The 107,617-nt window shown below is 42.0% G+C and overlaps 1 protein-coding gene and 2 non-coding genes across 3 annotated transcripts; 1 reads left to right on the top strand and 2 right to left on the bottom strand.

The window, feature by feature from the left end:
• Positions 1-9,410: 9,410 nt before the first annotated feature.
• whrnb (whirlin b) lies at positions 9,411-106,677 on the top strand. The gene is given in 12 exon segments (XM_062381156.1): positions 9,411-10,473; positions 47,126-47,302; positions 63,446-63,571; positions 84,670-84,944; positions 86,572-86,608; positions 93,450-93,635; positions 94,754-94,945; positions 98,635-98,657; positions 98,717-99,411; positions 101,469-101,644; positions 103,368-103,499; positions 106,501-106,677. Coding segments are annotated over 12 exon segments (2,907 nt in total). The 5' UTR covers positions 9,411-9,762.
• Positions 41,581-41,653, bottom strand: trnar-ucg (transfer RNA arginine (anticodon UCG)). Its single transcript has one exon. It is a non-coding gene; the product is annotated as a tRNA-Arg (tRNA).
• On the bottom strand, positions 44,388-44,460 carry trnar-ucg (transfer RNA arginine (anticodon UCG)). Its single transcript has one exon. It is a non-coding gene; the product is annotated as a tRNA-Arg (tRNA).
• Positions 106,678-107,617: the final 940 nt, after the last annotated feature.

Genomic DNA, 107,617 nt, shown 5'->3' with positions numbered 1-107,617 from the left:
ATTTTGTTGCTTGGACTTTGGCACATAAGTGGGGATTCTTTATGCTAATTTCACTAAGCTCTGGACTCTGACTCGAACGGGTGGATTTATTTTATCATTCTGTTTTACAATTTCTCGAATGCTCAAAGTCTGTTGCCTTACTCAACTTCTAATGATCTTCAGGTGGTGAACAAACCCTGATATTAGTCTGTAAGATACATTGATTAACTTGGGAATTTACTTCACCCTATATGTTGGTGAGATGTCCAGGGCCAGAAGCAGATGCTCTCTCCACCATACTTCACCTCTGAGATGATGCCCTCTGCCCTTTTTATACCTTATGTTATCCACATAACATGTGGCAAACTTCAGGCTTGCATTGGGATTTTTTTTTTTGTGTAGAGAGCAGTTGCTTCATCTGTGATGCTCCATGCAACCATCTACTATGATGTGTGTTGGGTTGACTTATGTACAAAGATTTCAGCCAGCTGCGATGATTCCTTTAAGCCTTTAGCTGCTGCTCCACATTTTTCTTTATTTATTTTTTTACTTCACTGATTATTCTGCTTTGAGCTGTTGGAGTCATCTTAGCTGGATGCCCACTTCTAGGCAGAGTGGCCACAGAACAAACATTTATAGACTGACTGTGGACTGATGCATATCTAAACTCTTTTAAATTACTCTCTGAACCTTTCCAGCTTTGTGCGAATATTTTTTTTTCAAAAGTCAAAGTAGCTCAAACATGACACCCATAAAAACAAGAAAACACGAATACTGCAGAATATATGGAAATTGAATAAACATGATTTTTGATTATTTTAAAGTAAAATATAAACATGGATGAGCATCTGTTCTGCATTGCTTATTCTGTACAATACAAGTTTTCACATCGGCAAACATGAACAGATAATGTCTGTGGAAGGCTCAATCAATCAATTTGGATTCGTATAGCCCATATTCTCAAATCACATTTAGTCTCATAGGGCTTAACAAGGTGTGACATGTTCACTCAGAAACATTGTAGCTGATTAGCAAGTCCTCCAAGGGTCCAGAAGCCCCAACAATCATATTTGATTCAAAACAATAATTTCCACCGTCTTTTGAGCTGTGTTTTAAACAGAAGTGGCTCAGTCTGCACCCATTAGCATTACCGACAGTCCCTCAATGCACAACTTCGGAAGATATCAGCTGACATTTAGGTTAACAACAAGGTGTAAATTATCTCATTTAGAGTCGAATATGAATATATATCTGATTCTGCTCTAACAAAGATGAACCCCTGAGCCTCCAAAGGACTTTCAAGGACTCAACTACTTCACCCAGTAGGCATATTGTATATCAAGCAGTCTTATTGTAATTCCTGACTAATATTAGTCCATGATCAACCACCACCACGATCATGATCCACCACCAAAATCACACATATCAGATGTTTTTTATAATTCCATTTGCTTGGCTAACATTTTTCATTTGGGAGAAGAAAATGTCTGAGAACAGACATATTTTGTTGAATCATCGCTCCCATACAGGTATCAGATTAACCCTTTGGAATCCTGTTAATAACTACAGATTCAAAGTCCATGATTCCTCTAACAGGTAATGACATCAGCCTTTTATTATGGACACAGCTTTATTTTCGCTCTGTGCTTCCTCCATATTTAAGTGTTCAGATGTTAATAAGGTTGGATCAAGAGGCTGTCTCATAGACAAATGCAGTTTATGATACCTCTGTGTCTTCTACTAAAATAAAACCTCAAAACTAATAATGTTCAGGTCTGGAAACTTCAATAATAACTGAGTTCATGTAAACAGTGTTATGAATTATACAAAGACCAAAGTCAGTAGAGAATCCCTGATGTGACTGTTTTCTGTTTCCACATGTACTACTGCAGCAATGCAAACAGATCATGCTCACATATTGATGTGTGCCATTATGGTTTTATGCAGATCAATTGTATTTATATGTTTTGGATGTCACACATTGTAAGAAGAATTGTCACATCTATAGAATGAGATACATACATCAATCATATGCCACACACAAAGCCAAGTACCTTTTTGATCAGTATATATTGTTTTAAAGAGTTTCTTGACAGTAAGGAAAGTGATTGGATTATTATCGTTTTCGAAGATTTCCTTTTATTAAAGCTTCTACGAGGAACTTTTAAAAACACAGTTGTTTGCAGGATGCACAGCAATGAGTTAATTTATCATAATTCTCATTCTGATCTCATCCATCTAGTTTATTACAGCCGTGGAGTTGGCAAGGAACAGACTCAGGAGCGCTGTTCTGTACGGTTTAGCCTTTGGCCTAGTATGTAGCCTAGCACCTACCCGGCTCGTTTCCTTTCCTTTCGCCTAAACATACTTTTTCCCGCCTGACTGTCATAAAACGTTGCCCAAACCTGAAGGGTCACTATCTCGGCGACAGACAAAGTTTAAAAGTACTAATTTGATTGATGAAAAATGTAATACAATAATTCTCTCTGAAATGTATCAGTGTACACAATGTGTGGTGTAAACTGTCCAGCCTTCAGAAGAGGAGTTATCCCATACATTGGGGTGCATATGTTCTTCTCTTAAGTGGGGACCAGAATCAGCTTGTTTAGGGAATCAACAAGTTGGATAAATATTAAGCAACTAGGGCCAAAATATTGAAATTTAAATGTTTTATACATATCATGTGTATAGGGTGCATGGTCGCCCCTTGTGGCTTTTAATCAAATCTAGGTGTATACATCAAATCAATTTTTACTTGATATTTGCCCCATTTCATGATGCTAAAAGCTATGAAATCAAGTTGGCACTTTGTAACCATATATTCAGTCTTCTACCTTATATGGTTACAACTGGGTTGCAAAATTACGGGAATATTCAAAGTGGGAAACTTTCCATGGGAATATACTGGAATTAACGGGAATTGTGTGGGTAATTTATACTAACTGTATTTACCTTGTCTTATACAGATATAAATTTTAACATTTTGTTTTGTCAAAGGCTGATTTGAGCCCTGAGGAAACTTTGAGCACTTGACGATATGCTCCTGGATCTTTGTGTCATTCTCAACATAGGTCTTTGCACAGTATTTGCAAATGTACACAGCCTTTCCTTCTACATTGGCTGGGGTGAAATGTCTTCACACATGAGATAGTTCACGTGGAAGTGTTCTGTAGAATAAGCTTAGAAAAAAAGCTTGTAAAAAAAACACTAACGCAATGCAAGAGATATAAACAGTTGGCCAAACAATTGGAATCGTCTTAAAAAATATTCATAATTGATGGATAAATGAATAGAAATAGGATAAATGGACATATGAATAATCCTCAATCAGCATGTTTATATTTCCCCCAGTTATATCATCAAAACTTACCTGACTATTCCTGCACGCTCCAGCAGGCCTCAATAGCCCTGCACAGATAATTCCCAGCAGGATGCAACGTGCAGCGTGTGCTGCACTCCATATGTCTTTAGAATAATTATGTTTTTATTGCGCAGCGTTTAATTTGCGAATATTTTTTTTTTCAAAAGTCCCAAAATTCCCAAGCTCAATATTCCCATGGAAAGTTTCCATAAATTGTCCGCCCTTTGCAACCCTAATTACAACATGCGTTCGGGCACCTCTCACTTCCTCATAACTGTATGTCTGGGCAGTCAACTAAATATAAAGATAAGCGTCCAAGACTCTTTTATTAGCAGGATGGGGGGACCTTAATGCACTCAGAACAATGGGAAGTTCACCAGCCTGGCAATTAATGGTCAGCGAGGGAAATTTCAGGTGCTTTTAGTCGTTGTCACAGATGGTGGATGTGAAAAATGGTGAGGTAGGGGCATTGACAGCTCCATTCAAATGGCTTATGAAACAGAGGCATCTAATTACTGCACTACTCTCTCAACGCCCACCTTCCCCTGCCACAGCTACTGCTAGCAAGGATGAATACAGTGGGAGTTATAACAGCTTTGCATATAGTGAGAAAGCAGTCAGTCAACAAATTACTGTTCTCTGCACAGAGAGGCAACACCTCTGAGTGCTTTCTCTTTGGCTTGCCAGGAAGAGGCAGTGGTAAATGCCATTATCCTACAACATCAACACAATGTCACTTGAAAAGCAATTCATTAATATAATAAATCATAATTTCCCCATTAAGTTTAACTGCAAAAAAAGAAAAAAAAAAAGGAGATGAGTCCACAGCCGCTTGAACAGCTATGTGAAGCTCTTCTTATTTTAAGGATTGCATTGTGCGGAGGTCGCATCTGAAATCCAATTGCGTCACAGTGGTGTGACCAGGCTGTCCCATTTCAAAGGCTCCTTCAATTGTATCCTTCCATCCATTCAGAAACAAATGCTCCAGAAGGAGGATCCTTCCAGGCACAACCTATCCCAACATTCATTGCTCTTCAGTTACAAACCATTTTTCAAAGGGTAATGCAGCCGGCAAGCAACGAGATGTCTAATGCTTGAATATCAGCTTTCACATTAAAAGTTACTTGTTGTGTCCAGTTTCAGTTATGTTGCTAAGTAACAGCATAAGGGCGAGACGAGCTGGTGAGGTCGAACATGGAAAGCCTCTGTAGACTAGACCTGAGTTTGATCTTCTAGGTCACAGCCTGCGAAGAAGTTGGTCTGCGTAGGCCGAGTCAACCGTAGACCAAAGGATGTAGCCCCTGAATTGAGACACTGCTACAGTGGTACACATTTTAGTTTTGCATGTTGGCATGCTACCATTTACTTATCAGAGGTAAACTCAAACATTATGATACAACACTGTGATGGGTGCTTTGTGTTTGTTGCAGTTCTGTTCTTACTCTTCAGAAAAGACAGATTTGATCCTCATGCTCTCAGTGTCCTTGAACACTCTAAGCAGTCCGTCAAATGCCTTTAACTCATAGTAGCTTCTGTCTTGCTGCTCTCCCTTATTGATTAAGAGCTGCTGAAGTGTGTGTCCTTCAGCAGGTTCATCTCTGAAGAGGGTTTTCTGAAACTTTGTTCGAGTGACCGCAGCTGCCTCGGTCACCTCCATGACCAAAGATCAGTCCTGGAGGTTCCAGACTTCTTCCATTTCATGATGTGATTGAGTATAAAGAATAACAAAATAGGTGGTGTATGAAAGAGCCAAACCAGTTCAAGCGTCATACGTAAAATATGGACAGATTCATTTTAGAACAATTGTAGCTCCATTGCTGCTGTCAGATTATGTGGCTCAGAGAAACAGAGATTTGTGCAAAAATCCCTGTTTTATTAGTCGAGCTGAATCAACAAGCGATATTTTAGTCCTGTTGCCATTACACAAGCGGTGATGGACTGCATTCATAGTTGGAATCATTGATTGTTACAGGGGCGGCAGATAAACAACATGTGTCACTATATTGATAGATAAATAGCGATGTTTTGCATTTGGAAACCTATTTAAAACCTGCAGGTTTAATGGAGAAGCTAGAAGATATGGCTCCTGTACCTAAAAGGTACAAGGGTTCACTAACTTCTTAAATAAGTAAGAAAAATTATACAAAAAGGTCTATAATTGTATAAAGTTTGTGGGTATTTGCAATCAGGGTGTTAACTACATTGCTGGTTCTAAAGCAGTGGAAGGATATTTAAACTAACGGATGCATGTAGTGGAACTAATGGGATCCACTACACATGTGGACGGTTTGATACAAGTGAGAGTTTGAGAAACTGTTAACAAAATTACCAGGTGGAACTGAACAACTCTACTGGAAGTTTGAATAAATAAAAATATAGGGATGTCTCTGTTGTTAGCATTAACAATCAGGTCAGAATAGATTTAGATGGCAATTTTTTTAACCTAATAATAATAATAATAACAATAACAACCATTTTAATCTGTGGTTTGGTTTCCAGCAACACTTAAGAAAAATATATTTTCTTGTACTGTATTTTTTATTTCTTTGCTGAAACGAGCTGCCTGTTTTCCACATTTCAAACAGCCACTTGATTCATTGTTATCGCAAAAATAAACAATAATTATAGGATATTTTTATAAAAGCAAGATATCTGGCAGAAAGGAATTTGCCTCTTAGTCTCTTCTCCTGTTACTCCATTTGTCTGAATGCTTTTATCAATTCAGGCTTCCAGAAGGTTTGCATTTTGTAATGTTATCGTAACACCACAATGATGTTTTAATTTGTGGTCTGCAGTAACTCTTTATGTTGAGAGTACTTCCCACCTCTAGACTGCCTCCTGTATCCTGGAGATTGTGTTCGTTATATTTGTACTTTTTCAGCCGTGTGAGCTGGTGGATAAGAAGACACAGGTGAATCTGCTGGTGAGTCGGAGCGAGGTTGGACTCGGAGAGGGAGTGGATTAATGTTGTCTTAAGATAAAACCTCACCCGCCAACATACTTAATTTAAATCCAAAAGAAGGCCTGTCTATAAAATAGCTTCTGTTTGATCTCTTTAAAAGTAGGAGCTACTGTCTCTGGGAGGTTTATTCATTAAGATGGACATGTATTGCTTCAGGTTATAAGAAGCTCAAGGTTGTGGATAAGAATGTAGAAAGCCCAGAGGGATGGCTGAAGAAGAACAAATTGTGTATTTCAAAAGCTAATTTGACTGAAGTGAGTACTGCCTGCAGTTAATACTGCCTGTCCTTGTTCTGTCTTATTCCAGTGCATGTAATGAATATTATTCCTTTAGTTTATTGAATTTTAACATCCTCAAATGTCACTAATGCATAACCTTCAACACATTTTGTTTGAAGATTTATTTCAAAAGCTCCAAGGATGACTTTTTGAATCCTTACGAATATTTTGTAAAATAGCATGAAATTGTCCACAAGACAATTCATAAATACAAAAAAGAAAATCCGATTATGATCAGGGGGCACAACACATCATTTGCCATCACTGACAAGAATCACAACAACTGTCGAGAACAGGTGTGGAATATCAAACGGTCGCAGAGGAATAAACAGCAAAGAGCACTGCAATAAGTAATCAGGCTTTTCTCTCTTATACCTGCAATGAAAAAAACTGACGTATGTTTGATACCAGGGTCATCATCATCATCATCATCATCATCATCATCATCATCATCATCATCATTATCATCACTATAGAGTAAGGCTAACCAACGGTTCTCACCCTGTGCTTCTTCTTCTTTGGGTCTTGCTTCATGCTGGATCATCAATTTTCTGAATCTCAATGCTCTGTTCTCATCAAGCCTGGACACCAATCAGAGGCTGCATGCATGAATCTTAATTTTCATGAATCATCACATAGACGTCTCACATAAAGTGATTGTTTGACTATATTTTTAAACTACAAAAATACGGACACTAAGGTATATTTATACAAACTCTGATTACAGACTTACATCCCTGTTATTTCTTGTAGCATTATGCCCTGTGCATGTATCAGTAAAAAGTTGAGCAAAAACAAAAGCAACAGAAACTGGAGCATACAGAGGCTGCACTATAAAATCCTTCTGAGAAGTTTGGGCACAAATCTTTTTGTGTGTAGGGGTGAGAGGAATAAAGAGGCGAAGAATGACAGCACATGTAATCTGACTATAACCACCCTCTGCCATCTAATAGGTATTAGAGTCTTCCATCCCCACTGACAACATTGAGATGTATGCCTATAATTGAATGCACTCAACAAAAAGAATGCTCTCTCTCCACTCCTTTGATCTGCTTAGAATAATGAATATGTCAATATGTTTCAGAAAAATAAGATAAAGATAACTTTTCGTATGGTTGCTTACTCGAAAATGTCTCTTGGGCAACATCTGTTTGACATGACACAACTTACGAGACCTGAACATTTTGTATTGTTTGGAGTGTCTCAAATGTATTTTAAGTACATGTGAGCGATGCATGTCGGAGCCTACAGGTGGATGCTGGGGTGGTGGAGGAGCGGAAGCAACTGGCAGCAATACTGACACAGCAGCGGGGCAAGCAAAGGGAGTGATGGGACATTTCCTCTGCTTGTATAGACCGGCTAATAAGGCGTGTATTATAGCCGATTGTGGAGAGTGAGGTATGTCACATGGTGTATGTCACATGATTGGAGCAGCGCAGCTTGAGTTGGCTGCCTGAACTAGCTCGAAGGCATCGCTCCATTAATGTCAAGGCCTTCAAATATAAGATGTTCATATATATAATGTACAATGTAAAATATAATAGAGTACATATTCATTCATTCCTATAGCCTGCAAACACAAAATAACCCCTGACCCAAACCCATCTGTCTCTCTCTCTCGCTCCCCAGACCCTTCTATGTTCCCGGGGGCCTGGTGTGAGGACAAGCCCCACCTGCCATGCCCTCAACCCTAAGTCTGTAGTCTTCAGTTGTTGTCTATATTCCCTTTTTGCCTTTATTATTATTTATTTGTTTTGCTTTGTCTCCATTTTTTTGCCATCTCTTTTGAGGTTATTGTCACTTGTTGGCATGTCTTGTATATACATATCTTGTATATGTATGTCTTATAAATATACCTGTCCTATCACCAGTCTTGAACTATTATAAATGCACCATTAAAATGTATTCATTAATTCCTCAAAAGATTATAATCAGTTGTTTCCTGAGGGGCCAAAAATAAATGCCCTCATAATTGTCCACCTTGCACTAACATCAGCACTTAACTGAGCAAAGGGGAGACATTGGGTGGCTGCAGTGTTTCCATGGGTCTTGAGGGTACAATGCTGACATGCCGAGAAATCCAGTCATTTCTGTGTTGTTTGTGTTAAACATCATTGACGCACACCTCTTCGCTGTGAGGAGGAGGGGAAGGGGGCGGGGGGGGGGGGGGGGGTCATCTTCAAACAATCTGGGGCCCATCACATCAGCAGAACCCTGGTGTGGAGGGGATGTTTCCTGGGACTCTCATTATATGAATGGGCCAGACAGAGGGAGCTCATTACTGCCATGATGAGGAAGACAACTCTGGGCTCCTATAAATAGCTATTTAAAAATAGCCATGGACTACAGTTATGACAAGGAGTCTCAGGGAGGCATTTGCTATAATGCAGCTTGATAAGCTTAAAGGGTGACAGGCAGACACCTACTGTCATCTGCTCCCACATGAACCAACAATCTCCAAGGTGAACAAGTGCATATACGCTTTTAAGTTTTACAGATGAATCACACTAGCCCCACAGTAGAGAGTCGCCTTTGGTTCAGGAAATTGTGAAAAACACTTAGTGGTTTAAAATCGTCCTATTCCTGCTTTACTCAACAGTGTATGACATCAGCCGGTGCCAGAAATAAGCATTTAAATGAGGGTGAATAGTGTTGTCAGTTTCTAAGCAACACGCACACACTCACACACACACACAAAAACACACACACACACACACACACACACACACACACACACACTCACACACACCTGCGTCATTTCCTACACACAAAGGGTCCGGGAGCTTTCACTCCAGCTCGCTCAGCCAATTGCGCACAGAGGAGGCTCCGCTGTAGAGACCTGCGGGAGTTTTCCCAGTGAAGACAGCGCGGGCACGCTTTTGTTGTTCCTGGAATAAAAGACAACGGGACAGAGAGACCAGTGAGTTAACCAGTGCCAGATAAAAATGCGCGCATCACTTGGGGGACAGTTTGTTTTCGGCTGATGCAGCGTGTGCAGCGTGGGTCACATCAGCGCCGTTACGCGCACGGATCTCCGGTCACCTGTTGAGGTTTCCCGACAGGCGGTGAGCTGTTGCACGCGTTGCTTTCAAACGGCCGAATCGACTCGAAAGGGGAATTAACCAAATGCCTGACCCGTCCTCCGGTCTGTATGATGCACTGTCCCCTCGTTATGTTGCAGGATGAGCGCTGATCTGGAGCGCGCGTCGCTCAACACACCCCTGAACTCGGGTGGCTCAGGCGGCCGTGCGCTCTCGGCGAACGTCCGGCGGCTCCACAACGCTCTGAACCTGCTGCTCAGCGACGTGGAGCGGGAGCACTTCATTCACTGTCTCAATGTGTACCACGCCAAGCGCAACGTCTTCGACCTGGTTCAAACTCTCAAAGTGATTCTCAGCACGCCCGGCAAACGACAGCTGCTGCCCATGCTGCGCCTTGTCATCCCGCGGTCCGACCAGCTGCTGTTCGACCAGTACACGTCCGAGGGACTCTACCTGAAGACAGACCTGCTCCCCAGCAACGGCAGCGCGGAGAGCTTTGGAGACGAGGGTGACTCAGCTCTGCAAAACTATGTGAGTTCCATCCAGGAGCAGCCCCTCACCATGGGCTGCCCGGACGGGTTCAGCGCCGCGGCGGAGCTCTCAGCATCCTTGGCCCCGCAGTTCCTCGAGGGCTCCTTTGGAGATGTGCGCCAGGTGACCCTGACGCGCTCCCGGAGCCACGAGGGTCTGGGCTTTAGCATTCGTGGAGGGTCGGAGCACGGCGTCGGGATCTACGTGTCCCTAGTGGAACCTGGCTCATCGGCCGAGAGAGAAGGACTGAGGATCGGGGACCAGATCGTGACCGTGAACGACATGATGTTCAGCAATGTCTCTCACATAGACGCGGTGAAGGTAGGGCTTCATATGTGCCCGTGAGTGAGTTGTTGCTGTAATCTTATAGTTTATATCTAAAAAGGCTACACGATATAATCTCCATGAGGGGAAGAATCCGATCAGAGTGCGTGAGCCTGTTAGATTTTACGCATGCGTTCCGGTTGTAAACACTGTATGCTTCAGGCACAGAGAACGTTACTACAAAGGAAATGAAGTGCTGCCCTACAAACAGCGCTGCTTTCTCCTACTGCAAACGCCTCTAGTCCAGCTAGATCCCTTTTATTCATTATTCTACACCACTTGGCCGTGGCTTAATGTTCTATGACTGCTGGCGCCATGAGCCAAGATGAACCCTTAAGTTCACTATGTCGCTTTTTCTTACAACAAAACCCCCAAATGTTGTTTCCCTTTTTCATGCCATAGAATCAGGGATCCCATGAGATTTACAGTCCACTTTTCATTATTCTTTGATTAATCAATTTAGTGTTAAGTTTAGTGTCAACCCCCAAGTACCACTTCTGATGTTGTTGCTTTGCCAACAGGCCAAAAGCCAAAGTTATATAATATATATCCTCACATCTGTGAAGCTGGAACCAGCAAAGGCTTTGGGCTTTTTCCCCAAATGACTACAGCGATAAATTGTTTATCAAAACTTTGAATTTTCTTTGCTTAGCTAGTTTAAGTCATTTTTGCTATAATGATACTAATCAACAATCATAATGTATAATGAGATTAATTTAAAAGGAGCAAAATAGGGATTTTCCAACTGCTGAGGAAACTTGAATGAACAGACAGCCTGCAAGATAAAGGTTATTACATTACATTTGGCTGACGCTTTTGTCCAAAGCGACTTACAATTAGTACACTCAACATTCACGTTCAGTATCTTGCCAAGGATACTTCGGAATGCAGATGGGAGAGAGTGGGGTTTGACCTGGCAACCTTCTTGTTGAAGAACCATCACTCTAACCACTAGGCCACACCGCCCCCCTTATATTATAGTCAGTAGCCTTTTTCCACATTCTGTACTGGAAGTGCAGTATTACATGTGGGGGGGGGGGGTCTCATATACAATTAAAGGGTCAGTTGAACCAAATTGAGTGAGCTTTAATTTCATATAATTTTGATTTGTCCGCAAGCTATATCTTCTCTCTTGCTGGCCTCTTATCTCTGCCTCCACCCGGTTGATAGAATTCCATTTGTGCTGCACATAGCATTGAAAAATGGCATTTAATTACAGCAATTAGTCTTTCCACAGACAATGTCCCAGTAACTGTGATTACTTGTGAGAAAACTTTTAAAATAGAGATAAAGCCTCGGTAGAAAGTGCACATCTCAAAGCTTAGGCAAATCAAATGGAGAGAGAAAGTAGGTTTTTTACATGGGGACCCACTAGCCCCAGATTCCATACAGTTTTCATGTCAACACGATCAGATCCTGTAGTGCGTCAGATTTTTGCTGTGACAGTAAAAGGGTTTGGTCTCTTGGTCATCGTGTCTTAGGTCTGAGGTTAATTTAAAGGGATAGGCCACAGAAAAAGGAAAATTCACTCCTTATCTAACCCCTACGCTGGTGGAGGGATGGGTGAAGTGTTTACGTTTTATTTTGCCCTTGTGTAAGAGTTGAATTTGGATGTTGGGGCTTTCGTACACAGGACCAATATGGAGGCATTTTTTTCTGTGTTTTTTTTACGATTGAAAAATTTATCACTAGTTACCCAAATTGTATTGGATTTGCCTGCAACCCTGTTTATCCTGAAACTCCAAATGTGTTTTGTGGACTCCAATGCTTCAGCCATGCCTCCATTGGCAAATAACAGGTGTGAAAGGCCCCTCGGATATTTCCTGGACCATGCACCAAAATGTAGTCAGACCAAAAAAGGTGGTTTTGGACCAGATCAAACTCAACCATGGTTTGGCTCGTTTGTAGTGTAAAACCCCCTTTTTTTTAAGTTGGACCAATAGCAGGAAGTTGAGACAGCATGAAATAATAGAAGAAGAAAAGGAAGAAGAAGGAGCCTACAGGTTTCCTTGTTTGGACAAGTCTTTGCGTCCGAAGATATGATGTTTAAACAACAAGGACATTCATTTTGCTGGCAGTAATAACCAGTGGTATTACAGAGGCAACAATACAACAAAGTGAAGTGGTTCATTCATTTACTCCATTCAAATGGAAAGAGTAGTTTCTATGTAATACACTTATTAATTATATAAATAATATATAGGAAATGTATTAAAAAAAAGTCAGGGAATACAGTAGAAAAACTTACGACACAGCAACATCCAAAGCATGTCTTCAAACCAATTGTTTCTAGTTTTGATATAAATGATGCCAAATTGGATGTGAAGTTTAGTTCCTTTTTTTATTGTAAAATTAATGTTGTACAACAGCACTATCACTGTATTCTTGAGAGATGAGAGTGGGTCACCCACTAACTAGAAGCTCGGCTGTTTGATCCCGATTTACCCCATTCTGGTCCTGAAGTGTCCTTGGGCAAGGCACTGAAACGCAAATTGACCCTGATGCCTGTTTGGAAGTAGAAGAGAAAGTCCTGCACACGCACTGCATAAAAATGTTTGTGAATGGGTGAATGTAAACTATCCTGTTAAACACTGAGTGGTCATCGAAACTAGAAAAGTGAATAGTGGCAGTCTACAGACAATGAAATCCCAACATTTATTTACAATCTCTTGCTTTAATTTTGTGCATAAAGAATCTGAGTGTGGACGTTAAATGTAATTTACATTAAGCCTGTGACTAAAACCTCTGCTTCACCTCAGATCTGTGTCAAGAGAAGAAATACATTAATACATGAAGCAAACAGAAATGTGATGAGACATCCTGTTGTATCCTCTAGTTCTGCCATATTTTCAAGAAGAATTATGCCAAATAGTCACATAACAGTAGCGGATTGAAATGTACATGAATTCAATTTTATTAATTTAGAATCGTTCTGGAAATTTGTTATGTATTTAAATGTGTAGTACATTTGGATGGAAACCTGGCAAATGTGTAACTTGTACACAACATATTACTTGTGCTTTATCAGGCCCGCGGTAAATAATGTTTATAAAGATCTTACTGAACAGATTAGACAAAGGTCTCAAGAAGCAAATAAATCTGATCCTCAGTTGTTTAACAATATCCCTGATGATGTTCTGTTTTATTGTCCCAGACATTAATGTTTTATTTCCTGCATGCATTTGTCTGTCTGACTGCAGGACTTTTTTATGACCTTGCAAGCTTTTATCCCTGAGCCAGACTTTAATATACTCCACCTACAGCAATTTCCAAACAGAAACAACACTTTTGCGGAGGCTGAATAGCTCAAGCCTTGGGCAGATTCTTATTTTGGAGCAAATAAAGAGGCTTTTCACCTGCCTATACAGGGATAGAATTAGTCCAACATGGGGGGGAGAAAATAGCTTAACAGCTCTTTTTATTTGATGATGTGTTACAGCTTATTTTGTTCAGCCTATCAGATAAATGGGAACGTCTGGATATTTGTGACCTCTGATCCAGGCCTTAACTCCAGGTTCAGCACACTTCACAACCAGAGGACACTCAACCGACCTTAGAGATGGGAATTACGACGCTCTGAAGGCTGGACCTTATGTCTCTGGTCCTTTATTAGAGCCACCACTCTCTTTCTTATTGGCTGGAGACTGAATTTAAACCGATTGACTGAGTGATGAAATTATATCATTGCTTGGATTTTGTTGCCAAAAAGCAAGACCAATCAGCAGCGCAGTGTCAGTGTATGACCTCTAACTACTGAAACGGATTAAACAACATGATTACACATGGCAATGAGTGAGCTATGGAGATTGCCCTGCATGTTTTTTAGAACTCCAGCTAGAAAAATTCCCTAATTCCCCTTGCTTCCAGTCCTAATGCTAAGCTAGGTCCACTCTGTTGATGTTGATATCACACTCAGAAAGAGAGCACATGTTTTATTTCTCCAAATGTGTGAAAATGTGAAAACGACAACCTGATTTAGGGTGATGTAAACTGTTTATTTTCTCATTGACAAATTAAGACAATATTGTCGAGTCTTATTGCATACAATAATCTATGTTTACTGCTTATCTATAATTAATAGTTCCTCTGGGACGAGTGTGCTGCTCCTTTAATATTCAGATGTAAACACTGCTAATATTTCTAGCTCCTGCTCAAGGCGGGGGCTCTCGCCCTGTCTTCATCACTGCTCCCACCACGTGCCAAGTGATTCATTACAGTTCTTAATGAAGCTGCTTACGTGTAAGCTTGCTGCACCAGGGGCCTAAGCTTGTCTGGCACGTGACTTCAAAGGTGTTGAGCAGCAGGGTGGTAAAGGCCAGAGAGGTAGCTGCTTACACAGAGGACCTCATTTGGGAAGATAAATGTATTTATCCTAGATTTTGTCAGGCAATTCTGCACTTTATAAATTAATGCGCTGACTTGCCCCTGAACACAGCAAGAAAAGTTAGACTTTATTTAAAGTGGCGTATCAGGATAGCTCAATATTTTGGAAAGTTAAAATTAGAGAGTTATGTTAATGTCTTGATATTTATCAAATGGGTTCGGATGAATTCAATGATGGTGACACAATGTTGGGTTAACTAGGTCCTCTTTCTTTCTATTTGTCACAAGTTTGAAAATGCCATGGTGGCCCCTCCCCTTCTGCAATACGTAAAATAGCAAGTAGAAAAATATGAATCAATACACATCAATACAATACTCTGTTTAAGATAAAAGATATATAAAAAAGTAAAGTAAAACGTAAAATGCAAAATGTATGAGCAGGGATATTGTTTTCACCCCCTGTCTGTGGATGGATTAAAATTTGTTACAACTAATAAGCAGCAACATAACAAAAACAATTAACAGAAACAATTAACAGAAACAATTAACAAAAACAATTAACAAAAACACTGAAAGGTCTGAAACTCGACCAGACCTCAGACTGTTCTGTTACACAACTGTTACACAGAATTAACACAAAGATAAGATGGCCCTGAGGGTCGACACACAACAACATTTCACAAACGGCAGACTTCATTTCATACATAACAGACCTTATCAAAACAGAATGCAACGCACAGTCACATACACACACAGGCACAGTTGATTTACACAATCCATTTCTAGCTCACTAAAAAGGGACTTGAGAGGAGTGAAAGAAGAATCTGACTACACAATACATTTTTGTTTATCCTGTCTTATAATGTATTTTTCCTGGAAACAAGCAGCAGATGGATTTTCTACCTAATACGAACATAAAACTGTGACTAAAAATATCCAGTTTATTAGCAGGGTCATGCCTCAGTAACAAAGCGCCTCTTGGGTCGTCTGAATGTTGGGACTGAAATAGGTTTGAGATTTCACTCATCACAACTGTTGGCCATCAAATGGACCTGTGGAACATCTACCTAAACCTGCTGTGTGAAACAAGTATTTAATAAAGAGAGAAATGATCTGAAACGGGTTCGGGTAGAAATTAACCTGACTGGAGAGTGAACGCCAACACTGGCAGTTGTAATATTTACTATAAACTCATGCATGGAAAGTCAAAGAGAGTAGTTCCAAAGATAATTTGTTAAAATGCTCAAAAGACTTGTTTATAAAATTATTAATTAAATTTCCCGCAACAATAACACATTCTGTTGTGTCACTGCAGACAACTATGTTGCTGCAGATAAACAGAAAATCATAATATTCTTCATAATATAGTATCTGTCAATCAAATTCCCATAGTACAATTTGTAATTTAACCTCATCCATTTCTAAAAGTGGCTGCTATTGTTACAAAACGTGGTAGGCTAGCACACAATCACAGCAGATAGTGAACGTGCTTGGATCCCTTTTCCTGTTATTTGGTTTATTTACCTGGTTTATTTACTTAGTTTATTTACCTGGTTTGTTTGAAGCAAAACACAAAAAAAGCACAAACAGACCCATGTCTGCTTGAGGTCTTCAATTTGTTTAAGTCCTTTAGTCTATTGTCTACTGGAAAGTACTCTTTACCATGGCCAGAATGGTCAGAGATCTGTCTACGCCCTTGCTTGCCTCACACATGCCCTTTCTTCTTCTCTTACCCTTCTCTTCACTTCCTCGCTCCATTTCTTCTTTATCACTCTCACCAGCCTTCTCACTTCCCTTGCCGAAAGTTTTTGTTGTGTATTCCTTTTAGATACTCTGACAGAATATTAACCCTGGAGACTGCACAGGGGAATGTGCGTCAACACAATCCATCCTCACTGCTTCACATTTGAAACTGGAGTATATATTCATGGGACATTCAGTGATGTTTGAGCTGCAGAGAGAGCATCGATCTGTGTCTATTTATATGTGTGAAATTAGGATTCTGGGAGCTGAGGCCCACTGTGTCCCCCACTGAAGCTCAGCAGCCAATAATGAATAAAATAAAAAAAGTCGGGAGAAGCACTGGGGTGTTTCACAAAAAAACTGTGAGAATTCAATCTATTAAAGTAGTTTGATTGTTTAAGAAATCAGTCTGAATGGACTTAGAGGATTAGTTTTCTCTAAAGTTGGTCTTTTTAAACATTTAAAGTTATATCTGTTAATGTAGACTTCGGAGATTTTCACTTTGTTAGACCACTGCTAACAAAACCAGTGTTGGAAACCCTCAGAATAAGGGCCAGGCCAGCAAACCAGGCACAACTCATTTTCTTTTTCATAATAATCATTTTAAGTGTTTAGTGTTACTAAACAGAATGTGGGAAAATTATGTAAAACAAACAACACTGCTTTGTGTGAATTCATTTTTTCTGCCATTCATCTTGATTTATTTTGTTTCTGATCCACTGCTTGGAGGAGTGCACATATAGTTGCTGCTTACTGGCTTACTTACCTCACAGAGCGTCATACACAATGTCTGATGATGACATTTACATAATGTGGACAAGTGCATTGTATTGTTTTCACTTAGTCTTAAGCTTAGGCTGCTGATTTGTATCAAATGAAATGAAACAGACACATCTGCTCTAAAGATCACGTGTAATTTGTACTCTTACCTACTAACATACACATATCTAGTCCTGCGCTTTATTTTCTTGAACGAGCTGCCAAACAGTCACTGGGGAGAGTTTAATATACATAATATAATATAAGTGCTACTGCAGCACATTAGATAACACATTCATATATTTGTATAGCTCTTCTGTCCATTAGACACTGGTGCTGCCCTCATTCTTCAGCATCCCTGCCAAGAATGTGCAAGACACCAGTTTGTTGATACTGTCCGTTATCCCTGATATGATAATAACGCTGCTGAAATTCAATGAAAAACAACCGTCTCATTTGGCTGAGACAAAAAGGATCCATCAATTATCGACTTCATTATTCTTTTGTTGATATACTGATATACCACACCAAGCTGTTGACACGAAATAGTTTAATCTCACAACATTTTCTTCTTTTTTGATTGCCCGCCTGTTTACTCTACCTATAGTGCTTATACTGTATCTATATCATGAGCCTCTCTTTACCTTATTAACAGATTTAGTAAATGTTCCAACTTGTAAATAATGAAAATTAATAAAAATTCTAGTTGAACCCAGATGTAATGGCTACAATGCTTCAATATTAATACACAGTGTTTTTGATGAACTATGAAAAAAGGGGTAGGCCTAGAATTCACTTCTTCTTTCTTCTTCTCGGACATGATTTATATATTTTTTTTTTTCATTTGTTGATAGGGATTACATATCTGCTCTACCTTTTTCTCACTTTGTTATATAGATTTTTTTAATTTAAAAATAATAATCCAACCTAAACCTTGTTATATTACATGACCAACTCTGCAATTATACAAGTTATATGCTCTCTGATGTTTAAAAAGTCCAATTGCTGGAGCGACTGTGTGTAGTATCATAATAACACGGCACAGATACTGTTCTCTAAAAAATACAGAGACAAACGTTATGTTAAGCTGCCTTTATCAGGTGCATTTCACTTGGGCAGTCTGCAGGGACTATTTCCTCTGATGACCCTTTGACCACTTCACTCTTCCTCGACAGCACAGGCGAGGTCCTGTGAGATGTGTTGTCATTTTGAATAAACGCTGGCACAGGTACAATACAACAGAACATCCATGTTAAATGGCCGTTGAAACATCACGCTAATACTGTTGTGAAAATCAGCATGCCTCGCAGACATAACGTGGTACAGATGTTTGTGGGATTTCATGCCAGCCATCTCCTTGAAGCTGATCCTCGAGAGGTAGAGATGCATTGGGCATTTGGCAAGAAATACTGGTGGGAAGGGGAACATGGGATTTACAGCTTTTAATGAATTAACAGGCATTCACATCCGTTTTAATAAAAGACCCCTGACTACATGAGCATAACAGAAAAAGCCAAGGATATAACCTCATCTGAAATGAATTTATTTTTACACTGTGCACCAGCTCATGGATGCAAGCAGGGTATTGTTTTCGCCTTTGTGTGTCACGTGTGTGTGTTTTCAGAGTAACACAACAATGCATTGATGGATTTTCACTAAATCTCCAGATGATGAACAGTTGGAGTTACTTAGTTAAAGATCAATTTCAACAATAATATGAACAGAATAACACATTTTCTATGATATACTGCAAATAATAGAAAGACAATATAAAAAGTATATTGTTCAGAAAATGATTCACTATCATTTATGACATTCAGAATTATGTCATTGAATTCAGAAAATCACAAAAAAAAAGCTTTTATTTGTTATATTTCTGCATCCTGTAGGACTATAGACATGACCTGAAGCTCATAAAGATCAAATACTTATTCTGATCATAGGATTTTTGTCATCCTGTTGTCACTATGAAGTTTAAGATCCATTTATTCATCCCAAACACATGCACAGACATGCAAAGGCACACTCATGCAGGTAGGGAAATTACTCAATCTACAGTTTATTTAGATCATCCGTCATCATCATAAAAGATGTCAGGATGAATTAATTATGAAACTGCAACATTAGATTATCAAAAAGTTAGCATTGCCTGATTGGGGTATAACAGACGTGCAGGATATATGGTAAATGGTTTTGAATTTATATAGCGCTTTTCTAGTCTTGATGACCAGGCAAAGCTCTTTACAGTACAGTTTTACATTCACCCCTTTACACACACATTCATACAGTGCATCTATTCGCAGCACTTTGTTATTCTATGGGGGGCAATTCAGGGTTCAGTATCTTGCCCAAGGACACTTCGGCATGCAGATGGGTCAGACTGGGGATCGAACTGCCGACCTTCAGGTTGGAGGACGACCACTCTACTCTTCAGCCACAGCCGCCCACCTGATGCTTTTCATTGAGACATTTATTCCTTTTTCACTTGTTACCCTATGTGTTGTGAATAAGGTATTTAGGCAGCAATATAGCCAAGTGCACATCCCAGTGCATCAAACAGATGTGTAAATCTGTTTGATTTTATTTTTAAACAATGACTGCTTCATTCTCAATGTGTGTGGGGGAAAAAAGGGATTACGTAATCACAACCAAATAACTCCATCAAGCACATTAGTCCTTCAACAAGCCCCCCCGCCCCACTCTCTGCTTCAGGTTAGTCCGTGGTGATTCGAGCTGCGAGAAGTATTTCAGTAGGTGTGGTTATCTTTTGTTGTCAACTTGATAGAGCCAAAGTGACATGACCGCTTGTTGGTAGGACAAACCTCGCTGGCTGCTCGGCTCCCGTGGCTTCTTCTCCCTGTCAAAACTCCACTGCTGGATGCTGCTGTTGTCAAGGGTCCTTGAACGCAGCTCTCCATTTTTCAAAGCACATATTCTAGGTAACAGGCGTCAGTGTGTGGGAGAAGCAAATGGGAATCGGCTCCCTGATGTGGAGGAGCAGCCTGACATGTAGCTACAGTGAAGCAGAGAGCAGAACTGCATGTGTGTGTGTATGTGTGTGTGTTTGTGTGTGTGTAAGAGAAAGATTAAGAGACAGACTTTAGATGTGTGGATGTGAATACAAGTTTGGGTTTGTCCAATAAATGTTTGTTTACATGCATTTGCATATGCATGCGTTCATGAATTTGTTGTGTTTACACAGGCACAGTAAATACTACATGTGTTATTTTTTTCTGTGGGTGTGTGCTATTTTTTTAACATTTGCTTTAATTTAGTCTTACATTCTGTGTCTTTGTTAGTTTACAATCATACAATCGTATTAACCACACCTAGTTCTTAATTGACAAAATATCTGTCCATTTTAATCTCTTCTTTGCCGAAAAGATTTGTTCAAGGACTCTGAGGAAGAAGTCAAATCAGTAACATGTATTAATATGACATTAATGTGATAAAGAGGGAGAAGGGGAAAGAGAAGCTCTGTGTGTCATGTGTCCCCCCCCGAAATTCTAGACCTATAGAAGCATTACTAAGAGCAGGTCTAAGACAAGCCTGGAACAGTTCTAACTATAAGGTTTATCATAAAGGAAGGTTTTAAACCTACTCTTAAACATACAGATGGTGTCTGCCTCCCGAACTGAAAGTGGAAGATGATGTCACAGGAGAGGAGCTTGATAGCCGAAAGTCCTGGATCCTACTTTACTTTTAGAGACTTCAGGGACGACAAGTATACTAAGTGCAGTGCTCTATACTGGGTTGATGTGATACTATGAGCTCTTTTAGTTATGATGGTGCCATAATATTAGGGGCCTTGTAGGTGAGGATTCTAAATTCAACAGGAGCTCAGTGTAGTGAAGTTAATATGGGATAAGTTTGATCTCTCTCCCTGGTTCTTGTTAGTTCATTCTGGACGAGTTGCAGAGTCTTGAAAGACCCCCTGCTGTAGCATGATAATAGAGAATTACAATAATCAAGTCCAGAGGTAATGGCAGTCACTGTACTGTCGAATGATATTGGTCTCATCATCGTCTTATCTTAGTCATGAAAATAAGGTTGTTGACACATTTACTTTGAATTAAGATTATTTTCACTGCTTTGGGGTAGAATTAGTTTTTCCGCCTGAAACAGTCAGTTGCATCCACTCACGCTGAGGTCACTTTCAGTCCACATGGAATGCATTTTCATACACCTAGTAGTCCATCATTTTTGTTGTGTTTTGTGTACACACTTACATCTTCATCCTAAAGATAGAGAGACAGAGGCAGTGCTACTGTGCCATGTAAACACCTCTTTAGGCTGTTTCCACGGCCCAATGGAGTTCCAGGCTCCCCTGAAGTCTCTGTTCTCAGGTTCAGATCTGTCAGGGTGGAGTCTGATGTTGTTGCTGACTGAAGGTTTATTACAAGTATATCAACACTGCTACAAGTGCAGTATTCACACAGAACTACTTATTAGGGAAAAGGGAGGATATGTTGATGTTTATGTAATGTAGTGGCAAGAGAAGTCCAACTGAGAACATCAGTGAATAAGAAATAAAGGATTAAGCAGTGATCTAGAGAGAAAGCTATGGATCTTCTTTTTTTTAATATACTAACTACTAGGAATATTTGACCTAACCTTACCCTGCCCGTCAAGTTTGTTCAGTGATTCGTTATATTAAGATAATCTTTATGGTTCAGGTTAGGGTTAGGGTTAGGGTTCAAATGGGCAGAAAAGGGAACTATATTCTTGCATGTGGAAATTTTGCGGAAGATGCACAAATTCATCTTCACCTCAAATCAGCAGTAATAAATGCAAACTTACCATAAATGATTTAATAAAATAGAAATAACAGTGAGATGATACTTTTGTACCAGCTCTTGCTCATGCTTCAGTGGTAATCACATAGCTGCTAAATGTAGCTGGAGGTAATTGCAAGCAGCCAGCAGAGAGAGAGAGAGAGAGAGAGAGAGAGAGAGAGAGATCGGGTGCAGTAACTGTGACAAATGAACAAGTAAAGGAAAGCAGCAGGCACAGGAGATTTGAGGTGACAGTCTATTTAACTCAATATACTTCTGCCACAAACACACACACACACACACACATACACAAACAAACACAAACAAGCATACAAACAAACTCAGCAGAAAAACAAAATGATCATGGCTTTAGAGCTCTCAGGAATGTATGTAGTCCTATATACTGTATATAGCTAATGGTGCATGGGCACCCACCCCCCCCACACACACACATGTTAGCTCTATTTACCACTGTACTGTATGTGAAAGTCAATACACAACTTTACTGTTTGCTTCCCTCTTTGCTACTGTACAATAGATGTTCTGCTTCTCGACACCAGTGACTGTATGTAGAGATGAATCTCACATTCTGCCATCATTTGAAGTCAGTCCAGTAGGGAGTAGTGGAGCCCCCAGTAGTGGAGCCGCTGACATATCACAATCTGTCACACTACATTTTTATAACATAAATAACTATTTTAAAACAGACTTATCAATCAATCAATCAGTTTTTATTATAGCCCATATTCACAAATCAAAATTTGTCTCATAGAATTTATCAGTAACACTTGGAAGAAACTACCAAACAAAGCCTCCATCTGCTCACTTGGAAAGGTCAGGTTTCGTCAGAAAGTGTCCTGAAAGAAAATCTGTTGGAAATAAATGTGTAACAGCAGATACATACATAACAAGATCATCTGCATACATGTTGATGTTTTATTTAAGGTGTATTCAGTAGGAATATATTTTCATTTTAAAGAGAGTTCTATATATCCTGGTGATGATTACAACTGTAAGTGACTTTAGCATAAGCTGCTCTGAGAGTGAAGCAACAGTACATTCACATTGAAGGGCCCTCGAAGTGGCTCCTGTAGACTAGCTGTCTACCGCCAATGTCTGCATTGGCCTCTTGTCCCGGACATCACCTCTCCTCTAATATAAAAATAAACCCATCTACCACCTCCGTCTTAGCAACAATTCCCTCCCTCCCTCTCGTCTTCCGCCTACCCATCCGGCTCCACGCAAAACCCACTGAGAGCTCCTCTTCCACCCACTCCATCCTGGCTCGAGCACCTTGGGGAAGCAAATATAGCCCAAATAGCCAAAAATGCTCGAGTGTCGCTGCTTTCTGAGGGTTACAGGGCTGACCTTTTCCTCGCTCTATCTCTGAATGGCTCGGAGCATGCAGAAATGTTGGGCCCAGAATAGAAAGCAGCTACTTCTGCCTCATCCTCTAATTCACTTATGTGATACAACACTGAACAAAGTGAATCAACGTGCCTGCAGAGACTTCCTTTATAGTGCTGCAATCTCATTTTTTAGTGAAGCTATAGTTGCAGACTACCATCACTCTCTTTGTTTTATCTAGGTCGCTCTTTTCATCAGCGTCCGTTGAGTAGCCTGATACTTTAATGTCATCAGGGCCATAATTTGGTAAAGGAGACATAGACTGCTCTGTGTGCCCTCAAACGTTTTTTTTAGGCTACACTTCTGTTTAAAAATAAATGTCATAAGTTGAACGTCTTCAAAAGAGCAACACTTAGAAAGTATGTGCTGTTGTAATGAATAAACTGTTGTATACCATGACAGACTCTGTATGTCACTAGGGCTGCAACTAACAACGTTTCTGATATTCGATTAGTCATCGATTATTGAAACGATTGATTGACTAATCGGATTATGAATGACACAAATTCTCAATTGCTCTTATTTAGCCAACAGCTTTTAAATTTAGCTTGAGGTTTTTCGAGGCATGTGATGACAGAAAATAAAGCCAATAAAGATCGATACTTTATTCAAAAAAAAAATCTTTTAATAAACTTCGCTGCATATTAGGGTACTGTTGACACAAGAAAAGCAAAGAAAAATCAAGTTTTTGTCCATTTAAAACCAAGGACAGGCAAAGTGCTAATAAAAAAAAAAAAAAAATTAAGTATCAATTTTTCCTGTTAACAAAAAGGTAAGGGACAGAATCAGCAATAAAAACAAACGAGACTACAGTCTTCTTAAGACTGCATTATGGTAATTAAAAAATACATTTGTCAGGCAATAGGATAACGTTATGCTGTTAAACTCGTTAAAAAAAAATTTAAACAATATGTTTGTAATGGATTCTAGAATCCTGCGCATAGGTATATACCTTAATAGCAAGCTTGCTAACATGCTATCTTACCGAGGCGAGTCTGCGTCGTGTACGTTACGATGTCATACGTGCCTCCTCCTCAAATGCTCGTGTCCTGCTTCCATGGAGAGCAGGTCCGCTCTACAGATATTGCACATATTTTTTTTTCGAACCATGTTTAGGGTGAAATTCTCCCGTACTATTGACTTCCTGGTACGCGATGCTGTTGCAACGGGGGTTTGGTTAAAGGTAAATAAACACTTTGAATGCCATGTATCTGTGAACTTATGTTATAGATCAGACCACAGCCTTTTCTAACCATGACCAGAAAAGCAATTAACTAATAAAATCGTAGCCAAGAAGAAGACATGGAAAACAAAAATGGGCTGTTTGCTTAGTCGGTGGTAATGCTGGTTGTAGCTTTCTTTCTTAAACTATTAAACTGACCTGCAGCAATTGAGCAAATAAAGACCTGCTGCTGGACCCCAGCAGAACCTGCTGAAGCACAAAGAGATGCTCACCGGATTATTTCAAGTTCAGTGAAGCTCGGCTCAGTTTGGAGAATCCTGACCTGTAGAATCAATTGCCTTTGTTGTGAACACACCAATTGTCGTGGTTGACGACGTCAATCACGTCCAAACTGACTCCCAGCTGATGGTCACTTTTATTGACATTGAACATATTGCAATTCCAAAGTGCATAAAATGTTATGCTGCACTTCCTTTGGCCCTTAACAATACTCATGCCAAGTGCGAAGCCGATAAGAAGAACAATTTGTGAGATATGCGTTCCACATATTGGTAGCCATCTATCAATAAACCAAACGGAAGAAGAAGATGAGTGACAACATCTTCATGTTTGACCTGGCTGTAATCTCAACAATGCTCCACAATTGCTTTGACCTCAGACAGACCCTTTTTATCATAGCAATGGCAGCAGAGGCCCATATATTGTAATAGTCAGTGCCTCAATTCCAATAAAAATGCAATTTAAAAAAAAAGAGACAAATAACTTTTACATAAACATTTACCAACTTCAAAATTAATGAAGTGTACAATTGAGTACATCATTAAAAGAAAGTTTAAAATTGGAGTTAACAGTGTGATAAAATATTTTAATCTGAATGTTGGTTAGGAGCTGGGTAGGGGAGAGCGGGGTAATGTGGGACAATTTTTACATTTTCTCCCCTCTAGGCGAGCTAAAATGATATGTCAGTCAAATTTACACATTTTCTATTAATTCATGATATCTTATAGCAATGGAAATGATCGAAATGTCTTCAGAACAAAGGGCAGTGAAAATATGATTTTAAAAAAGTGGTCTTGTGTCCCACTTTACCCCAGCTACGGGGTAAAGTGGTCCACTTACTTTTTCCACATTAAAACTACCATAACAACACATGTTGTTATAGTTAAAATCCCGACAGCTAGATTGACAACCATTTATATCGGACTAGTAACAGAATCACGGGGATTGGTCAATTAAGCACATTTATGATTATTATGATTCATGTGATCTCTTGCACACCCTAGCTTACCGGCACATTGTTTCTCTGTCCAATTGGCAGGGACAGGGATATTGTTTTTCTCTGCATATTCAAATGCCAGTTCATAACACTTAACTGTGGAATTAACCAATTCCTCTTCGCTCAATTGGATAGACCTACAACCAATCAGAGCAACGTAGTATGTGAACTATGCTAAGCAACGCATTTTGAGTTATTTACTAACGCCGGGTTCACACCGGACGCTTCAGCGCAGCACCAAGCCTTAAATAACAGCTGGCTCCCATCCACTCCCATGTTAAAACTTTGTGCCTGTCACACCGGAGGCTGAAGCACCGCGAGGCAGCCTTGGTGCAGCGCGGTGCTTCAGCCTCCGGTGTGACTGGCACAAAGCCGTGCAGCGATCTACTGGATCAACGGGTGATATTATTAGTGCTGCCCGGCGGTTCAGCGTCGCTTCAGTGTCCGTTGTGAACAGCCAAGCGCCGGGGCGATAGGGATTAGTGTGTTGCTTTGGCGTCGCCTCCACGTTCTCTGTTCCTCTTTCAAAATGAATGCGCTGTCAATGTCTTCTAAAACAGACTCAATGGCAGCATCTACGTATCTCAGCTCGCCAGCGGCAGGCATGTTTGTTGAAAACGAATTCAACCCAAGGCGACTTTGATGACGTGGTTGATTACGTTACCGTTGATCATCTGTCAATCATCGTATAAAGCCCGCCCTGACAATCTGATTGGCCCGGTCGGGGCATAATTTTTTCCCAATGGAGCGGATCCAGACCGAACTGCCCGACCAAAAATGTTGTGGGCGGGGCTAAGTTCGTCTGGCATCCAGGCTTAAGAATTGTGGCACTGGGGTAACCTTTATCTCTGAATTGACCGTAGCTGTGATATGTTGGCGACCTGTCCAGGGTGCACCACATCACCCACTGCAGCTTGGATCATCTCTAACCCTGACCCTCAAGAGGATATACAATATAGATAGTGGATAGATGGAGGGGTAATTAGACAACCAAAACCTAATAATTGCTTGCATAACAAAAACCCTTTTAATTATTCTGAAGAGGATAAAAAAACATTTGAGGACAGAATATTTAATTGGTTTAGTGTAAAGTTAATGACTCATTTACATGACTTCTAATTTAAGAAGTTTTGTAGGTCCCCCGTGTTTAACTGTCTATAATGACCTCCACTTAGAGACCGATCACCTGTCAGAGCAATTTCCATCGTCCCTCCTCATACTTCTCTCAAAAGAAATTGAGCTGTCACACCACATAGAGAACTTTTAATCAAATAGCTGTTGTGCCACTGCAATGGTGACATATCCGGCAGAGCCGCTGGATGAGCGTCATCCATCATAGAAGCAGGACAGAGACGCAGACCAGACCCAGTTTCCAGCAGAGAGGAGTTCTAAAATATCCTTTGAACAGCACCAAAATATTCTGTATGCTCACGCAAGAAGTTGTGCTGTTTTCGCAGAGATGTAATCGAGTAGAAATTAAATTATACTTCTAAAAAATAAATAAAAAATGTGTCATTCAAGATGCAGAAAGTTTCATGTTTAGGAGAGTGTTCATGATGGTCTTTATCACGTCCATACCCACTTGTATATAACCATCCAAAGCGGTGTAGAGTGAACAGTGTTTTCTAAACCAAATTAATTGGTTTATAACTGTTTAGTAGTTATTGCCATCAGTTCCATTCTTGATGGGAATTAACCTGGATGAACTAGCCTTTTTGGGGGGTTCAAAATAAAAGTGAGTGGACCTAAAATGTCGCTAATAACCCCTCATTACCTAGAAATACCATGGGCAACTATGGTAAATGTACCAAGTCAAAGTTGTGGAAGTGGGTTTGTAAACTATGATCCACCATAACAGTAATATTTTTCTATTCTGAATCAACTTGTTGGATCTGTCTGCTCATGTCTTTTGACTCATTGAACTTTTTGTTTTTGTCCAACCTAAAACCTAAGATACATATAAAAAATCATATTTTAGTTTTAAAAAAAATGTATAAATGTATACTATATATCTTTTTACTTTATAATTTAAATGCAGTTTCTTGTACCAGTATAAAATATGTAGGGGAAAAAACAATTAAATAAAATAATAACATGACACAGAAAAGACAAATATTGTTAACAAATTCTTTACACAATGGATATTAATATCAATGTCTCACATATCTTAACCACTTGAATGCCAAATACACCCTATACACAATGTTCCATATTGCAGCCATGAGATCACAAGCACCATTGGAAGGCCGTAGTCATGAAGTGAACAATTACTAACTAACAACATGTCATTGGTTATTTCAAACAATATTTGATACTGTAATGTAAGTCAAATATGTGCTTGGTAATATAACATTATTATGTGTAGTTTTTTATAACTTAAAAAATATAATTACATAAGTATGTCAACTATATAAAATATGCATAAATATCTTTAAATTAGCATGCATACATTAGACTTAAGAAAAATACAGCAAACACATTAGGGACGTACTTATCGGTCGGAATCCTATTCAACGCACTCAAGCGTATCGTTTCTGACATAGAGGAACCACACGTGAGTTGTTTTTTTCCAGAGTTTTTTGGTTGGGAGACATGCCAGATACCCAAATGAACAAATAGAAGCACTCAAAAAGTGGGATTTTCATACTATGTCCCCTTTAATCTTTCCAAGTTTCATAGTCACTATTTCAGGCGGTGCTTTTTCGCTTGTTGTCATAGCATAACAGCTTTTTTATTATCATTCATCGGCCAGTTTACAATTCATTTTATTTAAATATTTTACCATATTTAAAATGCCTGGATCTGTTTAATATGTAGTGATAGTGTTACAGTGTATTTATTTTTGAGTTTTCAAACACTTAGGGAAATGTTGCTGTTTTTGTAAGTCTGTTTTTGAACTTTGGCTCAGCCATATGAAATACAGCCATCCCAAATGTTACTCTTTCCAAAGTCAAAATGTCTGCAGAGAAGAGAGTCTACAGGCCCCTCCATCTGTCAAGGCAAACACTTAACAAATATATACAGTATATCGTGATAAAACAAAAAGTCTTATGAAATGTGAATAATGAAAATAATTTTCTTCAGTTACATTTTGTGGGACTGCAGTGTCTTTAGGCTGAAAGCATTAAGCATGCCAATAGTCTATTTAGTGTAGTGGAACCATCTGCTGGGACTGCAGTGCTTCTCCCTGTGGATAGGAGAGGCTGAGGAGCAGAGAGACCTGTGCAGACATTGCAGTAAGAGGCCTGGGAGAGTGAGTGCCAGCAGCTCCTCAGCTGAGTCAGATAACATTCAGGGTCGGGCACACTGCAACATTCAATCACTCTCCAGTCAGCCTTCCATGTTTCATTTGGAACAGTACATTTCCACACCACCACATCATTACCATGTTGGAAGTTACATTACATTACATTTCATTTAGCGGACGCTTTTATCCAAAGCGACTTACAATAAGTGCATTCAACCCCGAGGGTACAGACTAGCATCGATGCAGATGCTACTGCAAAAGTGCTATAAGTAACAGCCATTTAAGTGCTACTAAACTGTTAGTTTCAAAAAGTTGTTAGTATTATTATTTTTTTATATTCAAGGTATAGTCGCAAGAGGTATGGTTTTAGTTTTCGGCGGAAGATGTGTAAACTTTCTGATGTCCGGATGTCGATGGAGAGCTCACTCCCAAAGTCAAGGCAAAAATTCTCAATCCCCCCCCCCACATGCTGGCTGCATGATAGGTCATAAACCCCTGCCCCTCCATGTTAGCAGAATGGACAGGTTCAATTAAAAATATACAACTACACTGAAAATGAATCTATGTTGTTCTTTTTTCGAACTCACGCATGCTCAGGTGTTCATGTTTCTGATACGTTTTTGAAAGTTTTCATGAGTGATTTGATGCTTTAAAATGAGGTGAAGTGTAATAATTGACAGCTGAGATTGTCTTTTCATTGGTTGGGCGGGTTTTTTCGTGGGACTCTATAATCACTACTGTACGGTGGCCTTGAGAGCTCAACGAACAGCAACTTAAGAAAACACATGCAAGTTGACAAAACACAAGCAAAGTAAGATACATCTTCATCAATATCACAACACAACACATTACAGAAATGAGCTGCAAATAGACAAACGCCCTGCAAATAAATACACGCGCTGCAAATAGACAAACGCGCTGCAAATAGAGGCGACAAAATAACAGAAATGTTTCCAGAGGACAGCTAAAAGGGATGGACACCGCTGCCACAGGAAACGCAAAAACGTCCAATACATCATAAAAATTCGGTTCCGCACAGGGGTCGGCAACAGGGGTCGCGGCTGTGTTGTGCATATGTTTCGCGATATCTGAACTTAACGATCAGTTTTCATATTATTAACGTGAACGTAACGATGAACGTGAGTGAACATCACGTTCATTTTTTAAATCATCATCGTATCAGTTCCTCATGAAATACCAGAAGCGAGCGTGGGTGTGTGTGTGTGGGGGGGGTATGTGTGTGTGTGTGTGTGTGTGTGTGTGTGTCTGTGACATTTTGTCCCCTTCTGAGCGAGTGGGCGGGGTCGGAGTCCCGAGACCCGAGACCGGTCAGCCAGCTACACACACACACCCACACACACACACACCCGCTCCTGGTATTTCATGAGGGCCTGATACGATGATGATTAAAAAAATTTACGTGACATTCACTAACGTTCATCGTTACATACACGTTAATAATATGAAAACTGATTCATTAAGTTCAGCGATCGCGAAACATATGCACAACACTGTACTGTACAGCCACTGCAGAGGGGCTGAAGAGCCGCATTCGGCTCCGGAACCACGGGTTGCCGACCCCCTGTGTGGAACCGAATTTGTATGATGTAGTGGACGTTTTTGTGTCTCCTGTGGCACTGGTGTCCATCCCTTTTAGCTGTCCTCTAGGAACACGTCCGTTGTGTTGTCGCCTCTATTTGCAGCGCGTTTGTCTATTTGCAGTGCGTGTGTCTATTTGCAGGGCGTGTGTCTATTTGCAGCGCGTTTCTGTAATGTGTTGTATTGTGTTGTGAAATTGATGAAGATGTTTTCTTACTTTGCTTGTGATTTGTCAACTTGCATGTGTTTTGTCAACTTGCATGTGTTTTCTTAAGTTGCTGTTCATTGAGCTCTCACGGCCACTGTACTACTGGCTCCAAAGGATGGTTACCAGGGCAAGAGAGCAGCATCTATGGGATATTTTGGCTGGGAGGAATCAGAAACACGTCATCCATCTTTTTATGTACCATATATTTTAACAGTGTTTGATTCGTACCAGCAAGCGAGTTTGGTTCGGTCTCTAAAGTTGTGATATATACCTTCGCTGCAGCCATGCCCACAGCCTGACCCTGAGCTGAGAGTTAAGAGGGCAAAATAAGGCTCTGTTTAACAAATAGTGACAGGGGCAGTATTACTGCTGCGATTAATATTTGAAAACAGGACAATAAACCTAAATTTCTCTCCTGCCACAGACCAGCATGAATAAGACAGCATGTCCGTAGTCATCTGCTTCTGTTCACTGAGCAGCCTTAGGGTCCTCATAAGTCATTGTACTAACTAGTTTTCATTGTAGTGAAAGTTTTTCTCCTCGATATACAAGAGACAGTCCCTCTGCAGCTAGAGTAGAATTTAATATTTACGGTTAAAATTATTCCTTCATTCAGCTTTCACATATTTCACGTAATTCTTTGTAAGTGCAAATTTGTCAATTCTCCTTTTAAAAGGTCAATCAAATAAAACTCACACATCTTTAAGGGCCGTATATTGAATATTAAAGCTAATCTTTTCAGGTTGTTTGAAAGCATCTGCTTCATTGTTGGCTCAGAGGACAGGTTCAAACTGAAATGAAACCTGTTTTGTGGGAGAGTGCGATGATATACAGCTTGTATTATAGAAATGTCTGGTACGTTGAAATATACCCTCTCAAAGCGTCAAACTTCAGCCTTGGGTTCAGTCAACATTTAGCAAACCAATTTATCATTTCTAGTATGGGACAGTGCAGGGCGGGTTATTGCGACTGGAGTGGGGTTAATGAACAATGCGCCACCTCCCATGTGACAAGGACAAGGCTGCTAAAGAGTCAGGTTTAACTAGCCGTGACTTGGTATCTGTGCCTGTTCATCTTCTACTCTGTATCGTCTCCTGTCATATTATCAAAGTCTGAACATGACACATTCATTTGTGCAGCATGTTTTGGAAGCGAAGGAGCTGACAGACAACATTATTGTCATTTCTAGTAGATATTTGAAATAATTGCTGCAGCCAAAGCACAATGAATTTTCGAAGAGTCCATTAGTACAAAAGGAAAACTCTATTGTATGTATTTTCAGCCTTATGGGTGCTATGTAACAAGCTGTAACTACAGCAGCTGACTTGTATCCACGCTGTAGAAACTTTTACTATAAGAGACAAAGGGTTGAAATTCCTCAACTATTTTTGTTAAGTTGTTTTTTTTTTTTTTTAGTTGGGAAAACTCTAAGGGGAACATGTTTCTTATATTTTCTCGAACCAACTTTTATCTCGTAGTCTTTATAACAGGGGTCAGCAACCTAAGGCACACAGGTGATTTCTTATTAAGGAAATATTTAAAGGTTTTGCCGTCCCACAGCCTGTATTATTTAGCTTGATTGATGTTAACACCTCCAAGCCACTAGGTGCCAGCAATGTGCCATAGGCTGGATGCCAATCGCAATTTCATAAAAATAATAAGAAGAAGCCTCCCATTCGGCGCTGCTCACAATTCCCCACATGAATCTCCATGAAGTGCAGCCGTTCAGGTGTATTGGTGATGGCATTACCACTGTCTAAAACACTGCTTAAAGATGACAGGAAACACAAATTCACAGACCAACCTTTCACAATAAGCCTAAGAAATAAAGTAGGTTTACACTGGGTGATGATCCTCCACAGTTCTACAGCCGAGATGTTTTTATCAAGAGGATTTAGCTTGAAAATGACTATCTATGTTGTAAAAGGTGAGTAGAAAAGTTTCTATCAAGCGCTCACTCAAATATAAAGCTTTATTTTGCCATGCAGCGTAGCATTTTCTTGTCACACTTATTGTCCAGGACTCAATGGGAAGCAGGTTTTAGAATGAACCACAGGGTAATTGGTAGCAGCAGGTAAAGTATCAGCACTGCAGCAAAGTATCATTACACCATTCAGAACACAATAACATAACGATATGCAGATGCAGTAACTAAAAAGGAGACTTGCAAAAATGCATCTGTTGCCCTGGTGCATGACAGGATGTTGTTCCCTACCACCCGACCTCCTGAGATTATATGATGTACTCAAAACCTGGTCCATTTAAACATTCAATGTCTCTCTTCATCAGTCGTTCATCTTCTGGACAGAAGAGACATGTATGTGCAACCTCTCAGAACAGTTCACAGCCAGTTTGTCTGAATGTGGTGTGTATCACAAGTGTGAAACAGCATCTCAAACAAGTATGTCTGCTGCTTTTGGCTTTGATAAAGCAGCTCAATAGGAGCTGATTTATGACCCTGAAACTGTCGGAGTGACATACTGAGTCACAGTGCAGAGACTCACACTGAACATCCATCACTACTGTCAGGGAGAGTCATCCATTAACGTCATATCCATATCGTCCAAATCATTGGAAGAAAGGGGAAAGAGAGTGAAGCAGGGGACGAGTTTTAAACTTTTAATATTCAGTCTCGGAAAAGAGCTAACATTGTGGTGGACAGGAGGGATAAAGGTAAGACAGTAATAATGTCATTGTCAAGCGATCCCTGACGGAAATTGTCTATCATCTTTATCATCCTCCTGTGAAGGCCAAAGGAAATGTTCAGCCGCAGAAAAGCGGCCTTGGTGTCAGTGGGGACCAGTGTTTGTTCTCTAGGAAATTTCAGCAGATGTGCTCATGTTAAACCTGAGACTGCCAGGAGGACTGAAGGAGAAGTAAGATCAATGATAGAGGATGGAGAGAAATAGCTTAGAATAATAATCAGAGTGACTAGAATGTTATTCTGGTTCTTACAAAATACAGTGATACACTGTATGTGTCTACGTTTGCTTTAGTGTGAGCTCCTTATACTGACATCTCAGAGGAGGACTGGGATTTGACACTGGAGACAGGGGTTCATGGTTCTTGTGTGTCATTCTATTAAAAAAGGTTTTAAAGCTGTACTTGAAGCTCAACACTTTAGACTTTGGTTCTATTTTTCCGGTTCTTTCTGTCATCTAATACATTTTAGCTACACTAGCTATTTAGCTATCTGATGTTATCAATTCCATATGCTATCACTCATTTCATTACATCTCACATATGTCTAGACTACACTGTGCTCTACAGTTTCAGTGTCCAGCATTGTAAAAGTCACTGGATCAGGAAAGATACGTTTGCTGTTCACTGAGCTTAAAGTAAATTGCAGGTCTGCTGGTTCACGCTCTCCCTCCTGCTGCAGCTGAGACCCAGACATGAGACGTGACAAACAGAGCAGAGGCCCAATCTAGCTGCAACAATGGAAACCCACTAGAGGCCACAAACACCTTTCAGTCACTGTAATGGCTGAGACAAAGCAGTAAAGAGACAAAAAAGCTTCAAGCCTGTAGTAAAACGTCCTGCTACTTTTCATAATGACAGAAAGAACTGCTAGTGGTAAACGTGCTGGAGGAGGTATTACTGTTGAAGTGTTAGCTGCTAATGCTAACTGAACATTTCATGTTGCTGCTCTTTTTGAAGCAGCCACAGCAAGAGAAACTGTGTAGTTGTCATATTGTTGGGGAATATAAACTACTACAACTACTGTTTTGGAGGTGTATCAGATTTAATGATGCCAGAGAAAATGAAAATATCTTTCTTTTACAGAATAGAAATAGAAATAGAAAGCCTTTATTCTCATTGTATCAGCAGAATACAACAGAATCAAAATTGATGCTCCAGTGACAACAGAATGAAAGACAAAGCACTCATTTCAGTGTACTTAAGTAACATAAAGATATGCAAACACATCAAATAATGTCTTCCATATCCATACATTCATGTTGCACATGATCACAAAAAAGTATAAAATACCCTAAAAGTCTTAAAAGTGCATATTGTGGCGTGCACTCATGGGTGTGTCCTCTCACCCAGTGGGTTGATGGGTAATGTTAGAGGCTGTAGCTATATATACTTCCCGTATGGGGAACATGTGCCAGTTCTTCCTTTCTACTGAATAAACGACAATAAACAGTACCTGCGTCTCTGCCTTTCCTTGTCTTGCCACATTGGTGACCCCGTTTTTTGGACATGTTCGAGGTAGAGGAGGATAGTGTCCCTTCCTCATCGGGGGAAGACGTATTTTCTTCCCCGGCACCCGTGGACCGTGTCTCCACAACGACCATGGTGCGCAGCTTCCACGACCGACCAGCTCCGCGGAGCACGTTAAACTGCCGGAGTTTTGGCAGAACGACCCCGCGCCCCTTGGTTTCTGCAGGTCGAGGCTCTTTTCCATCTGCGAGGAGTAACGGCAGACGACTCCAGGTTTTTTTTGGTGGTCGCGGCTTTGGACCAGCAATCCACCCGGCGCGTGATGCAGCTCCTGCGAGCCCCGCCGCTGCGCGGAAAGTACGCCACCCTCAAGCAGCTTCTCCTCCGGCGCTACAGCTTGTCAGCCGCGGAGAGAGCGGACAAGCTACTGTCGCTTCCCGGTTTGGGCGATGGTTCGGCAGTGGACCTGATGGACGAGATGCTGTCGTTGCTGGGCTCCGAGGATGATGGTTTCCTGTTCCCGCACATCTTTCTGCGCCAGCTCCCGCTGCAGGTGCGCGCAGCCCTCGCCAACTCTTCTTGTTTGGCGGCCGGCGACTTCCGTGGATTGGCTGAGCAGGCGGACCGGATCCTGCTGACTTCGAGGAACGTCTCCGTGCAGAGTGTGGCCGTGGAGTCCTTGCAGCCGACGTTGGAGGACGAGGTTCCGGCATTGACGGCTGCAGTTTCCACCCGCAGACAGCGCGGCCAGCTGTGTTTCTTCCATCAGCGCTTCGGCAGCAAGGCGCGCCGCTGCGTTCCTCAGTGCGCGTTCGAGGCACCGGGAAACGGAAGAGCCGGCGCTCGGTAGCAGCCGTGGGCGCTGGCGAGCAAGAGGAGATGCTGTTCGTTCGTGACTCCATATCAGGTAATCAGTTCCTGGTGGACTCCGGCTCGCAGAAGAGCCTTCTCCCTCCTGCAGCTATGGACTTCTCGGCCTGTGGCAGTGGTCCGCGTCTGACAGCGGCTAACGGTTCGGCTATAGAGACGTTTGGTACCAAGTCTGTGACTGTGTGTTTCAATGGACGCAAATTTCTGTGTGACTTTGTTGTAGCCTCCATTACGGTTCCTATTATCGGAGCAGATTTTCTGTGCACTAATGGGTTGTTAGTGGATGTAGCTAATCGCAGGCTCATTGATGCTGTGTCTTTTGCGTCTTTTCCGTGTCAGACAGGGGGACCCGGGCCGTTAACACACGCTAATTTCGCGGCGTCAAAGGATGTCTTCCAGTGCTTACTGGCGGAATTTCCTTCGCTGACAACGCCCGCATTTTCTGCCGCGGTTACTAAACACGGCGTGGAACATTTCATTCCCACTGCGGGTACGCCCGTTTTCGCACGTTCGCGTCGCCTCGACACCGTGAAGTTAGCCACCGCGAAGGAGGAGTTTGCTACCATGGAGCGTTTGGGGATCGTTAGGCGGTCCAACAGCCCGTGGGCTTTGCCGCTCCACATGGTGCCCAAGGCGGACGGGTCTTGGCGGCCGTGCGGTGACTTCCGCCATTTAAATAACATTACGGTCCATGACCGTTATCCCATTCCGCATGTTCAGGACTTTTCGATTCGTCTGGCGGGCATGACAATTTTTTCTAAAATCGATGTGGTGCGAGGTTATCATCAGGTGCCTGTGCGGGCAGAGGACGTGCCCAAGACTGCAGTCATTACACCGTTTGGGCTTTTCGAGTTCCTGCGAATGCCGTTCGGCCTTAAAGGCGCAGCGCAGACGTTTCAGCTCTTGATGGACTCGGTGTTACGTGACCTCGCGTTTGTTTTCGTCTATTTGGACGACATCTTGGTGGCCAGCCCGTCGGTTGATGAGCATTTGTCGCACCTTAGGCAGGTTTTCCAGCGCCTTGATGGACATGGTCTCATTGTCAACACAGCCAAGTGCCAGTTTGGGCTGTCTGTCATAGACTGGACCCCTGTGAGGATCCAGGCTTTTGAGGGGGCTAAGGCTGCCCTGGCTAACGCGGCGCTTCTGGCGCACCCCGCGTCTCGGGCGCCCATCGCCCTCACGACCGATGCTTCGGATGTGGCTGTCGGTGCAGTTGTTGAACAGCGTGTTGCGGGTGCGTGGCAGCCCCTTGCATTTTTTAGCCGCAGTTTGCGAGACAGTGAGCGAAAATACAGCGTGTTTGACCGGGAACTGTTAGCGTTGTACCTGGCTACGCGTCATTTCCGTTTCCTGCTGGAAGGCCGCCCTTTCACAGCCTATGTTGACCACAAACCATTGACGTTTGCAATGGCGAAGGTGACAGAGCCATGGTCTGCTCGCCAGCAGCGCCATCTAGCGGCGATCTCCGAATTCACAACGGACATCCAGCATGTGGCGGGTAAAGCGAACCCGGTGGCAGACTGCCTGTCGCGGGTGCTGGTGTGCCCTGTGCATCTTGGGGTTGATTTTTCAGCACTGGCTGCCGATCAACCTGGGGACCCGGGTATCGTTGCACTGAGAGCTGCGAGTACCGGTCTGGAGCTGGAGGAGGCAGTGGTGCAATATGGTGGGCCTGCCCTCCTTTGCGACGTCTCCACGGGCCGCCCCCGCCCGGTGGTGCCGGTTGCTAGGCGCCGTCAGGTCTTTGATATGGTGCACTCTCTTTCTCATCCGGGTGTCCGGGCGTCGGTGAAGTTGGTGTCTTCGAAGTTTGTGTGGCCTGGCCTTCGCAAAGAGGTCAAAGAGTGGGCGGCCACATGTGTGCCGTGTCAGCGCGCAAAAGTTCACCAGCACACTAGGGCGCCCCTCAAGCCATTTTTGATTCCGGTCAAGCATTTTGATCATGTGCATATCGACCTTGTGGGGCCTCTTCCCCCTTCCCAGGGTTTTACACATCTCCTTACCATGGTAGATCGGACCACTAGGTGGCCAGAGGCGGTTCCTCTGTCTTCCACAACATCTGCGGATGTGGCACGCGCTTTTCTTTCAGCTTGGGTCTCACGTTTTGGTGCACCGTCTGATATCACCTCTGACAGAGGCCTGCAGTTCATTTCGGATCTCTGGTCGGCGCAAGCAAAGTCTTTGGGCACACAGGTTCACCGTACCACTGCCTACCACCCCCAGGCTAACGGTTTCTGTGAACGTTTTCACCGGTCGCTTAAGGCGTCAATGCGGGCTGCGCTCTCAGATGCAAACTGGTTGGATCGGTTGCCGTGGGTGATGCTCGGGTTGCGCTCGGCTCCTAAAGCTGACCTGGATGCCTCGCCTGCAGAGTTGGTGCTCGGTCAGCCGCTCCGCGTCCCAGGGGAGTTTCTGCCTCAGAGCTCGGCCCCCTTTCCGGTTCCTGTTGCGCGTCCTGCGTCACAGGCCGCTTGTGCACCAGTGCCCGTGCATCATTTTTCTCCTCGGTCTTTCGTGCCAACGGATCTCGCGACCACTCGGTTTGTTTTCGTGCGTCACAATGCTCACCGGTTTCCCCTCCAGCCCCCGTATGACGGCCCGTTTAGAGTGTTAGAGGCGGGTTCTAAAAGTTTCATTCTAGACATGGGCGGGCGCAGGGAGCGCGTTTCGTTAGACAGGCTTAAGCCTGCTCATCTGTTGGCCGGCGAAGAGGTGCTACCGGCCCGGGGTTCCCCGTCACGGTCGCCCCCCTTCTAAGGCCCCTGTGTTGTTTTCTCCAGTTGTGCCTCCTGATCCTGTGCCTGTTGTAAATGATGTCCCTTCTGCCTGTTCCACCCCTGCGTTTGCGGACGGGGGTCGGCGTAGCCGTTATGGTCGCCTCGTTAAATCCCCTGAGAGGTACTGACTTTTGTCCCATTTTTTTTTCCCTCTGGGTGTTCGGGGGGGGGCTGTGTGGCGTGCACTCATGGGTGTGTCCTCTCACCCAGTGGGTTGATGGGTAATGTTACAGGCTGTAGCTATATATACTTCCCGTATGGGGAACATGTGCCAGTTCTTCCTTGCTACTGAATAAACGACAGTAAACAGTACCTGCGTCTCTGCCTTTCCTTGTCTTGCCACAATATCAGTGTAAAATCGTAAGAGTTATATGGCCTTGGGGAAGATGTTTGTAAATCTGGTGATTCAAGTTTTAAGTGACCTGCAGCGCCGCCCTCAGCAAAGAGGTTTAAACAGATGGTGACCAGGGTGCAAACAGTCCTTCACAATGTTTTTGGCTCTGGAGAGGTAGCGGTGCTCTGTGATATTTTCTGGTAAAGGAGGGGCAGCCAATAATATTTTGTGCTGTGTTGATGACCATCTGGAGAGCTTTTTTATCGGCAGCAGAGCATCCAGAATAACAGGTTGTGATGCTGTACGACAGGATGCTTTCTATTGTGGATTGGTAAAAGGTCAACAACAGCTTTCCATTCAGGTTTTTTTCGATATGTGGAACCCCAGGAATTTAAACCTGTCAACAATTTTCAAACAGTCTCCATTTATGAAAATAAGTGACGATTCTGTACTTCCCTTCCTGAAGTATATGATCAGAGCTTTTTTTAGTAGTATTGGATTCTTCCTGGTAATAAAATGTATAAATTGCAATTTAAAACTGACTTTGACAGGCAGCAGTTGATATTTGTGTAAATTGAGTGATGTTCAACCACAAAATGACCCAAACCCTCAGACGCCTTGTCCATTCAGCTACTTATTTTTAATTCTCTCATTCAAGGTTTAGTGGAGACGTCTTTTATCCTAAATATGAAAATAGCCGGTCTCGGTTTGGTTCAATCGAGTATTTATTAAGAAGCAATGAAAAGGTATGAAAAGTTACAGCAAAGCAATGGACACCCAAAGCACAGCCCCAAGCCCTCTAGCGGCACAGGGCTGTCACAAGTCGCACCGCATGGACGGAGTTTGTAATATTTTTAGGGATGCACCGATTTATCGGCCGATCATCGGTAGCGGCCGATATTCACCTCGTTTACTGTTATCGGCTTATCGGTAATAAACTTGACTTTCACAGATATCGTTGGCCGATGTTCATATTTGTGGTAAAACCGCTGGGCACGTGCCGTGGCTGGGGGAGCAGTCACTCCGTCGCCCTCCTCTCCGCGCCGCCGGAGGCTCAGTGTGCGGCACCGGGAGGTCGTCATCCGGTGGTTCCTCACGGTGTCGCTGGTGCGGGGGCTTTCTTTCTCTTGGACCGCGGGGCGGTGTCCATCGCCGGCGCGGAAGGTGGGCCGTTGGAGGGGACTGGGTACGCGGTCAGCGGCGGCCACTCTGGACGCGTTTCGGGCCCTTCTCACCTCAGCTACGGCAACCGCTTGGGGAACCCTCTGTTCGCGCGGGGGGGGGGGGGAGCCTGCGGTGCGCCTCGGCTGGCGCCTAGCAGCTGTGCTTACTGTAACATCATCCAGCATGACTGGATTGGTAATGGGTCTCTGATGGTCTGGGAAGGCATATCCTTGGAGTAGGGATGTCACGAGAACCGATACTTACGATACCTTTCGATACTAAAATAACAAAACACAGACGATGCCCATTTTTTTGAAGCACCGTAAGAACCGTGAGCGCCGATGCCAGCTGTTAGCATCGGTGCTGCGCCTCTTCTGGAGCTGCGGCGCTGATCATTGAGCAGCTGAGACCAGAGAAACTCGGTGTTTTCACTGTTTCCACTGATAAGAAGCAGCCGGTCAGTCAGTGAGCGACTGCTTCACGTGAACAAGCTGTGATCTCAATGTGTGCTCCGCTCCCCGCCCCGCTCACTCGCTCAGAGACACAGTCTCTATCGCGGAGAAATGTTGGTATCGTGACACCCTTACCTTGGAGGGTCGCACAGATCTCCATGTCATAGCCAACAGTACCTTGACTGCTGTTAGTTACCGGGAGAACATTTTCAGAATGATTGTCATACCTTACGCTGGTGCAATGGGCCCTGGGTTCCTCCTGGTACAGGAAAATGCGGCAAGGGTGTGTAAGCATGTCCTGGATGACAAAGGCCTTGATGCCATTGACTGTCCCTTTTGTTCCCCTGACCTAAATCCAATGTAGCACCTACGGGACATTACATATCGGTGTATCTTACGCTGCCAAGCACTGCCACCGACTGTGCAGGAGCTCACTGATGCCCTGATCCAGGTCTGGCAGGAGATCCCCCAGGACACTATCCGCCGACTCATAAGGAGCATGCCCAGACGTTTTCGGGGTGCATACTGGCACGTGGGGGCCATACATGGTGCGGAGTCACATTATGAGTTGCTGTGATAAAAGACACGCAAGTTGGATCAGCCTGGGATTTCAGTTTTGTCCTTTGATATTGGATTGGACTTTGAATCCAGCCCTCTATGGGTTAATGAATTTGGTTTCTATTGACCGTTTCAACCTCATTTTGAATTCATTCCTCAAGATCTGATGTGTGATTTAAGAGCTTACCTTGATATTTTTAAGCAGTTTTTACTATTGGCTGTACAGATTGGAGATTTGGTTCAATTAAAAGGTATTAGACCACGAAGGGACTCGAACCCTCAGTCTTCTGATTCGAAGTCAGACGCCTTATCCATTAGGCCACGTGGTCCTATAGGCCATGTATTATGTTCAGGTAAGAATTTCAAGAGAGCCATTTTTAGTTTGTTGAGGCTGAATAATTTGTTAAGAATATGACAACATGCACATTTTAATGATAGCATTGAAATACAGTGATATGAATCAGTTTGCTTGATTTTTTGAAGGAGCCTATAGTCAAAACTTTGGTAATGCATGATGTGACGGGGTGAAAGAATTCGATGAACTTTAAGGTTGCTATCTGCTTTGCAATTGCTGGCAGTTGGTGGCAAATTCATCGTTAATACACCTAACTCGTTAATAAAGTAACTGAATCCATGACTGGTTAGAGCATGGTTCTAATATCACAAAGGTCATGGGTTCAAACCCCATACTTGCCAGTTGTTTGTAAGAGATGCAATGCCATAATTTACAAAAGCTTCTCTGAATTACAGAACATGGCAGAAAGATTGCTCACTTAGTGAAATATCCTTTATGGACTGACTCCTTACTTCACCAGTGTGTTTGCTTTCTCACTGTTATGGCAAGTATCCCACCCAGCTTGTGGTTTGTCAGATGCTAGTTTTAACCACAAACGGTCTTGAACCCTCAGATGTGGAAAAGCAATATCATGCACTCAGATTTGATTTGTTCTTGGTCAGTGTTGGTCTTGTTGGTTTGTCAGCGTGTGTGTAGAAAGTTACTCAAAAAAGCATGGACTCACATTTTTACAAAGCTTACTGGGAATATCATATAGCTATTTAGAGCTTGCTCATATCACCAATGTTACGAGTTCAAGCCCACATTGGCCAATAGTTTGTAAGAAGAGCCTTTTTTTAGAATAGAAGCACTGACCAAATACTGCTTAAAAAATCCAGTGGACACTTAATTGTCAGAGTTTAACAGCAAGTTAGTTAAATTTCAGGGGTATCAATCTCTCCATTTAGGAAGAACAAGTGTTAATGAATAAGTTTCACCTGCTTTGGTGCCAATTAAAGTGACAAAATGTGCAATGGAGAGGCAAAAGCAAGACAACCCCAAAAAGGGAATGGTTTTGCATTTAGTAGCCACAGACAGCTGCTCTCTCCTTATCCCTCCTGAATGATTCTTCTTTAGTTTTGTTTTCTGCTAGTATTCTTGTCACTACTGGAAGCATGAGTCAGTACCTGCAGCCTGATCAGGTTGCACAGGTAGTCCAGCTCTTCCAGGATGGCACATCCATACTGGCAGTCGCAAGAAGGTTTGGTGCGTCTCGTAGAACAATCTCAAGAGCACGGAGGAGCCACCAGGAGACCGGCAGTTAAACAAGGAGAGCTGGACAGAGGCGTAGAAGGCGATCAACCCAGCAGCAGGACCAGTATCTGCTCCTTTGCCGAGGAGGAACAGGAGGAGCACGGCCAGAGCCCCACAAATTGACCACCACCAGGCTACTGGTGAGCATGTTTCTGACCAAACTGTCAGAAACAGACTCCTTGAGGGTGGCAGGCGGGCCAGACGACCTCTAGTGGGACCTGTGCTCACAGCCCAGCACGGTGCAGCTCAATTGGAATTTACCAGAGAACACCAGAATTGGCAGGTCCACCCTTTGGTGCCCTGTTCTCTTCACAGATGAGAGCCGGTTCACACTGAGCACATGTGACAGGCGTGAAAGAGTCTGGAGACGCAATGGTGTACGTTATGCTTACTGTAACATCATCCAGCATGACTGGATTGGTAATGGGTCTCTGATGGTCTGGGAAGGCATATCCATGGAGTAGGGATGTCACGAGAACCGATACTTACGATACCTTTCGATACTAAAATAACAAAACACAGACGATGCCCATTTTTTTGAAGCACCGTAAGAACCGTGAGCGCCGATGCCAGCTGTTAGCATCGGTGCTGCGGCGCTGATCTCTGAGCAGCTGAGACCAGAGAAACTCTGTGTTTTCACTGTTTCCACTGATAAGAAGCAGCCGGTCAGTCAGTGAGCGACTGCTTCACGTGAACAAGCTGTGATCTCACCGTGTGCTCCGCTCCCCGCCCCGCTCACTCGCTCAGAGACACAGTCTCTATCGCGGAGAATTTTTGGTATCGTGACACCCCTACCTTGGAGGGTCGCACAGATCTCCATGTCATAGCCAACAGTACCTTGACAGCTGTTAGTTACCGGGAGAACATTTTCAGAATGATTGTCAGACCTTACGCTGGTGCAGTGGGCCCCGGGGTTCCTCCTGTTACAGGAAAATGCGGCAAGAGTGTGTAAACATGTCCTGGATGACAAAGGCCTTGATGCCATTGACTGTCTCTTTTGTTCCCCTGACCTAAATCCAATGTAGCACCTACGAGATGTTACATATCGGTGTATCTTACGCTGCCAAGCACTGCCACCGACTGTGCAGGAGCTCACTGATGACCTGATCCAGGTCTGGCAGGAGATCCCCCAGGACACTATCCGCCGACTCATAAGGAGCATGCCCAGACGTTTTCGGGGTGCATACAGGCACGTGGGGGCCATACATGGTGCAGAGTCACATTATGAGTTGCTGTGATAAAAGACAGGCAAGTTGGATCAGCCTGTGATTTCAGTTTTGTCCTTTGATTTTGGATTGGACTTTGAATCCAGCCCTCTATGGGTTAATGAATTTGGTTTCTATTGACCGTTTCAACCTCATTTTGAATTCATTCATCAAGATCTGATGTGTGATTTAAGAGCTTACCTTGATATTTTTAAGCAGTTTTTACTATTGGCTGTACAGATTGGAGATTTGGTTCAATTAAAAGGTATTAGACCACGAAGGGACTCAAACCCTCAATCTTCTAATTCGAAGTCAGACACCTTATCCATTAGGCCACGTGGTCCTATAGGTAACATGTGTTGAGCTCCCTATTTGAAGAGAGCCATCTTTTTGTTTAGAAGATGACGACGTGCAAATTTTACGGATTTTTTTTGCTTGTTTATTAGGGGGCTTTAATTGAAAACTTTGCTGATGCATGATTTTACAGTGGGTGAATGATTTTCGATGAAAACTAAACTCAACAGAGTCAGATCCTGGCACCAACCTGAGCTAGCAGGTCATCAACTAGTCAACTTCAGCTTGCTCTGGAAATGGCACTGCAGAGCTATGTGCACCCCTGTATGGTCTTGTGGACCCACGCACAACGGTGACAGGAGATGGGGTAGGATGGCTAACAATGCCTGACTCAGAGTTGCTGAAAAATCGTTTCTGTCGCGGTCTGGAGTCTTTCCCAGAGTTTCAGGATCACTAAACAGACCAGGGATAATCCACAAGTGATGTGGAAGCGTTTAGACAATATTCGTAAATCAATTGAAACCGTAAGAGACAGCTGTAAACTCCAGTAATGTTTTAATTCTGGCAAGGAAATATTATTGTCTTGGTTTCTGGGACAATGAAACCCCAGTGGCAGACAGTTGCAGACAACAAGAAAGAAAATCTAAAAACAGCATAGCCCATTGCCCTTATGATGTCAGAGGCGATCCTGCATCACAGCCATCTCAGCTGTGACCTCTACACTGCCGCCATGTTTCATATTGAAGTGTCCCTCAGCCAGCGACTGTGCCTTAACACAATCACTCATTTCATGTTCATGTGGATCAGAGTGTCAGAAAAGAGCCCAAAATAGGAGTGAACAGAAACAAAAGGGAAAGACAAAAAAAGTAAGCAGCTTTCATGTTTCAGAAGCTGCCAAATGTGTCCACTTGATGAAGGCGGAAATGTCCGCAATTGTTTTCAGATAAACATCACACTGACTAAAAATAGTGCAAAGACAGATGCATCAGACCCTTTGTTTGTGAACTATGTTGTTCAGAAACATTTTGGAGATTCTGAAAAGCATTTGGTGTGTGAATTAGACAGATTCCAATATGAAAACCAAAAACCCTGTGCGACACAAACGCCTAAACATTGCTTTAGCTGATGAAATATTAATATTGTATGCAACAAAACTGAGTGCACACTGGCCAGTATCAATAAATTGTGAAGTAATTCAAATTAATTATTTTTAATGAATTATTATATATCTCCTTTTTCTTTTTCAAAGAATTGGACATTGAGGCCATATGATCAGGTCATAAAAGGTCGGACTCTGACCTTCTTTTTTCTCTGTGTCCAAGTGTCTTTGTGAGTCGCAGTCATAGTAAGCGCCATAGCCCCAAAGCCTCCAGTAATTCTGTCCCTCTCTTCTTAAACAACTAAATGATGTGACAGCCGATGCACGAGGCAACAGCAGAGTTGAGAGGAGAACGAGATCACTCAAGGAGATAAGATGAGATGATGCAGTGATTCAATACCAGACAAAGGTGTACCTGTGCCAGCAGTCAGGGGGCATGGTGACTTACAGAGCCAGTGTTTAAAATAATAGCCTGAGCACAAGTAACATTAAATAAGAGTCAGTTCTGGTGGAAAAAAGGGTGTTGGCAGAATACTGTGGGTTTAGATAATGTTTGTGTCCTTGGCTGGACCAACCAACAGTCCTACAAAATGTGTCAACATTTATGTCCATTGGCAATGCTGTCCCTCAGAAAATATGTTTATATATTAATCAGTTGTTCTCTAAATTGCATTGTGAGGACAAATGTAATTGCTGACTGAATTATGTTGGGAGTCAACACTTTTCTAATGCATGAAACTTTATTAATGCCTTACATAAGAGTTGGTAGGAAGTGGTCGGGATGGATGTGTGTGTACAAAGAGCATTGCTGTGACGCCAGATCCCAGGGTTTATACTCTGACTGTCATGTTTTTTTTGGCAAGAAAAACACTTTGTTAAAGTAAGGGAAATATATTGGTTAAATGTTTAGTTAATAAGAAAGATGAAGATTTAAAAAAAAGCAAGCTTTTATCTCCATCATTCAGCAAGGAGTCTTTTAAAATATGGGTTAGGGTTTTAAACAGAGTTTGTAACAGCTGCAGCTATTCAGGTTCTGGATTACGACTGCGCAGTCAGAGGTCTGGTCATGAGATTGATTGGCTTTCATATATCATCTCATGAAAACCACTTTATCGCTGAAACACAGAGCAGAATTAATCAACACGTGTGCCTGCAGAGGGCGCTGTTAATCAGTCAAAGTTACAGTGTCGCTTTAAGGCATATTGTAGAAACAGTAACATGTTCCTACCTACATCCACTGATGCACATGGAAACCAGCAACCTTAGTTACTGTGGGGTTAATGCCCATTAGATGCTTGTTTATACCATCTGTTTTAGGATAAGTAAGAGTTCCAGCTCTTACATGAATTCTTCTCTGTGACTTTTGTCTTGGTGGTGTCACAGCCCTGGCAGCTCTGATCACACCTGGCTGTTTTCAGTAGTAACCATAACCAACAACAATGTCACTGTCAGGTGTAAGAGATCCTGTTATACACCACTGCAGCATGGTGAAAACTTAAACCACATGAGATCCGCTGAAATATCTGCCTTAAAGGATTTCATTGGTTGGTCATTATGTCTATTGGATGAAGCACTTTTAGAGCATCCACAGTCTCACCCTCCTCTCCTGATGTAGGTGCTGAAGGGATGCAAGCAGCTTGTGATGTCAGTGTGTTCTATGGGTCGGATTCCTGGAGGCTACATCACCAACCATGTGTACAGTTGGGTGGATCCTCGAGGCCGGAGTGTCTCCCCACCACCCGACAGCCACGAGATAAACCAGAGGCAAGGACCCGGTATGGAGGAGAGGATGGTAAGAAAGACTGGTGTGTGTTTGTACTGTGGTGCTGCAGGAGAAACAAATTACAGCAGGCTGTTGTAGATGATGTGATGCATTGTAAAAATGAATAAAACATAAGAGATAACAATGCAGTGCAGACTTGAAAAGTCATTACTTTCTCTAAAAGGAGAGAAACAACTACGGGTTTTTAAAATAGCATCTTGCAGGTTCTGAAGAATGAATTATCCAGAATGATACAGAGGGTTTTGTGATCGTCCTTGCACTTGCCTGGCAGCACTTACTTCAGCACTGGAAAATGGCTCCCTGAACACAGTCATCATGACCTATGGTGTCGTGAGGTTTTGGATGACAGACTCAACCTACAGCAGTCGTCCGCCACAGGCCTGTGACGCAGACTGCTCCTCCACCATTTCACACTGAGCTCTTTGTTCAAATATTTTTCACTAATCTCATAAACCATGATTTTCCCCATTATTGCCTGAAATTACTTTTTATTGATAAACAGGTGTTCCTTAGAAAGTGCTCAGTGTATGTATACGATTGTATTAAAAATGCTTCTTTAAAGCACAAACGTTATGATGATGGCACTTTACACAAGAGGATTTTAATGAACTGGTTTTCTACATGGCTGAAGTTGGAAAACCCTTTACCGGCTCAGGAAAAGTGTCAGGCCAGCAACAATAATTTCAGTAAACTTGTATCTTCATTGTAATGACATTCTCAATTAGATGATATCCCTGAGTCCACTCTTCTCATAGGATCGATGGTGCTCAGGCAGGAATGGAAATCAATGAGCACACTGCCGCTGTAAGGTTCCTCTAAACATCCTCTAGTGGCTAAAATGCTGCCTAAGCTTCTTCACTCAGCCGTTGCAAGTGTGTATGAATACAACTCTGTATATGAAAGGGTATCAGTTGATGGATGATTCCTCTAAAAGCTGCTCAGGAGCTGATTTACTCCTGCTTCATTAAATGTTGGTGTGGCAGGATACTTAAGAAAAGTGCTTATATTTGCTGGAGCCTGGAGGACCTGGAGGAGAACTGATTAAAGGTTGAGGAAGGAAGTGCAGGTTTGGACCGAGGCCTGAGAAGCTGTTACCACTACAGAGGCTTGCCATATACAGTAAAATAGGGAGCCATTATTTGTTGGCTCCTCATCTGGAGAATATATAAATCTTTGTTATTGAAAATACGCCTGTTGAAATACAATATACCACCTCTCCTTTATGAATGTTGTTTATTCGAACCAATGACTTATACCTTATAATATAAAGATGGACAACATGACTGCTCCCAAAAACAAAGCCAAAACATTTTAGTCGACCCTTGGTAGTAGGTTGCAGTAAAGGTAGTTACATGCCTCCTCTGTATTAGGAGAGGGGACAAGGACCATTCCGAAAAGTCAAAGCACACAGCAAATCATTTTGCTAAGCCTGGTGTTAGTCAAATTAGTTTTCCAATGAAAGCCACAGTATTGAGATCCCTCCAACCAATTGTGAGCAAGTCTTAACCTTTTTGCATCTTTAATAGAGAGAGCATCTCTCTCTCTCTCTCTCTCTCTCTCTCTCTCTCTCTCTCTCTCTCTCTCTCTCTCTATATATTTGTAATTAGTACTTCTCCTTCTCCCCATGAAAGGCAGGCAGCAGTGTGAATGTTTGGTCGTGGTAGATAACACTTCACAGTGGCTCTGCTATATAAGCTACCTTCAGGAATAACCTGAGTACATTCCATATTTCAAGGTGCACAGGTGAAGATTATTTAAAATATGCAAAATAATTGCCGTAGTTAAATATTGGCATAATCAATTTTATATTATATTGCAATCACTGGGTAATAATTGGTTTTCTCTGAGGGGCTGGTTTTGTGTTTATCCAGTCTTGAGTCATACAGTATATTGCAGTCCATAGTATCTCTCATTTTATTCCACATCTTGTAACAATCAATCAATCAGGGGTTAGTTTGACTCTGAACACAGAGGTGGTTATGGGATTTCTTCCGTTAACAGATTTTTAATTCACATCTGTAAAATAGCTGGTTTATCCTCAAACACACATTTTCCAATATTGAGGATAGCACATGTGCCATATGTGCATCTATTGACGAACGAGTCAGCTGTGTTCCCTGCTCGGACAGCTGTAGTTAAGTCCATTTTTGTATTTCACCACCCTTGGATAATATGGAATCAAACTTTTTACCTATTATTGTCCCTATTGAGACCAAACCATTTCTCCCCTTCTCCCCTTGTTTTCGAGGTTTATCTTGGCCCTTGAAATGGAGCCACAAGGGGTAGTGGTTGAAATCTTCCCCTACGAATTGGGACTGCACTTCAAGAAGCCATTACATCATCAGTTGTCTTAGTGAAAACCTGACACGTCATCAGTAGTCGTTGATGTAAACATCATTCGGCTGACCAATGATGTAACTTATTCCCTCAAGTGGTGAACACAAGTCAGATCAGGCCAAGAAGAGGCTCAGTAGGGGCCTCTGCTGGTCCCTTCTCCCAACATTCCGAATGATCTAATTCCTGCTTTCCCTCACTCTTGGGCAGGAACTCAAGTTTCTGAGATTCAGCCTAAAACCTTCAAGCCAATAGCTGCTAACCTTTTGAGTGCTATCGCAGAACTTTATCATCTGTAGGCTCTGCTTTTTGTATCCGCTGTACCAGACTGTCGATAACCCCAGGCTGCATTTACAGATCCTGTCCATTAATCACAGACAGAATCCATGACTGAATATAACCGTTTAGACATGTTCTTTAATCCTGCTCAGCTAATACACATTTAGCAAGGTAAGCTATTAAACTCATTTAGATTGTATCTATATCACACTTTTCCAGTAAATAGTTTAAGTTGCATTCACATACACAGCACTTCATTCAGATCTTCTACATGAACCACTCTTTGGCTGGGGCAATATTATGTCCCTGCAGAACGAGAGGCTTCAGTTTCAGGAACGCAGTTCTCGGACCCTTGTTTTCACAACAGCACCAACTAGCAAAGTGGATGATTATTTAAATAAGTGTGTAGTTTATTTAATTATTTTATTTTTTTATTTGCCTTTATTTAACCAGGTCGGTCCCGTTGAGATACAATGACCTCTTTTTCAAGGGAAGCCTGGCCAAGACAGCAGCATACAAAAAATGTCAACAGTCACAAGACACACAAAAATCACATAACACAGATCAAATAAGATAAGTTCCCTGTTCCCTTAAGATAAGGCAACAGGACTAAAGCTCCGGATTCCCACCAAAACAAGAACAAGTGCGGTATGAAGCCGCTCCAATTTCGCTCACACGAGTCTTCAAAGTTTCAAGGTTTATGAGCTCCTTTAACTTTAGAGTTTTTTGCAGTGCATTCCAAGCAGCAGGTGCAGCGAACTTAAAACAGTGCTTACCAAATTCAGAGTGTACTTTGGGCATAATTAATAAATAAAGCTCATTTGAACGTAAGCAGTTATTGCTCTGGGATTTAAAGATGTACTTACATAAGTAGTGGGGGAGCAGACCCAAGATAGCTTTATAAATAAAAATATGCCAATGTATAAGGCGGCGTGCTGCCAGAGATGGCCACTCAACTCGAGCATATAAGATGCAGCGGTGAGTGAGGGCTTTACAACCAGTGACAAACCTTAAGGCACCATGATATACAGTGTCTAGAGAACACAGACAGCTTGCTGGCTCATTCATATATAAGAGATCACTGTAATCAAGTACAGGGAGGAAAGTGGTAGGACTTTTTTCTGGTAAAAAAAGAAAAACAAGATTAAGTATTCTCTGTTGAAATACTTCACATTTCATTCTGCCCAAATGCTACTTACTGTCTTTGTTACTGAGAGTTGCATGTTGATAATTTGTATAATTAGAATAAGTTCACCGTCAAGTAGAATAAAGATTGGAATCATATCCTATGGTCTTTGCAGTCACTAGAGGTCCACCACATATTTTAAAGGGGACATATTACGCCCATTTTACCACAGTTGATATGGCTCCTTGGGGTCTTAATGAAATGTCTCTAACATGTTTTGGTCAAAGTACCACAAGGATCATTTAAAACAGCACCCTTTTTACTCTGTCTAAAACAGACCTCCTCCCCCCCCCCCCCCTCACCGCCTGCCCCCCCTCTCACCAACAATCCATCCCCTTCTCACTGCCCAGCCCCTGACACACACACACACACACACACAGACACAGACACACAGACACACACACACAGACATACACCCACAGACACAGACACACACACACACACACACACATCTTAAATCTCCCCTTAGCATATTTAAGGTTGTTAAAATAATTTTAAGTCACTGTCCTACACATATATTTCTATATCCGTTTGTTGTGTTTCTTCATTGAAGCTAGCTTACCACCAGAAGCGAGCCGCTGACATGGAGCCAGCAGCCCGACATCAGCTAGCGAGCCCGAGCTGAGGAGAGGGCTTTGGCATTTGACTTACCCCAACCGCAGGCTCTGCTTCTCGGCTAGATCTCCGCTGCTTCCCTGGAGGGCTGCCACATGCAATACTGCTGTAAAAATGTGCACAAGTGTACTGATGTTGACATGTTTTATTCCGCTCCCGCTTCTGTCTCTCTACCCCGCACCCCACATTCACTCCCTCATCCCATTGGTCCCCAGCACACCAACATAGGGCTTCCCCATTGGTCAAACCCACATGTCAATCCACTATTACAAGTAACATTGAACAACACCACGTCTTCCCTTTTAAGATAACAAAACTGTTGTTTCGAAACCCTGTAAGGAAAACAATGTTAGGCACTTTAGTGAATATTGGAATTTATATGAAACAAGTGCATTAATTAAACAACTGTTGTTCCCTGAATTTTCACATTGTAACATAAAGTGTTTTACTACAGTTACTAGCTTCAACTAAGCGTTCACATAACCATGACACCAAACACAACAATAAATCAACATATATTTCAGAGACTTCTTTCACTTCATTTCAGTTCAAAAGTTAAGCCTAGTGGTCCAATGACGGCTGTCCCAGACCTAGTTCTGAAATTTGGAGTCTCTGCAGGTAAGACTGGAGGTGTCACGGCAGGCGACATGGGAGCCTGCTCTGACATGAGCTGCTGTGATGGCGTCCTCTCTTGTGTAGGCGTCTGTAGAGATATTAGATGCAGGCGGTTGCGTCTCACCACCCCCTGAGGTAAATCCACCAAATAAGACCTAGGAGTTTCTGGATCACAGTTCCAGACGTCTTAGCGTCGGTGACCGATACAGGTACTCCTGGTGACAAGACACTGAGCATTTTTGCACGGGGACGCCTGTTGTAGTGTGCAGCATCTGACATCTTCTTCTCCTTTTCCTTCTGAGCCAGTGCGTTGCTGTCAGGCAGTGTAGGGTCCAGATGCGAGGGAACAGTTGGCACAGTGGTGCGTAAACGTTGGCCCATGAGAGGCTGAGCCGGGCTGTATCCATTCTGAAGGGGAGTGGCTCTATAAGCGAGTAGAGCCAGGTAGGGGTCATCTGCCTTCTCCAGAAGGGTTTCCACCGTCTGGACCGCCCGTTCTGCTTCGCCGTTACTTTGCGGGGACCTCGGGCTGCTGGTGACATGTCTGAATCCGTATGAAGCTGCAAACAAGGCGAAGGCCTGTCCAGAAAACTGAGGTCCGTTATCTGACATCATTACCTCCGGGATGCCATGGCGAGCGAAGATTGACTTTAGATGCGTGATGATGTCGGCGGACCTGGTGTGATATAAGAGTGCAATCTTAATATATCTCGAGAAGTAGTCGACATCAAGTAAGTACGTCTTACCTCCCAGCTCAAAGAGATCCGCCCCCAACCTTTGCCATGGTCGGTCAGGGTGCTCTGAGGGCATGAGTGGTTCATTGTGATTCTCTCTCTCTTGTATGCATGTTCTGCACTTGAGTACCATGTCGTTTATCTGCTGACCGAGTCCCGGAACCGTTCACAGGCCCATGTGAGGCCCAGAGCCTCCTTTTCAACTTGTGCATAGCGTTGTTCAGTTGTAGAGAGTGACCGCGATGCATAAGCCACAGGACACCATTCGCCGTCCACCTTCTGGAGAATAACGCCTCCCAAGCCATACGATGATGCATCGGCTGATACTTTTGTGTCTCTGTTTGGGTCCTACATGGCCAGCACTGGAGGAGAAGCAAGTGCCTCCTTCAGCTCTTTAAACGCCATTATCTGGTCAGTGTCCCACACCCAGCAGTTCTTTTTCGAGAGGAGGTCACGGACTGCTTTGTCTTTTTCAGCCAGATGAGGAATGAATTTTCCGAGCTGGTTGACCATGCCGAGAAAACTCCTCATCTCACTCACATTTGTGGGCTCCTTCATCTCCGTGATAGCCTCCGTCTTCTTCGGATCGGGCCGAATGCCAGTGACCGAGATGATGTGACCCAGAAAGGCCATCTCGGGCTTGGAGAGTTCACACTTTTCCACATTGAGGGTGATGCCTGCCTTCTCCACTCTTTGCAGCACAGCATGGAGTCGAGTGTCATGCTCATCTTGGTCCCGCCCCCATACTAGTAAGTCATCTACGTGGCAGACCACACCCTCTAACCCCTCTATGACTTCTGCCATCATGCACTGAAAGTGTTTGGGTGCTGAGTTGATGCAGAAGGGAAGGCGGTTAAAGTGGAACCGCCCAAAGGATGTTATGAATGTGGTGTACATGACTGAGTCTTCGGCCAAGGGGATCTACCAGAACCCCATGTTAGCATCCAATTTACTGAACACTTTTGCTCCAGCAAGCATGCCGAGGGACTGATCCACAGACGGCAGAATGTACTTTTCTCTGCACACATACTGATTCAAGCCAGTATAGTCCACACACAGTCTCAGGCGTGGACTGTTTTTCTTTGGTAAGACCACCATACCGGCACACCAGTCTGTTGGCTCCTCCACACGGCTGATGACGCCCAGTTCTTCCATTTGCTGGAGCTCTTCCTTGACTTTCCCCACCAGCGGCAGGGGAATTCTCCTAGGGGTTTTCAGTGAGAAAGGCACAGCATTTGGTTTACGTTTTATGTGATATGCCCGTTTCACCTCACCTAACCCACTGCACAGTCTAGGGTACGTCGACTTGAGAGTGTCCAAATCTATGCTGTCAACACGTTTGAGCAGGCCAAGGGCTGTAATGGCTGGAAATCCAAGCAAGGGCGTGCTCAGATTTTTGACCACATAAACCTTCTACATGGACTGCTTGACTCCACTCCTCAGCTGCAGTCTGGCGAACCCTGACACATGCAGTGGAATCCGTCCCGGACCAAGCAAGGGTCTCTCTGCTTCCTGGAGAACAGGCTGCTGTGCACTGGAAAACATTCTGTTCATATCAGTCTGTGACACAGCAGTGACATCCGATCCGGTGTCTAGTTTGAACCTGATTGTGGTGTTCATTATTCCTATGTTTAGCGGTCCATGCAGCTTTGTCGGACGTTACAGAACCCAGGAAGAAACTTTCATCCTCCTCCTCCGTCTCAATACCGTTCACGTTTTCGCCTGCACGACAGACACGCTGAAAGTGGCCTTTTTTCCACATGAATGACACTTTGCGTCGTTGGCAGGGCACTCATGTCTAGGGTGAGGTGGGCCACCACATTTGTAGAACTGAGAGCTATTTGGATTTCTACTCTGGCTGCTGAAGTGGGGCTTTGCTCCATCACTTTTGTATTTGTTGAACTTGGGCTTCTCTCTTTGCTTTCTGCCTTCAAACACTCTGTCCACAGTGGCAGCATCCATCTGCACTACACTACTGGCATCACTCCTCAGTGTGTTTTGTTGCTTTTGTATCTCCTCTGATTGTCTTGCCATGTTAATGGCTTTTTCCAGGTTTAAATCCTTCTCCATTTGCATGCATACAGAGAGCCTTGTATCAGCCAGTCCCACTATGATGCATGTAGGGCAGTTACAAAGACGTTGACTGTCTCATTTGGCTCCTGTTTGCGCATGTTAAAACGCGTGCGCTCATATACAATGTTCTTTCTAACAATGAAGAAAGACTCAAATCCATCCCTCACTTTTGCGTATTGCTGCTGGTCCGTAGCACTTAGTTTTAAGCTTTTCAAGAAGTCATCTGCGTCGTCTCCCATGCAGTATATCAAAGTGTTCACTTGGTTGACTTCGGAGCTTGCATACAGATTACTCGCCTGGCGGAATCTTTCAAATCTCCGGATCCATTTGGTCCAGTCGTTCGCCTAGAAAAGTCAAAGGGTTCCGGCGGCTGGATGCTAAACGTAGCGCTGGGAGCATTAGCCGCCATGCTAAGATTAGCTGAACTATTATCTACCTCCCTACGGTAGTACAGCGTTTACATGTCCTGGATACAGCTACACAGCACTTCTGACACCATGTCAAGTTTGCTGAATAATGCGCATGAGATAACTGTGTACTGATGTTGACATGTTTTATTCCGCTCCCGCTTCCGTCTCTCTACCCCGCACCCCACACTCACTCCCTCATCCCATTGGTCCCCAGCACACCAACATAGGGCTTCCCCATTGGTCAAACCCACATGTCAATCAACTATTACAAGTAACATTGAACAACACCACATAAACAAACACAGAAACGCCCCCCAGAAGCGAGCCGCTGACAGCATACCGACGACATCACCCAGCGAGCCCGAGATGAGGAGGGGGCTTGGGCTTGTGACTTACCCCGACCACAGGCTGTGCTTCTCGGCCAGATCTCCACCTCTCACCCCGCTCACCGGCTGGTTAGCGCCCCCCCTAGCTTCCTAGGTAACACCCGCAGCCTTGAGCTAAGGAGCGTGCTATGGCTCGTAACGTAACCCGGTCTCCTCCTCCACCAGATCTCCGCCTCCTGGCTATGCCATGTAGACCGACTGTGGCGTCAATTCTGGTCGTATTCCCATTCGACGCACTCTATCGTATAGTTTCTTACATAGAGGAACCACAACAAATGTGATTTTTCATAATATGTCCCCTTTAAAGGTTGGAGAGAAGCAATATTCAAGAACATAAAAAATACATTTTCAGATACAATTTAAAAAAAATCGCACATGCACACATTGAACAAAGATTAAAACATACAAGAAATTAAGTCCAAAAGGTAAATGCAACCATCTTTGATTGAACTTTTCCTTCTTTCTGTGTAGTTGGTTTCCAATGCTTCTGGGAAATTCCTCCATCTCACTGAAAAACACTGAAAACATAATAACTGCTGGGTTAACATAAATACTGGTAACACTAAAAGAGGAGTACATTAATTAACATTGCAATTTCTTGAGGCATTGCATAATATTGATTAAGATTAATGCAAATGTATAAAAGAAAATACACTATGTACTCTAACCTTCATATATTTGGCCAGTAAGGTAGACCTGGTCAGCCTCTTACTGGGATACATTCTTCAACAGAGTGAGGCCAAAATGATATCTAACAAGAAATAGATTATCTTTAGACAATATCATTTAAATATATCATTATATTGATATAGAATAGCAAGCCATTATACACAGGTCTGAACACAAATAACTCAGAACTATCTCAAACTAACAGAAAGCAAACTGTTGAAAATGCATTTACTATCAACGATACCTACTCCTACTTTAACTAGCTAACATTAACTTTGCTATTAATTCAAGACAGCGGAATTGTCTTTTCAATCAATCAATCAATTCACAAATCACAGTTTGTCTCATAGGGCTTTAACATTGTGAGACATCCTCTGTCCTTAACCCTCAGCAATAATAAGGAGAAACTACTAAAAACCCTTTTAATAGGGCAAAAAAACGTATAAACCTCAGAAAGAGACACATGTGAGGGATCCCTCTCCTAGGACGGACAGAAGTGCAATAGAATTCAGGTGTAGGAAAATATTTCCTTTTTTTTTTAGCTTGACATATAGAATTTTGAAGGATAACTTCAATTCTATATGTCAAGCAGTCCTGCTGCAATCATAGTCCATGGTCAGCAACCAGCAACATCATGATCCGCCATCCAGATCAGATGCCACTATAGTCCACAATCATTTCCACTGCCGCCAGTTAGGATCCATCATCAGGTGCCGACCTCGGTCGTGGTCCACCACCATTATATGATGCCAACGCGACACAGGATCCGCTATTACCACTACGATCAGCCCGCATGATATAGAATCCGATATACTGGATCAACCATTGCGACCTCGGATGCGAGATCCACAAATCGTAATCCATGATGCGGCCACAGCGGGCCCGGATCTGCGGGCGATAAAGCAAAGGGATTCCGGGGAAGGGGTCAAGTCAGTGACATGTACTGATGAGATATTTGATAGGGAGGAGGAGAGGATGAAGAAGCTGGAAAGAGAAGCTTGTGTGTCATGTGTAATAAATTCCCTTTGCGTCTTAGCGTCATCAGGGTTTTTTGCCTTGTAATCAATGATACAATGATACATTGACTGACTGGCTACTGGTTTGTATGGTAGTACGATGAAAACAATGTGGCCCACTCAGTAGATCAGCCATCAATACCTCTATGCCTTTTTAAACTAAATGCTTCCTATTTTAGAACATAGGACAAGTACCGTTCTGCCACACTAATTAGCTCTAACTATAAGCTTTATCAAAAAGGAAGGTTTTGAGCCTACTCTTAAACGTACAGATGGTGTCGGCCTCCCGAACTGAAAGTGGTAGATTATTCCACAGGAGAGGGGCTTGATGGCTAAAAGCTCTGGCTCCTACTCTACTTTTAGAGACTTTAGGGATGACAAGTAAGCCTGAATTCTGGGAGCGGAGTGCTCTAGTGGGTTGATAAGTTACTAACAGCTCTTTAAGGTAAAATGGCGCTATATTATTCAGGGCAGTAAGTCTTTAACGACTTACTGCTGGCGCCTGATAGTAAGGTTTGTTGTAGGTGTGAATTAAAGGACAAATCAGGATCAAAGATCACTCCCAAGTTCCTGACTGTTTCATTGGAAGCAATTGGGCAATGTCTTCTAGCGCAGCTATATCATGAGATAATGTATCTCTAAGGTGTTTAGGGCCAAGTATTATAACCTCTGTTTTATCTGAGTTTAATAAGAGAAAATTGCGGGTCATCCAGGTTTTTATTTCCTTGAGACATGCTCGAAGTTTAGTTAATTGATTGCTTTGTTCAGGTTTTAATGACAAGTATAACTTGGTGTCATCCCAGAGCAGTGGAGTAATATAGACTTCCACTAGGAAACATTATCAGGACACCCTCTGTGGAAGTCTATATAATGAGAATAAAATTGGGCCGAGCACAGAGCCCTGTGGAACACCATGACTCATCATTAATTTGCATGAATTGGGAGCGATCAGAAAAATATGATTTAAACCAGTTAAGTGCGGTTCCCACTCACTCATCGTCATCCGCTTATCCGGGGTCGGGTCGCGGGGAGAGCAGCTCAAGCAGGGGGCCCCAGACTTCCCTTTCCCGGGCCACATTGACCAGCTCTGACGGGGGGATCCCGAGGCGTTCCCAGGCCAGTGTTGAGATATAATCTCTCCACCTAGTCCTGCGTCTTCCGGGAGGTCTCCTCCCCACTGGACGTGCCTGGAAAACCTCCCAAGGGAGGCGCCCAGTGGGCATCCTTACCAGATGCCCGAACCACCTCAGCTGACTCCTTTCTAAGTAAAGGAGCAGCGGCTCTAATCCGAGTTCCTCACGGATGACTGAGCTTCTCACCCTATCCCTAAGGGAGACGCCAGCCACCCTTCTGAGAAAACTCATCTCGGCCGCTTGTACCCGCGATCTCGTCCTTTCGGTCATCACCGAACTGTTTTTACTGGGGAGTAGCACATGGTGAGAGGGACGGTTTGAGCTGCGCTCCTCCTGAAATCTGCTACCATCTCTACAGTTTTTAAAGCGTTCAGCTCCAGGTGGTTCTGGCTGCACCAGGAAGCCAGGCTGTTTACTTCCTCTCTGTAGGCGGCCTCGTCCCCATTGGAAATTAATCCAATAAGGGTTGTGTCGTCAGCAAACTTCAGAAGTTTTACAGAGGGATGGCTGGAGGTGCAGTTGTTCGTGTAGAGGGAGAAGAGGAGAGTAGAGAGCACATAACCCTGTGGGGCTCCAGTGCTGATGGTCCGGGTGTCAGAGACAAGCTTCCCCAGCCGCACACGCTGCTTCCTGTCGGTCAGGAAGTTAGTGGTCCACCTGCAGGTGGGCTCAGGCATGCTCAGCTGTGTCAGCTTGTCCTGTAGAAGAGCTGGGGAGATGGTGTTGAATGCGGAGCTGAAGTCCACAAACAGGATCCTGGCGTAGGTGCCAGGGGAGTCGAGGTGCTGGAGGATGAAGTGGAGTCCCATGTTGACTGCGTCGTCTACAGACCTGTTGGCTCTGTAGGCAAACTGCAGCGGGTCGAGGAGGTGGTTGGTTATGGTCTTGAGGTGGTTCAGCACGAGGCGTTCAAAGGTCTTCTTCACTATGGAGGTCAGGGCGACTGGTCTGTAGTCATTAAGGCCTATGATCCTCTGCTTCTTGGGAACAGGGATGACGGTGGAAGATGTCCGTGAATACTGGAGACAGCTGATCCGCACAGTGCCTTAAGGCCGGCGCATGCTTCTGTGTTTTCACGGCCCTGCAAGCGCAAGAGCCCTTCCGGGCCCCTTACGTGCTTATGTATCTCTTCTTACGTGCTTACGTGCGTCGCCCCATTTTTGTAACTAGACGGCAAAGCGTTACGAGCCTCCCGCAGCCCGCAAGGGATGTGATTTGTCTGTCTTATTTCTGGTTTCATGCCACATAATCACCGTAGAAACAACGGAAGATTTAGAAGAATCAATATGGACCAAATAGAAGAGCGTTTGGCAGAAGAGATCCGAAAATATGATCACTTGGTTAACCAGTCACTGCCAGAAAAAGGCTACGAGGAGCCGCAGTGGCTATGTAAATAAACAATCGACGAAGAAGAAAGAAGGCGTCTCTAAGGTCGTCTTCGACAAAAAACATTACTCCGCCTAGTGTTCTGGCGGCGCATTGCTTAATAAGACGTGCAGCGCTTGGGGAAGCTTGGGGAAGCATGAATGACAAAGTGTCCTGCGACACAGCTGCGTGAAAAGCCGCCGACGCAGTTGCAGAAGCATGCGCCGGCCTTTAGTGTTGAGGGGGAGACAGCGTCTGGTCCAGCTGCCTTACGGGGGTTCAGTCTCTTCAGGAGCTTATTTACATCTCTCTCCTGAATTGAGAGAGGTGTGATGGGGTGTGATGGATGTGTGATGGGGAATGGAGGGGATGGGGCAGTCTGGGGCCATTTTGTGGGGGGGGCTATTGTCTTTGTCCAGGCTTGGGAGAAGAGGTGTGATAAATGCGGGGGGGGTTTTAGAGTGTCTATCGAATCAACAGTAGAAGTCATTCAGTTTGTTTGCAAGTCTCAAGTCTTCCACAGAGTGGGGGGATTTGGTTTTGCAGCCGGTGATCACTCGAAGGCCCTTCCAGACAGACGAGGAGTCGTTGGCATGCAAACTGTTGTTCCAGTTTCTTTGAATACTGTCGTTTGGCCTCCTTAATCTCCTTGCCAAACAAGTATTTAATCAGTCTGAACCTATCCATGTTCCCACTCTTGAAGGCCACCTCTTTCTCCAAACGAAGCTGTTTGAGCTTTGCTGTGAAAGAAAGATTAAGATATGTTTATTCATACCAAACACATGCACAGACATGCACAACACACCCCTGCAATGGCAGGCAAATTCAACCTTTAACCTATTTAACCCATCTGTGTGCAGGACACACAGAGCAGTGAGCGACCATGTACGGCGCTCAGGGAGCAGATGTTGGGGGAGTAAGGTGCCTTGCTCAGGGGCACTAGACAGGGTAGGGAGACTCTTGGATTTTTGGATAGATCAATCCAGGTTCGGCTTTTGTTGTCTCTCCGTGGAGTTGAACCAGAGACGAACCAGAGACCTTCTCTGCCCATAGTCCAAGTTTCTGCCACTAGACCACCGCCTCGCATCAAAAACACACCCTGGTGCGTGTCGGAATACAACTGTCTTCACAGAAACTGATGTAGGACGTCACAGCATCTGTATATTCGTCCAGGCTGTTAGAAGCAGCTCTAAAAATGTCCCAGTCAGTTTTTTCAAGGCAGTCACGCAGCTCCTCCACAGCTTCTCTGCTGCTCCAGTTCTTGGATCTCAGCACAGCAGGTTTAGAAAGTTTAAGTTTCTGTCTATAGGCCCGGGATCAGGTGAATGAGAGCGTGGTCGGATAGACCCAGGGCAGCACGGGAAACTGCATGATAAGCCTTGCTGATGGTGAAAAAAGTTGCCAGGTCCAGAGAACAGGACTGTAAAATTACTTTCACGTCGCTGCACCAGCCATGGTTTATATAAAAACAAATCCCTCCGCCCTTTGCCTTGCGTGAGAGGATCGGGGTCGCGGTCCGCGCGTAACAGCTGAAAGCCGGTCAGCTGTGCATCGGTGTCCGGTGTGGCTTTGGTCAGCCACGATTCCATAAAACACAAGACAGAAGAAAGGGAAAAGTCTCATTTGTCCGGATGAGAAGGCGCAGTTCGTCCATCTTATTACACAGCGAGCGAACATTGGAGAGGAGAATGCTCGGGAGGGGTTAGCGTAATCCTCTTTCCCTGAAGCGCACCAGAGCCCCGGAGTGCTTACCTCTCCGTCTCTGCCTCAGTCTCGCTGCGTATCCGAGGAACACCGCACCTTTAATCAGTAAATCCACTAAATCCACGGAAGAGGCGAGAAAGTTGGGACATAAATCAGATGGTGTTGTGTCCCAGATGTTAAGAAGCTCGTCCATCGTGAAAGTAATCTGAGTTGGGTCGCAATTAACAGAATTAAATACTAAAAACAAACACAGTGTGCACCAACACACCGTGGCAGCCGGTCGCAGCGCCAGCGAAGATGGCGCTCTAAACCCTAAATCTAATTTGGGTTAGGGTTATTCTCGTTTTCTTCTACTAGTTTTGAATAGTAGGCAGCTCTTGCTTTGTGGAGAGCAAGTGGGCGATCTCAATGAAGCTTGTTTTTTTTTAACAATTTGTTGTTTACATCTACGGATAATACGGGTTTAAATGTAATTGGAAATATTTCCTTAAATTTAGCTACAGCAGTATCAGGTAGAGATCTAGATAATGAGTTTTTTATTAGTGGCATATATTCAGTTATTGAAAAATCTTTTAAAATTAAACAAATAACAAGTCATTCAGACCCGGTGCTCCGATTTTACTGTCATCCATCATGAAGGTCAGTTGTCATCCAAATTGCAAGGTGGAACTGTCGGGAAAAACACAGGAACCTAGACCTGCAGTCCTGAAACTCTGGTTCTGCAGGAACATGCTACTCGAACCTCTGAGTAACAGCCGTATCGCTCTTCAATTTTCATTGAAAATAATGTTAAAAAGTAATGGGAGTAATGTCCTTCAGTCAAAACTGTTAGATGTAACAGTGAAATTAAAATACAATGGATTGCTACTCAAAGTCAGACTTTGCTAATCTACGAGTCCATCTACCCCGACTTAAGTCAGAACTGAAAAAGGATTTCTGACTTCTGACTTGTTTTGAACACAATAGGGGAAATTTAAAGTTGTCCGTTTCCGCCATTTCTGATCAGTACAAACCCCAGCATATTGGAGCGAAATGGTTCAAGTCGGCATTAGTGGTGAAACGATTGTTGCAAACTGTGTCTTGGCCAATTACCACATTTTCAGTAGTGTTCATTTTTCAAGCCCTAAAATATTATATTTAAATCTATGTATATTTATAAACGTTTAAACTTAACATTTATATTTAAAGATACCAGGAACAGTTGTGTAACCATCATATTAAAGCTCTGTAAGACTGGTAACACCAGTATCTGTACTTGTAAGTAAAGAATGTGTGTACTTCTGCCACCTTTGGTTATGACCAGTCAGTTCAGTGTATCCAAATGCAGAGAAAATCACAGTGAGAGGTAGATTGGAGTTTGACAGAGTACATGCAGTAGTGGTGAAGGGTTGAGGTAGGACTGGCAAGTGATGCTGCGTACAGACAAGTTAGAACCATGTAACAAGTATGCAGGCAAGCAGAGCCTGGCAGCAGAACAGAAACCCCAGGAAGATAAAGAAGACACAGCAAACGCCCATATTCCTCACACACATTGAGACACTACAATACAGTATTTCATGATGTCCCATTTCTGAATTGCATAGTTTGGTTAAAAGTCACCACAGAGGGATCTGAATGTTATTCTCCCCTACAGGTAAACCTGAATATGGATGACGGTCGCTCTTTGGGCCTTATGATCAGGGGCGGTGCTGAGTATGGCTTAGGGATCTACATCACTGGAGTGGACCCTGGATCTGCTGCGGACGTTGGTGCACTAAAGGTACCCACATTTAACCTTTCCTGATAGCATTGCAAGATTACACCACAAAACCTGTGTAAAATTTTCGTCTTATGAGAATTGAAATCTTTGAGGTTGTGCCAGAGTATCAGCATGAATGTCACTCAAGACTCCACCACTATAATTTGGCAGTTCTTACATCAGCTAAATGTGACAGGTTTATGGGGTTAATTCAGTAGAATATTCCCTTTATTTATTTAATCTTAAATCTGAATTCATCAGTCTCGGCTGCATTCGTAGACCGATTGCGTCACATGGGCGTGACTAGACTGTCCCAATTCAAAGGACCCTCCAAATGTGGCAGAGAGTGTGTCCATGTGGGTGGATCATTTCCAGCCCAATACATCCCTTGAGTTATTGCACTTCAGTAACAAACTATTGAAGATGGAATCTGTAGCTTTGTTGCTAGGTGATGGCTGTAACGGCAGGACAAGCCGGTGATGTGACATTGACTGCTCAGACCAGGTCCTCCGCAGGATGCTAAATTGAGACTAAGCTACTGTGTCAGCTGTTATCACAAACATCTGCTGCTGGATTCTGACGAACATGCCACCTGCTCCCTATTAGACTGCTAAACCTGTTAGCACCGCTAACATCTGCCAGCTGCTTTACAGTCTCACGGCAGGCCTGCAGAAATTGCTTCATTAGCCGTGCGAACACTCTGCTGTGTGCTTTCAGGTCAGCTTCCTGCCTCCATAAACAAGCAGGCTGCTCTCATTCTGTGCTATTTTGCCACTTGCCTGAGGGAAGAACATAAGCCAGTGTTTCCTACTTGTAAACAATATGCCTGAAAACTGAATATGGCTTTCATGATAATACTCACTGTGGCCTACTTGAGGCAATATGCCTAAAAACCACAGGTTTATCCTTTGACATCTTACTGTTCCAAATTCACGAGGACACCTGAAAAAACACAACCTTACAATGACATCATTTTTTCCAGAAATCCAAATTATCCCTTGAAAGAGTGTGTGTGACACTTCTTATTTTCTTTGCCAGAGTGAGATGAAGAGGTACTATTTTTTTACCATATAGAGGATTGGCTGGTCATGCGGCAGAGCTGGAGCCTTTGACACACAATGAAAGAAAATGTGAAAGGAGTAAGGAAGGAGGGAGAGAGCAGAGAGTGTGAAAGAGAACAGACATAAAAATAAATATGGTGGATTTTTTCTCTTCACATCACAGATGAGTCTCTGTTTACTGGTCCGCAGCCATTCATTGTTTGTGGAAGTGAGCTGCTGTCCATCCTTACTCTGTGTGTGTGTGTGTGTGTGTGTGTGTGTGTGTGTGCGCGTTTGAGAGTGGGTGTGTATGTGTGCGTGTGTGTGTGTGTCAGAGTGATCCTGCCGTTAGAGTGGGTTGTGCAGGTAGATAAAAGAGGCTGTATTTATTTTCCTGGACAACATCCATTCCTCCTTCTCTGTTGGCCATGTGCTGTAAATAACTGGAAGGCTGGATAGATACTGAAGCAGATAAATCATAGGTATTTTTCCTACAAATGAGTGCTGGCCAAATATAAACATTCTCATAATGATATGATCAAGCTGACACTTGTGTATCCTGCCTCCAGTAAATACCCATATATACCCATATTCCCAAGTCTGACTGACAAAAGCACCAACATTCATCTGCTAATTCACCTTTAATGTGTGACAACGTTCAGCTTCACAAATGAAAGCATGTCAACCTTAAAGATTGTTCAAATCCAAGCAGTGCAGATGGTGACTGACAGACACATGTGCAACCCTCCCACAGAAGACTTGACTTAACTGCTGCCCTCAGCACTTCTGGGAGCTCCAGGTCTCCCCAGATTCATTCATGTACCAAAGTCAGGAGCCAGCTAGTTAAAATACACATTATCAAGGCTGAGTTCATACATTCTCAACATATCAATATTTTCAGTGTGCAAAGAATTAAATAGTTTAGCTTTCACTCAATAATGTCTGAGTGCCATCCTCTCCTCTTGAAATTACCCTTTCTAAGTTTTTACTTCCAGAATAAGGGAAAATAACACCTGAACAGGATGGTGAAATAACTTAAATTTGAGGAACATATGTTTATCATATGTCGTACTACACAATTGTTGGGAACTATAATAAATAATGCTCTTTTTTCATTTTGTTTGTACTAACAGTTTGGGCTGTGGCTCAGGAGGTAATAATAATACATTTTATTTTTACAGCCCCTTTAATACATCAAATTCTAAAAGTGCTTTACAATAAAATCAAAGACATGAAAAAAGATAGATCTTTAAGAAAAATAATGACAATGCTGATAAAAAAAGAATATAAAATGAATCAAAAGCATGATTATAGAAATAGATCTTGATTTGTTTTATAAAACTATCAACAGAAGAATATTGTCGGATGTGTAGTGGAGAAGTAGAGAAAGCTGCGACCCGAAACTTTTTATAGTTTGTTTTTGGGATATTGAGCGAGACCGCGGTAGAAGAATTTAGGGATCGGTTTGGAACATAGTACGATAAAATGTATGAGGGTGCTTTACCATTAAGAGATATAAAAAACAAGTAAAATAATTTAAAATCAATCATCAGTGATACTGCAAGCCAGTGTAAAGATGCTTAAACCAGAGTAATATGATCTCTTCTCCTATTTCTCGTTAAAATAGTTAAGCGGATTGATCTCCCTCATTCCACATGCCAAAAAGTCCTTGTGCAAGATACCGAACCCCAAATTGCTCCATGATAGCTGTTCTAGCAGTGTGTGAATGATATGTGAAAGAGAAAGTGCTGCAAATCAGAATGTTTGTGTGAATGGATGGATGACAAAATTGTACTGTAAAGTGCTTTGAGTGGTCATCAAAGAAGAAGAGCTCTATATCAAGAGAGACCATTTAATTGTTTTGTTTTTAAAAGAAAATCAATCACCTTACAATGCCCTGCCATATCAGTAACCTTCGGAGACAAACACTCTGAGAAGAACATCCACTTTAAGGGCGGATGTGACGCAGGAGATAAACTAGTTTGCTTGAATTTATATATCATGGTTATATTGGTAGGACATTAAGGCGCAATCCCATTTCACCTCTACTCACCATATCCCTTAGCCTTAGCCCTGGGATGGAGGGGTAATGGCAGGTGTTAGGGCTATATAGCCCTCAAAACTTACATATTTCAGATCCACACTTTGAACAGAGGGCTGTGAAATTTTCCCAGAATGCCTTGTGAATCACCGGCAATATAGCTGCAAAAGGGTTGGCACAATTGTAGTATTTTCTCCATTAATAAGGATTTAAAAATTACGATAATAATTGGAATATCTTGGATTATTATCATTTCAATGTATTATGGACATCACTGAACTAAACTGCTCTTTTAATAACAATGCATCCTGGCAGGGCTGCTTACAGACCACTGCTAGCAGCCTGAATCAGTGTGCTTTTGATTTATACGTGAAATAATGCAGAGCATCCAAGGTTTTTTCGATTTCCAATGGATGAATGGCATAAAGTCATTGTACTATGCCATCATTGCCACAGTACAGAGGTAACGCAGGACAAAATGTGCTGTACAATTACCTGTTAATCTGATTGACCTGCATTAGCACAGATGTTATATGGATATTATAGGTTTGTCCCTTTAGTACCTTAAAGCAATAACATTGGTTTATGTAAGATGTCAACAATGTTAATATATTGACATCCCTAGCATTTTTGTCGAGTCTATTTACTTTGATGACTATTGATGACTTGTCGGGTTCCCATGGCAACTACTGATGATGTGATAGTTTCTCGCGATGACTCTGATGACTCATCATCTTGAAGTGTCTTGAACAACTCTGTTTCCAGAGGCAAGATAACCCTTGAAAACAAGGGGTAGTGGTAAGGCTAGGGAGAAGGGGTAAAATTGGGATTATTCAGTCAATGCTGTACTGGCCAGTTACCATAGAAAATGGAAATGCATGGGTGCTTTTTTTAGTTTAGAGGATGAATGTCTTTGATGAACATTCCTGACCTCTTGTTCTTTTGCTCTAGAGCAAAACATCATCATGTACAAAAGATAAGGTTGTATCGAAGTCTAATTGTCTGATAGATACAATTTACTGAGCATGGTCATGTTTCCCAGAGACAAATCTTTTTATTCTGGAAAGTCTGCATCATCTAGCAAAACACCCAACACTACTTGCTTGACTAATAATAAATAAAGCTCCTGTTGCATGGAGGCTTACAAATTCATGAATTAGTGTTGTAAATACAATACAGTGCTGAAAGCAGCAGTTTATGCTTGTATACAATTTGAGTTGTTGATGTCAAATATTCCCTAACTCAGCATTGCTAGGAAACTGGTGGATCTATCATCACAACGCTGCATGAATACGCCCGGCTGAAAGTTGAAAAGCTGATGTATATTTGTGCACCATCGTGACAGTCGGCACCCATTAATTACTTAAAGAGAGTAAGACATCAAGCTATATCCATTAGAAAGCAATATAAATCTGCTCAAAATCTGAGAGGCTGTTTTCTTACCTTGGAAGGGTCCCTTTGGCTTGCAACTGAGCTGAGTGGCCTTCTCGCTGCAACAGCAAAATGCACACCATTGCAGGAACTCAGACTGCTGGTGTGAACTCAAACAAATATATGAGCTGGAACACTAGCCCAGTGGATTATGGCCAGGATGTGAATCTGCCTATAGAAGAATACAACTAACACAGGTCCCAAGATGTTTTTTCCTATCGACAAGAATCCATCATCAGCTTGTATTTGAACATTTGGATAACAGTTTGTTTCACTCCATAGTCAAATTTAAGTAGAGGCATCAGCCAGCAAAAAATGGCTGCTATCACTTCCACATCCTTCAGATAAGCAGATTACAAATGTAAGCATCTTTGGGACTGTTGTTGTTGCTGTTTTTGGACATTTACATATTGATTTAGATACATCAACGTGTTTACTGTATCAAAATACAAATGACCTACAATGAACAGATGTTGTTAAAGTTACATTAATTGATTTTTCTTTTGTCTTGAGGGCAGTAGAATTAGCTAATAACACAATATTGACAATTTTACTTCAAGCTGAACAAATTATCATCAAACTGTAGCACTTTATCTGTCTTAATTTAATTAACTTAATTCCTCTAAAGGTTAAGTGTATGGGATTTAATGGCATTTAGTTGTGAAGTTTCATTTTATAACCAACTGAAAACCTCTCCAATCCTTAAGATGTTATTTTTTATTTTTCTTTAATCTTTTAGCTGCTGACTGTCTGTCTCCTGCTTGGCACTGGACTGTGAGTTTATCTGAGCTATTTCACTGCAAACAGCTGTATGCAGCTGTAAACAGGAGGGTACTCACAACTTTTGAAACTAACACTTTAGTAGCACTTAAATGGCACTTACTTATAGCACTTTGTAGTTTTGCCTTATTTTGAAGAAATTGTACTTTCTTGATTCTTGCTGTCCTTGGTATGTACCCTCGGGGTTGAATGCACTTATTGCAAGTCGCTTTGGATAAAAGCGTCAGCTAAATGAAATGTAATGTAATGTGTTACTATGAATTTTATCAAGTGTTAATATGAAAATGGGTTTATTAGTGCATCTTTAAATGAAGGGCACTTTCCAACTGCAGCTGCTGTTTAAGTTGAGGAAAATAAAAACCACTAGTCGGGGTCAAATTTAAGATGGTATAACGTGAAAGTTGTTTTCCAATTAGTTGTGTATGATTGTCAATATTTGAACATTATTGTATAGCTATTGTAAATCGTTGCTTTTGGTTAAATGGTTACACTACTTCCATGTTTGTCTTGTGAAGTGCTGTATTTTGAAGTTTCAGTCTCATGTGTATAACAGAGCATATACACAGTTTATATTTAGTTTAATCAATGTCATTTTCTTATAGGGTGCATAAAGACCCACATTTTATTTACCCTTTAAACACAACCTAAGGTATAGCTTTGGGCTTCATGTCCATTTTATTTGGTTTTATGAGCATAACTTCAGTACACTAAGTAGAGGATAGAACTTGCTGCTGGTGCTCTGCTTTTTTTAAACGCTACACCTACCTGTTACAGAAGACATTCATATATGCATAGTATGGTGCAGTCCCCACTTCCGACCCGATGCTTGGATACAGTGGAGGGAGTAATATGCGAAAAAGGCAAAAGTGCCCAAAGACTAATCCTGATCATGGTATATTCCGGCTGTAACAGTGTTTTAGATGGTCCTTTTGTCATTAACGAAACAGCCCCTGCCCCCCAGCCCCTGTCCCTGTCAGCAAACTGCTCCTGTGGATGAAAATAGCAGTTTGTCCTTCCTAAAGGACAAATACACTGCACTTTTAGCACACTGCACATGCACTCTTTCTTTTACTCATTATCACGAATGATCAGTTAAACACAACTTAATACAGCAAGGGGGAAGGCGAGAGTGATCCTTGTGATTTCTGTGGATATAGTGTACAATAGTTAAATATAATTTGACTGTAATAACTGTTTATGATATTGTTAGTAAAGAAGCTAATTTCAGCTAAAGACAAAGCGGACAGTGGCCTGTGCCCCTTTAGCCAGTATTTTATATCCATGTCCCTGTTTGAGAGGGGTCATTCTCAAAATAAGTAAATCAGGGGTTCCTGTCATTCTCAGTGGGCTCAGTCATAGAGTTTGACCAACGCTGCATCTCTTTTACATAATCATGTTGTTGCAGGGAGGTGAGAAGGAGAGAAGTCAATAACTAATTTCTCACTAGACTTATCCTGCTCTACTGCAGCGGCTACTTTTCTCCATCCATCTTCATGTTTCTCATCATCAGTCTTTAGAAAAAGAATCAATCATGCATTTATTTAGCCTAAAATATATTCTGTCGAGCCTTAGGTGATATAAGACTTGCAAAACCGGGTCGTGGGAAAAAGTGGGAAAAGTGAGACAAGTTTATTGTTTTATAAAAAAATGGTATGTTACATCAGATGAACAAGGATGTTGACCATTAGTGATGTATTAATCGATTAACCTTAATTGGAACGCGTTCCTGAGAGGCTCTAGGTTGGTGTAAAATGACAGTTAAGTTTGAATGAGCCACCAGAGTTATCACCCATGTGCCCAAATTAAGGAGCTATTTACATATACACACTATGTACACAGCCATAACCTAAGTGAGAGATGTCACCAAGGCTTTGCTAGCTCCGTCAGAGGCCAAGGCCAGCTATAATTGGTGGAAGGCCACTTAGGTTGCAAGACTAACTTGGAAATGAGGACATCACTCAGAGTTCAAGTGCATTCCTGGAGGAGATGTAGCTCGGAGGCACAGAATGTCAGGCCATGTCCTGCTGACTGCCGCATTCATGCAGTAGAGCCCAATGAAGTTGGATTGGGTCGACCAAGAAGCTCCGATATGGGGGCACCTTGCCATAACAGAGGTAGCAAGGCCCTGTGTGGAACCTGTTTAGGGGTGCTTGCCGAAATGCTCTCACACACACATATGAAAAGCTCTCACACGCACATATGAAATGCTCTCACACGCACATATGAAATGCTCTCACACACACATATGAAAAGCTCTCACACGCACATATGAAATGCTCTCACACACACATATGAAAAGCTCTCATACACACATGTGAAAATTTCAGTTGAAACGGAAGGTATTTCAGTTGAAACGGAAGGTATTTCAGTTGAAACGGAAGGTGATCAAGGATAGTTATGTGAGGAGGGGGGGGCTTGTGAGCGCCGCGTAGCAGTGTTTCCGTTTCGGTTGCGGTGAGGAAGAACACACGGTCCGAAGCGGAGTGACCCGGCTCTGCCCGGTCCTGATGAGGCTACGAGCGCTGGGGCGGATCGCTACGAGGGACGCGACCGGCCAGCACCGCGTGGGGGTGGGACCCTCTGGGAGCCGGTCGACCCCCACGCGGTGCTGGCCGGTTGCGTCGCTCCGGTGCCGGAGGACCAGCCGGAGGACCAGCGGGGGCCCCAGCACTCGTAGCTTTATCAGGACCGGGCGGAGCAGGGTCACTCCGCCTCGGACAGGCTCTCACCGTGTGTCCCTCGTCTCCGCACCCGAAACACCGCGGAGCAGGAACGTGCACAGACATTTTGGGGGGCAGCGGCTCAAACCCCCCAAAAAGGGCACCCATCGCTCAAAATTATTTATGAAATTAAAAATAATAATAATAATAAATAAAAAACACAGTAGGATATTTTCAACTGATATATTTATTTTTGTTAACAAACTAACTCAAATTATCAAATTGAATGAATAACAGGCAAAAACAGACAAAACAAGGCCATACTGAATAACCAAATAATATGTTAGGGTTAGAGTTTGTGATGTGCTTTGGGGGCTTGTGAGTGCCGCGGAGCATGTCGGGGTGACATTCTCACAAGAACTCAAATAAATGCCCCGTCAGATATCAGAACACATTTAGGGGGAATTGATGACAGAGAGAATCATTTTTATTCTTAAATATTGATGAATGAAGAAAAAAATGGGCTCCAGCAGAAGGGCACTTTTCTCATCCAGGGCAATAGGGCCAGTGCTAGAGCATCACTAGGGGTGTATCTGTGCATGTGCCTGCCGCAGAGCATGTCGGGGCGACATTATCACAAGAACTCAAATAAATGCCCATCAGTTTGGAATCAACTGTAAGTAAAGTACAAGAAAGTTAAAATAACAAAACCTGTAATTATTACTTGTGAACGAATATCACTCACAGTTATATTCCACAATACTATGCAAGAGCATTTCAGTTGTGTATATGAGCACATTTCACTATTGTGTATGAGAGCTTTTCACTAGTGTGTGTGAGAGCTTTTCAGTAGTGTGTGTGAGAGCATTTCAGTAGTGTGTGTGAGAGCTTTTCAGTAGTGTGTGAGAGCTTTTCAGTAGTGTGTGTGAGAGCTTTTCAGTAGTGTGTGTGAGAGCATTTCAGTAGTGTGTGCGAGAGCATTTCAGTAGTGTGTGTGAGAGCATTTCAGTAGTGTGTGTGAGAGCGTATAGTTTTTCAGTAGTGTGTGTGAGAGCATTTCAGTAGTGTGTGTGAGAGAGTATAGTTTTTCAGTAGTGTGTGTGAGAGCATTTCATATGTGTTTGTGAGAGCTTTTCAGTAGTGTGTGTGAGAGGATATTCTGAGTAATGTCCCTCACAGCCCCTCATAGATTTCCGTCAACTCCGCTAGCATAAGGCTAAAAATGAGATTGATGCAGATCCGAAGAGAAAAAAAAATAGGGGGGCGGGGGGGGGGGTGTAACACTGATATGATTTGCATAACTTCACCAATCAGCTGTGATTTTTTAACCTTTTGTTTGTGAACCCTGCCTTGCGTCTTTCTCATGTTCGAATGGATAAATTGACGCGGCATTTTAAAAAAAAATCCATGCGTTGGCAGAGCATTGGAAATAAATCCCCATGCGTTGTGCTTGGTTTTCTTGTGTTTGGCAATTTAGCTAGTGTTTCGGATTAAGTTGAGTTGTGGCAAAAAATGACTGTTTGAACAGATAGACCATCTTGTGTTTCGCTTTGATCAGTCACGGCCACCGGTGTATCAATCATCGTCGGCAGATACAGAAATAATTAAATAAAAAGTTCTAAATCAACAGACGTCTTAAAATGCTCTCCTTTTCGTTTGGCCTGGACCTACACGATGTAGAGAATTATTGAAAAAGGAGCAGAAGCGTGAGAAAAGGCTTACAATTAAAGAATCAAAGAAAGAAAGACGAACCGACGTTTATATGCCTATAGGCTATATTCGGTGTTGGGAAGGATACTTTCAAAACGTATTTCGTTACAGAATACAGAATAAATGCCTAAAAATGTAATCTGTAACGTATTCCATTACATTAACTAATCTGAGTAACGTATTCTGAATACTTGGAATACTTCCGGTTTGTATTGCATTTTTTAAGTGTAGGATTGCAGCGTTGTTATTGTCAGTGGAGAAGCAGCAGTTTAAACTCTCTCTCCGCCGATGCGGCGGGCCAGCTGGATGTCCGGCTCCCATCCACTCCCAGCTCTGTGCGGGTCCTACCAGAGGCTGAGGGGTCGCGCTGCGCCAAGGCTGCCTCGCGCCGTGCAGCGATTGTTTCGCCGTCGAGTCTATTTTTGTTTGCGCTTGGCGCGAGCGTATCGCGCCAGTAAACACACTGAAAAATGATTTTAAACGATATTGATGACATATTTTATATGCTATAAATGATAAAGTATGCATCCCATAGTTTGTATTCCCCTTCTGTTGTCCTGGAGTTTTAATTTTACCAATTTTACCAATCACATTATTAAATGCCCCCCTCTGCCCATCCACTACAAGCAGTCATAAAGATAAAAAGAGAGGGGGGGGCTCCCCATTGGCTTGAGTGGAGAGTACGTAATTTACCCTCGACACCCGACATTGAACGGAGCAAACAGCGGAGAAGTTCTTCAATATGGATGACATTAAATTAGGACGCTGTTGCAGTTAATGTTGGAGCAACAAGTGACCAAATGCTTTTATACTACTGGGTCAACGGGTGATATTAGCGCTGCCCGGCGCCTCAGCGTCCGGTGTGAACCCGGCATCAGCCTCGCTGGCCTCTTGAAGAGTCATGACAGCGGAGCTCTGGGAGCGCAGGTCGGTCTTCTCTCACCAGGCGCTGGAAGGGCAGCTTGCGGATCAGCAGCTCCGTAGATTTCTGGTAGCGACGGAACTCTCTCAGAGCCACGGTCCCGGGCCTGTAACGGTCCCGGGCCGGTAGCGGTGAGGCTTCTTCACGCCGACGGGGGCCGGGGCGCTCTTACGGCAGCCCTGGTCTCCAGCCGCTTCCTGGGGGCTTTGCCGCCGGTGGATTTACGAGAGAGTGAATAAACTCGTGAAACAGAGAAGTACCGTCATGTAATCCACTGATTTCAACAATGTAACTGTATTCTGAATACCATCTATTTAATTTGTAACTCTAACGGAATACAGTTACTCATAATTTGTATTCTAAATACGTAACGCCGGTACATGTATTCCGTTACTCCCCAACACTGGCTATATTTACAAAAACGCAATTGCGCGGACTGATCCAAAAGCCATTTATCCTTCTTCTCTCTCGTTTTGTATTCTGTGCAATGAAAATCAAGAAGCAAGTAAAAATCGAAGTTATCCATGTTGTTACTGTCAGTGCATTATGAGCCTATATCTAGGCATATTTGTTGGAATGTGTGAACCAACGCAAATCAGATAACTGCAACTTTCATGCAGTCTTTAACGAACATTTACGCAACATGTGTGTTGGCCAAAATAATATTGCAAATATTGCTTAATACAATTTGGTTTAGCCTACTTTTAAACATATGAACTATTTAAAATTATACTCGGCCTGGATTTTGGAGCCCATCCAAACATTTTCATACTTACACCTGTCTTCACAACGGTAAGGAGAGCAAATTGATGAGTTCAGTAATCCGGCCCGTCTACTCATGCACCCCGCATGTTCCGACAACACCAATGAAGAACACACCCCTCCGTTTTCGATTTTTGGCTCATTTTACCTTACTGTTAGATTTATTTTTTAATGTCAAAAAATTGGTTGGAGATATAGAACGGGCGCCAAAATACGCGCCCGGGAAAAAAATAAAAAATTATAATTGTGTTGTTTTTTTGGGGGGCGCATTATTTGGCGCTCCCCCTCTAGATGGCGCTCCAGGCGGCCGCCTTTACCGCCTGTAGGAAAGGCCACCACTGCTATCAAAGCAGCAGTCACTTTGCTTTCGGTTTTGGCAGCATGGACGCCCTTCTACTGAAGGAAGGCACTGATGTGTCGGAAATCGATAAAACGGTAAAAAATAAGTGGAGATGGGCTTGGCTATGCGAAGTAGGTGATAATGGCAAGCCATTTAGCTCTTGGTGCAAAAAAATGAAAATGCCAGGAGTTTGCTTTTGTGTGGTGTGCCATAAAAAAATAGTGTATGGGAGCAATGGCAAGAAAGTCCTTTCACGCCATCAGTCTGAAGCTAGCCATAAGGCTAATGTTAGAGCTCTTCGGCCCACATCATCATTGCCTGGTGCGGCAGTCACAACAACAGAAGTAGGTCCCTCCATGGCTGATCGTGTCTGGCTGAACGCAGAAAGTGCGAATTTGCTCTTTCATAGCAGAGCATGACCTGTCCCTGACCATATCACAGCCCCTTGTCAACCTGATTCGATCAGTTGCAGAAAACCAGAGCGCACTCTCCAGGCTGTCATTGTGCAACGCACACGCCTCCTACTTGTGCACACATGGCATTGCAGCCTATTGCAAAACAGAGTTGTCCATGAAGCTACAAACAAAGATGTTCTCTTTGAATGCAGATGAGGCAACTAATGTTAATATGGACAAGATTTTAAATGTGCTTGTACGGTTCTTTGATGAGGATTTGGGTAAAGTTGTGACCCAGCATTTTGGATCAAGGAAAGTCAACATTGCAGATGCCTCAACCCTCAAAAATGCAATCGAAGTAATCCTCAACTCATACAATTTGAACTGGGATCAGGTCATGTCTGTTTTGCTTGACAACTGCAGCCTCATGAGAGGAAAGCGATCTGGAGTGGAGACCCAGATCAGGAAAGAAAACAATGCACTCCTTGACATCAGTGGAGACACGGTGCATATGGTATTAAATTCTGCCAAGGCCCTTTTATATCCATTCAAGAGTTGTGTTGAAGAATTCTGTACGGATGTGTATTATGACATTGAAAAGTTTCCAAAGCAGAAGGAGCTGTTTGGAGAGTTTCAATCTCTTCTACACATGAAGAACAAGAGCCTGATCCGCCCCATCAGCAGCAGGTTCCTTCAGATGCTGGAGGTGTGCAACAGGATAAGGGAGCTAGTGGATCCACTGATTGCACACTATTTCAGCTTCCTGTCACCCCATGATCAGCGCAAATACAGGTGAGATGCCAGTAGTCTAGTCTTTCCTTTCAATATTATTTTCATCAAATGTGTTAAATTAAATTTAAAGTCAGATCAAATGCAATAATTGTATTTACTCTGCTTACTCCTCTTAGTCTTATGTATGTCCTATGTTTGTATTTAAATGTTTTACAGATGGCTGCTCAACCAGGTTCTGCAGAAGCATGGGGTTACAGCTGAGGAAAAGGCTAGGATGGATGTACTACATCAACAACTTGCCAAATCAACAAAGGGTCAAACCGATGTAAATAGTGACAGGAAGACAAGAATCTGTGTACTTTTCACAGAGTTCAGTAAGCTCACAGCCATTATAGACCTATACAGAGGTATACTCCCATCATTCCAGGTCATCCTCAAAAAACTGCAGTATGAAAAGCCTATGCTTCATGTTCTGCATGTCGAAATGGTGCTGCTGGTGAGAGACGTTCTCTCCAAGTTTATGAAGCCCGATGCCATCCCTTTGGATGTGAAGAGCTTGATTAATCTGGATATACAGAGCAAAGACCTGCAGTGTCCAGATAAATTTTTGTCGGTTGGGAAATGCAGCCATTGTGTAGTCAACAAGGCCAGAGTGGAGAAGAAACCTTGGGTGAAGGAGTTATACACCTCACTCAGAGAGGGCTACATCAAGGCAGCTGCATTCCTGATAAAAAACCTCCCCTTGAGCAACGTCATCATTTCCTCTTTGTCTGCACTTTCACCTTCGTTGATCCAGGACCAAAACGTGCTTACTGCATTTAGCACTTTGGCCAAGGCTCTGCCAAATGTCATCACCACTAATGAACTGGGCGAGCTGGATGAAGAGGTGAGGGCCTACCAGACTGACCTGGATCTGGAGGACAAGGCCAAAGGTTTTGATGAGAATTCTGCACGTATTGATGCTGACTGGTGGAGGGAAATCTTTGTAATGAAGACACCAGAAGGCTCAATCAGATTTCCTGTCTTGGGCAAATTGGTGAGGGCACTGCTCTCTTTGTTTACTGGCCCTCTCGTTGAAGGTTCATTCAATATAATGGATGATATCATTGAGAAGGATAGGACCAGGTTAAACATTGAGACCTATGAAGGCTTGGCTGTGATCAAAACACACCTGAAGGCAGCAGAACAAACAGCCTAAGATGACAATTAGTGCTGCAATGAGGAGTTCGTGTCTCTCATCATTTCACCGGTACAAATGCCATCTTGAGAAGAAGAAAGAGAAAATGAATGAAGAGAAGGATCGGAAAATCAGGGAAGCATTAAAAGTCCTCTCAGCAGTGAGGGCGAAGAAGGTGAAAAAAGCTTCCACCTCTTCATCATCTTTATCTACTTCTGCTACCAGACACTCCTCCTCCTCCACTAGAGCCTCCCACTCATACAGCTCAAGAAGAGCCATGTGTGCAACCAAATCTTCCCACCCTTTATCCTCCAAAACCAGAGGAGCTACCCCTGCAGGCCACCCCCCCTCCTCCTCTTCCTCATCTCCCTCATCTGGAAAAGCTACCCCTGCAGGCCACCTCCCATCTTTCACATCCAGAAAAGCTACCCCTGCAGGCCACTTCCCATCTTCATCATCTGGAAAAGCTACCCCTGCAGGAAAATCCTTAAAAGGCACTACTGCAGGAACCTCCTCCTCCTCCTCCTCCTCCTCCTCCTCCACCTCTACCCCTGCAGGAAAACCCCTCTCCTCAAAAAGCATGCCTGCTAGAACCCCCTCAACCTCCTCCTCCTCCTCTACCCCTGCAGGAAAACCCCTCTCCTCAAAAGGAACTGCTGCAGGAACCTCCTCCTCCTCTTCCTCTTTATCTATCCCTGCAGGAAAACCCAGCTCCTCAAAAAGCACTCCTGCTAGAACCTCCTCCTCCTCTAACCCTGCAGGAAAACCCCTCTCTTCAAAAGGAACTCCTGCAGGAACCTACTCCTCAAAAGGCACTTCTGTTGGAACTCCCTCTTCCTCCTCCTCCTCTGGCTCATTTAAAGCCACACCTGTAGGAAAACCCTTTTCCTCTCCTCCTGGGCCAAAAAAACCTCCCCAGAAACGGGCATCAGGTGTTCTGAAGTTAGATGACTTTGGATTCACTACTAAAAGGCCAAAGAAGTAGACCTTTTCATTTTCTCTTCTTGGGTCTCAGTGTTTTAACCTATTTAGTACTGTTATCTTTTAAGTTTTAAGTTATCTTTTTGTGTTACACCGTTTTGTTCAAACATTGTTCTCTTTAATATAATTGTTATTGAAAGCATTGTGGAAATAAATGCTTGCTCTGACAACTTGTGCAGACGTTTTGTCATTTATAGCCCATTAACACGAATGGTGAAGTCTTGCAAAAAAATATTGGTTTTATGCCCTAGCTTTAAACTAGTAAGTGATAATGGACCACGTGAAGTTCAAATATCGAGGCGGTAAGCAGCCACGACCCAAAGTGAGTGCCGATTTTTTTTTTCAGTCAGATGATTTTTTTTTGCTTTAATCCCTGCACAACCTCTCTCAAAGTGAATAACATTTGAAATTCAAAGAACTTCTTTTGTCACAGATTTTGTTACCCTCAGAAAAAACTAAGTGGTGGTTTATCAAACAACATAATGGTATTTCTCATGATCGCACAGCCTCATCCCTGATGAGATTTAAGGATACATACTGTTGGGGTAGACTCCCCAGTGAGGACCAAACAGTGGGTTGTAAATACTTGGGCCCTGCTAGGCCAAGCTGAAACCAGTTTGGCCAGTTTTCAGTCTTAATTCACACCTTCCTCAGACAGCCTGGAGCCGATGGTGAGGACAAAGGATTAAAACTTTTGGAGGGAAAACATTCTCCAGCAGGCCTGAGAATCTCCCCCTGGTGATTGGAAAATGTCCTGAAGAGCCTTCAGGACCCCCGCTGAGTTCCAAGCCCCGCCCACTAAGGTCGGAATCCTGACATTCTCATTGGCTGAGAGCCAACTGAACCCTGTGACCACTTCCGGAGGAAGCAGGAAGTCCTCAGGTGGCATAAGAGTGCTGAGACATCAATAATCGCTGCCATTTTTCCCTGCTCTGAAGACGTCAACAGACCCCTCCGGGTCTTTCCAGATGATTTAGTTGCTAAAGCGGGCAACCAGAGTTATTTTCTTTCATTTCTTTCATTGTCTTTTATCTCAGTCGACGTTTTTATTTTCAAAAGGACTTTTGCTCTTTTAACTTCAAAAGACCAAACAGGAAATTGCACGCGGAACAATCTCAGACTGTTTCACTTTCCCCACGGACTTTACTTTCTTTTCCCAACGATCTACAGACGGCTTCCACAACCGTCCCCTGCAGAAGCGCGAGATTCATTCCGCTGAGGAGCACGAGCTCCACATCCATGAAGAAGAAGGACGACGTTCATCCCGTTGAGCAAGACGAATCCGCTCCTATTCGGCCCAGCCGACGCCGCTGCGACAGAGGAACCAGCGCAACAGAGCTTGAGCGGCCACGATTATTCACTGGACTTCCGGAATATCCGCGCGACACGCGCATGCAACACCGTAAAGGTCACAGTAAGAGGCTTTATTGTCTGGGCAGATGTTAGTCTAATACGTAGCGTATTGTTTTAATACTTGAATGTATTTGTTTTGTATGAGACCGCCGAGTCTCCAGTGTTTTAGCGGCGATTCGCCCCTTCCGGTTTCCGGTTACGGCCTTGTGCCATAGTTTTTAAGCGCCGTGAGCATCGTCTCCAGCTCATTGTGACTGTTTGAACAACTTTAAAGATACTTTACCGGTCAAACCTCAGCACACAACGCCGCTTGGGTGCTGAGTGGTAAAGTAAATGTAACTTGTCTCTGACGGTGCTTTTAAGAGCTTTGCTCTCTCCTTGTATGCTCTCTCTCTCTCTCTCTCCTTCTAAACCGACCTATACACACATCCGTATCTGTATTTAGAATACAGTTCATGTAACATAGTTAAATCTATATTCAGATCCAGTTCAGGCTGGACACATCTGGAAGCCATGCGGCCGAACGCCAAAGCAAAGACAAAGAATTCTCTTTGTCTGAAAATCCCTTTGTGTAATTCATGTGACGACCACCAGTGTGAGCTCCGGCCACATGGTGTCATTAACATAGACTCCATTTTGAATAACGCAAGTAAAACCACCATTTTGAGTCTATTATTGCCACGCCTCCTCTCTCCCTCTCCTCCCATTCTGGCTCTAAATTCATAACGGCTCCGCCATCTTGTTTTGTAGTCAATCCGCCATTTTGAGAGTTTTTAGGCCTTGATTCCACGAATCATGATCGGCTGCCATCTTTGATGTGACGTCACCACGTGACTGCGTCATCGCCACGCCCCCTTCTTTTTCTTTTTCTCTCTCTTTCTCTCTCTCACACACACACACACACCCACAGAGACACATTGATAGACACAGACAGATACACATAGATGAATACATGTGTTTTCTAAATTGTGATAAGCGGCTGCTGTTGTTATCTTTGAAATATGGGAGTTTGTTAAAAGGATGAATCATTAAATAACAATAACTTTATTTCACATGCACACACATAGACACACACACACAGAGAGACACTTTGACACAGACACACACACACCGAGACAGACATACATAGGTAGACCGCCGGTTTTACATATATTTTCTGAATTTGTGATAAGTGCTGCTGCTGTGTTTATCTTTGAATTATCAGAGCTTGTTAAAATGATGAATCATTGAATAACATAACTTTATTTCCCCTTTAATAAACGCTTTTGTAATTAAAGTATCTCTAGTCTGTGATTATTTGTGCATATGTATGTGATTGCAGCTGGATTATGATTGCCTGTGCTCGAACTTAGAAGCCTTCACTGTTAATTAAATAATTATTAATATTAAATATTGAGATTATTGATTTGACATTTAGCATTATGAGACTGATATTTAAAGATTGATTGTTGGTCCCTGTAACCAGGGTGGTGCCCCGCGACAATAAGCAATGATTACAGATTTGTATTATTCTTAATTGATAATTTTATTTTCATTAATTATTTCAACTATTATTAATGGATAACCGTATCATTTCTAATTAAATGTGTTACTATTCTTAATTAATAGCTTTATAATTTTTCATTATTTTTGATAAATAATTGATATTTTAATAATCATATTTCATGATTATTAATAATTAGTCAACGTCAAATCTACTCCTACTATTGCACAACAATAAGTAGTTCCAAGTAATAATACCTATTCTGAGTAGGGGTGGGTTTAAATTTAGATTTTTGGATCAGTTGTTACATTTGAATAGATTTGTGATTATTATATCTATAAATATATATTTAGGTTGGGAGAAAATAATGACAAACACAGTTACATTGGAGTCTGTCTGGTGTTTCATTTGGTTAAACTGTTAAAACTGTAACAAGTAGTGTGAACACGATTAAAGCGCTGAAGTATAACATTTTAAATTCCCTGCCTTCTCTCTACAACTGTCACAGCCAATGTGGGATTAAGTTGCTTTTCAACAATCCAACAATTAGTTTGAAGCTAAACTGAGTCCTCATCTTTGTCCCTTGGATTTGTCCTTGTCTTTTTAAGATAAGGGTTTATCTCCATAAAAACGTCAATGCAATCAAAAAAGTCAATCACAGCTGTATTTTAGATTAGAAGATATCTTCCATTTTAGGCAGACATATTTTCCATTTGCTCTGAGGTTGGCATCCGATATTATCGGCTGAATTGAATTGAACTGAAGAAACATGAATGTGATTAGTAAAACAGTCCATTTGATTTTGATATTGCCGCCATGATGCGCTTTCAAACATTCATGGTCCCAAGGAAATGAATTGTAACAATTTTGGATGTCCCCTGACTTTACTTTTAATATAATAATAAACTTTATTTGTATTGCGATACCTTTCAAACAAGAAATGCAGCTCAAAACACTTTGCTTACAATATAGATCAAAATAACAACATGTAATTTCATATTACATTACATTACATGTCATTTGGCGGACGATTTTATCCAAAGTGACTTACAGTTAGTGAAATTTACATCTATGAGGGGCTATTGAGGGGTTCAGCATCTTGCCCAAGGACACTTCAGCATACAGATGGGGAAGACTGAGAATTGAACCACCGACCTTATGTTAAGAATTTATCTTAACATGAAATCATGTTAAAATAACATTAAAAAGAAACAGAAATAAAACAGAAAAATAAAATCACCCATTCACCCAGTGCATCTTGCAATATGTGCTGCACTTTTCTTATGAGGGGCATTTGGGGTTCAGTATCTTGCCAAAGGACACTTCGGCATGCAGATTGGGAGACTTGGATCAAACCCCCGACCTTCTGGTTAGAGGATGACCGTGGCTTTGCCACCTTAAAAATAAAAAAATAATTAAGCAAAGATCAGATTGTATAGGAAGATGGATGCATTTCCACTTCCTCCAATCCAATTCAATGAATTGAAAATATCCTGGATACAATCACGGCCATCTTGCGCTGATGATGACAGAGTCTTCACTGTAGTAATCAAGGATGGAACCACCCCTGTGTCAATGTCCTGCTGATACACACTCCACCAAGTGTGTGGTTGTAAAAATAGACTTACTGAAAACATTTGCATTTTACTTAATTTATAGTCTATGCTTAATACCTGTTTACTTGGATTTTACACTCACTTGCTTTGAATCTGTGGCCTAAGTGTGCAACAGTGAAAATAATATTGTCTGAATCATTGATTGAATGCAATGCATATAGTATTGGTTCATAGACCTCAGAGAGAAGTGGTCTGTGTTTACCCAATGATTTCTAGTCTTGAAAGCACTTTACAGAACAGTTTTGCAATTCACACCTTCACACAAACATATACAAAGTGCATGTTTTTATCATACTTCACTCACACTCTATTGGCAAAGCAGCTTGTCAGGGACAATTTGGGGTATAGTAATTAAAAAAAATTAAAGTTCAGGAAAATCATGGCATCATGGTTATAAAAATACTAAATGGTCAAGGTTGGGGAACTCAACAAATAGTGCTCGTCTGTGTGGACAATATGTTTATACTCACTGCTGGTCCCTTGACCTACACCCTTACTCCTGTTAAAATTACTATGCCCACTAAAGGTTACCGAACAATGAAATGCAACTGTGGGTTATAATAAGATGCAAGAATACACGACTGGAACAACCATCTGCCAAAGTAATCTGTGTAAAAGCGAAAGTGTTTCTTAAAAGAGATGTCATATTTTCATTGCTGTGATCACCACAAATTTTATTCTGTTCCCCTCCAATTTGTTGTGGGGAAATAAAACTCTCGAAGAAAACCTTGGATGATTTATATTCTTGTGTTGCTGTGGCTAGGATGGAGCATTGACAATTTTAAGAAGTGAGATTTCATTAAAGAAAAACATTGATCCAAAGACAAAATAGTATTTTTTTTTAAATTTTCTATAAATTATCTTACTTATTGATGTTTACTGACAAACATTACAACAGTAAAGAAATTAATAAACACCCAACGAGACTGTTATAAGATATATATAACCTAAACTCAATTGGCACAATATTGGAACATGTTCGTAGGGTAGTGTCTGGAGGAGGGGGTATATCTTTCAGTTCTTTGCTGGCAAGCTCAGAGCCTATGGAACTGTTAATTATAGCTTCTGCATCCTTTTTGTCTTAATGGCTATGTTAATGTTTTGATTGTTGTGGTTGTGTGAAATTTGTTTTTCAGTAGCCAAGACAGCATTAGGTCTAAAAAGCATGGGCCACCATGACCAAGACTCGTCTATAAGGGTTAACACAGAGGTGGGCTAAATTCTACTGAAAAAGAAATGAACAGTACTGAGGGGTGTTAATCAGGCTCAGGTATAGCCCCTCAAATCTGTGCCTCATAAGTATGCCCTGGTTAATTTATGTGTGTTTACTTACATGAGCCTTCCAAGTCAGATTTATCAAAGTGAGCAGACTTTTGTTGTAAATCCGTCACCTCGAACTAATGACCGCCATTTGTTCAGGAGGTGCACATTCATGAGATTTCATCATTCGGATAGTTGGTCCCTTATGATTGCCAAGTAAGGCTGCTGGTTCCACTCTTCCCCTTTTGTAAGATTTTTGTAATAACAATTTCTTCACAAGCAAAGAACCAAAAAAGAGCTATATCAATTATGGAGTATATGTAGCCCTGCCCTTCATCATCATTAAGAATAAATAGAAACAAACTCCATGCTGACTTTTCATACCCACCCGCCCCGGCTTCTGCAGTTTGTCTTTAATCAAACTGGCCTGTTGCAGGTGGGTGACCAGATTCTGGAAGTGAACGGTCAGAGCTTTGTCACCATCTGCCACGATGAGGCTGTTCACATCCTCAAAACAGGACGCCACCTGCTGATGAAGGTGAGGGATGTTGGTCGTCTGCCCCACGCGCGCACAGTGGTGGACGAGACCAAGTGGATCTGTAGCCAGGGCATAGCTGAGACCAACGCCACGGCTAACCCGAGTCCTGTCGCCAACCCCAGTGTCAATGCTGGTGTCCACACCAGTGTCAGTGCCACTACCAGCAGCTCAAGGTTTGTACATTATACCAAATTAAATTGAACTACATGCCAAGTCAATTTAGAACTAGAACTGACAGCGCAATGCAGAGACATTGTAATGGATACCTGAGCTGTGCTGTGAAAACACAATATTTTCAGTGACTGAAAGTTGTATTCAGAAATTATTAAGTATTAGGATATTGACAGGAAAACAGCTTTTTTTAATTTTACACCCTGCAGCTAAAAACATATACTTACATCCAGATTATTCATAATATATAAATATATAATTTCATAATTATTATTTTACAACTAAAAGAGCAGGTATACGTACGTTTTTTTTTCCAGTTGTTTTTCCTTTGTGAATCAATTTCATATTAGGGTGTTTGTGTTTTTTTTGACCAGTGGAAAATGGTCTTAAGTTTAAACTGCGCACACGCACATGTTTTCCATCCAGTACTGAGACAAGGAGATATAGAGATTTTCTAAATGTGACAAAAATGAAGTGAATAACTAAACCAAGTCTTAAGTATGTCAAATCAACTTTTGTTTTTACACAGGAGATAAACCTCAGTCTCCATCACAGACCCATTCCTTCATCACATCCTCTTCCATACACAGACTTCACTGCTCTTTATATTATTCTACCTCACCCGACTCCTAAAGCCTCTCTGCGAGAAAATGAATGCCAGCCTGCCCACAGAGATTATTCAATGACAAGGCAATTTGGGACCCACTGGTCATTCCATATGGGTGTAAATAGCTGAACAGCTGCTGTGTGACTATTTGCACCTGAGCGCAGACAACTTTGTATAATTAAAAGACTATTTGGTTTAACTGTTTAAGATTCATCTGTCTAGTTTTGCAGAGTTGTATAATCACAGGGTTTAGTTAAAAAAGACACAAATAGTCTGTGATGACTCTCATAAATGAATCAGAGTAATCACTTACCCAAAGTGTGTGGGTTTGGTGAAGTCACCTGTTATGTTTGCAATTGCTCACATTGACCCTTCATTGTAAGTTACATTCTCAAGGTCCATTCATACATTAAAGGGCATTTTTCATCACCCTATTGTTATTCTAATTCTCAGTTTGATTCAATATGTCGAAGTGAAAATAAATCACAATGGATCTTTTCAGGCAGTCCTTCAGTTCATTGAAAATTAAATCAGTAACAACAGAAACGTTGTTGTTCTGAGTGGGACGTCTATCAATGAGAGTGGCTCTGATTGGAGAGGACAAAAAAGAACCCTCCCTGCCGGGGGGATGGTGTTTGACGGCTCCATTGTGTCTGACAGAACAGCAGTGATGGGACTCCGCTCTCTCTCCCTTCTCCATCCGTCTCCCTCCCCTAATGGAGCTGGCCCTGATTGAGAGTTTGGGGAGGTATACATTTCTTTCCCTGCTGCTGCCCTGGAAATCGTTCAAGTTGTCTCTCAGCTCCACGCTCGATTAAACTGACATAGCCAGGGCCCTGCCTCAGGCTCAGCTCATCTGTGATGTTGTAATGTTTCTTATGTTATACATGTATAAGAACTGGTGAGGCGTTTTGATAATTACTGTATGTGTTGCTCTTAACTTGCATGTAGGATGACTATACACTAACTGGAGATGAGGGGTTCTTTAAATATTCTCTGCATTGTTTTATTCTCTGTTACAGACCATCATCAGCCAAATCTTCACATCTAATAGCAAAGGTAAGAATGGCAGCCATGCATTATTGCCCTCTGTGTAAATATTAACACACTTTAAAGTGCATGTATGACACTGACTTGAGTTAAAGATTCCTCTAGATTTGTTTCTGACTTCTGAACTGCGTTGAGACTGAAATAATGTCTGCATCACAGATCCTCCCAAATAAATTAAACTCTTAATTTTCAGCCGACTTTAGCTTAATATTTTTGCAACATAATACCTGACATTTACACATGTAGATGTTGAAGATTCATGCAGCAGGCTTGTCACCGAGACATAAACCAGTTTCAGTAACAAAATCTTGGAGGTCAGTGTTTTTACTCAGGCAAAGATCATTTGTGTGCTAAAGGAAGCTTCACATAACATCAGTCTAATATTTAGAGTAGACTGTGTGTTTATGAGGTTTAACAAGACCTAGAGTCAGTCTTAGTTGAGAAAACCTAGCTGAATCGTATTTTTATTATCAGTTTCAGTCTCTATAATCTCCCACATCAACTTTTATTCATATCATAAAGTGATTTCATCAAAATTATCTCTGTCTTTGCAACAAGTCTAGATCTTGACTGAATCTTTGAGCTTTCGTCTTTTTTGAAATTTCTTTCATCTTACAGATGTTGAGAGATGACTCTATATGGTTTTGATAATAGTTCTAAACTGGATTTGGATCTGATTAAATGCTATCAGCCACAAGTGAAGCCAGTGTGGAAGGACCTTAAATGCAACATTACTGAAGTAGTGGTGAAGTCATATTCATTTGGATGGGACTGTATAAAAGGAACTTTTATTTTATAGAAAAAACAGACACCTAAAAGTAGAAGTAGTAAAAAGAGCAAACATATACAAACTTTGGAGAAACTGATTATTTTACTTTGCACCAATCATTGACAGCTAAACATTTCCTATACAACAGAGCTCAGTCTTTAAATGCTGCACATAAGGTGACATGAACAGCTATGCATTGGCTCTACTGTACAAGGCACTGTTGATTAGTTATATTTAACTGGATGTGTGTTGCAGCTCCATTACTGGCTAACTGTCTGCACTGATGCCTGCTAAACTGTATAACTTGTGTATTTAAAGGTAATGTACGGAGTTCAGGGAGGGACATAGATACATTTTTTTTTATTTAAAAAAAGTACTTTTGCAAGATCTCACAAATGTTTTGCAATGTTTTTCATTTGGTACTTCAATGTACTTCCATGTTTTTCAAAACACTTCTAGTTCAGTAACATGGAAACCACAACAATGGAGCGGTTCATAGATTTTAACTATAAGCTAGCCTCATATATAAAGATATTGAATCAGTGCTTGGCAGTAGGTACAGGGTTCTTGGAATTTTATTATATACATTACGAATGCAACATTAACATAAATGATTGGTATTACTTTATACCTCTACTTTAGGAGCAAATATTATCCTCAACTATATTTATTTTTCCTATTTCCCTCACTACGTTCTTCATAGATTCATATTTTATACACAAGTAAGTTTGGTGATAAAATTTGATGCCACTATAGATAACGCTAGTCAACATTATATGAAATAATTAGTACTTCTTCCAACATGATCACAAACTTCAGTAAAATTCTAAATAAACATTAATGTTCTATTTCCTATAACAATAACTTAAATTTATGGAATTAACATTCTGTTTGTCTTTTTATTTGATAAGAACATTGTTACCACAATGTATTTTCAATGCACAAATGTTACTGGAGTATTTTCATGTTCCCATTCTACAACTTTCAGGATGTAAAAATGTCGTCCAGTGCAGATCACTCCATTCCTCCTGTGGTGCCACAGTGCAACATTGCTATCTAACGTCATGCTCGTCTCATGTACATCCCTCTGGAGATAATTCTCCTTCCAGATGCTGACTTTCATTGTTGTAGTCAATAAAGAGCCAGTCATTTGTTTTCAGGGTTCATCCTTCAGGCATTGATTCTCCCCAGGCTCGGGCAGATTGAACTGGATACTTACTGTATGTGGCCTTTGGCACTGCAGTAAAGGCTACAGGCAGGGAGCATACATGGCTGTAGACTGTTACATATGCACTGAGATAGGTATACACCTTAACTGTGTATGTACTATATGTACTGCACTTTTGAGTCAGGCCATCTAATAAATGAGTATGTTGTCCCTTTCAGCTGTGATTGACAGTTCACACACCAGCGGCTCTCTCCAGCTCATGACTCTGACATATGGAACTTATGTCCAATCAATAAACTGTAATCTTTCTCCTGATGCACAGCTCTTTGGTTGGACTTGCATGCTGTCACTTTATATTTTGTTAAGCTTATTTTTACTTGGTCATAACACCTACCCTGTTAGGGGAGGCTGTGGCTGAGGGGTAGAGTGGTCGTCCTCCAACCTGAAGGTCGGCAGTTCGATCCCCATTCTGACCCATCTGCATGCCGAGGTGTCGTTGGGCAAGATGCTGACCCCCGAATGGCCCCCCATAGAATAACAAAGTGCTGTGAATAGATGCACTGTATGAATGGGTGAATGTAAAACTGTACTGTAAGGCACTTTGAGTGGTCATCAAGACTAGAAAAGCGCTATATAAAGAAAAAAACCATTTACCAAACCATTTATCACTGTTCATCTTTGTTTATGATAGATTGTAGCAGTTTCTGGTCTGTATATAGAATACATTATCCTCGTTGTGATCAACCAGTGAGCCTGGGAGCTATAGAGGGTTGATTCTCTCACTGGCATATATTAATTATCTGGTGCATTAAGTTAAGAGGCCATTGCACAAAATGATCTCCTAACTTTAAGCCAATTCCCTTTATCTGTGGCTCCATCTGAAAAGTAGTAATTCCTAAGCAGTTTGTTTTACTGCTCTGTAGTGCTGTGATTTACAGATTTACAGAAGAAATAAAACAATTATATTATTATGGTCATATTCACGGTTTCATGACAGTGTTTATTTCATCCATTATTGTACAAGTTGAATAAAACACCTCACCCTCCTGCTGCAGCTTTGTATTGCTGCTCTGCACCATTCACCCAATAGTATGATTTCCTGGAGATGCCTTTATTCATATGTTGAGCTGTTGTTGTCACATGTCACTGTGATTGGCTCAGCTGTTTCAAACACCAGTGATCTCAGTGGCTCAGAGTGAATCGATTGAATGTACATTCCACCTCAGCCAGCTCTCTTGCTCTGTGCACTGTGGCACATAAATGAACCAACACAGGAAGTGCACTTCAAGATGCCCACACAGTTGGTGCACCTAAGGCCGACTACTCTGTGCCTGCTGTTGTGCTTGTGTAGTTAGAAAAAGGGCCCTATAAAGCTGAGCAAGACAACAGTGGCAAATCTTAAATATCATAAGCCATAACAGCAAGCAGAGTTTGCAAAGGGAATCAGCAAAGAAGAGTTTCTAAAGGCAGTGAGTAAACTAAGTTCCTAGACTGCTACACAGCCACATCTTGGAGTCCTAAACATCACTGTTCCTGTGTGAGTTCACATTCAGGGATATGATCAACCAGTGAGCCTGAAATCGATGACTGGCTGAAGTCATCGATTTCAGAAAACGAGCCCACACATGAAGACACTTTTATCAAAGGTCTAACTGTGCAATGTGTGGATTCGTATAAATACCTTGGGACTATTGTTGAGTCCAAACTCAACTTTGAAGCTAACAGTGAAGCTCTGTTCAAATAGGGTCACCAGCATTTGTGCTGTTTTAGGAAAACTTCCTATTTGAATAATATTTAATAATATTATCATGCTTTTATTGAGTCTGTTTTGTCATTTTCTTTGATGTCATGGTTTGGCACCCTGTCTTTAAAGGACAGAGTCAGATAGTGAAATGGTCCAGTCGGCTGATTGGTGGGCCTCAGATGAGCCTAGAGTCCCTGCACACCAGACAGCTACAGAGGATAGCCAGCTCCTTTACTTATGATGACTTGCATCCTCTACATGATGAATTTCAACTTCTACCCTCTGGTCGAGGGTTTACAGTCCCAAGGGGTGAAACAAATCACTATTGGAATAGTTTTGTCCCATCTGCAATTGTTCATTTGAACAGGTTGTAGACAAATTTGCACTTTTCTCCCTATCCAGTTTTCTATCGATATCAATGCATTTGAGCACTTTTATCAATGGTTTCTGTGGTCTGGACTTCTGTCTGTGTTTTTATAATTTTGTACTGTTTTGGATGGATGCCTTCTCTTTTTGTAACTGCAAAACAAATCTACCTAGGGGAACAAATAATGTTACCTTAACCTCAACAAAACGTCTATTACATGATAATATTCTTTCAAGTCTTTTTGTTCCTGTATAATCTTGTATTTTACATGAACGAATTTGCTCTCAATGAACCAATCATCATCATGAGTAATAGGAGAGTTTATTCCTACTAGTTACCTGTAGGTTTATACTACATCATATTCTTAATTTTCAGTATTGATATTTTTGAGGTGTGTTAGGGAAATGATAAAGCACCACCTGCTTCGGCTATGTAATAGTATACAATTTAATACATTTAAAGGCATATAGGGGAGAAACACGGACAAAGTATTTCTTATTGACTTTAAGTACAGAATTTATTGGTGAAAAATCCAGTACAGTGACTGTTCCCTTAATTTTTAATATTTTCATTTGTGTGCAGATTAAACAAACGGACGGGGCATGTTAATTAGAGAGCTTTGAGCTGGTGTTGTGCTTTGAACTATGCGAAGAGCGAGGCTACTCTGTTTCCCTCTGCTCTCAGCCTACGAGGCAGAGCTTATTGCTTATTGGCTCCGGCTCCATACCCACATGACAGTGGTGTTAAGCTCAGGAACCTCAGGATTTCTATTATAAGTACTGAGATGGACAAAAACTGTTTTGCTTCACCAAGTGATACATTTTCCGTTACTATTTAGTGTTTGTCGATGTCTGTTGACTCGGTTCACTTTGCCAAGCGTATAAGCGAGCAGTGAGGCTGCTGACCCTGCTGACGCAAACTGCTGCAGGTAGAGGATTTACTCATGGTACTGCTGCCAAGTTTTACTGTTAATATATAATCTGGCCTTGCACATATATTTGCATTATTTGTTGTGACATAATTTGATGTGGTTGACTCCGCTCAATCTGTTCTGGATGTTTTTAATTGGGTTTATGTAAAATGATGCTGAATGCTGCGACTTATCGCATATTATTATTATCCAACCTTGATAGCCACCTGAGACTTAACACTATCAATGGAGTCATTCAAAGTTGAGGTAAAGTCACTGATTTGCTGTAGCAGGTAAATGTCTAAGTAATAGATCTAAGAGGAGACATGCAAACGTCAACCATTCTGGCTGACTGTGACATGTTTTAGATGTAACATCAGTACAACAATGATTCCCCAGATCACTCAGAGTGATAAGAGTAGCTTGCAGACATTTTTTATGTTGCACTTTCAATACACAGAGTTGGTTCAGAGGGCAAAGCAAATAAATATTACTCATAGTGTTTATCTCATTAGAGGTAAACTCACTAAGATTTACATGAGAATGCATTTGCAAACAACCACCCACACATACACAGTGAGGGACCCACACCCACTCCACAGATACGCACCAACACACAAACAATATTGTAGGCCTGAGGAATAAGAAAAACATTGAGTTTACTCTTGTTAGTTGGCTAATCTCAGGTCAATGAGCAGTGTATTCCACAGAAGTGTCACACCTGCCATTCTGACCAAAGACAAAAATAATCAATGTTTCTTTGTAGCTAATGATATTCTGTAAATAATCTGGTCCCTCTTATATAATTTCCGCTTCTTTCTAGCCTGTTGTTCATGTCAACCCCTCCTCTCACTGTGCTCTTTATTGAATTATCTCTTGATGCTGTAAACATCTAAGCTACACGCTAATAAGTGCAGGAAATCCACACTGTCTGGATCAAAGGCTCTGCTCTAATTAAGCAGCTATTCCCCAGAAATGGATTGACTTTCTGTGCCCCATGCTGGCAAGTCCTAATGAGTTTTATAAAATTCAGATCTGATGGGTGGTCTTGTTGATTTAATGCACGTTCAACAAGCATCACAACAGATGCTTGGTATCTATTAATAAATTACAATGGATAAAGGATGCTGCTCTGAAAGTTGAATGAGTTCTGAGCGACAACACGTGTAGTATTTAGTGCATTTATGAAATATAAAGACATATAGCACACACCTAAAATAATCCTAATAATTTTCTGATTAATATAAGCTTTAGATTGTTTTGATTTCAGCCAGTATTTCCACTGGCTTCCTCCGGTGTTTCCCCGACATGAACATCACAGCAACTGTACTCACTTCAGCCAGTTGTCCTCCTCGCTTCGAAAGGAGGATACGCACCAGTTGTGATTATTCGTGCCTAACAAAAGACTAACACGAATGAGCGCAAATTATCCTGCGTTCTGAATGCAGCCTAACAGACAAAATTAGTTTTCAGTCTTCTATTGAACTACTTATTTGTTTTGCATTATAAACAGCAAAACATTTGTGGGAAGGTGAGTCTTTCCCTGCAGCTTTTTCAAAAATTCAGAATGAAGTTATTTACATGTAAAGCCAGAGGAGCACACTGAGGCTGTCTACCAACAGTGCGAAGTGCTAGATCGAGCTACTTATGAAGAGTGACTCACCCTGCAGCTTTGAAGTGCTGGCTTTTTTCTGAGCATGATAATCTCATCTGTTGTGATGTAAAGGATGAGAGGAGGAAATGGAAGCAGCACATTTCTGAAGACCTTCCATTAGCTTGCCACTGGACGTGTTGAGCTAGATAACTCTTCCTATTTTATCTGTATGTGACCCTCATTTCTCCTTTGTCATGCCTGTTATTGCTCTCTTCATGCATTGTCTGTGTCCATCCAGCCTGCAGTATACAGAGGTGTGGGTCCGCCAGGTGTTCAGGTGTCTTTGGAGCAGCAGGCCTACATGCTTCTGACAGAACCAGAGAGGAAGACCATGGTCTACTACTTGCAGGAGTACCAGGAGGGACACATAGGAGTGGAGCCACTGACCATGGCTCTGTTTGAGCTCTTCAACACACATGCAAAGGTAAAGCAGCCTGGCAGCTACAGGACAGGAGTATATCTAAATGTAGGAATGTAAAGTCAGATAACCAGACTGCAGTCTAGCTCGCCTATAAACTATGTGGGACAATGGACTACAACACAAATGTTTCCAGGAGATAAAGAAAAATTATGAATACAGCCAGGACAGAGACATGCTGGGTGTTGCCATGGTGACTGTTGAAATCATAAAGTTATTCCAGCGCAGGACAATCAGGTTCAACTAAAAGATGGAAACTTTTAATTTTTTAGATTTTATTTTGCATTTGTCAGAAGTATGATTCATATTTATTACTTTTTTCCATTTCCGATCAGTGTTGGAAATGTCAAATTTTGGAAAGAAAATTATAATTACATTAATATTAGTAGAAATAAGCAGAATCTTAACTTACATCTGATCAGAACCAGAACACAGGTCATCATCATGCCTGTTTCAAAGATCAGATCTACTCCCCTGACAGTCATGGCTTCTTACTGGCCATGATGTAGGCAAGTTAACAGTTTTTTCCTCTAAATGCACTGGTCAGATTCACGAGAGGAATTGTGTGTGCTAATGCAAATACAGAGATAAACTTTAGCATTTATCTGTCAATATCAATGTCCACCTTAATTTTACCTGGTCTGAGACTTCAAAAGTATAATTTACTGTACATACAAGATTTATATGCCCTTTATTCACAACCCAGGTAGAACTTGATTACCTAATTCAGCTGTAATGTTCTCGTATCTCAGAGCAGCATCCCCCTCCTCAGGCACTAATTCCCACCTTACTACAAGCAATTTCAAATTCAGCTACTCTACAAGATCATTGCAAGTTCAAAACAGAATTCATAGTAATAGTCTCATGTCAATAACCTCAGAGAGAAGAATAAAAAAAACTCCAGCAAACAGGTTTACATATCTTTCAGTGGTTTAACTGAACCTGGAGACCTCCACTTTGCTAATTACAATGTGTGGGTTTATTCAATATAAGTCACAATGGATGGGAATTGAAAAGTCTATAAAATCCTAAAGCTTTAAGTCTCACCTACTCTTAACTGTTCCCTGCTCTTTCCCTCTTGTGTGGTCGATTCTCGACTAGTTTTTTCTGCTTCTTCCCTGCAGCTGTCCATGCTGTCTGAGGTGAGGAGCCTGGTGTCTCCCCAGGATCTGGAGTTGTATGACAGACTGGTGCTGAACCACGAGAGGGAAGCCCACCAGGCCTGGCACGGAGGCCTGGGGGTGCTGCACCCGCCGGGCCACTGCAACCACGCAGCTCCTGTGATCCATGATACAGTGCACACTGTCCCAGCTACGGTAGATCCCTTATCTATCACAAAAAAAAATCTGTTGTAATATTGTGTGGTATGTTGCCTACTTTGCCATTTATTTTTGCATTTCCGAAAAAGGCTGTAACACTTCTAGACATTTGCGGTGGTGCTATAGGAACCTTTGCAGATACCAGCAGTGTCCAAGTTTTTGTTCTGAGGAAATATTTTGAATCCCAAGAAATCTACACATAAAATTGTTTTTTGGAAGCATTTCAAGTGCAAACTTTGACACTTGTGTTTGTCCCGGTTTGTCTATTTTTATAATCAACAGCAGTAGAATCGGAATCTCTCCCACTGTTATGTAGTCCTCTGCATTACTGCTGCCTGGTGCACTGGAGTGGAACCTGCTTGTTAATTTACCTCATCTCCCCTGGTCTTTAGACGATAGTGAAAACAGGAACCATTTGGTCGAATCTGACACAGAGCAGCACGGTTTGTGGCAGGTCAACGAGTATCAATGCTTACTGTGGTCCCTGTCAGTCCTCAGAGACTTGAATCTGACAGGTGTCATTCTCCTGCTGACCCACTTTCTCCAGCTGTCTGGGCCCTATAGAGAAGCAATGTAGCAACTTGATCTGACAACCCTCTTTTATTCAGCTTGAACGAAGTGTGGATGGTTCCCTTCTGCTCCAGAGTCCCGGCCCACTGCCTGGCCAAACTCGTTGTGCCTTCAGGAGCTTCTAGTGCATTTGTTTTGTCTGTTTGGTGCTGTTACTAAAAGAGGGCTGATGTCAGTGTTTGCCATAGCGCAGCACATGTCTGTGAAATTGCCCATGCTGCAACTCATTATTGTGGTTGTTAAAATTACAACCCCCAATTAAAAGCTAATTGCATTTGATTGATAGCCACTTAGGTTCATCATGGCAACACTGCGGCGGCAAGACAGTCATTAAGAATATCCAATAACTGTAATTAACATAGCTAGAGATAGTGGAGCATTCCAAGAAAAGGGGTTGGGGGTGTTTAGAAAGTACATGCTGATCTACAGTAAAGCCCTTATACACAAGCTTTAAAATGTATAACATATCATGGACAACTAAATAGATGAAATATAAAAACAATGGTAAATTATCTGCATCTATATATAGTGCTTCAACCAAGTCCTAATACAAAAATTATTTTTTTCTTTATTTCATTGGCAATTTCATTTTCTGTCAAATTCAAAATATGTCTGAGTCCATTTCCCATTCAATTTCACAGGCCTTTTCACAGCAGACATTTTTGATGCGCTTACAATTAAGTCATCAATCAAATTATAATTTACAACTGTGCTTTTCCTGCTGTGACATGTCCACTTGTCTCCTTGGTCCGAAGCACTGAGGAAGGGAAACGCAACTCTGTTTCCTTTGTTGACGATTAATTGTTACAAAGTAATGATGACAACAAGATTTACACAATTTCTACACAGCTGGTGCGGCGATAGAGAGCTGTTAGCAGAGAAGCACCTTTAGTCTGCAGGATGACTTCAGAGCCCACTTAAAAGCAATACAAAATGTAAGCTTCTGCATTTGGCAGATGGCTGAATTAAGATTACGTCCAAACTACACTGATTGACTTAGTTTCTCTACAGCCCCTTTTCAACAGGTCAAAAAACATCTAAATGAGAAAGACCCTCTGTTTTCTGTGTTTGTGATGTTGAACATGACAGGGGGAAAAAACAGAAAAGGAGAACTCCTTTAGAGATTCTCTATGAGTTTCAAAATTGTTTAAATTTCTCGAGTTGTTTCACAAATTCAGCGGTCTGAACTCCTACATGTTAATGTTGTCAGAATACATGAAAGGCCTCCTCAGAAGACGAACCCATTCCAGTTGCTGAGCAGACATGGCAGAAACTGCAGTGCAGATGAGTGCAGCAGCAACGGTTGATGCCAGCCCAGAGGCAGAACAACAATCCTCTGCAGCATTGAAACGATATAGACCCTCAAGCCTCAAACGGCCTCTAATGATTCAGCTGTTACTGGTAAAATCCCTTTGCTCTAACCGTCTAAACTTTCTTGCGCTCATTATATTGTCCCATTGGGCATATCCCATCCATCTGGCATCTTCATGAAGTAGGCTAAAGTAAATCATACAAAGTTTTCATTTGAGATTGAGCCCTGTAGTACCACAAAGCTTCACACTGTTTCTGCAGGCTTATTGCTCTGTTGATGGCGAGAGGAGAACACAATGGCCTGGTCTCATTTTTGGGGTTTATCTGCTATAAAAATGGATTTCGTGTGAATGATCTTCCGTGTTGGTCCATTTTTTACAGACCACAGAGTTACAGTATTTCCAGAGGACAGATTCAATTAATATAACAAAGCTTAGAGTTGTTAGCCCCAATAGGAGTCCCATTCAAACAGTAATGATCATTACATCTACAGCAGGACAGTGTCGGGTTTATTAACACTGCACTCGGTTGAAGTTGTAAAGCCATCCCTGAGGGTAACACCAAGAAAGTCATTCAAATCAAGACTTTGTTCCCTTGGGAGCATGGCTCTGCTCAGCACATTTCACGGCAAGTTGACCATGAATTCATTAAATCTCTCATTAGCATTTTTGACTCCTTTTAGCCAGGGGAAGGCAGGGGATAAAGGCTCATGGAGCTCAAAACTGATAGAGTTCATTGGAGGAGGACTACTGTCGGTTAACTTTCATTGCAATCTTATATGTAGTATATATAGGCATAAATATAGAGTGTACAGATGATGATATTGCTAAATGAAAGGTCAGAGGGTGACCTTAAATATCCACAACAGATTACCCTGAAATCTGGCTTGTGGATTTAGAGAATTTGCTTCCGAATCCTGGGCGCTTGAGAACACTTCAGTGAGTGGCAACTGGGCATAATGAAATGTCTTGTTTTCCATTTCGAAGCCCATGTTGTCCAGTTAGAGTGTTCAAACTGCCAGTGTGAGCGGCATGTCTCTGGGGCGTCTCCTGTGTGTGAGCACCACTGCTGTTCAAGAGTCAGGGTCTCACCTATTTCCTCATTGTACACAGGGTTAGTTAAAACAATAGTGATTACATTCTATCTTTCATATATGTCACAAACATAGATATTTGCTATACTTCTTGTACCTGTTTAGAAGTGAAAGCATATATGTTGATTGAACTCTTTAATACTGTTATTATAGTAGGACTTGAGGATGCATGGCTACCGTAGATGTCCTAGCATTTACTTGAGTACATAGCCTTACTGTTATCCCTGAATACACCAGAAACCTCAGGTAGTAACTCTGCTGCATACACGCTCTGTGAACAACAGGCGCATCCTAGATGCAGCTGTCACATGCTACACATAGACAGCTAAATACTAAACATATCAATTTATTGAAAATATTAGTACATTTACCTCCGTACCCAAACAAAGGAGGACAATGGTATTTTGTTTCTGGTGCGCACAGCACTAGAAAATTGCATTTAAATTTTTTTTGCTGCGAGTGGCTATTAATGGGTTCTAAACTATAAGTGCTCATCAGAGAGAGCAGCTCACTCGTCAAAAATGAAAGCTCTGAGCAACAGGGACTATTTGAGGCTTGAGAAAGTTAAAAAAAAAGTTATTCCAGCCACATGTCAAAGCATTAATATTCTTTTTAAACATAAGCATGGTTAGCGTTTCAATAAGCACACTCAATGTGTGTGAATCTTAAGGATTACTATTAAAAGTTTTTTTTTTCATTTGATACTTATCAGTGAGAGGAGCTCCACCAATCCTGGTTGATTCATGAGTTCTGTCTTTCTACTTTCACTGACAGGATAAAGTGCAGGTTACAAGTCGATCTCCCTCACCCTTCCGAGCTGCTCCTCTCCAGGCCCAGAGCAGGTCACCTAGGGCGATGGATCTTGGCCGGAAGCCTTCGGCCCGGCTGATGCAGCCTGGCTCCAGCATGCTCTTCTCTGGCCCCACCCAGCTGCTGCAGGGCTGCCTCCACAAGTCGCTCAAATCCCTCCCCACCACCCACCAGCCCTCCCCAACCTTGGCAGACCACATAGGCACAGGAGCCAGCCACCACACCTCTCTCAATGCCCTCCATCATACCTGCCAGACTTTCTTCCAGCTCTCTGACTCAGAACACCTCAACCAGCCACACTTCGCTCATCACTTCCACCAACATCCTGTCCAACACAATAGGCCTAGTTCTGGACATCACACCTGCCCAGGCTTCCTCAAGCACCAGGGCTCCTCCGGCTCTAATTCACAGGGATCTGTAAAGTTCCCCTCCAGATCCAGCTCCTATGAGAAGTCCTGCATCTTGTCAAAGTCGGATTCTTCTTCAAAAGCAGCCTCTCCCATGCCATCTCCTCATCTGTCACCCCATCCATCGCCGTGTCCCTCCCCCTGCCCTTCTCTCATCACACCTGCTCCTCCTCCCTGTACTCCAGACCTGCTCCGCTCACCTGCCCTCACTCATAAAGTCATCGTTACAGACACAAACCGTCTGTCTGCAGACTGCAGACCACAGCAAAGAGGTACGCAAGTGTCACTGTGTCGTCTTCAAGTGCAGAAATACAAATATTACCAAAATATATTTGGTACAGCTTAATATGTTAGTGATGGGGAGATACTGTATGTTGTCATACATCTGAGGACTTGTCTGTCAGCATCTGAGTCATTTATATCTGGTGTAAAATCTCAAATTATAACTATATTTAATTGTAACAAGCACAGCATATTAAAGTATAGATCCTAATAGTATAGCGCCTAATCACAACTTATACTATCTTCACACTCATATAGTAAGATTGAGAACTTACAATATTGTAGAGAGCCCCAGCAGTTGCTGAATGATGAACTGTTTAACCTCAACAAATTACAACTTAAAATACTAATGAAATGTTAATACATGATAATGACCATAATGTTCCAGTAATATAATAATTAGTGCTGTCAGTTTAACGTGCTATTAACGGCGTTAACGCAAACCCATTTTAACGCCGTCAATTTTTTTATCACGAGATTAACGCAGAGCTGCCAACTCTCACGCTTTCGCCGTGTGACACACGCTTTTGCATGTTGGTGGTTGACTAAGTCCCAATCATTTTTTAAAACATCATCATATCACGCCGTCATGAAGTACAAGGAGCGGGTGAGTGTGTGTGTGTCTGTGTGTGTGTGTGTGGTTCCAGATAGCGCACCGTAGCCCCGCCCCCTGCCCCCGCGCACTCGCTCAGGGAGACACAGTGAGATCAGAGCTCGTTCACGTGAAGCAGCGTCTCAGTGACTGGCTGCTTCTTAACTATGAAAACAGTGAAAACACAGAGTTTCTCTGGTCTCAGCTGATCAGAGATCAGCGCCTCAGCTTCACGATCAGAGCAGAAGCTGCAGTTGGTTTCTATCGAGCTTCAGTATCTGTGTTCACCTCCAGTCTGACCTGCTCTCGCTTTTTGTTTTAATATTTCGCCAACTAAAATATATATTTTTAAGCTACTAGGCTGCAGCTATATGTTTTTATTTATTTCAAAATAGGGTACTTCTTATTTCATACATTTTCCCCTAATATGGGGAGGACTCAAATAGCCCTACACAGTTCTGTGTTTAATTTGTTTCAAAGTAGGCCGACACTGTGTATTTTGTTTGTTTGTTATTTTGTTGCTTGTCTATTTGAGAGGCCTGACTGCTATTCTCACAGCAAACTTGATAAAAAGAAAATATTAAGCCATGGTTTAACTGCACTATAGGTCCTTGTTTACCTGAAATGTGCACTTTATATTTTTATTTTGTACCGCCCTGTTTGGCAATGTTGTTTTTCAAAAAACATTTGCATAAAGCAAGCCAATCCACTTTCCATGTTGATAGAGCATTAAAACCCCCAAAAAATTATGGAGAAAAAATGAATGAAGGGACATTTAGGATAGATACAAATTTGCGATAATCACGATTAATTTTGAGTTAACTATGACATAAATGTGATTAATCGTGATTAAATATTTTCATCGTTTGACAGCACTAATAATAATATAGCGGTGACTGTACAGAACAAGTATTTTTAAGTTTTATACTTTAAGTACACTTTGCTGCTAATAGTTATTGATAGTGAATGCACTAATGTGTTTTTTTTAAGAAACCTATATTCATCACCTTCAATATTGATGTATTGAGTTTCATAAACCCTTTAAGATAAAATCAACATTAAGATTAAGACAAATACATTTGAATGAAATAAGCCAAAGCAAACTAAGAAATTAAAGAACATTTAAAAGCCGACGTGTTTCTAACCCTAACAATATACTACAAAATGTGCATTACAATATTACAAACCCTATAAAAGAACCCTGCAAATATTTGTGCGAAGCTGATTCACAAATCAGGTAGTCTGTGGCTATATTGTACAACATCCATTATATACAATATTTGAATTATATATTATACTAGTTAGAAATGCATTTTTTCAAAATCAACAGAGTAGCCTATACTGATAAGATAAGAGGTTAACATTTTACATAAATAAATTTAATATAGAATTGTGATGAGATTAATGAAGACAGTAACGCCTGTTTGCATACTGACATTATTGTGTGGGATCCAGGGGCGACTCTGTCCCAGCTGTCAGACAGTGGCCAGACTCTGAGTGAGGACAGCGGGGTGGATATTGCTGAAGCAGGAGGTCTCAGTAAGGATGGAAGCCCTCGACCCAGCAAGAACCAGAAGAACCATCTGGAACAGCAAGGGGCCCATGTACCACCTCCAGGGGCCACGATACAAGTGAGAGCACCAATTCAGCAAGCCGATCATTCCGATTGTCCCGTCTCACTGTGACCTTCTGTGTAAAACCCACATATTTATCAAACTGTGATTTCAACTTCAACTTCTTCTGATGCTGAAATTAAAGGTTCAGTGTGTAAGATTTGGGTGAAGGGATCTATTTGCAGAAATTAAATATAAAATAGTCCTGGTGATGTTTTCATCACCAGGAGTGTTTAATCATCTCAATTGTACAAATTGTTTTTTTCTTTACCCTAAAATGGGCCCAATATATTTAAGTTGTGTATATTAGCGTTGGTAGTGACTCCTCTCTACGGAGCCCGCCATGTTTTTTACAGTAGCCCAGACTGGACAAACTAAACACCTTTTTAGTTTTTATGACAACTAAAGGCTACCACAGGTTCTCATTCATGTTTGGAAGGGGAGGCTGAGTTGAGGGGTCTTCAGCTGCAACATGCAACTTCACCACTACATGTCACTAAATAGTTCACGCTGAACCTTTAAGTTAGCAAATACCACTAACATATAACAGACACACAAAAGCAATGTGATTAATCCTGCAGCAGATCATACTACCTCATATGACACAGGCATAGACTGTATATAAAAATGGACAATGCATTTCCACTTCCTCCCACTGTAAGAAAATAAACTCTAAATATTCCGGACATATAGGCTGCCATCTTATGCTTTTGATGTAGTTTGGAGCCAGAGTCGTATATTTTCTAGCAAATAGCTAATTAAAACTAAACATATCATGAACTTTAACACTAGAACATACATCAGGTTGATAGAAGCCTTAAGTGGCAGAAGCCATCTTTAAAAAATGATTTTACATGTACTTTAACTTTCCCACCAAACCGCCAGACTCTACAGCCTCCATTTAGCTTCAGTAATTCTCTCTCTCCAATGCAACCGTCATCCCCCACCTCCCCAGCAGATGTCCCTACAGTGTTTCTGATCCTTCTGGTCACCTGATCTTCACATACTGCACATTTTAAGCCTACAACACTGAGGCAGAACCTGAGCAGAACCTGGTTTATCCCAAGGACAAAACACCCAGACAGAAGCAGAGCAACGTAGTATATGCAGTTCAATGTAGTGAGGAATGCCCGGACCTGTACATTTGGGAATCGTAACAACCCCTTCATAAACTGATGGCACAGCAAAGGAGAGCCAGCTCCTCTGGTCAGTCTACCCACATCTAAAGGACACGGGACATTCATATGAAGACAACAATGTCAACATTTTGGCCAGGGGAGACAATTGGTTTGAAAGAGGAGTGAAGGAAGCCATCTCTGAACAGAGGAGGAGGTTAATGACACTCCCCCATCAGCCACATGCAACACAGTCCTGACTTCCATCCCCACGGAGTTTCACTGCAATTCACACCTTAGGACATATGAGGGGGGGGGGGGGGGGGGGATGTTGTGGAATGTTTGGGTAGGAACGAAAAATAGCGTATTACTTTTTGTAGCAAATCTGGATAAACAGGCAGATACAGGAATTTTTCTTTAACAAGCCTTTAGCCTGCGCAGAGGTAGGCATTCTCAGAGAGCCCTTCTTCTTACTGTACTGTAAAGCGCTCTAGTTTGGTAGAAAGCGCTTTATAAATACAAACCATTAACATCCTTTTTTTGACACAGAAGGAATCTTGGGTTGGGTTGTATTGCAAAGATGAAATAAAGCTCTCGATCTGACACCTCTTCACCTTGTGTCCCAGCTGACTGGCTCACCGCTCCCAGCAGCCACCGCTACCCTTGTGCGAGTGGTGAAAAATAGCAACACCCTTGGCATCGCTATTGAGGGGGGAGCCAATACATGCCAACCTTTGCCACGTATAGTCACCATTCAGGTGAGACAACAATACAAAAGTGTTTTGCTCATGTTTGGTTTGAAGCCATTGTTTTGCCCATATGCAAATAATAATTTTCTTTTAAAATTACTGTGGGTGACTTCTATTGAGGATTATGCAGAAATGCTTTAACGTCTCCCTTTCTGCTTTAATAGAAACTCTGTTTTCCTCCAACATCTGATTATTAGCCTTTTGCCCAGACAGCACTCTAAAGCAATTTGCAAAGACAAATCTTCCTGATGATATTTCTTTTTGGCACCTTTCACATTTTGTTAAGTCCAACAAGTACAAAGAGAGCAAAGCAGTAAATTCCCGTAACACATGTGGTTTATATGGGCCGAGGGGGAGAGTTGATAACATCAGCATGAACATCAGAGCCTTGGTCAGAACTACCCCCATCCTTGAGGGGTTTTCGTGACTGTGCAGTGATTTCCATGACAAGGACTCCTTTGAGCCGTGTCTGTGAATCTCAGCACAGTGGAGGAAAGTAAATGTCAGTACGCTGATGTCCTTCACAGTCACTGATCAGCTCGTCAAACACAGTGTCCCCTCTAATCAGTGTGATGTTGCACATGAACACAAGCTAATTATATTCCTATAATATCAGGGGAATGAAATCTAATATTGCTAGTTTTGGCCTCTTCTGATTGGCTGCACACAGTCTCTTGAATTCCTTTTGGTATAAAAGAGATTGAAAGTGTGTGATTGAATCTTTCTTTAAAGCCTGCTGTGTTGCCAGACAGGCTGAATTCGTTTTCAGATGAGTTATTATGTGCACAGTGACTCCGACAGCCACTTTTATTATTGAAACTATTATTCTAGATATTTTGGGATCATGACAGTATATGGAGCTTCCCAATAGAATAAAGTGTCTGCATCACTTTTTTTCTTGTGCATCAGAAAGTATTGCATGCAAATATCATATCTGTCAGACCATTTTGTCAGACAGTGCATTTTGGCCTGGTATGTGTGGAAATGACAGTACAGGAGTTAGTCCACTGCGGTGATGTTAGAAAGATATTAACTGATTCAGATTTTATCGATAATAACTAATAAAATAAACATCCTTAAAACACAAGCCTCCTTCCAATCAGAGTAATGTACACAACCAGCTAAAGCTGGATTTTCATCAAAACGAGCAGGAAGAAAAAATGTTGGTCTACAAAGTGCAACACCGAAAACAGATACAGCAAAAATATTCAATATATAACTGCTGTACAGAGAAATTCAAAATCAATACACACATAGATGGTCTCCTCCTGGATACTAAACAATCCTCAACAGTACATTCAGGGCATCCTTTTGAAGATTTTTTTTATGTTATTACTTGTAATGAATTACATCCTTGTAGATTTGTTCCAAAGTGAAAGATGTAGTCTGACCAGGAGGAGATCATTTATGTGTGGATTGATTTTGTTGACCGCACGATCCACACGGTTGGAGTTATTCATATATATTTTTTAAACTTTCAAATTTATGCCTGATTATATTTTCGAAAACCCTTAACAAACGGCCACTTAATGTGACCTCAACATTGTACTTTTAACAACTAGGCTTAATAAGTGGATGTGTAATCGCCTGACCTCCTAGTATAAAGTCCATCAAAATCCAGGAGAAGTTGATGTGTGAACACAGCTGGGGATCTCCCACTGGATTCACTGCAAGCATGTGGGGGGGTTGATGATTCTACTAGAATGTGACAGACACAAAAATGAAAAAAAACCAGCATTAAACACATAGAAGACACCAACAAATATGTCGAGAGATTGTGGTTTTGGGGGCTGTAAACAAATCACAGGATCTACATCTACCTGATGCTGTTGTTTAACAGACAAGCTCTGGGTAAACTCTGGGTAAACTCTGGGTAAACGCCGTAGCCAATTGTCTGTATTTTACGCATATCTGAAAACGACTTAATTCATTACCTCCTTAGTTTTTCTCAACAAGTCAGAATTGAAAGTCGTTACTAATGGCCTGTTGGCCCTGCAGTCATGTTTACAGCAGCTAATTTGAAATAAATGTCACAGCAAATGAACATGTTCAGAATAGTGCATGTTCATGACAACTGCTGTGATTGTCCTGAGAAGAAGAAGGATCTGTGAATGGATAAACACATATACCCCGTGGCTCTGTTAGGCTGCCTAGAAAAAGAGCAAATGGTTGTGATACTCTGTGCACAGCGGTAAACGACCATTTAACACTGTTCACACATGCAAACAGAGAAATTATTCATCTCAGTCATCAAATCACATCTTTTATTTTCTTCACAGCTGACCTATCTTACTGATATCAAATATGAAGGCAGTTAAAGGTTAAACTAGATGGATTTCTACATTTAACTAAAGTACTTAAATGGAGCAAACTGTATTTTTTTAAGTTGGACCATGATCATGTTCTCCTCTCCCATCATTAATGATGTTGATATTGTACATCCTGCCTCCTTCTTGATATTGATTGGTCGATGAGAGAAAGTGACACTGAGAAGTTTGATGGAGTTGCACCATTTTCCATTGAAAGCGCCATAATTGCTGAGGTGGGTAAAACTGTGAATTTAGGAATTTGAGTGAGTGCTGAATTGAAGTCTGACCTCAATTTAGATTATTACATTAATAGACCTAACAGGATCTTTTGAGCTGCTGTGGTCTCTTGAACTATATGCAAGATGTTTTAGAATAAATTTGAACTTTGTCCTCTACTGAGGCTGACATGTTTGTTCCATGTTTCGTCCAAACTGGACAAGCTATATTGTGACAACTGCTGGTATTCAGCTGCAACGTGCAACTTCACCACTAGATATCACTAAATGCAACACACTGTACCTTTAAATATACAAATATTATAAACACCAGGGAAGGGACTGAACAATGCGATGTAAATTACAACGGAAGAAGATATTCAGATGAGTTGTTTTAAAATCCATGGAAAATCTTCAAGCCTATAGTCAAAAATTACATTGTTATCTACCTTCTCTCCTTCATTGTCTCCATGTCTCCGGTGACAGAAAGGAGGCTCCGCTCATACCTGCGACCAGCTGAAGGTGGGTCAGGTGATCCTGGAGGTCAACGGAATATCCCTGAGAGGTCGGGAGCACAAGGAGGCTGCCCGCATCATCGCAGAGGCCTTCAAGACCAAAGACATGGATCACATTGACTTCCTGGTGGTTGAGCCGGGACTCTAATATGAAGACTTTGCACTTTATGCATCTTGATTTAAGAAGACACTGTTTTACCGCTTTGAGGGAGACATTTGAACTCCACATGATGTTGTCCTGCACCCATAGGCCTTTTATTTCAGGGAAGGTGTGTCGGGTATGCTGCTGATTGCACTCAAAAGAGATTTGCACAATTTAAATTCAGAAAAGGATATTACACTAGTATTTAACATAAATGTCATACCTGGGTCATTAGCATTCAAATCGTGAATGTTATTGTCTGTGTCCTGAAGAGGACACTCACTATTCATAGGTGGCTTGCCATAACAAATAATATTTAAACAGCCAAACACATTTAGCCAGTAAACTAGTCGTAATTTGGTATTTTTGATTCTTCATACCTTATCTGTGGAGGCAGAGCTGCTGTCAAGGCAGCTAGGAACTCTGAAAGGATTATTTGTTAATTACAGCAAGATTCTTGACTCTGTTGTTTACATAAATATAACATTGTAGTTCCAAGTTAAACATTGATATTTAAAAATTAAGTGACACGCTGAAACACAACCAGGCAGGTTTAAAACAAGTGGTTTAGCCAGATGAACTACTACTTAACCTTGAGGTGAAATCAAAAGTGAACGCATTCACAAATAGAAAAGAAACAAGAGAGCTTTGGATTCTCAGTGACAGCAGCTTCGCTGTCAATGTAGGGACCTTCTAACGTTAATAAATTGATATATTATTACAGGAATACAGGGCTTGAACCACCTTTGAGCTAGGCCTTCAATTTGAACTCAGTTATGCTACTCACAAATGTTTGTGACTAGTTGTGTTGACAAAATTGTCCACAGAAAAACACAGAAAAACACAGTTCTTAAAACTGCCACTTCGGTATCATCCAATAATAGCAGTCTAACCAAATGTTGTCCTGATCACACAAACAAACACTCAATGTTAATACGGTACAAGC

This window comes from Platichthys flesus, chromosome 3, assembly GCF_949316205.1.
Source record: "Platichthys flesus chromosome 3, fPlaFle2.1, whole genome shotgun sequence".
Classification (NCBI taxonomy): domain Eukaryota; kingdom Metazoa; phylum Chordata; class Actinopteri; order Pleuronectiformes; family Pleuronectidae; genus Platichthys; species Platichthys flesus.
The sequence above is the reverse complement of the archived record's forward strand: the minus strand, read 5'-3'. Positions and strand labels throughout refer to the sequence as shown.